Source organism: Atractosteus spatula, chromosome 5, assembly GCF_055471065.1.
Source record: "Atractosteus spatula isolate fAtrSpa1 chromosome 5, fAtrSpa1.hap1, whole genome shotgun sequence".
NCBI classification, from domain to species: domain Eukaryota; kingdom Metazoa; phylum Chordata; class Actinopteri; order Semionotiformes; family Lepisosteidae; genus Atractosteus; species Atractosteus spatula.
This window is the reverse complement of record NC_142710.1, coordinates 13834862-13956757: the sequence shown is the minus strand read 5'-3', so window position 1 is coordinate 13956757 and position 121896 is coordinate 13834862. Positions and strand designations below refer to the sequence as shown.

General features: G+C 52.0%; 8 protein-coding genes across 13 annotated transcripts; 4 read left to right on the top strand and 4 right to left on the bottom strand.

Annotated features, from left to right (window-relative positions):
* The first annotated feature begins 320 nt into the window (after positions 1-320).
* On the top strand, positions 321-18571 carry LOC148834235 (uncharacterized). Its single transcript, XM_088916980.1, has 5 exons — positions 321-511; positions 11398-11496; positions 12206-12346; positions 12929-12984; positions 14644-18571. The coding sequence occupies exons 1-4, from the start codon at positions 439-441 to the stop codon at positions 12970-12972; spliced, it is 357 nt and encodes a 118-aa protein (XP_088773106.1). The 5' UTR covers positions 321-438; the 3' UTR covers positions 12973-12984; positions 14644-18571.
* A 12879-nt stretch (positions 18572-31450) lies between these two features.
* On the bottom strand, positions 31451-37130 carry LOC148834234 (beta-2-microglobulin-like). Its single transcript, XM_088916979.1, has 4 exons — positions 36961-37130; positions 33665-33943; positions 32832-32877; positions 31451-32315 (listed from the first exon to the last, which is right to left on the bottom strand). Exons 1-3 carry the CDS (start codon positions 37028-37030, stop codon positions 32864-32866), a joined length of 363 nt encoding a protein of 120 aa, XP_088773105.1. The 5' UTR covers positions 37031-37130; the 3' UTR covers positions 31451-32315; positions 32832-32863.
* A 4950-nt stretch (positions 37131-42080) lies between these two features.
* Positions 42081-46156, bottom strand: znf668 (zinc finger protein 668). 2 transcript variants are annotated; one of them, XM_088916924.1, is made up of 2 exons: positions 46043-46156; positions 42081-44566 (listed from the first exon to the last, which is right to left on the bottom strand). In XM_088916924.1, exon 2 carries the CDS (start codon positions 44510-44512, stop codon positions 42668-42670), a length of 1845 nt encoding a protein of 614 aa, XP_088773050.1. In that variant the 5' UTR covers positions 44513-44566; positions 46043-46156; the 3' UTR covers positions 42081-42667. The 2 variants fall into 2 exon arrangements, with proteins under 2 accessions (XP_088773050.1, XP_088773051.1); XM_088916925.1 differs by lacking the exon at positions 46043-46156 and adding an exon at positions 44766-44880.
* A 1819-nt stretch (positions 46157-47975) lies between these two features.
* Positions 47976-59677, top strand: znf646 (zinc finger protein 646). Of its 2 annotated transcripts, none has more exons than XM_088916899.1 (4): positions 47976-48108; positions 50183-53103; positions 55418-56677; positions 57080-59677. In XM_088916899.1, exons 2-4 carry the CDS (start codon positions 50447-50449, stop codon positions 57864-57866), a joined length of 4704 nt encoding a protein of 1567 aa, XP_088773025.1. In that variant the 5' UTR covers positions 47976-48108; positions 50183-50446; the 3' UTR covers positions 57867-59677. The 2 variants fall into 2 exon arrangements, with proteins under 2 accessions (XP_088773025.1, XP_088773026.1); XM_088916900.1 differs by lacking the exon at positions 47976-48108 and adding an exon at positions 48920-49002.
* A 1216-nt stretch (positions 59678-60893) lies between these two features.
* LOC148834231 (uncharacterized) lies at positions 60894-67937 on the bottom strand. Of its 3 annotated transcripts, none has more exons than XM_088916965.1 (3): positions 66697-67937; positions 63846-64215; positions 60894-62562 (listed from the first exon to the last, which is right to left on the bottom strand). In XM_088916965.1, the coding sequence occupies exons 2-3, from the start codon at positions 64168-64170 to the stop codon at positions 62240-62242; spliced, it is 648 nt and encodes a 215-aa protein (XP_088773091.1). In that variant the 5' UTR covers positions 64171-64215; positions 66697-67937; the 3' UTR covers positions 60894-62239. The 3 variants fall into 3 exon arrangements, with proteins under 3 accessions (XP_088773091.1, XP_088773092.1, XP_088773093.1); XM_088916966.1 differs by having other exon boundaries at positions 67188-67851; XM_088916967.1 differs by having other exon boundaries at positions 63846-64170; positions 66697-66717.
* On the bottom strand, positions 67188-74847 carry gjz1 (gap junction protein zeta 1). Its single transcript, XM_088916961.1, has 2 exons — positions 74673-74847; positions 67188-68987 (listed from the first exon to the last, which is right to left on the bottom strand). Exon 2 carries the CDS (start codon positions 68969-68971, stop codon positions 68219-68221), a length of 753 nt encoding a protein of 250 aa, XP_088773087.1. The 5' UTR covers positions 68972-68987; positions 74673-74847; the 3' UTR covers positions 67188-68218.
* Positions 74848-79618: 4771 nt separating this feature from the next.
* LOC148834229 (complement factor B-like) lies at positions 79619-101971 on the top strand. 2 transcript variants are annotated; one of them, XM_088916918.1, is made up of 18 exons: positions 79619-79740; positions 80706-80894; positions 81541-81726; positions 83116-83289; positions 83854-83934; positions 88175-88269; positions 88601-88724; positions 89038-89145; positions 90201-90281; positions 90427-90552; positions 91288-91403; positions 92800-92926; positions 93826-93973; positions 95888-95973; positions 97630-97757; positions 99088-99178; positions 100646-100695; positions 101567-101971. In XM_088916918.1, exons 1-18 carry the CDS (start codon positions 79683-79685, stop codon positions 101687-101689), a joined length of 2091 nt encoding a protein of 696 aa, XP_088773044.1. In that variant the 5' UTR covers positions 79619-79682; the 3' UTR covers positions 101690-101971. The 2 variants fall into 2 exon arrangements, with proteins under 2 accessions (XP_088773044.1, XP_088773045.1); XM_088916919.1 differs by lacking the exons at positions 100646-100695; positions 101567-101971 and adding an exon at positions 99768-100639 and having other exon boundaries at positions 79621-79740.
* An 8068-nt stretch (positions 101972-110039) lies between these two features.
* LOC148834228 (butyrophilin subfamily 1 member A1-like) lies at positions 110040-121369 on the top strand. Its single transcript, XM_088915758.1, has 7 exons — positions 110040-110115; positions 112114-112461; positions 114543-114809; positions 115804-115911; positions 117564-117581; positions 118350-118376; positions 120846-121369. The coding sequence occupies exons 1-7, from the start codon at positions 110043-110045 to the stop codon at positions 121367-121369; spliced, it is 1365 nt and encodes a 454-aa protein (XP_088771884.1). The 5' UTR covers positions 110040-110042.
* The last annotated feature ends 527 nt before the right edge of the window (positions 121370-121896 follow it).

The window sequence follows — 121896 nt, the reverse complement described above, 5'->3', positions numbered from 1 at the left end:
TATCATCATCATCATCACCGTTGTTGTGAGATTTCCTTTCTAAAACCGAAAAAATACCCATTGCGTTATATTCCGGACCAAAGCTCCGAAATTCGAAAGAACGAGAGCAAAGATGTCAATATTACGCAGGTACACATGAAATGAAACTAAATCACCTCCAAAAAACAGGGTTTGATCTTCTCTGCCGGCAGGGTTCCTGATAAATCCTGCGCGGTTTCGCTAGGTCGGGCGCGTGAACCTCAGAGCTTCGGAAATGAGTCAGAGCGCCGCGCGCGTGGGTGGTGCACTTTTAAACCCCGAGCTGGCTGTGGCGTGAGTCAGTCCGGCGACAAGCGAGCCTGTGTCGAGCCGCTCGGGAGTGAGAGGGGGCAGCCCTGCGCGACAGTACCACAGACCCAGAGAGGAGCTCCGTGCGGAGTCGCGGGGAAGCGGGACGGCATGGATTTCAAAGCGCTCTTCTGCCTGGCGTGCGCGCTGGTCGCCGCCGCGGGAGCCGAGGTGCAGAACAGCAGTAAGTCAGCGGTCCCGCGTGGGGTGGGGGGGGGGAGGAGGCGCGAGGCGAGGCGAGGCGAGGCAGCTGTGTGGCGTGGCCGGCGTGGGACCCAGCGCGGGTCGCCGTGGCTTGGAACGCGGTATCGCGCCCGGAACAGGGCAAAGCCGGGAGACTGCTCTGGGACCGGGGTAGGCGGAGGGGGAGACAGAGAGAGATCAGCGATTTCATCGCAGAAAGACGGGGAGAGCGGGTTTGGGTGCGAGGACAATGTACAGAACTTTTAACCTCACAGGGTCTGCATGTTTCCGGCTGCCCGAGTTTCTCCACAGTGTTGACACTGAAGTCTCTGTGCGCGTCGCAACACGGGGAGAGACGTGTGTGTGTGTGTTAGAGCGAAGGGACATTATTCCCTCTTTCATTTACTATTTAAAAAACCCTAAGAAAAGATGAGCTTCTGTTAGCGGAGTCGGCTGTTAAACATGCTCCGAGTCGTGAAAAGTCCCTCCTGGAGTTAAAGCTCTCGGGGGACTCGGTGGCAGGGTGGTCTGGAGCAGGAGGTGTGGTGTGGTGTGGTGTGGTGTGGTGTTGGCAGGGTGTCCCTGCTCTGTCCTGACTCCCTCACACCGGGAGGCGAGAGCTTGCAGGGACAGAGGAGCAGGCACAGGCAGCGCAGCGCCGCCGACTTGCGAGACAGGGGGAGGAAGGGGACGTCTCTCCGACTCATCTGTTCCAAAACAGTCTGCTCGAGGTTCCGGGGACGCGACAGCTCCAGTGACATCATTCTTCTCCACAATAACAGGGTCTTATTTATCGAAGTATTTTGAACGATCAGTTGTCGGTAATACACGCGTGTGCGTGTGTGTGTGTGTGTGGTGGGGGGGGGGCGTGACTCTGGCTGGCGCATTTAGCAAAGCCGACGCGCCGAATCCACCATGAAGTTTTAGTTTTTACAACAGGTATGGACAAGATTTCGCTACATCACGGTCGCGTTTACCGCGATGCAGCGTTGTAAATAACGGCATGGCCGTGCTGCTAGGAGGATAGAAAGTCTGGAACTAGTTCAAACCAAGTTCACGATGCGGAGAGCAGTCCCGTTTGGGATTTTTTTTTTAAAGACGCGATTCCCAGTAAACGCCCAGTGTTTTTCCAAGTAAAGCCTCGGTGTCTGGAGGCGCCTCCCCCCGCGGCGATGCTGCTTAAGCCGGCGTGTGTTTATTGGATGTCTTCGCCCCGGAGGGTCTCGGGCTCCGGCCGTGACTCACAGCCCCGCATAGCGATGCAGTGATTTCACCGCGCCGGAGCTGCGCGGCGGTGGAGAGAAAGGCGGCGAGAGCCCTCTTCGTCACCTGTCCCCCTCCTCCACCAGCTCCTCTGAACGGATTACCGTCCCTTTCGACCGGGCTCGTCTGCGGGAGCTGACCGCAGCCTGGCGCGTCACTTCCGGGCCTGCTGATACACCATTCCTTTGAATGTTTCGTCAAAAAAAAAAAGGCATACCTTTTCCCCTAGTTACCCTGACACTGAAAATTGTTCGGTGCCCCAGACTTCATGCGCAAAAAGTTCCGGAAACCTGCACAGACAAAACCCAATGCAGTTCCATAAAAAAATGTAACGACCCAAAACCCAGGGGTGTAAGATGTATGGGGGGGGGGGGATACGTACCCCCTGCCCCCAATGTCCAAAGAAAGTTGGTGTTTCCCTAATAATTGAAAGACGTCCTGTACTGTAATGGCTAACGCGTGTGTGTGTGTGTGTGGGTGGCGTGCCGGCGCTAGGACCCAGGAGACGCTCCGCTCCTCCCGCGACAGGCTCGCCGCAGGTGCTGTCGAGGAGGGTGGTCTTCGCATTTCCAGAACGTGAAAGGGGACCAGTCTGAATCAAACCAGAGTCTCACTGCGTGTCTCCGCCCCTGTGGCGCTGCAGTCTGTCTGGCCGTCCTCTGGGTCGCTGATTTAAGAGAGGCAGTTGTCCATATCAGTGCTGATATTCAGATGAAAAGTCAACCGCAGCTGCCCGCTGTGCACTAAAACTCGGGGATTGATCATTTTAAGTCCTGCAGATGCCGATTAGAATTCCCTTACCTTAGTGTGAGCAGATAAACCGGAGTTATGAATGGACCGGTACAATCTGTATCCCGGAAATAGATTTTCCTGGTTACCGCGGCCTTAAGCAGACAAGAGAGCACGGGACCTCATGTAAGAAAGCCTTTGGGCCCGTTTGGGAGTTAGTCATTAATCGATCCCAGGATCTCATCCAGCTTTTACTTATTTCACACTCCCACCACTCTTTGTGTGAAGTGGAGCCTCCTTTCCCGACTGTAGGATCTCATCCAGTTGTTTATTGAAAACGGCTAGGGTATCAGCGTCAACAACTGGGCAGCTTGTTCCCCACTCCCATCACCCTTCGTGTAAAGCAATGCTTCTTGTTCTCAATTCCATGTTGTCTCCGCTTGTGCCTTTTGACTTGTGTTGATCCTGAAGAAATTCACCATGTTGATGTTTTTCAATACTTTTAAGGATTTTGAATATTTGTATCTAGGGACTCAGTTCCTCCAGCCTGTCAGTGTGGGACACTCCCTTCAGACTAAAGAGACTGAGTTCCTCCAGTCTGTCAGTGGGGGACATTCCCTTCAGACTAAAGAGACTGAGTTTCTCCAGCCTGTCAGTGGGAGACATTCCCTTCAGACTAAAGAGACTCAGTTCCTCCAGCCTGTCAGTGTGGAACATTCCCTTCAGACTAAAGAGACTCAGTTCCTCCAGTCTGTCAGTGTTGGACACTCCCTTCAGACTAAAGAGACAGTTCCTTCAGCCTGTCAGTGTGGGACACTCCCTTCAGACTAAAGAGACTAATTTCCTTCAGCCCCAGAATTCATCTGGTTGCTCTTTCTTGGACTGATTCCAGAGCAGCAATATCTTTGCTGTAACACGGTGACCGAAACTGCCCACAGTATTCTAAATGAGGCCTTGCTAGCGTGTTACACAGTTTTAACCCCGCATTTCTTGTCTTAAAATCCTGTTGTTTTTAACTTTTATTCTAACATTTCTACGCATCTTTCCCACAGTGTGTAGACGATGTAAATGACAACATCAGCACCTCAGTGTTTTCCACATATCTCCCAGAATTCTGCTGGGCAGGTGTTTGTTTTCCCCCCCTTCGGTCAGCCGCGGGGCCGACGTCTCTGGTGCCAGAAACGCTTGCGCGCCACCAGGCCACTCTCCACCAGGCCACTCTCGGGACGGTTGTGCAGGGCGCAGCCGTGTCCGCCCTGTGATCCGGCCCGCCTGCGCCCTGCACGGGCGTCCCGAGAGCGGCAATGGAGCGCCATCAGTGGAATCTGGCCAGCTGATGCCCCAGACTGAAGGTGCTCTCGGCCTGAGCAGCTCTGTGGAAGCGTGGGCTCTACTGGCGCCTGCTGGAAGCCACAACAGGAAGTCTTCTGAAGAATCGTCTCCTCTGACGTCGCCGCGCATCGGGCTGTTTTTTTTTACATTCTTGTAAATCGCAAAAACCGCCCTTCGCGACTCGTGTTCGGAGGAATTTCACGGCCCCGTTTCCCTCCGTGAGACTTCTGAGCCCATGACGTGTCTGTCGGCGTCACTGCTGCTGCTGCCTCCCAGGAGGCACCTTCTGGGGGGGAGTCTGCATGTTGTCCACATGGGTTGTCTCTGAGAGAGCTCCATTTTCCACCCACAGTCCAAAGACATACTGCGCACTTAATTTGCCATAAACAGGAGAGTGTCCGTGATGGACTGTCCTGTCCTGTCCACGAGGTGACACTCCAGCCGTCCTGAGAGTGGAGAGCATGAGAATCCTCTTGTTCCACCGTCTTCCTTATGTTCTACCGGGCTTTTGAGAAGAGACCCTGCTTTTATTTCTGTCCCAGCAGACCTTTCTGCACGTTGATTCCCTGTATAAGGAGCAGCATCGTGCGAAGATGAGCTCCTGACAGTCTGCTAATATCCAGCCGTGTGGGCTGAGCTAGTGAGCAAACTGTAAATTAATTTGAATTAATTATCTTTGACTTAATTTTGGTGTCAAAATCTATCCATCCATTGTCTAAACAGCTTTATCCAGTACAGGGCCATTGGGGGCTGGGGTCTATCCCAGCAAGCAATGGGCACGAGACAAGATGCATGCTGGTCAGAATATCAGTCCATCACACAGCACACAAACACACAAACTCACATCAGTGACATTTTTCCTAGAAGCCTTTTTAACCTGCCAGCATGTCTTTGGACTGTGGGAGGAAACCCGGATGAACACAGGGAGAACATGCAAACTCCACACAGACAGCACCCCAGTAATTAAACCCAGGCAGCAATGCTAACCACCGCAGCCCATGTCCAAACACCCCAAATCCTTTTTGCAAACCCGGGGAACAGGCCCTCATGTAGTCTGAGTGATGTCCAGGTGGGATGTTACACCGTATCGGCACAGAACTTTGCCGAGAACCGGGAATTGTTCTCCTGTTTACATGGCTTCTGTAGCGAGACACTGACAGCACTGAAACGATTACAGCCTGCTCCGCTCGGTCTGGCTCTTTTCACTCCTAAGCCCCCTTGCAGTATAAACCCTTTCCTTCCCAGCGTGTAAATCGGTTTCCTGTGCTGTGCGACACACTTGAGTGCTGGCTGATCTCCCTAGCTGCGTCCCACCCGGTCCCGCCCTCTCTACACTCCTGCTTCCCAAGTGACATGGATCTGACTGTGTGCTTGCAGTGTTGCCCTTTCAGTCATGACTTTGAGGTTTTCTGATGATGTGGATGGCGCTGTGGGAAAAAGCGCTGTGTAAGAGAACGGTTCTATTATGATCACGCGTGGCACGGTCCCGAACGTGGGCCTGCGGTAGGGTGGTCTGCGCGCAGTGGCGGCGGACACGGGCTCCTCGGCGCTTACTTCTGGAGAAGCCGCGGTTTCTCAGCCTCATGCCCCGCGGAGCTTCTCGAAAGTCCCACCCAGTTCTAGTCGCGGCCTGGCAGCCCGAACCCCTCCCTCCTTCACCGATCCGGCCCTGTTCTCCGGGCCTTCCTATCCCAGCAAGCAACGGGGCGCAGAGGCAGGGTCCGAGCCAGGTTCGGGGCGAGCTGACCCGTCCTTCACTCTCGCACCAGGGCCAGTTTGCACAGCAGCCCGTTCACTCACCCGTGTGTCTCCGGACTGTGGGAGGAAACCCACAGGAACAGTGCTCACCGCCGCTCCACGGTGCCACTCCGTCCTGCACACACAGTCCCCTTCACCAGAACTGCAGCCGGCGCTGGTTGCTTCCCCAGGTGTGTGAGAGAGAGCGCGTGTGTGTCTGTGAGTGAGTGCCACACCAGCTTGGTGGAATTCCCCTTCTGCTTCTCAAGAACAGCCCAAAGGCTCTTGTCTGGTAAACAGCCAGCGTTTGGGGCTTCTTATCTCCCCTCTGTTTTTCTTTTAATATGCTCACAGGGCCTGTTTTTTAATCTTGTTCCCTGGCTCTCCAGGAAAGGAGAGGAGGGGGGGCTTAGCTCACTCTTTGTGATTGACCTAAGAGCGAGACAGCAGAGTCAGAAAAGGAGTGAAACCATTAATGTCAGGACTACAAAAAGAAGGGAGCCACACAGCCCATCTAGCTGTTTGTGGATCTATAGCAGAGTATCATCCTCAACAACAAGGAGCTCTACGCCAAGGGTGGCGGGAGTGGGGAACAAGCTGTGCGCCCCCCCCCCCCTTGTTGAAGCGGATGTTCTCCTCTTCTTCTTATGATCTTACACAGCACTTCTCCACAACTCCCTTTCGTTCCATAAGATGACAGCATAGGCCACGTGGTTTAGGCAGTTTCTAGAGACAGATGTTTTTCTTCTTAAAAGTCTAGCTGCCACGTTATAGAGGAGCACTCGAATGTCTTCTCATCCTTCCATCCGTTTTCTAAACGCGTCACCCACTACAAGGTCACAGGGGAACTGGAGCCTATCCCAGCAAGCCGTGGGGACATGTGCATCTCGGGGCAGCTCTACGCCAAGAGTGGTGGGAGTGTGGAACTGCGCCGCAATGCTGCCCCCCTTAAACGTCATTACACGCATCCCAGCTATTTCAGTGGTATTTTGTCATTTTTGGGATATTTATTTGACGTTGGGCAGTGCCCTCCGTCACTGCCGAGTGACCTCGGGTATTAATGAACTATGCATAGCACAATAGAGGCATGCCTCCCCCCGCCAGGGCTGCCCGCTGGGCTGGGCTCACAGCTGCCCGGATATCTGAGAACCCCCTTGGCCGAGGTCGGCCCTGTGCTGACGTCACGCGGCCCTAGATCCGCCGAGGGTGGCGAGGTGTTAATGACATCTGTCATTCAACTACCGAGAGTCGGCGCGTGGGCCCTCGCTGGAGTGTATGTGTGTGGTGGTGGGGGGGGCGTCCGTGACGTCAGCACGCACGCTTCCTGTTTGTTTCTCTGTGAGTTACTGCAAACAGATGCAAATCCGCCCGGCACTTCTTTTCCTTCGGTTAGTGGATCAACTAATCGGGGCGCCTCAGCGGAGCCGCTGGTCCCGATGCCGGTATCAGTGAACCCCGCTAATTTTAGAAGCTTGACTGCAGCTGGTAGCCGTTTCTTTTAAAAAAAAAAAACCACGTACACACACAATGACACCGGTATCCTAAACTGGGACCGAAAGCGCTTACGGTTCCGCTTCGTTCTCTTGCAAGTTGCCTGAAGAGTAAAACACCAGCCTTTGCTATCGCCTCGTGCGGCGTGAGGCAGGACACAGTGTAGGTTCGCGGAGAGCAGCGAAGGGAGGAAGTGGGTGCGATTACAATCGCACCGAGTCTGAAATAACACAGTTCCTGCCTTTTCTTCATTCAGCAACTTCTCGGCCGCCTCTGAGCGCGAGCCTGTGTTCGAAGGGATGTGATATTCTTCACCTAAAAACACAAATCTGTTCCCAGAATTCCCATACCTGACAGGACCAGAACAGCCTCTCGATAATAATAATAACAATAGTGTTTGATCTCCTCTCGCAGGCTGAGGACAAGACGGTGAGGCTGTTTCTCAATAGTGCTGTATTTTTTTGTGTATTATGGAACTGTCCAATCATATGTTTGTAGTGAGAAAATGGTGTGTTCATTGTGTCTGCTTTAGCCCCACTCGTCGGTAATGCAATAGAAAAGCTATCCGAGTATGAATCTGATGGGGAGCAGGGAGCAGTGTCTCCTCTTACTGCCGTAAAAACAGATTTTTGCTTTTCCAAGGCTGTGTGGCAAAGCGCTTCTCCTGACTGCAAACAAACCCTCAGCTCGGTCAGGACGAGCTCCGCGTGGGAACCGAATCGCGTGCCAGGAGGCGGTTTCTGTGGCTAAAATATTTCCCTTTCAGAGGGCGTGTGAGATCACTCCAAACACAAAGGTTCCCTTTAATCCCGCGGCAGCCTGGAAATCCTGAGTTTCCAGGAAGCCCCAGGTACTGGGAAGCGCGCGCTTGTTAAGCTGCCTCTCCGCGATGACTCATGTGGACACAGCCTTCCAGGCATGCTCCGGCGTTCGGCTGAGGAATGTCGGCTGTGGACACGAGCTCCCGAAATGGAAGCGTGAGTCACCGCTCCCTCGGGGGGAGATAAAAAGAAAAGGATTTGTTGTCGTTTCCCCCCCCCCCGAGGACTGTGGAAAGGGCCCGACCGTTGACATAGCAACGAGAAACGTGTGTGCCGCAACACCAAAGCAAAGACGTCTGGGGCGGAAAAGCGCGCTGGATTAATCACCACTGCAATCTCTTCTAGCGCCTGCCGGCCCGCTCCGCCGTCCTAGCGTAGAGGGAAACGATGGGATTCGTCCTGTTTTGGAATTTCCCCGAGTCATCCACCCGAACTAGAGAAATTATTGTCATGTAACTGTTGCCTTGTCTACCCCTAACGAGATGTGCTCATATATACTGTTTTAAGTATATATATATATTTTTTAACGCAACATTTTCTATTTTGTGATTATCTGTTTATTTGCGGAAAGAAAATAAAGTTCTTGAAAAATCGAAATTGGATCCGGGGGGAACGGAAGAGGAGGGACGTTCGCTTTAGAAGGAGAGATTGAAAGGGCTGTGGGCTCTTCATTAAGGCCAAGGACAGAGCACGCTGCCTGAAACAGCCCCTGTGGCCGGTCAGTCAGTGCTGGATAGGCAGGCGGACGGCAGAGAGGCACAACCACTGAGCTGTTAAACTTCGCATAGAGAATGTAAATGCTTAAGGACTTTGGAGGCCAGGCAGGAGTGATTTCACACCCCGGACGGCCCATGGAAAATAATGCAACCTGGGTGAATGTAGCAATAGGTGTTGCATGCAAACTTGTAAATACTTTAATTGCTGTAATAAAATCATAACGATTACTGTAAGACTGCTGGCGGCTGTAGTACAGAACACTAACTGACATTTCCCCCTGTCATTACATGTGAATGTGGGTGCAGTAGCTCGGCAGTCTGAGTTCATCTTGGATGAACCTCAGAAGAGCCTCTTCTTTACCTTGGGAGCTCCAAGGAAATTCAGCTCCTCATTTTTTTCTCCCTTGGCCTGAAACCGAAGAGATTCAGTTCCTTCTACGGGTCCCTTCAAAATGTCCTGTGAGCCTGAGGACCATCTCATGTTAAACGGTTTGCAGCCCAGCAAAGGTCTGTCTGTGACGCTGTGGACAAAACACAAGACCACACCTGCGCGAGTTACTGTAGCTGGTTGTAATGTGCAACACTGTGGCAGGCACAATCACAATGTACTGTCATTCACCAGAGGACACCTGGAAGCCACAGGGAAGTGCATTTCACACTGAGAACAGGAGGCGCTGCTTTGCACACAGGCCGGTGGGAGTGTGGAACAAGTCGCCCGGCCATGCCCTTAAGGCTGGTACTCTGACTTCTCTCAAGAAACAGAGCTGGATGCGATCCTGCAGTCAGAACAGGAAGCCCTACTTTACACACAGGCCGGTGGGAGTGTGGAACAAGCCACCCGTCCATGCCCTTAAGGCCGGTACCCTGACTTCTCTCAAGAAACAGAGCTGGATGCGATCCTGCAGTCAGAACAGGAAGCCCTACTTTACACAAAGGGTGGTGGGAGTGTGGAGCAAGCCGCCCAGCCCTGTTGTTGGAGCCGATGCCCTAAGGACCGGTGGAAACCAAGGTTCGAGGGCAGAGCACCGTTCCCTGGCCCCGGCCCCAGCGCGCCGGTGAGGGAGGTTTCCTGGCACAGCTGGGGCGCCAGGGGTGGCGAGAGCTTAGTGACAGAGCTGCTCGAAGTCTGGAAAGGAAGTGACAGCGCAAGTCGGAGGGTGGAGTGATTAGAGATGTGGTTTAGCGGAAGATAACTAGAGTGCATTTCTTGAAGGGCAGAGAGCAAAACCAACACGGCGGAGAACCACGTGCTCGCTGGCGAGACAGGGGGCCAGTGGTCTGAGAGCCGTTTATTTCCTTCTAGGGAACTAACAGCCTTCGAGGTCAAAGAGGTCAACGAACCTAAAGATTTGAACTCGCACTGGAACAGCTCCAGCTCATGAATCAATAAGGGGGGGGGGCAGTTTTCAGCTGGTCTCAGGAGCCCAGCAGGACTGGGCTGGGTCGGTACTGTCAGACCTCTAAGGGAAGCCAAGCTGCTGCTGTAAGTGTAAGGGGTGCTGGTGGACCAGTAGGGGGTGCTCTTCCCTCTAGGCCACAATTTCCATCAGATCTCAGGAGCTTTGGTCAGTACTGGGATGGGAGACCCGTAAAGACAACCAGGCTGCTACTGTGAGTGTAACTAGTGGACCAGTAGGTGGTGCTGTTCTCTCTAGAACAGTATTTCCTGCGAGGAATTAGGGAGTGATTTTGTTTTTTCCCCTGAAGGGATGGTTTCTAGATCCTGATCTGACACGCCGAGCACACAGTCCTCGAAAGGTTCCTCTAGACTGTGTTGCTTTAAATCCCATCCTTCGACCTTATTTGTTAAGTGATGTGAATGAGGGAGACCCGAAACAAAACGTCTTTCAGAGAAATGCGTAGTCTGCAAAGGGAACAAGCAATAGGTTTATTGCATGCTGAAAAGCTGCATGCTGTGAAGCCTTCTTGGGGTGTCAAAGGTACAGGACTGGGGTCTGAGCCAAGTAATAAATAAGACAAACGCCAGGCAGGAGGAAGCACCGGCCGAATTTTAGACGCACCCAGATCAAATTTCACGCCTCTTTCTCATTGCCTGGTACGATGTTTCTCTCACATCCTCTGCGAAACCACTACCCGCCCTCTGCCCCCTTTGTCGACAGCAAGAAAGGAATTATTCGACACTTTTGACTTTCTGCTGACTCTAGAGGTGTCTCCCGCCGACACAGGCCGCGCGGTTTCGCGATGACTCTTCCCAGGAAGTGAGCGGCCGCGATCGCTGTCGACGCGCAGGGGATATTTACAGCACCTCAGCCCAGAGCCGGCAATCGTTTTCAGCCCTGTCTCTCCCTCCCCCACCCCCAGACAGAACCCGCTTGCTGTATGTGTCGGAGGCTGGAGCTACTCATTGTGCTCCCAGCCCCGTCGGCTTGAAGTCCAAGACCGTTTCTGAAGGGTGTGTGGGTGTGTGTGTCCCACAATGCACTCTTCCTTTCCGTGTGAGCGTGATGGGCTTTGTAAAAAAAACAACACGCGCGCTTCCTAGTTCAAACACGGGCCAAGGAAAGCACACGTCACGCTCCCCGGTCAGCTGGAATAAGGAAGAACGCTGGATTTTTCCAGCTTCCTCCTGGCGAACAGGGAAGCCCTCTCGCTGGTTGGCGGAAGGTCAGGGTGAAGTCGCTGAACGTCAGACCGGGTTGTGGGGGAGGGGTAGTGTTGAATTACGGCAGGAATAAAAATACCGCGGCCCTGCCTTCTAACTCAGGGGAGCTGTGTTTCTGGGGAGGGGGCAGGGAGCTCAGTGTGAGGACTGAACCCCTCTTCTCTCTCTCCCACAGAGCAGTGCAACAACACAGAGGTCTGGAACGCTGACTTGGAAGAATGCATCTCCTGCAGCATCTGCCAGAAGTACCCCAAAACTCTCTCCTGCGATGCCTGTGAGTACCAGGGGAGCCCCTCTTCTGGAGAGCCCCTATTTCTGTGACCCTGAAACTAAGTGCTTAGTGCAGGCTTGAATCGACTTAAATGATAAGTGAAGAAGGGACTTCAATAGCTCAATTCGTCTGGGGGTGCAAATCGAACACCTTCGGATGTCAAGGACCAATCTCCCCTCACTCGGCAAATGACTTGCTTAACTCCTTATGGCCTGAGGTTTGTTTAGTAAAAACAGGAAGCGCACCTGAGAGCTAATGATAGCTTGATTGCTAGCTTATACCTCCATCCATTCAGCCAGTTCAGGGTCGCAGGGGAGCTGGAGCCTATCCCAGCAAGCAGTGCGCACGGGGGCAAGATGAAGCCAGCCCGCCACAGGACAGACAGAACCAACCCTGCATAGACACAAACCCTCACACTGGGGCTGATTTTCCCAGAAACCCATTGACCTACCAGCATGTCTTTGGACTATGGGAGTTAACCCCCACAAGCACAGGGAAAACATGCAAACTCCGCACAGATAGCACCCCAAGAATTGAACCCAGGACCCCGGGGCTGTGCCATTGTGGTGCACGGGGTTGTCATTCCCTGTGTCTATTTACACAAATTAGCGGCCTCTAGTGGCCGGTCTGTGGTAACTGCAGCTGAAAGTGCTGCTGCTTGTCTACAGAGAATATGAGTTGCTCAGGTGGGTGCGTTGACTCCTCTCTGCAGGCGTGAAAGAGGCGGAGCCCAGCACGAACATCTGGATGGTGGTGGCGCTGGTCAGCTTCTCCCTCGTCACCATTCTCTTGGCCATGGGGATCGGGGTGCTGGTACATCACTGCAAGTCCCGCAGCGACAAGCCCCTGCGCGGTAAGACACCCTCCCGGAAGGGGGAGCAGAACAAGAGACGGGAAGGCCTGGGGCTGTTCCAGACACCCACCACTCTTTGTGTACAGGAAGCATTTCCCATTAGTTTTCCAGTGTGAACTCCTGTTCTTGTTAAGAACAACGTTCAATCTGCTCCTTAAGACAACAGAGCATGTGTGCATATTGAACCAATTTTGCATCAATATTTAATTTAAATAATTGTGTGAGTGGGGAATGAGCTACCCAGTCATGTTATCAAAGCCAACATTACATTGCCCCCCTGGGGATGAATAAAGTATTTTAATTGAATTGGTACGCTGACTTCTCTCAAGAAACAACTGGATGAGATCCTTCAGTCAAGACGGGAGGCTGTACTTTACACAAAGGGGGGTGGGAGTGTGGAACAAGCTGCCCAGCCATATTGCTGAAGCCGCTACCTTGGCATCTGGGAAGAACCAGCTAGGTGTGGGATGAATTGGCTACTATCTGCCCAACAGGCCAGTCTTGGTGAAATGGAGCCACAGAACAGTGCTGTCCTGCCTTTCCCTCCAGCACTCACGCCTGCTTTCCTCTTGCTTTGCGCAGAGCCCATTGAGGAGACGACGGGGCCGCTGTACGCCATCGTCTAGAAGGGGAGGCAGGTGAGATGCCGCTCGGGGGGCGGGGGCGGGGGCGTGGCGCTCGGAATCGTCCCGAGCGCTTCAGAGCAAGTGTTGGCAAGCATTGCCGGGCAGAGAGCCGACACGCCCTGTTCGAGGAAGAGCCCTGCACCTCCGCGGGGCTTGGCGATCCCTCTGGTGTCCCACCTGCTGTTTGGCACGGATCCGGGACCGGTGCCGGGAGGGTGGCGTTTCTGATAAGGAGGAGTGTCTGGGAAAGGAACGGCGGATTCCTGTTACACTCCATTACCGGCAGCAGCATGTCACTTCAGAGAAAGCAAACAGTAACGAGATCGTTTAGAGCTGAAATTACAGGAGAGTCTGTCACCCCTCGCCAGGAGGTCATTAGTGTCTAAACCCACTGAGCCGCAGCGGAGGTTAAGATAAAGCCGAACACCTGTATTGCACACCGCGATGGGAACACCGCCGCAGGGGTCCCCAGCGCTCCTGCTGGCTCTCATTGCAGCCGAGCTCTTGACTCACACACATCCTTCACTGAAGTCTGCTGGCTCTGGGATCAGAGACGGGAGTTACTCCTGGAGAGCTTACACTGTAGGTCCCCCTCAATCAGAGGGGCTCCAGCCCCAGTCCAGTGGGTCTTATACAGTAGGCCCCCCCTCAATCAGAGGGGCTCCAGCTGGAGGCTGTTAGGAAGACATGTTTAAGCAATCAACCAGTCAGTTAAGCAAGCAGTGTTTCCATGATGGGAACGCTTCTCCTGGAGGGCTGAATGACCTTCCAGTTTTGTTCCAAATCATCACTAAAGGACTTCACTGTCCACATCACCTGCTTAAATAATCACAGGGAAATCACTCCAGGCCTTCGGAGATTCAAGATTTCAAAGCTGCCGGACTGGGGCTCTCCGGGACCAGGGTTCGAGAGGCCTGGTCTACACGTTACCCAGTGGGAATGTGGCTGAAAAGCTCCGAGAATATTGACCCTCTTGTTTAACAGTGTCGAGTGCTGTTCTTTCTGAAAAACTGGGCCTGGAAGGAGCGGGCCTCTCTGCGCTAATTTGGCCTTTGATGACATCGTTCTGCTGAGCGCGAGAGCTTGGCTCTCGACTCCGGTGGCGACGTCACTGGTCTGGCAGGGCTCCGGCTCCGTCATTCCTGGCTCCGCGCCCCCGTCGTCCCCTTCATTCCAGCGCGGTCGTGCGCAGCTGTGTGGTATTTCAGGTTGACCTCTGCTCTGCCCTGTAGCGTTACTGGTTACTGGCAGCTGCTGGGGATTCAGGAGGGCCTCCAGGAGAGCCGGGCCTCGCTGACAGAGGGGCGTGGGCCTCAGCAGTTCTGCCTGAATAATTCCACCCCCCGCCCCTAAGCCTCCTCCTGCGGCACTGCCTGTTTCCAGGAGGGGGCAGCGGACAGGTGCACTGGGAACAGGGGCAGTGCTGGGTTAGACAGAGGCCTTCCTACCCCTCACAGTGGGCATCCCTCAGTGCATGATGGGACTTCCTGCCACCGTGTTGCTGCCCTCGGATTAAGGCTTCACCCGCGGTCTGATGTGACACAGGTGCGGGCTGGGTCAGAGCCTGGCATCGGTTTCCTCTCGTTTGTGACCGGTCCTGTGTTCTGACAGAACCGCCCCCAGAGGCAACTGCAAGTGAGTCTTCTCCTGTCGCCCCTCTGCTCCCTCTAGGACCTGCGATACTGGATTCGGCAGCTCCGGGACATGAACGTGCTAGCTTTGGGATCTCGGGAAGACCGTGCCGGATGGGAGCCGGGACGCGGCGCCTCGACAGCCGGGCTGGGACCTGGACGCCCCTGGCTCCGCTCGTGTGCAGCTCCACTCTCTCTCTCTCCATCCTCCTCCCTCTGCGTTTGGACGAAAGAAAGCGCCAGCTGTCTTCCCCCTCCCCTGAGACGCAGTCACTTGGGGCCAATCACCCGGAGCTTTTCCCACGAGGAGATCCCATCCACGGCATTTCCTCCGAGGAACAGCTTCTGTGCTAAGATTGTAGATATGATCGGGATTTCTTTTTTTTTCTTTTATGTTGGGTGATGGGTTGTTGGGGTTTTTTTCTGCATATTAATCTATTTATTTATTTTCACATGAAGCAAAGCTGTTTGTTTTTGTCCTCACACCGACAGCAATATGGGAAATGTTTTTTATGGGGGGGGGCGGTCAAGATTTTATTTGGAATTCTGTGCTCTGCTTTCTCATTCGTATCCCTGTGCCGTTAGTAAAATCGTTCGGAGTCTCTGGCCTCCCTGACGCTCCAGCCGGACTAGCGCCATGGCTACAAAGCGAGGGACCGGAAGTGCATTGCATGATGGGAAGGGCTAGGAACAAGGGAGTCATGTTATAGACTCGTAAACTTCGGCTTTTTCCACCGGAAGCTCGGGCAAAGGCTAGTTATGACCCAAACTAGTACTCAGTGTGTCTCATTTTACGCGCAGTAGCCCTTTTTGCATCTTATTGGCGCACGGCTTGCCGTCACGAATTCCGTTCTGCACTATTAAAATGGCGGCCGCGAGTTGTCTAGTTTGTGCGTCCCGCTATGTGCAGCTGTGCACGAGGCTACGATTGCCAGCCTACGTTTAAACTCAGGGTTTGGCTTGTGTAGGGTGAAGGATTGGCAGGGCCAGTTTAAACCGCGCAAAGACTCCTTTTCATCATTCGCCTTTTGTTATTTTTCAAACGAAATTCAGGCCAGACCCCCCCCACCCCCGCGATCGTGCGACAGTGCCTGTTTTGCACAAGCACCGGGGCGGGATGGCGCTCCGAGGTTTCAGAGAAATCGAGGGAGTCTGCCTGCTCTGAGCAGAGCCAGAGCCGCCTTTGCCCCAGAAACAGAAGCCTCTGAAAGTGGCCCCGGTGTTTCGCGTTGACTGTGAAGCTCCGCGCTCTGACTCAGAGCTCTCGCTTGTGCTGAATCAGGAAGCCCGCTCTCGGGGCTGCGGCCGCGGCTGTTCTCCAGCTGGGATGAACAGGCGGAAGTCACTGGCGCTGCCTGGGCGTCACGGCTTCCCTGCCCACGCGCTGCACGGCTGACTGAACTTCAGAAGGTCATCTTCAAAGCTTTTTTCAAATTACCCCACAGGCTGAGCCGGGCGGCGGCGGCACCACCGGCAAAAATTTAATATATATATCAACAGAATAGGTCCATCTTAAGTGGTCGTGAGGAGAAGCTTCTTTTGAAAGAACTGGTCATCATCCATCCAATTTCTAACCACTTTATCCAGTACAGAGTCCCAGCACACACTGGGCACAAGGCAGAAGACACCCTGGACACCAGTCCATCACAGGACACACATAGACACACACTCTCACACACCCTGGACACCAGTCCATCACAGGACTCACACAGACGCACACTCTCACACACCCTGGACAGGACACCAGTCCATCACAGGACACACATAGACACACACTCTCACACACCCTGGACACCAGTCCATCACAGGACACACACAGACACACACTCTCACACACCCTGGACACCAGTCCATCACAGGAGACACACACTTTCACACACCCCGGACACAAGTCCATCACAGGGCACACACAGACACACACTCTCACACACTCTCACACACCCTGGACAGGACACCAATCCAACACAGTACACACACAGACACACTCTTACACACCCTGGACACCAGTCCATCACAGGACACACACACAGACACACACCCTGGACAGGACACCAGTCCATCACAGGACACACACACACACACTCACACCAGGGCCAGTTTTCCCAGAAGCCCATTAACCTGTCTTTGGACTATGGGAAGAAACCCACATGGGCCTAGAGGGAACATACAAACTCCACACAGACAGCACCACAGGTCTGGGAATTGAACTCGGGGCCCCTCTTAGTCGGTCTGCTTGGCGAGTGTGTGCTGCTTGTGCGCACAGTTGTTCACCTCCGTGTCTCCTAGCCCGCCGTGGAGCGGGTGCTGCGATCGCCGGCGGCTCCGGCCCCAGGAGCGCGTTTGCCAACGAGTTCCAGAGCAGTCAGCCACGCGGCGTTGGGGCAGGGGCTTCGTCTTCCCGCGTCCTGGCCCGCCAGCCGTCCCGCTGCTGGGAAAGTCTCTGCCCAGCCCCGTCAGGGCAGGGTGCTCTGCAGTACAGTGTATCATTATTATTATCACTTTACTGAGCACACCCACTTCGCGTTCAGGGATCCGCTGGGCATTCTAAAGCAGAAGCAGATATGGGAACAACCAGCTACACTCAGACGTGTGAATTGTGAATTTCACCAGAGAACTGCAGAGACTCTCGGTGCTCCAGCTCTAGGAGAAGACCTCGCAGTGGGGTCCTGTCTTCTCACATTTCAGGTGACCCCGATTTTGTATTTAGGCGTTCCGCATGTAGACGGAGGTGGTGTCAAAAGATGTCCAGTCCTGGTCCTGGAGGGGTCAGTCAGTGTGTCTGCAGCAGGGCTGTCCAGTCCTGGTCCTGGAGGGGTCATTGTGTCTACAGCAGGGCTGTCCAGTCCTGGTGCTGGAGGGCTGGCTGTTCAGTGTGGCTACAGGATGTCTTAGTCTCTTTAAAGCTGTAGCACCTGAAGAGCCAGGAGGAGCTGGTGAACTGATCCAATCAAGCCATTAATGAGCTGATTCAGGTCATTGAGAGCCCAGCTGCACTGTGAGCCTACAGCCCCCCTGGCCCCGCGGCACCAGGACCGGGGGCCCCTGGCTGAGCAGTACAGCTCAGGAGGAGACGGGTCCCCTGGGGGACAGAGCAGGTGTGTCTTGGTTACTATGTGTCCTTGAGTCACTGCCATGGAATCTGCAATGGGGCTGTGTCCCTTGTGTATTTAAAAGAAGTGTCTTATTTCTTCCTTCTAAGCACAATGTAATGAGCAATAACTTTTGCATGCAATAAGAAAGACATATTGAAGCAGGGGCCATGGAGCACACCCGCACAGCTGAAACCTGCCAGTCCCCGCTGTGAAAGGGATACCCGCTACTGAGGCGGCAGACAGGACGTGGGGCTCGCGAGACCCGACACAGCCCCCCTGGCATGTCTTTGTGGGACACAACACCAGGCACCAAAAGGAGCAGGCTCAAACCCACTAGCGCTTTGCCCATGAAGGGCTGAATGCAGAATGGATTCAGAATGACAGCTGATTGGGGGGGGGGGGGGGGGGGGAATGGGGGTTGTCGTATATTTATCCAGAACAGAGAGGGGGGCTCTGCCGGTCTCCAGCCCACAGCATTTATCAGTCGCAGCTGCTCCAGAGAGTGCTGGTGGAGATGAGGAGAAGACTCTCAAACACGTCTCTGCTGAGGCGAGCGGGCGGGTGGGAGAGAGGGGCTCAGACCTCTGCCCTCTGACCTCCTCCCTCACAACAGACACACCCATACACCCAGAAATTACTATGCAGTTCTCTGACAACTGTTGTATGAAATACTAAGAAACATTGTAAATAAATGTTATAGAATGTTTGTATTTTTAAATGCCTTATATATCCGCTAAGTTCGTTTTTCATACCGCCTGAGTTTTAAAAGCATTAATTTATTACACTTGCTAAAAAAGGAAACAGAGTTTATTAATTATTACGATGTGCAGGTTGTCATAAATTAATTTGAATAAACTGAGCACTTTGTGGTTTTCACATCTCATCTCCGGTGTCATGACTCCAGTCTGAGAGGCCCGTGTCGGAGTGTGGGGGTGTGGGGGTGTGGAGGTGGGGTTTCTCCCTGTCTCCCCCAGACTGAGCCACGTGTCGGAGCGCTGTCGGAACTCCCGCAGCTTCCGGACTGGAATGAGTTAAGCATCCGTCTACGAAATACCTCACTTGCACAGAAACAACTGCAAGGGGAGCTGGCACAGGTGTTCAAAATCCTAAAGGACATCGACACAGTGATGAACCCGGAGGGGGCCTTCAGAACAAGCAAAGAAACACAAACCAGAGGACACCGGTGGAAACTGTTGAAGTGCGTTTGAAACTGAGAACAGGAGGGACTTCTTTACACTAAGGGTGGTGGGAGCGGGGAACAAGCTGCCCAAGACTGTTGTTGAAGCCAATACCCTGACTTCTCTCAAGAAACAGCTGGATAAGGTCCTCCAGTCAGGAGAGGAGGGTCTACTTTACACAAAGGATGGTGGGAGTGGGGGACACGCTGCACAGCCTTGTAAGAGACATTGGAGGAAACAGCTGGATGAGATCTGGGGATCAGCTGACTACTCGTCTCGTTTGTGACCCGACCTGTCTTACGGTCTTATGTTCCTATACACCACAAATCTTTAAGGTGTTCATTTCAAAATCTAACACAGGGGGTAAACAGTGTCCGCACCCCACGATCTGATCTCGGAAGCAAGTGAGATACATGGTGTCGGCGCCCCACTCCCTGACCTCGGACACGGGGGGACCCCCGTGCTGTGTGGTCCCTCAATCCCTGGGGTGGCCAGTATAACATGCAGTACTGGGACACTGGGTTCAACAGTGTCATAGTTTGATCACTTCATGCACCAGGGTCAGTCTGTGTGTAATATTAATATCCCTCTCCTGGACGCCCCACCTGCACGATGCTCCAGTCTGCTCACACACACCAGCTCTCACTGGGGAGGAGAGCAGAGTGATGAAGCCAGTTCAGAGAGGGGGGTTATTAGGAGACCGTGACTGGTAAAGGCCAGGGGGAAATGTGTGTCTTTTATAATCTTTAAGCACAAAGTCAGGGCATTAGGACCCACACACACTGCAGGGTGAGCGCCCCCTGCTGGCCCCACTAACACCTCTTCCAGCAGCAGCCTCAGCTTTCCCAGGAGTCTCCCCTCCAGGTACTGACCAGGCTCACACCGGCTGAGCTCCACTGGGCTGAAGGCTGTGAGCTGTGGGGAGATACAGCTGCTGTGTGTGTAATGGGAGGAGGGGTACCATCTTTTTCCTACGTGTCGTGTTTTCCATTCTCACAAACGCTAGAAAGCTTTTGCTCTCTCCCGGCTTTTACCGCTGTGTGAAACCCGGGGAGACTGAGAAAAACGCGGCCCACCGAGCATGAGGCCTTGGTTAGGGCGCCCGCTGTTGTTGGCACTGGCGAGACCGCGGGTTTTCTGTCCGTGGATTCATGAAAGGGACCGGCGCACATCGGTTACTCATTCTCCTGCGGCCCTGGAGTTTGTTTGGCTAAACTGTAACCAAAGACAGCTGTTTCCAAGCGCTGCCTCACCGCCCCGGCTCGGTTTGGACCGGGTGACTCACAGTCCCAAGAAAAGCGCAGCAGGGTTTTATACCATTCCTCCGGCGTGACGTGGCGCAGACAGGAGCCGGCACGGGCCAATGTCCGCGTGGGAAAGACAGGCACAGGCTCGTCCCCCCCCGGGCCCGCGTGCCAGCCTGGCCCTCTGTGGGGGGGGGGGGGGCAGCGAGCGGCTCTGCGGCTCTGCGGCTCATGACCGGCGCGGGGGGTCGAGCCCAGCTCGGCCCTGCTGAAGGCGGAGCGCCGGCCGCTGGCCCCTCCGGAAAATATTATCGTTCGCTCTGAGGTCAGACCTGCCGCTGGATAGTAACCAGCCGTGACCGCCGAAACCTGCACGGGTGGGTCGCCCGTTGTATTTGCACAGATACAAAGAACATGACTCCCAGGACACCGCTACTTGTTTCTGTGTTTGTTTCAGAACCTGTCAAGACCGTCTTCGGTTAATTTTGAGTTTCATTCAGAATCTCCCTAGGCAGACAACACACACACGCGCGCACACACACACACAAACGCGTGTTCGTGGGTGCTTCCTGTTCACGCGCAGTCTTTATTTTAATCTCTGTTCAGCCTCCCTCGGTTGCTATAACTCCACCCGGAGAATGTGAGTTAGACCGTCGACAGTTTATTTAGACGTAAAAGAAGAGCCTTTAACTAAAAAAGGCCATTCACATCGTGAGAATGTCTCACATCGTCTGTTTGCCAGGCGGTGACTGAGGGTAGAGGAGGAGGGGGGGCATTTTTCCGAACTGCAGTCCCACCCTTCCCCCGCACGCCCACAGACACGGACACAGTTCCGAGGAACTCCTTGATCCACAGCCGCGAGATAAGGAGCGGGCCCTCTCAGAAATGCCCGGTGTCCGCCTCTCTCTGCAGGTTCAAGTAACCCCTTTACTCCCCACCCGCGTTCGCGCGGACAACCTTCACGCCGCACCCAAACGCCGACCGCAGGGCCAGTAACGACGGAGAAAGGAGGGTTGTTGTTTTATTTTGACCGTAGCCAAAACGTGCTTTTTTTCCCCCCCACCAGCGGAGCAAAGCCTCCACGCCACACAGCCTGACCCGGCCGGCTCGCGCTTGAAGCCCACGCAAGAAGCGCGATTCCAGTCATTCCAGTTCCACAAGCAGCGGAACTCGCGCCCCACTGCGCGCGTGTCAGCCGTGTGTCTCCTGCAGAGCTGGATTACCTCCAGGAATAAAGGCTGGGATGCAGACCCGGCACTCCTCACGGGATCAATAAAGTATCTGTCTATCTCCCACAGAGCCAGACACGCACACGCCCGGAAAAAAAAAAACTCCTTGGCGTTACTTTTATTATTAAGTCTTCGGAAGGCAGGGCACCTTACAGAACAAAACAATAAACACGCCATCGGCAGAAACGACAGAGGTTAATGGTGTTTCTAAAACTTTTGTGTTCCAAAAAAAAAACATTGAAACCCTTGAAAGATTTTTTTTTTAAATCGCATGAAACAGATTTGTATCCACCCAGTCAGGAATGAGGGGCGTCTATGACCGACACTAGTTTGTGGGTTTCAAAATACTGCTGTAGGAGAGCTTTTAAAGGCTCTTCACCCCGGTCTTTTCACCTGCTGCAGGTCCCCAGAACTCAACTATGAACTAAACTGCTGTCAGTGACCGTGTCTCCTCCGTCACCCTTGAAAAACCTTTCAACTTTCCAGCTCATAAACTGATTTCTCATCTTTTCCTTCGTAGCTGAGCTAATGGATAAGTCATTTTTAGTTGCCTTAGCTTTTACCTTTGTGTGAAGCACTTTGAGGTTCGCTGGAATGAAACCTGCTGTGTAAGTTAAGCGTATGATTAGTAAAATAAGGAAAGTGGACAAGGGCTCGCACTAGAGCTAATGCTTCACCGCCCCCTGCTGGCCGGTTCTGATCGCAGCGCCATTCTGTCTCTAGGACGCCTGCGCGTTGTTTCCCTAGCAACCACGGCACTGAGGGCCAAACAGCAGCGCGTGGTGCCGATCATCAGCACTCGGGGCGGGCGCTGCAGCCTGAAGGCCGGGTTCGTGGTTGGGTGTGATCCGAGAGGAGCCAGAGCTATCTTTCCATTCCTCCCAGCGTTCTAGGGCAAATAGTACAACACCGGCTCCACGTTCGTCAGAGACCCGGGCCCACGGGATGAACAGCATGGTGCAGTCCCGTCTGGAGTACAGACACCCTCTCTGTGTGTGAAGAGGACTGAGGATCACGGTGCCCCAGCCGCTGGTCACTGGCCCAGTAGGGAGTCTCACGTCAGACACGGGGACTGTCACTGCCCGGGTCGAGAGATGGAGGTATTTCCTCTTCATTCGAGCCAAGCGAGAGGTTCGACGGCCGGTCAGCTGGTAGCACTGAGGAACACAAGTTACCAGCTAGAGGAGACCCACCCAGCCTGTCTGGTAGTTAATAGTTCACTGATCACAGGATCTCATCCAGCTGTTTCTTGAGAGACGTCAGAGAAGCCAGGGTATCAGCTCCAACAACATGGCTGGCCAGCTTGTTCCACACTCCCACCACCCTCTGTGTACAGAAGAGACCCCCCCCCCCCCGCCTGACTGGAGGATCTCATCCAGCTGTTTCTTGAGAGAAGCCAGGGTATCGGCTTCAACCACATGGTTGGAGTTCCACACTCCCACTACCCTTCGTGTAAAGGAGTGCCCGCGGTTCATAGTTTTAAAAGCACTTCCACATTGGACAAACCACTCAGACAGACTTCTGAAAACAGCTCCTCCAGCAACTACAAGCAGCACACGGCTGGAATAACAGTCACTCTGATAACCCTCGCAATCGAATTAAGCAGTAATTTTGGAACCTTGCATATGTGTAAGGTGATATTTTATGTTCTACCTCAGACTTGTGATTTCTTTCATGCCAACCAAAAGCAAACCTGAACTCCTTGCCAGAGCCCTGATCACACTGGAATAAACGTCTTCCCCTTCTAGCATGAGCCAGGACTGACTCCTTGTACCCCCACTGGCTGCTATCTGATAAAAAAAGTACACAAATGTGCTCTGTCTGATGTGTCAGCTCAGCAGGTTCGCAAAGCTTGTGCGGGTCTCTGCTGGCCTGATCTGATGAAAGACAGCCCTGCTCTGCTCCACAGGTAGATTTCCACACCTATCAGCCAGGGGGCACAGCTGCCAGCCCCCCACTGGCCCAGCAGGAGAGGAAGCTTGCCCTGGAAGCTGCCCTGGTCACAGGCCAGGAGGAGGAGGAGACTGGCTCCACGGAGTCTTACTCTCATCCCGGCACGAGACTGCTGCCCTCCATCCACACACCCAGCCATTTTCTAACGGCTTCATCCAGTACAGGACTGGGAGGGAGCCGGAGCCCCTCCCAGCAAGCACCAGGAGCAAGGCAGGGTACGCCCTGGACAGGACGCCAGTCCGTCACGGACACACACTCTGATTTCCCTAGACGTTAGTTAACATTCCAGCATGTCTTTGGACTGTGGGAAGACACGGGAGCACCACACACATGTTGGAGAGTGACGCGTCTCAAGCTGCCTGTTCATTACCGCCGATGGACTCCAGGTCGTCGGCGTGCTGTTCAAATAATTGAATCCAGAGAGAATCTACTCTCTGTACACACCACGACAGGAAAGACGGAAATCCCCAGAGGCTGAAACAACTCAGTTAAGTCCTACGGCTGCCTGAACCTGTTTTTTTGTGAAATCCGGCCTGTCACTGTAAATCAGCAGTTTTACAAATGCAAGGCAGCCTTCTGCAAAAAATCCAGGAAAGACCACGGATGTTGGGAGAGATCGCAAGGTGGGTATACACAAATTACAAACAGAAAGCAGAATTCAGGGTTGGAAAATAAGAAGGGATTTTTAACGCAGTGGTGAGGTGTGTTCAGTGTCAAGGTATCGCAGAAAGAGTTATGTGCTCTATCAGCCATATCTCCCTGTAACTCACAGCCTTCAGCCCAGTGGAGCTCAGCAGGTGTGAGCCTGGTCAGTACCTGGAGGGGAGACTCCTGGGAAAGCTAAGGTTGCTGCTGGAGGAGGTGTTAGTGGGGCCAGAAGGGGGCGCTCACCCTGCAGTCTGTGTGGGTCCTAATACCCCAGTATAGTGATGGGGACACTATACTGTAAAAAGGTGCCGTCCTTTGGATGAGACATAAAACCGAAGTCTCTGTGGTCATTAAAAATCCCGGGGCATTTCTCAAAAAGAGTAGGGCTGTTACCCTGGTGTCCTGGCCAAAGTTCCCCCTGGCCTTTACCAGTCATGGCCTCCTAATAACCCCCCTCTCTGAACTGGCTTCATCACTCTGCTCTCCTCCCCACTGAGAGCTGGTGTGTGTGAGCAGACTGGAGCATCATCCAGGTGGGGCTGCACACTGGTGGTGGTGGAGGGGATCCCCATTACCTGTAAAGAGCTTTGAGTGCAGTGTCCAGAAAAGCGCTATATAAGGGTAAGATATTATTATTATGTGCCTGGGTGCTGTCAAGACAGAGGAGGGTTTGTCCGTAAGAGCCGTGTGATTCGCTGGCGAGCTGTCTGTCTCCGCCCTCCGCAGGAAAGCACCTGCAAGCGCGGAAGCCAGCCAATCCTGGTGTTGTCCACAAGGGGGAGCTATCTGACCACACTTCTGACAAGCAACCTTTTCTGTTAACTTCACAGTCGCGTCGCCGACTTCACCGGATCAGCCGAACGGCTTCTCCCAGTTCTTTAACATTCTCCCAGTTCTCTTTAAAATAAGATATTTTAACAGTTAAATCAGATATTTTAAAGAGACCTGGAGCCCTTGCTGAGACCCTGGCGCTTCAGAACTAGCACTGGGTAGTGAAGTTTCCTTGAAAGAGGCCAGGGTATGAGATTCAAGATCTCCTTGTAGTCAGCAGCTGTATCCCCCTGCAGCTCACAGCCTTCAGCCCAGTGGAGCTCAGCAGGTGTGAGCCTGGTCAGTACCTGGAGGAGAGACTCCTGGGAAAGCTGAGGCTGCTGCTGGGAGAGGTGTTAGTGGGGCCAGTAGGAGGTGCTCACCCTGCAGTGTGTGTGGGTTCTAATGCCCCAGTATAGTAATGGGGACACTATACTGTAAAATGGTGCTGTCCTCTGGAGGAGATGTAAAACTGAGGTCCTCACTCTCAGGTCATTAAAAATCCCAGGGCATCCCTTGAGAAGAGTAGGGGTGTTACCCCAGTGTCCTGGCCAAACTCCACTTGTCCTTTACCAATCAAGGCCTCCTAATAACCCCCCATCTCTGAACTGGCTTCATCACTCTGCTCTCCTCCACACTGAGAGCTGGTGTGTGTGAGCTGACTGGAGCATCATCCACATAAATTGAGGAAGTATGAGGATATTATTATTGCTCACACACTTAACTCAGTGCATGAAAATATCATCGTATCATCCGGGTGGTGCTACACATTGGTAATGTTAGAGAGAAGTTCCCATTACCCGTAAAACGCTTTGGGTGGAGTGTTCAGAGAAGCGCTATATAAGAGCAAGGAATTATTATTAAGAAATTATAAGAACATGTCTGGGCTTCCTGTTACACACTCCCCCTTCTCTTTGTGTAAAGACCCATTACAGTTTCTAACATGGCCATATTATCATTTTTCCTGCAATGGTGTTAATTCAGGTGCGACCAAGATTGTTCTTTTAACTCCTGATTCCAGATGTGTCACTCTAGAAAGTGGGAGTCATTTATCAAATGTCAGAAACCGGCCCTTTACTTACTTGCAGAAGGAACTATTCTCCCAAAGATAACACCCCCCCGTGTCACCTGGGCTGATTTCAGCTCGAACCCGGGTTCACTGACGGGGCGGCGGCTCGACCCAGCCGCAGTACAGTCTCTCCTGGACGCGCCCGCTGGCTGCGCGGGACCCACCCGAAAGTGAAAGGAAGTTTTAAGTCATGTGTCACGAGTCCAGAAAACCCCTGAAGACTTTCCCGAACATTCTGGACGCTAATAAGGAGTCTCTTTATTTTATTTTAATGCTTCTTGTGTTTTGAAGCTACCGCGGGAAAGGAGGGGAGGGGAATCGGGTCGTAAAACGATATCAAACGTATCAAATTGCGCGAAACAAGCAGCCACGATATCTCCAGGGGACGTCCTCAAGACGAACATGTAGAAACTGCCGTTTAAATACAAGGGCGCATAGTGAAATGGAAAATTCTGTGCGGTTTAACGCTAGTCATATCCCCCTGCAGCTCACAGCCTTCAGCCTTCAGCCCAGTGGAGCTCAGCAGGTGTGAGCCTGGTCAGTACCTGGAGGAGAGACTCCTGGGAAAGCCGAGGCTGCTGCTGGAAGAGGTGTTAGTGGGGCCAGCAGGGGGCGCTCACCCTGCAGTCTGTGTGGATCCTAATGCCCCAGTATAGTGACGCGGACGCTATACTGTAAACAGGCCCCGTCCTTCGGATGAGACATAAAACCGAGGTCCTGACTCTCTATAGTCATAAAGAGTAGGGGTGTTAACCTGATGTCCTGGCCAGATTTCCCCCTGGTCTTTACGAGTCATGGCCTCCTAATAACCCCCCTCTCTGAACTGGCCTCATCACTCTGCTCTCCTCCCCACTGAGAGCTGGTGTGCGAGAGCAGACTGGAGCATCATCCAGGTGGGGCTGCGCACTGGGGGTGGTGGAGGGGATCCCCATTACCTGTAAAGAGCTTTGAGTGGAGTGTGTCCAGAAGAGCGCTATATACAGGTAAGTGCAAGGAATTATTATTGTAATTATTATCAGTCTGGAAGTACAAACAATTTTAGATTCAAGGCAATCAAGGCTGAACTTCTGTTGTGGTATCCCTGAAGGCTGCCTTTTATTTGAAACACTGCCGATTTACAGTAACTCGTTGGATTTTTAAAAATACAGGTTCAGGCAGCTGTAGGTCTTAAGTTGTTTCAGCCTCTGGGGATTTCCGTCTTTCCTGTCGTGGTGTGTTCAAAGAGTAAATTCTCTCTGGATTCAATAATTTGAACAGCACGGCGACGACCTGGAATCCATCGGCGGTAATCAACAGGCAGCTTGAGACGCGTCACTCTCCGACACGACAGAGCGCTGGAGCTTCAGCAAGGGACCGGGCGCGGTGGACGACGACGGACTGGACACGATTCCTGCCAGCTTTTCCGACTCACCCGCTCACTCGCTCTACCCGTCGGGCCGTCGTTGCTCCTGGCGAAAGCGAAAGTCTTTCTCGGCTCAGCGGTGCCCAGCGCCAGGGGAAACGCGGGAAGGGCGGGGTGTCGGTGTTTTCCAGTTCGTCTGGATGCGTCTTAGCCTGGTTAATGAAACTGATGCCCTTCTTGCACTCTACCGATTCTCTATTCAATACTCCATCGGGGCGTTGTCCTTTTTAACGTGGGACTTTTCACAGTTATGTGTCTTGGGTAAACGCGACCAACTTGCACGTTTTATCGTTGTGACGGATCATGAGTGCGGTTTATTCCACAGCTGTCCCGGTTTGTAGTGGTGTAGAGGGGCCTGAGTTTCCGTCAGTTCAATTCGCCTCACGGACAGGACAGACGCTTGACCCGCGAGGGCGACTAGCCTGGTGTCCCCTCCTTTAGTGTTCCTCAGTAAAACCCAGTGTGAGGAGAATGGTCCAAAGACATGCTGGGAGGTGAATTGGCCCTGGGGTGTGTGTGCGTGCGTGAGTGTGTCTCTGTGTGTGTCCTGTGATGGACTGGTGTCCTGTCCAGGGTGTGTGTGTGTGTCTGTGTGTGTCCTGTGATGGACTGGTGTCCAGGGTGTGTGACAGTGTGTCTCTGTGTGTGTCCTGTGATGGACTGGTGTCCTGTCCAGGGTGTGTGAGAGTGTGTGTCTGTGTGTGCCCTGTGATGGACGGGTGTCCAGGGTGTGTGACAGTGTGTCTCTGTGTGTGTCCTGCGATGGACCGGTGTCCTGTCCAGGGTGTGTGAGTGTGTGTCTGTGTGTGTCCTGCGATGGACTGGTGTCCAGGGTGTGTGTCTGTGTGTGTCCTGTGATGGATTGGTGTCCTGTCCAGGGTATGTGAGAGTGTGTGTCTGTGTGTGTCCTGTGATGGACTGGTGTCCTGTCCAGGGTGTGTGAGAGTGTGTGTCTGTGTGTGCCCTGTGATGGACTGGTGTCCAGGGTGTGTGACAGTGTGTCTCTGTGTGTGTCCTGTGATGGACCGGTGTCCTGTCCAGGGTGTGTGAGAGTGTGTGTCTGTGTGTGCCCTGTGATGGACTGGTGTCCAGGGTGTGTGACAGTGTGTCTCTGTGTGTGTCCTGTGATGGACCGGTGTCCTGTCCAGGGTGTGTGAGAGTGTGTGTCTGTGTGTGCCCTGTGATGGACGGGTGTCCTGTCCAGAGTGTGTGTCTGTGTGTGTCCTGCGATGGACTGGCGTCCTGTCCAGGGTGTGTGAGAGTGTGTGTCTGTGTGTGCCCTGTGATGGACTGGCGTCCTGTCCAGGGTGTGTGAGAGTGTGTGTCTGTGTGTGCCCTGTGATGGACTGGCGTCCTGTCCAGGGTGTGTGAGAGTGTGTGTCTGTGTGTGCCCTGTGATGGACGGGTGTCCTGTCCAGAGTGTGTGAGAGTGTGTGTGTCTGTGTGTGTCCTGTGATGGACTGGTGTCCTGTCCAGGGTGTGTGAGTGTGTGTCTGTGTGTGTCCTGCGATGGACCGGTGTCCTGTCCAGGGTGTGTGAGTGTGTGTCTGTGTGTGTCCTGCGATGGACCGGTGTCCTGTCCAGGGTGTGTGAGTGTGTGTCTGTGTGTGTCCTGCGATGGACCGGTGTCCTGTCCAGGGTGTGTGAGTGTGTGTCTGTGTGAGTCCTGTGATGGACCGGTGTCCTGTCCAGGGTGTGTGAGTGTGTGTCTGTGTGTGTCCTGCGATGGACTGGTGTCCAGGGTGTGTGTCTGTGTGTGTCCTGTGATGGATTGGTGTCCTGTCCAGGGTGTGTGAGAGTGTGTGTCTGTGTGTGTCCTGTGATGGACTGGTGTCCTGTCCAGGGTGTGTGAGAGTGTGTGTCTGTGTGTGCCCTGTGATGGACTGGTGTCCAGGGTGTGTGACAGTGTGTCTCTGTGTGTGTCCTGTGATGGACCGGTGTCCTGTCCAGGGTGTGTGAGAGTGTGTGTCTGTGTGAGTCCTGTGATGGACTGGTGTCCAGGGTGTGTGAGAGTGTGTGTCTGTGGACCGGTGTCCTGTCCAGGGTGTGAGAGTGTGTGTCTGTGTGTGTCCTGTGATGGACTGGTGTCCTGTCCAGGGTGTGTGAGAGTGTGTGTCTGTGTGTGTCCTGTGATGGACCGGTGTCCTGTCCAGGGTGTGTGAGAGTGTGTGTCTGTGTGAGTCCTGTGATGGACTGGTGTCCAGGGTGTGTGAGAGTGTGTGTCTGTGTGTGCCCTGTGATGGACTGGTGTCCAGGGTGTGTGACAGTGTGTCTCTGTGTGTGTCCTGTGATGGACCGGTGTCCTGTCCAGGGTGTGTGAGAGTGTGTGTCTGTGTGAGTCCTGTGATGGACTGGTGTCCAGGGTGTGTGAGAGTGTGTGTCTGTGGACCGGTGTCCTGTCCAGGGTGTGAGAGTGTGTGTCTGTGTGTGTCCTGTGATGGACTGGTGTCCTGTCCAGGGTGTGTGAGAGTGTGTGTCTGTGTGTGTCCTGTGATGGACCGGTGTCCTGTCCAGGGTGTGTGAGAGTGTGTGTCTGTGTGAGTCCTGTGATGGACTGGTGTCCAGGGTGTGTGAGAGTGTGTGTCTGTGTGAGTCCTGTGATGGACTGGTGTCCAGGGTGTGTGAGAGTGTGTGTCTGTGTGTGTCCTGTGATGGACTGTACCCTGGGTGTACCCTGCCTTGTGCCTGGTGCTTGCTGGGATAGACTCCAGTGCTGGAAAAAGCAGTCAGAAAGCGGATGGGTGGAAAATGTGCATCTGTCAGACTTCATGGTGGGCTTGTGATCCGCTTCCTTAAGTCGTGGAGCCTAGAGACAGGTGTTCAGCCGCTGTGTGTGCAGACAGCAGCGGGGCTCAGTACTGTGAGGGACCATCTCAGTTCTGACAGCGTTCGTCTGCACAGAGCGGGTACAGGTTGGGTGGGGTGGGGCTGCGTTACCCCTGACCTCTGTGGTGTGAGAGTGGGAGTGGGAGTGGGAGCGGGAGGGAAGGAGCCGGCCCTCTGCCTATCCACCCAGGCCTCTCTCGGGCTGTCGGACCCGACACGCCGAAATCGAAGTCCCCCAGGAGGCCCTGCTGCCTGACCTCACTCTGTGTGCGTTCAGGTAAGATGGCTCCCTCCCCAGCTCGCGCTCCTCTCGGGCTGGGCAGGGGCCCCTGTGGCATGTTAGAAATCCAGCCGGGCCAGCTCGTCCTCTCTGAAGACCTGGCCAGAGTCTCACTCCTGTCACTGAGCGCTTGACGAGGAATGCGCTTCACATGAACCCGGCTAGCTCTCTGGGCAGTAGCTACAGTGCCTAGGGAAAATCTACACACCCCCACCCAAACAGCATCCCGCCTGTGACTGAAGCTTTCAACAGGGACGACCTCAGGGGTGTGAGCCCCTGTCCGTCACGATCGCTAACCCCTCCTCTTAAGGGCGCTCCAGCCCTTCCTTGTTCTGCCCCATTGTCTGCACCTGTTCCCTAATCCCGCTCCCCCTTAAAAGCCAGACGCGGACCTCGCTCCTGGTTTCTCATTGATTTCCGCAGCGCGAGAGCCCGGGGTCCTGCTGCGTCTGGCTCCGTTATGGTTTTAACTTTCTGTTCCCGTTCCCCTGCCCCGCCGGTCCCGACCCGGCTCATGGTTTTAACCCCTGGATGGATCTCCTGGCTTTGGACTCGACTCTCCCGTTTGGATTCCCTGTTTGTTCGCCCGGACTCACTTCCCCAGGACACCTGCTCACCTCGGACACGCCCCCCTGTATCCTGACCCTTTCCTGCATGACACTGTCCAGCCCGGTTCACCAGGTCCTCATCTGTAATGACTTTCCAGAATGTCAGCGCACGTGATTTTCACCCGGAGGGGTTGTGTGTAACAGAGTAAAACAACTTCTGTTTTAATGGGTCAGAAGGCAGGTGAATACATTCTGGTAAATACAGGTCAAATGGGTCTTGACTTCAGGCATTTGGGTCACAAAACGTCTCTCTCCCCATGTCTGACAATCTCACGGTGTCGTGCAACATTCAGACAGGACCCCACCGTAGGCACTTCCGATAGGCACTGACATGGACCCATCCAGGGCGTTCGGTAACTAGTAGCTAAGTGATCCCCGGACGTCATTCAGACGTTTCTTGAAGGTTCCCAAACAAGACACGTTTCCGAACCATGATCCGAGACCTTGTTCTACTCCTGCCACTTCATCTGTCAGGTGCCGGAATGAACAAATTCACACAATCGCAAGACCCTTTTATCTAGTTTTATTTTAAAAACACAGAGGAAAATAATTCAAACGTTTTTTAAAACTTCTACATCTTTAATATTATTATTATTAATGACAATAAAGTTGAATTGAATTATGGTGCTTAGAGCAATTGAAAACCCCAAGGAGATTATACAGAGTCGCATTTAGAATGTATTCTTTACAGCATCATCACACACCTGTATTTCAATAATTGAAGGCTGTCAAGGATAAGAATTTTCCATTTATTTGATCTTCAATACAGTCCCTACATTCAGTATCTCTCTATGGGCTCTTTATAGCTGAAGCTCTTTCCTCTTCAGGTCTGATTAATCTACCCGCCGGTTCACGATCAGTGGTTAAAGGCAGATTTACGGGCAGTGGTTCAGTGAAAGAGACCCCACCAGGCAACAGCACTGGCACTCTGCAGTCTACGATTCACCTTGTTCTAGTCCTCGAGGCGCCGTAAATCAACCTTTAACATTTCCTGGTTTGGGTGGTCCAGGACGTTCCCCTAAATTCTTAAATCTGGGCTGGGGCCGGAATGACTGACAATCTTTTCACTTAAATTGGTTTTAAAACCTGATCTGTACAAAGTCACAAACTCTCTACCTGAAAAGTTATAAAAAAAATAGGCACAAGAAATCCATACAGTTAAAGCAAACTCCCAAAACCCACCCACCCACAAAATTTACAGACACTCCTCATATCAGGGGAGACCACGTTTGAGAATGCACAAGTTTGCATGAGGATACACAGAGAAATTTAAGCTGCTGCTGTATGCATGATCGGTAGATTTAGTGGTTTTGAAAAACTAAAGGTTTACGAAACAAAGTAATATTGCATGAGACATGAGGCGTGATCTTCACCTGCAACAGAAGAAAAATAATCAGGCATGTGACACGCAATAATGCCGTTCATTTACTTAATCCACTGCACTGATCACAAGCCAAACACTGAGTTCCAGGTGAGGTTTGAACATAAGATCAAGAACATTTTTAGCATTTCAATTAATTGAATCCAGAATGTCTCCAGTAACAGATGAAGGGAAGCCAGCACAGAGGTGATATAAATGGTGGTTGTGCTGAGTTAAGGTCAAATTACAGTCCCAGGATTTTCACAGATATAATGAGATGGCTCTAACTGTAAAAACAACTTGAATATATAATAAACAAAGAGCTTGGAAATTCTTATGTCCAATTGTTAGAACATTTCTATTAATAATTATTGACATTCGCATGTTTTTATAAAACAATTGATACCAGAACTGACAACTTTTGTACCTAGGCCCAGTATAATTCTCCACCCATTGTTAAATCACATTGTATTGTGTTTTACACTACTGCAGCTCTGAGAAAAAGAAACAGTCACAAAAAATCTCTCACCTTAGGTGCACAGGTCGATCCTCTGACAGAATTTACATGTCAGGTTCTGTAAGCAGAGAAGGGGAAAAAAGGAGATCGGTCACATTTCCGAATCAAACTTCAAAGGCTCCCGGTACACTGTGCCAGAGAGGAAACAAGAAATTCCTATCCAAGAACTGAAGAGATCCTATCCAAAAACTGAAGAGATCCTATCCAAGCAATGTGGTCTAAAATAACCGGTTTCTGTAGCATCAGTTCTGTTAATGTGATGACCGACCACCATCACACGCAAGTCTTCAACATTCTGGAACAGAATTGTTTTTCTCACCTCGTCAAATACTGAGACATCTCACGAGGCTGAGGTTTATAAAAGGGTGTGGAAGGACTGCAGGAAGTGACCCCATGTTTCCTGGGACACTTTCATAGGGGAGGAAGCTTGATAATGAGAGAGGACCACTGAATCCAGGTTCTCATCCTGCCAGGCTACTGGCTTAAACAACACGGCTGGGCAGCTTGTTCCACACTCCCACAGCCCTTTGTGTAAAGCAGTGTCTCCCACCCTGATTGGAGGAACTCATCCAGCTGTGCCTGCTTTCATCAACAACCTGGATCATGGATTTTAAGTTAAGGAGACACCCGGACAAAATCAATCAGAGAGGCACAATCAAATGAACTGCTGTTCGGGCGCCTCCCTCTAGGGGGCAGAGTGGAGTCTCAATTTAATCGCCATCATGTCGTGTCTCCCAGAGTGCTGGAGCCATGGGGTCTCCCGGATCAACCTCCCCTTTAGCTAGATGTGCTGTTGGAGAGCATCCCTGTAGGGGGGCGCTGTGGAGCAGGAGCGGCACACTCACCCCAGGTGAACTCCTTTGGCTCAGACAGGGTGCTGTGTGACACCCTGCAGGAGTAGGTGTCCCCCTTCTTGGGGGTGAAGGGCACGGTCTGGGTCAGGTGGAAGTGCCAGCCCTGCTCAAAGGCCAGGTCGCTCTGCTTGACGCCCTCCATTTGCTGCTTGTTCTTCAGCAGCTCGATCTTGATGTCAGGGGGGTGGAAGTCGCTGACGTGGCAGATCAGGGTGTTTGACTTGTCGTACTCCCCGGGGTTCCGGCTGTAGATCTGCACCTTGGGCTTGGCTGGGGGCAAAGAAAAACACAGACAAGCCGGTAAGCACACAGCTCCTCCGCGCGCTCTGAGCAGGGGGTTTCCCTGCGCGACGTCCCGCGGCAGGAAGGGAAGGGTGGAGACGAGTCCTGCTCAGGAAGCTGGAACGTTATTAGATGTCATCTATAGACATACGGTGGCACTGCGGCTGATCTGCGCCTGTGGCTGGAAGATTGCTGGTTCGTATCCCGCGGTCGGCAGAGGAATCCTACTCCGTTGGGCCCCTGAGCGTGGCCCTTAACCCCAGCTGCTCCAGGGGCACTGTACAATGGCTGACCCTGTGCTCTGACCCCCAGCTTCTCTCCCTGTCTGTGTGTCTCATGGAGAGCAAGCTGGGGTCTGTGAAAAGACAAATTCCTAATACAAAAAAGTGTATGCGGCCAATGAAGTGATCTGATCTTACAGTCCAGGAGAATACTGAAGAATTCTTGTCATGGGTTGCTGAGCACCGCATTGTGCTGCTTTAAATACTAATGCTAACCCACTCCTTCTCCTAACTGGGTACAGCTCTATCCCCTTCCAGAGCCTGGTTTTTATTGATTAAAACACAGAAACATCTTCTGTGCCAGAACAGGCTGGTTTGGGTCAATATGTTTTACAGCTCAGTGCCAGCAGCCCTTTGGGTTGCATTTCAAACTGACGACAGGAGGCACCACTTTGCACAAAGGAGGGTGGGAGTGTGGAACAAAGCTGCCCAGCCCAGCTGTTGAAGGAGATAACCCCGACTTCTCTCAAGGAGCTACTGGATGACGTCTTGGATCTATTCACTACTGACAAGCCTGATGGCCCGAATGGAGAACACGGGTTCGAGAGGTGGGCGGCCCAACAGTGATCCAAGTGACAAAGAGGGCAAGTGGTGAAACAGGGGCAGACGCCCCCCCCCCCCCCAACAGAAACAGCGAACAGAGCTTGTCTGTGACATGATCAGTGGCCTGTCATGGGGAATTCCCTCATCATCGGGGGCTCAGACAGACCCTGCTGCCTCACGAGGCTTCAACACCCCAGCGCTCCTGCGAAAAACACCGGGCCGCCCGTGCTGTTCCCAACGCCGCCAGCTCAGTCTGGGGTTTCACACCGCCGGGACGGAGAGCCGCCTCGCCTCGGGAGGTGTGCGCGTTCCAGCTTCCTGCCCCCGGGAGGGCAGCAGGGCACGAGAGCGACAAGCGATCGAGCGGCGGATCAGCCGACGGTGGGCTCCCCGGGCCCTTCCGCGTCCCGAGGAGCAGGTTCAAAAGTCACACTAGGAAGACATTCGGTGACCAGTCCAGGAGGTACACGGCAGAGCCAACACACACACACAGTCCAGGGCCAACATTCCCGGACGCCGGCTTATCTCCCAGCACGTCCCTGGACTGTGGGAGGAAACCCATGCGAACACGGGGAGAACATGCAAACTCCACACGGACAGCACCCCAGGAACTGAACCCAGGGCCCCAGTGCAGCGCTGCCCCACAATAAAAACCTCCAGCTGGACCCGTGGAGAAGGAGTCTGGGAATACGTGCATGTTCTACACAAGCAGTTCGGGTAGGCAGCGCAGGCTGCAGAGGAACAAGTAAGGTTGTGGCTGTGGAGCCTTCTTCGGGCGTCTTTCCTTCCCTTTCCGGCAGGGAATAATCCTGCGCAAGCCCTTCCGAAAGAGAAGCGGTGAGCCTATTCAGCACGCTGGATGGGCGCCAGGCGTCTGAGCGGAGCGACGCCGCTGCGCCACAAAATGGAGGAGACGAGCGAGCTCCGGGGCCCTGCGCGGCACGCGGGGCCTGACGCGGACGATCACACAGGCGGCCGGACGCAAGCGCAGCTTCTCCCACCAGGACACTCCCACTGACACACACAGACACGCAGCGATGATTCAGGAACAGAGCCTCGCAGCAAGAACAAACATCACAATCCTCACGCTGTATAGCGCCTCCCATGCTTAAGCATGACCTTTCCCCCACCCCAGTGTTTTTAACTGTAAAAGAGTGAATGAAAAGGGTTTTTTTTCTGCTTGAATTGTAAAAGATCTCCCCGCACTTCGAAAGTACTTTAAAAATATATATACTGGTGTCTGCTGGTGGGGTGGCGAGAGGTTTCTCTGTGTGTTTTGTCCTTATTTCTGATTTCTAGCCTGGTCTCCCTGACTGCGAGTCCCATCAGACTCCACAGTCTGCAGAGCGGTCTTGAAAGCACGTGATTTCTCGGAACGCGGTACTGCAACGCCAGGGGGCGCTAGCACCCCGCCTTCTCTCACCCCCAAACACTTCGCACCCTCATCCGCGAACAGGTTCCCTTTGAGAACGACGGAGACGCGAGGCAGGCGGTGAAAAATGAACTAGCTGGACCGCCCAGAAGCCCTCTGTCGCCATCCTCCTGCTTTCCAGTGCGGCCTCGACGCCTGGACCTTTGTAGAAACTCGTACACAAACGGCGGCCGGGAAAACCGAAAGTAAAACTTGCGATGCAGGGAAGTCCCTGGCGCTCGTCCAGGGGCCGTCGCCCCGAAAACAGAACAATAAAAGGGACTTTGCTGGCCCCTCGGACACCCTAAAGGCGGTTTTTCCAATAACTGACCACGGTGAAATTAGAGACCAGACGGACCAGCGGGTAAAAAGCTGACCGTGTAAATAACCGGCACGGCTCATACGAACAGAAGAGTCTGGTAATATCCCAACAGGGCGGCGCGGTACACGGATGTGTCATTTCTTCAAAGAAAACGTTAAGGACAGCGATCCGGGACTCTAAACAACTTCTTCCCCCCACTCAAACACATCCTGTAAACGACGGCGACGGCTCCCCCCTTCCTCCTCAAACTGAGTTGAGAATCTGGGCAACGCAAACCGCCGTCCGCCCCCGAGACCAGGGCGAAACGGACCCCCAAACTGCTGGCCTTCGCCACCGAGTTGTGCCGCCGAAGCCCCACGACGGGGCTCCGAAGTTGAAACCGTCCACGGCGAGGGACGCGGCTGAAATATTTATCTCGACGGCAGCCCAGACACCGAGAAGCTTTTACCTTCTGCGGCGGCCGCCGAGTCCAGGTAAGCGAGGAAAGCCACCAGGGCTGTTAGACAGAGGACCTTCATCTTCGGCTTCTGGGTCGGTAAAGTCGGGGTGTTTGCGCTCCACAGCTCCGTGCGCTGTCCCGGGTGACTCTGCAGGCTTCTGAGACACAACAGGAGGGACGAGACGTTAAATGCGGCGGCGGGTGGAGGGCTGTCCCTCCTGCCCCGCTGTCCAATCAGCTATTTCTCCGCTGCTGAGACAGGCGTCGCTAGGCAAGTTTCGGCGGCGCAGGTTGGGGGGACGCCTGTAGAAGCGCACGGCCGAAACCGAAAGTGCGGCGTGTGGCATGAGGGGCAGGGGAGGTGACAGGAGCCACTCTGAAGCTTTTGTTTGAAGCTGTCCTGACTGGAGGATGTCATCCAGCTGTGTCTGGTTCCACACTCCCCCTATCCTTTGTGTAGAGTCTCCCGTCCTGACTTTTTTTTCATTTGAAGCAAAGATTGTGCGTTTAGTCAGCTGCTCTGTCTGTCCTCTGCTCGTGTTCCGCCGGCTGAAGCCCAGAACGAGATTAAATCAGCGGAGACCGCCGAGAAAAGGCGGGTTCGGGGTTCGGCGTTCTGGGTCCGAAACCGGCTCTGCCGAGCTCAGCTACATTCTGGGTCCGCTCCCTGCTTGCTCTCACAGGACTGTCTCGCCCGGCCCAGCTGCGCAGTCAGGGTCAGTGATACTGGACACTGCTGGTGAGAGATGTTCTCTTACTGAGCCCGCTCAGGGCGGCCTCACACCTATCGAGAGGACATTTCCAAGGGCAGAGCCGCAGCGTGAGAGACACAGGGGGACACGGTGCCGTGCGGGTCAGAGGTGGTGGCCTGTTTACAAGCTCATAAGAAAGGTTTCAAACGAGAAGAGGCCATGTTGCCCATTCAGCCTGTCTGGGAGTAGCCAGTTCATCCAGGGATCTCATTCAGCTGTTTTTCGAAAGAAGCCACAGAACAACAACAACAACAACAACAACAACAACAATGGGGTAGCTTGTTCCACACTCCCACTTCCCTTTGTGTAAAGTTGTGGCTCTATTTTCCAATTATGTCCTCAGTTCCTTCAGTCTGTCAGTGTGGGACACTCCCTTCAGACTAAAGAGACTCAGATCCTCCAGCCTGTCAGTGTGGGACACTCCCTTTAGACTAAAGAGGCTCAGTTCCTTCAGCCTGTCTGTGTGGGACACTCCCTTCGGACTAAAGAGACACAGTTCCTTCAGCATGTCAGTGTGGGACACTCCCTTCGGACTAAAGAGACTCAGATCCTTCAGCCTGTCAGTATGGGACACTCCCTTCGGACTAAAGAGACAGTTCCTCCAGCCTGTCAGTGTGGGACACTCCCTTCGGACTAAAGAGACTCAGTTCCTTCAGCCTGTCAGTATGGGACACTCCCTTCAGATTAAAGAGACAGTTCCTCCAGCCTGTCAGTGCAGTCTTGTGGTTAGGCTCCAAGCCTCTTGTCAGTGTAAGACATTCCTTTTACACTTATCATTTTTTCAAGTTTCAACGAGTAGAAACCTATTTTTTCACCGCTATAAACAGTGGAACAACTAAATCAATAGTACCATTAATGAAACGCTCTGCCAACGCTGGGAACAAGAGCAGACTGGAATATAAAATAACTTTTTTGGATTTAAATAATCCTTCGTGTTTGTGCTGAGAATAGGAACAACTGTTATCAATTTTTTAATTTTCTTAAATCTGTTACAGCACTTTGTAACATGCGCCGTGGTGGATTAGTTGAACACAGTTGTGGAGATGCGGCTGTTGAAAACAACAACCGTGTCTCCTGGAGGCGGCGTCACCAGCCCGACGTTTCCTGTTGTGTTGATGTTTTGTAATGGCTTCTGCGTTGAAGGTTATTGACATCTTTAGACATTAGGACGTATATATCCCGTGTTTTTATGCCAAGTGGGATCCACACACATATACAGTATGCGTACCAGCCGTGTGTGCTGTGTTGTTAAAGCAGGGCTAAACACTGCGTGTGGTTTTGTACAGTTCACCATAGGAGCGCGCCTACTACACAGTACTGTATATCCACTCTGTTTTCTCCCAAACTGTGTCGTCAACTTATGCGCATGGTAGCGAATTGCTATCCACAGGATTTATCATTTAACGACTTGACAAGTTTTATAGCAGGCCTGCCGCTGCCAAACAGCGAATCTACCGGAAGCAAAAAAAACCTACCGGCTCGACCCGCCCCTTAATCGTATACAAAAACAAGTAATTTAAAAGGTGTGAGGGGGAGTTGAGGATTGGTTTATAGTATATTTTAAGATGAACAGCTAAACAAGAAATTGAAAAACTGACGCTTATATATGTACATATCTCTGTTGTTTCGTGTTTTTTTCAAGGCACGGCTTGAACATCACAGCCAGACCTGTAAACGGAACCGCTCCTCGGTGCCAGAACACAGATTTCAAACGGAAACCGAAACAAAGGGAGCGAAGACGACGCGGCGGTATTCCCCTACAATTCAGCCGCTCCCGTTGTGGTGGTCTGTCGGTTTGTCGCTCTGTATTCGTGTGTCTGCCGGGGGATTTCAAATAAATCACGGGATTTTGTCACGACTTGAAAACAGCTGCGTCCGCCGTAAAAATGGTTTTCTGGCGGTAAAAGCCAGCGAGGAGTTAAAGATGTGAACGCGCTGTTCCCGTCCTCGGTAACACTCAGTAATCGACCTCATTGGGGCCAGATCTTCTTGAGAGCGGTTCATCTGCTTTACCCTGTTTCCAGTCGCGGGGGATTCCGGTTGAGCTTGCGCACCCACACCTTGAAGTATATCAGGAACATGAACGCCTGCCTATAGTCAGTATTCACCTACGTTTCAAGAGGCTCACAACCAGCTGTTTCTTGGAAAGACGTCAGGGTCTCAGCTTCATCCACATGGCTGGGCAGCTTGTTCCACACTCCCACCACCCTCTGTGTAATGTAGAGCCTCCTGTCCTGACTGGAGGATATCATCCAGCTGTGTCTTGTTCCACACTCCCCCTATCCTTTGTGTAGAGTCTCCCGTCCTGACTTTTTTAATCTGAAGCAAGCTTGTATTATTTTTACTCTTAGGTTACTTTCTTTTGTCAACACCTTTCTTAACCGTATAAAAATAATAATAATATCATCATCATTCTTACACTTATATAGCGCTCTTCTGGACACCCCACTCAAAGCTCTTTACAGGTAATGGGGTCTTCCCTCCACCACCCCCAGTGTGCAGCCCCACCTGGATGATGCTCCAGTCTGCACACACACACCAGCTCTCAGTGGGGAGGAGAGCAGAGTGATGAAGCCAGTTCAGAGAGGGGGGTTATTAGGAGGCCAGGATTGGTAAAGGCCAGGGGCAAATCTGGCCAGGACGCCGGGGTAACACCCCTAACCTTTTCAAGAAACACCCTGGGATTTTTAATGACCACAGAGAGTCAGGACCTCGGTTTTACATCTTATCAGCTGGACAGTGCCTTTTTACAGTATAGTGTCCCCGTCACTATACTGAGGCATTGGGACCCACACAGACAGTGTGAGCGCCCCTTACTCACTGGCCCCACTAACACCTCTTCCAGCAGCAGCCTCAGCTTTCCCAGGAGTCTCTCCTCCAGGTACTGACCAGGCTCACACCTGCTGAGCTCCACTGGGCTGAAGGCTGTGAGCTGCGGGTAATATCGTTTCCACCCAAAGTCTCACATCACCGTCTATGTTAAAAAAAACAACAAATGCCAGTGAGAACGTCCTGAGTGCCCCGCGAATAAAACTTTATTACAATGCTCAGGTTGTGTCGGCTTAAGTCCGCCTACTGCTTGCTGCTCAGAAGCGCCCCCTGGTGGACCTAGTTGATGATGCGCACTTTTTCTCACAGCTGTAAGTCAAATCAAATCAAATCAAATCAGTCTGCTCACACACACCAGCTCTCAGTGGGGAGGAGAGCAGAGTGATGAAGCCAGTTCAGAGAGGGGGGTTATTAGGAGGCCATGACTGGTAAAGGCCAGGGGGAAATCTGGCCAGGACATTGGGGTAACACCCCTACTCTTTTCGAGAAACACTAGTACGTCTACTAGTATGGCTTTGGACTGTGGGAAGCAACCTGAACATTGATTTAAAACAAATGCGATAAAACACTTTTGAATAGTGTTATATGTAAATAAAATTCCTCTGTTTTCTGAAATAGTATTTATTAAAGAAATCAACATTGTAGATTCACGATTTGAGTAAAAGTCGCCTTCAGGCTCACTGAACATCCATTTGGCCTGTCCAGTACATTTGTTTCCAGGATCAGAGGCACCTGTTCTTGAGAGAAGTCAGGGTCCCGGCTTCAACAACACGGCTTGGCAGCTTGTTCCACACTCCCACCCCCCTCTGTGCAAAGGTTTCCACTTGTGCCGTGTTTCACGGGCTGTTCTGAAAATTTCACTGATATGGTCTGACACACCTCATAGGGGAAAACTATGATTTGGTCACTATCATTTTATTGTCCCCCTGGCAACTTTTTTGTTTCGGTTCAAGAAAACATCTTTGGCCGATCCGCTGCTGAAAACGTTCAGGATCTTTACTGCCCTCTGGTGGAAGGTTTAGTTAAAGCAACTAATATAGAAACGGAAGAGTCTTTCACATGCAGGAAGTGCAGCCTCCCATCTGACAAACAGTGTTTTGCTAAATGAGGACTCCAATATAGCGCACATATAGCCATTATCTTGACTTCTTTGAGAAAACAGCTGGATGAGATCCTCCAGGCAGGACAGGAGACTCTAGTTTACACAAAGGGTGGTGGGAGGGGGGAACAAGTTGCTCAGTCATGTTATGGAAGCTGATACCCTGCCTTCTCTCAAGCAACAGCTGGATGAGATCCTGGGATCAATGAACCACTGCCAGCCAGCTGGCAGGTGAACTGAGTGGCCTCCCACAGTCGTTAAGCTTTCTCATATTCCTACAAGCAGTGAGCTACCCAGCCCTGCACTCTCCGCGTATCCCGTTTAACAATTCCCACCGCAGAGAGACGCTCGGTCACTCTCAGAGAGGGCATAAGATATACACGGCGGCTTAAAACACAGAAACCACAGCCTGTGGAGTGTCCAAGGACAAAAGAAACACCACGCACTCCTTTTGCCTGCCTTTCAAGTACTTTAATCAAACTTAACATGCTGGTTTCAAAGGCCCATGACCTTTGACCTTCTGTCTGGGAAGCCAGACGCGATGGCGAGCGACCGGGCCCGGCACGGTCCGCGCCGATGGGACCTCCGTTTTCCCGAAGCCCGCCACCCGGGGCGGTGGGGAGAAATCAGCTCTCGGCTGACCATCTCGTTCCCCTCGCTTTCTGCTCACCTGGGAGTGACCGAGGCTGCAGCACAGCACACCCCTCCACCCCGATCACCACCCCGCCACCCGTGCCCGGTGGGCGTGACGTCCTCCACGTCACTGTCTGGGAAAAGAGGATAAAATCGCCGTCCTGGCCGGCTGACGTGGACAGCCCTGGCGTATGTGGCGGGACCTCTCTCCTGGACCCCGGGGAGGAGGGCGCCTTTCGTCCCGGAGCTGGGATCAGGGCACACCGAGCACGCCCCGGCCCCCATCCGCTCTGCCCGCCCGCTGAGCAGAGGAGCGTCAGCCCCGCCCTGCGGGGGGCGCTGTGGCGCGGCCGGAGCTCGAGGACGGCGCTGGCGGGGCACCAGTCTGGGTCCTGGGGCTCGGTCACTCGGGCTTGTCGATGTACACGGCGGCGGTGGTGGCGGCGGGCAGGGCCTGGAAGGCGGCCAGGGGGACGGCGGTGAGCGGCAGGGCGTGGGGCTCCTCGGGGGGCGGCGGGGGCGGGGGGGCGTCTCCGCGGTGGGTGCGCTGGTGCTTGCGCAGGTAGGCGGCGAACAGGAAGGCCTTGCCGCACTGCTCGCAGGCGTGGGGGCGGCTGCTGGAGTGGATGCGCTCGTGCTTGCGCAGGCCCGCCTTGCTCAGGAAGCCCTTCCCGCACTGGGCGCAGGTGTGGGGGCGCGCCTCTGCCGCCGCTGCCGCCGCCGTCTCGGGGGCCCCCGGCTCCCCGAACCCCGAGGGGTGCAGGGCCTCGTGGGCCCGCAGGGAGGCCCAGCTGGGGAAGACCAGCTCGCACTGCGGGCAGGCGAACTGCGCCAGCGCGGCGGCGGGGTCCGGGGCCGGGGCCGGGGCTGGCGCCCGCTGCTCGGCCAGGTGGGTGCGCTCGTGCTTGCGCAGGCTGGACGACACCACGAAGGCCTTGAGGCACAGGCCGCACTTGAAGGGCCGCTCGCCGGAGTGCACGCGCCGGTGCTTGTTGAGGCTGGAGCGCTCGGCGAAGGCCTTGCCGCACTCGGCGCAGGAGAAGGGCCGCAGCCCTGTGTGCACCAGCAGGTGGCGCCGCAGGTCCCAGGAGGCCACGAAGGCCTTGTCGCAGCTCTGGCACTTGTAGGGCCGCTGGCCCGAGTGCACGCGCTGGTGCACCGCCAGGTCGGCCGGCTGCCGGAAGCGCTTGGCGCACTTGTCGCAGGGGTAGGGCTTGAAGCCCGAGTGCGCCCTCTGGTGGCGGCGGAAGCTGGAGGGGTCGGAGAACATCTTGCCGCACTGCGGGCAGAGGAAGGGCTTCTCGCCGGAGTGGGTGCGCAGGTGGCTCTGGTAGGAGGAGAGCTGCGTGAAGCCCTTGCCGCACTGCTCGCAGCCGTAGGGCTTGCTCTGGGCGTGGATGCGCAGGTGGCAGGCCAGCGAGGACGAGCGGGAGAAGGCCTTGCCGCAGTCCGAGCACAGGTAGGGCTTCTCGCCCGTGTGCGAGCGCTCGTGGTTCTTCAGGTCCTTCAGCTCCGTGTAGGTCTTGCCGCACTGGCCGCAGGCGTAGGGCCGGTGGCCCTGGTGGTTGCGCCGGTGCTTGCGGTAGACGGAGGGGTCGGCGAAGCTCTTGCCGCACTCGGCGCACAGGTAGGGCTTCTCGCCCGTGTGCGAGCGCTGGTGCACCTTGAGCTTGGACAGGGTGGGGTAGCTCTTGGCGCAGTGCGGGCAGGCGTGGGGCCGCTCGCCGCTGTGCTGCGTGGCGTGGATGCGCAGGCAGATGGCCTGCATGAAGGCCTTGCCGCACTCGGCGCAGACGAAGGGCTTCTCGCCCGTGTGGGAGCGCGAGTGGTTGCGCAGCTCGGTGGGCGTCTTGTAGGCCTTGTGGCACTGCGGGCACTGGAAGGGCCGCTGCGCCGAGTGGGCGCGCTGGTGCTTGGCCAGCTGCGCCCGGCTGGGGAAGGCCTTGCCGCAGTGCCCGCAGCCGTGCGCCGCCCGCTCCTTGCCGTGGGAGGCCCGGTGGGCCCGCAGCGCCGCCGCGCTGGGGAAGGCCTGCTGGCACGCGGCGCAGCGGTGCGGGCGGCCCGGCCTGGCCTGCCGGCCCTTCCGCTTCCTGGTTTCCGCCTCCCCCTCTTCCTCCTCCTTCGGCGCGCCCCGCGGCTCGCTCTCCTCCTCCTCCTCCTCCTCCTCCTTCAGGCCCTCGCCCTCCGCCGAGGGGGGGTCAGCGTGCTCCGCGGCAGAGGGGGAGCTCCCGGGCTGGGCGGAGGCCATCTTTATTCAAGGCACAGGCGCTCGGCCTGCTGGGATTGTCTTCTGCGGTTTCCCCTGGCAACGGAGAACAGGCACCGTTACCGACGGTAACAACATTCACGGGTGCGCAAACACTGAGCTCAAGTGGTCTTCCCCAGCGGGTCACCAAGCCCCGAAAACATCTCTGAGAGCACAGGTCAGTCTCACCCCCCCCAACCAAAAGCCCATCCCCCAGACCAGGACCCTGACTGAACCCCCATAGAGAGGTTTCCACCTGAAGAGTCTTCACTCAATCTCAGGCCTTCAGTCTCCAGAATCGAAAGGCCCTCACGTACAGAGAGATTGGTGGGAGTGTGGGCCAAGCTGCGCAGCCATGTTGTCGAAGCCGATATCCTGACTTCTCTCAAAAAACAGCTGGATGAGATCCTGCAGTCAGGACAGGAGGTTCTATTTTACACAAAGGGTGGTGGGAGTGGGGAACAAGCGGCCCAGCCCCTACTAAACTGGCTAGATGGGCCAAAGTGCCTCCTGACTCCCCATTTGTCAACTGTCTTTTTGTGTCGATTTGCTAACAACCCAAGAGTCGGGGTTCGTTTAAAGAGAGAGGGGCGCTTCAAACCTGACCCCAAGGGCTTCCAGAGTCACTCCAGGTCCCTTCCCTGGTGGCCCCGCACTCCCAAAGCTCGAAAGAAAAACTTTCTCTTTCTGATCTTTGATCAAATATCGCTTTGTTCCTTTTCGCTGCCTGATTGTCCTCGATTTCACCCCTGAATATCTAAATTACTCTTCACTGCTCAGGCGTTTAAAGAGCTACAAAGGCTTTCATTAAAAGAGAGCAAAAAAGGACGTTTTGAAAGGCTCCCAGGAATTATTTAATGCTTTTTTTTTTATCCAGGCACATTTAACAAAGCTGTATTGCTGGGCTGCAGGTATGTTATTTGTATTACAGCTTTCCTGACTACCAAACCAGCGCTTCTGAATAACAGCACGGACTTTAAAGCCTGCAGTTGTTTTTTCCGAACAAGTTCCAGGGGTACATGCCCGCTAGGACCGAACAGGAGTACAGGACCGCTGGGGTACCTTTCCATCACCCCTGCTTGCGCGAAGAGCAGATTTGACGGCAATCACAAAATGGCTGGCTTTAGGACCTCTGGGAGAGAGAGAGAGGGAGGGTGCGCTCGGAGAAGTTAAACCTTTCCGAGCCTCGCCAGCGGCTTAAATTTGTTACCCTAACGTTCAACGCCCGGCTTGAAAAGTCTCGCCGTCGGCGCGTCTGAAACGCCGCGTCGCGTTTCACTAAAAAGCCCGCTTATGTAGCAAAAGCGCGTCTCCTGTTGTTCTCCCATTAAATACACGTTAAAAAAAAAAACAAGTTCGAAAACGAAGCAGACAAAATGGCTGGCTTTAGGACCAGACAAGGCAGCGCCGCCGAGTCAAACCCGCAGCCGGAACCGGTGCAGTTCTTGCGACAAGCGTGCAGGCAGCGGCGGCAGCCGGGAGCCGGAGCGGACCGGACCGCGGCCCGCAGTTCTGAGGAGGCGGCGATCTCACCTGAGGCCGGGCGGGAGCGGATATCCAGCTCGGCGATGGTTACTGTAACACAAAAGCGCCGTGCTGTTTCTCCAAAGGGGCCGCGCTTGAACCAGCTTCGTCGGGCAGAGAGAGAGTGAGAGAGGAAGGGAGGGAGGGAGGGAGAGGAGGCGGGCCGGCTTTAGGACCATCACAGGGAAGAGGAGAGGAGGAGACACCTAGTGAAAGAGCCGCAGGGCCAACTTATCTGAAGTGCAATACTAATACTAATAATAATAATAATAATAGCATTAGCTTTGTATTGCTACAGCAATAGTAATGACAAAAAATAATATACATTGTCAGTTTTAAAATTTACATGGCTACAAATAGTGTTAACATTAACGCATTTTTGTCCACTTTTTATTGGATGGGATTATTCCTCGTTACGAATGTGCGCTGTACCATCGTCAAATAAAAAACGGAAAAAGAATGAAACAATGTCAGGGGGTCTTTGTTGGTGATGAAACTGTGTCTTCAGCTTTAAGAAAAGGGCGGCGCGCCAGAGCTGCGTGGTAACATTGTACGGCGCGTGTGTCCGAGCGCCAGCTTCCGCCGCAGCTCGCCAGGAGCGGAGAAGAGCCCAGGTCACAGGTCACAGGTCACAGGTCACTCAGGTGCCCTGCGCTCCTGTCTGCCTCCCCTCTTCGGCTTGACTTGTTTTTTTAAATAAGTTTTTATTTAAACACCAGAAACACAAGAAAGTGGACAGCATATTGAAATAGATACAGAAATAGACACTTCACAGCCAGAGGAATTCACAATCGTAAAAACCAAAAATGATCATTTTTACATATTTCCATTGTATGTCTTGCCTTTTGATTCAATCCGCCCAACTCCCCAGCTGACATCATCAGATACTTTCAGGTATTTCCCCATTCTTTCACCTCGCAGAGTTACCCGGTGCACTGAAGAAGTTTATGTTGGCCAAGGCCGAGACCAGAAAGGTCATCTAGATGCTAGTAGTTAATTGATTCCAGGACCCCAGGATCTCATTCATATGTTTCTTGAATGAAGTCTGGGTATCAGCTTCAACAACATGGCTGGGCAGCTTTTATCCCCACTCCTACCACCTTTTGTGTAAAGACATACCTCCTATTATCAGTTTTAAACTATCTGAGCTTTTTTAAGTAATAAATTAACAACTTCACTTTACCATCATAGGAAAAAAAATGCAAATTGTTAAATTCAAGGTAAAATACTGTAAAATACGACACCAATGTAAGGGTTGAAAAATGCAAATCTCTTTTTTTTTCAACAAATAAATATCCAAATATTTTAGAATTGTCCTGTTTCAGGGTACAATACCCGGATCTAGACAGCTCCAGGGGGTATTTGCCTACACAGAGCCCCAAAACCCCAGGGGACCGTTTCACACTCCGTCTGGGACAATCTTCACTGGTGGTTCCTGAGAGCGTCCTCTGATCCTTCTGGATGAAAGGCGCTATAACAAATTCACGTGTAAATGCACATACATAATTGTGTGTGTGAAATGGGCGATACAGACAAGGTGATGTAAAGGGCTGCCCCGCTTGCTAATCTGTAGTTCTCTATCCAGGATATAAAAGAAAAACGTGTTTATTTATGGAACAAGTGAAGGTTTATTCCATGCTGAAAAGAGAAGGGAAGAAACAACGTTTCGGCTGTGGAGCCTTCTTCCGGTGTGATTTATTTATTTATGTATTATTTATGCATTGTGTTCATTTATTACGACTTTTAGTTAGGCAACCTCTTTTTGAAAAAAGGTATAATTTGCAGAGTTACATACCGTTACGGAGTGGTTAAGTTTGTTTTTGTTATTATGTTACCTGGCGGCTGGCCGGATCCGAACAGCCACTGTGTCGGCGGAGAAGGGGGGGAAGGCTTTCGCGGGGACACACTTCCTGTTTCTTAGCAACCCCAGCAGGAAGTGTGTGGAGCCGAAGACAGACAGAGATCGAGAGGAGGCGAGAGGACGGGTTGAGCGGCTGTGACTAAAACCCCAAATCCGGACCCGGTCCAGGACGGCCTGTGAACAGGGTGGCCCGCGCAGGATGGCGGCGGACCGGGTAGGTTCGCTCGGTTTACTTCGTCGCCATCCTTCCCTCTTCTTCAGCCCGTTTGTTTAGGGAAGCGATCTTTGTGTGTGTGTGTGACCGTCTCTCTTTCTCTCGGTGTGTGTTCAATAATAACACGGCGAACTGGGCTTGAGAGAAAATAACACCAGCAGCGACCTCCCGCACTGAGGGGACTGATCCTGGTCCCCAGCGGCAGTGAGGCAGTCAAGTGCCTGAACGCGGCGGGTTAGTAACGTGTAAGATATGATAACTGAGACCGTAAGCTAACTTGTAAGATATGATTTTCCACTTCCAACGGAAAAAAACTCAACCTGTGCGACCGGGGCTGGGTTGGTAATGACGCGACGGAGCCGGTCGAGCTGGGGCGTTCGGCGTGGCGTGGCGTGGCGTGGCGAGTCGTGTCGGGCGGCGTTTGCCCGCAGCTCGTCCCGGGACGACCACGGGAGCTCTCTGTAACTTCGGGCCGGACTGCTAAACTCTCCGGTCTGGGTCACAGCGTCGGCTAGACCCACTTTTTTTCTTCCGCAAAGTGCTGATCCCACGCGGTTATTACTCATTCAAAGCGAAGGAGTCTCATCTGCTCACCGCTTCACAAAATGTCGAGCCGCCTGACCGTGAGAGGTTGAACCGCTCCTTCACCTGATGAAACGGGGTCTCGGACGGAGTCCGACCCCCCCACCCCCTCCTCGTCCTGTCTTCCCCTGTCGTAGGGATTTTGAAGCCCCACGCAGACCGCAGACCAGACGAAGCGCGACCACAATTTAGCGATCTTTTCACCATGGCGTGGCAGTCGCGTCAGAAGCTAATATCAACTCGGGAATCTGAACTAATGAGCTCTTGCTGAAGTCCGGGAGAGACGCGGGGCAGACCTGGAGAGGCTTTTTGGTAATGAACTCCCAATCGTAGTGCGGGTTGTCCCTTTAAACTGTGTCCCACGAAGCCTTCATTCCGTGTACCTTCGATTGTTTGTTTTTTGCGACCGGCCTTCGATATTTCTCCGATACGTTCAAGGCTGAGGCCTCTTCCTCTCATTGTTCCTGAAGTTGTCTAATCGGCCCCCTGATTGTCGTTCAGTTTGTCCTCCCTTGTGCGGACGGCCTCTAGTGATATGGGATGTTTGTTTCGAAGGTGGCAGGATACTTTGAACTGGGGGCAGGGCAGGCAGTTTCTCACCCCTGTGTCGCGCTGGGATTCATCCCAGGGTGTGATATAGGCAGTAGGTTCACTTAATGACTCAAAATAGGAGATGCTTCTTTAGGCAAAGAGTGGCGGGTGGCTGGAACAAGAAACCCAGATGCCTTGCCCAGAGTTTGAGTTTCATGGGCTGCTGCTGCTGTGAAATCTCTGACAACAGGGCCTGGGTTAAAGGTCTCGTCTGAAGTTTGGGTCAGGAAGAGACGTTCAGTAACTTGCTCATAAGGGAGCAGTGAACCCGGGGCTTAGACACTGTCCCTTGTTGAGGAAATGGGCACTACTGTACAAAATACTTGACAAAAAAAAACATTTTTGGTACAGTTCTATTGTCGTTTTCTGTCACGGCCATGAGGACAGCGGGGACTACTTTACACAAAGGGTAGTGGGAGTCTGGAGCAAGCTGTCCAGCCTGGTAGTTGAGGCCGATACCCTGGTTTCTCTCAAGAAACGGCTGGATGAGTTCCTCCAACCAGGTCTGGAGGCACCACTTTACACAAAGGGTGGCGAGAGAGTTGAACAAGCTTTCCATTTACTACAAAACTGGCTAGATGGGCAGCAGATCCAGAGGCAGCTCTCGAGCGTGATTCTGGGGTCAAATAACTACTATCGAATGGGCCAGATGAGCCATAGTTCTTCTGTTCGTATGCAGGCTAACATCCACAGACAGCGCTCTCTTTCTGTTTTGCTGGGATATCAAAATGTTGCACAGAAGTGTTTTTAAGGAATAATCAGCCATATCTGCTATTCATAGTATCTGATGGAGGATTGTGCAGGGGTTAAATGTGTCCAGGTAAAAATCCTGCAGCCGTGTCAGTTCTTTATCTTAGTTTCTTAGTTTAATTTATATTGTTGTCGGCCTTTGTTTTCGCAGCCCTGCGCCCTGATCCGCACCAGGGATCTGTGACGGTGCTGGCGTCAGGAGAAGGGATGTGAATCTCCGGATCCTGACCAGGAGGTTTGATTCCGGCTCATCTGGGCGGCATGACGACTGCGCGCGGCTGCCCCGTGGACAGATTGCTGTGAGAAAGCGTGCCCGTTGTCTTTTCGAAAGCTCTCCTGCCCCTGAGGGAAAGGAGGGAGGGAGGGGTCCTTCCCAAATCCACCTCCTTCTCCTCCTCCTCCTCCTCCTCCTGAGATGCAGGACCAAGCCCGGACCACCGGCTTCCAGTGCAAGCAGTGCGAGGTGGTGTGTCCGAGCTGGCCCGGTCTGCTGGAGCACGTGGAGAGCCACTACCAGCACGAGGAGGAGCGGCGCTTCTGGTGCGAGCAGTGCGGTCGCGGTTACCGCCACGCGGGCAGCCTGGTCAACCACAAGAAGACCCACGAGGTGGGGTCGTTCCAGTGCCCCGTGTGCGCACGGGAGCTCAGCAACCCCTTGGCGCTGAAGAACCACCTACGCATCCACACACCGGGCAAGAACTACCCCTGCCCGGTGTGCGGCAAGGCCTTCCGACTGGCCACGCAGCTGGCCACTCACCAGAAGCTGCACGGCCCTCGAGAGGAGCCCCTGGACCCTGTGCCGGCAGGATCTGACGAAACGGGAAGTGTGCCTGACGTGATTCCCGGGGAAGCCTCTCCGGGGGACCCCAGCGTCATGTTGACTGGTGTGCCCCCCCCAGCTCCCAGCAATAATCCGCCCCCTCCTCCGTTCCTCAGGGAGGTGGGGGATGTCCTCGACCCACCCGGGGGCAGCAGGGACCACGGTTCCTTTCTGGAACAGGACCCGTCGGAGCAGGCGGATTCCCAGGCTTCGGTAACGGACTCGAGCCCCGATTGTGCGCTCCAGCCGGATGCCCACCTGGAAGCAGGGGTGGACAAGTCGAGCACCGAGGAAGACCGCCCGTTCAAGTGCAACCAGTGTGAGAAAACGTACAGGCACCATGGCAGTCTCATAAACCACAAGAAGTCCCACCAGCTGGGGGCGTACGAGTGCCACGTCTGCTACAAGCAGTTCAATAACCTGGCAGCTCTCAAGAGCCACTTGCGAATCCACAGCAAGTCCAAGGGCCGCCCAGCAGTGGCGTCTCCGTTCTCGGGCGCAGCCGCCGCGGAGCTGTCGGCGCCTCAGAACGGTGACACATCCCACTTCTGCCACCTGTGTCAGGTGGCGTTCTCCAGCGAGGCGGAGTTTCAGGACCACGTGCTGCTGCACAACAGCACGTCTCTCTCGCTGGGGCCGCCCGACGACTTCTCAGACGACTTGTCTTATGACTACGCCGGGGTCGGATCCCCTGATGATGGCGTCTATGCACATCCACCTCTGATTGGCCGGAGCGACGAGAAGGAAGAGGCTGAAGAGGAGGAGTCTGTGGCGGCCGTGAATGGGCAGATGTATACCTGCGCCTTCTGTGGGGAGAGCTACTCTGACCTCGAAAGCCTTAAGGCTCATTACCTCACGCACGATGCAGGTCTGCAGGATGAAGACGTGCCGCCCGAACAGGAAGAGGGAAACCCAGAAGGGACGCCGGCGGCCAAAGGGGAACCCAAGGTGAATCAGGCCGCGGCAGAGGTAACGGGATCGGATGAGCGCCGCTTCAAGTGCCAGCTTTGCGGCAAGAGCTATCGGCATGCTGGCAGCCTGATCAACCACAAGCGCTCCCACCAGACAGGAGTCTATCAGTGCTCGATTTGCCAGAAGCACTACCCGCACCTTGCCGCCTTGAAAAGCCACCTCCGCATCCATAAATCGAAGCCTCCTGCGCTGCCCTTGAGCTCTGAGGGTGACTGGCTCTCCCCCGAGCCCTTGACTCTGGAAGGCCAGAGCTACGTCCTGCCTTTCTCTTCTCAGGTCCCAGATTCCGGATTGGCCATGCCTCAAGATGTCGCCCTTCCGGCTCCTCCAGATGACACTCCAGATGCGTCGGGGAGTGTGAGCTTCCCGCAGTTTGATTCTGGCCTTGCCGGTAGCTGTCCTGCCTCCCCACCGACACCGGATCCCGGGTTTCAGGCCGAGAGGCACATGTGTGCCGACTGCGGGGAGACGTATTCTGATATCGCCGGGATCAAATCCCATCAGTGCCCGCGCCGGGAAAACCTGAACGGGCTGACGGGTAGCGTGGGATTCCGGGAGGCGGGGGACAGTGCCGACATGGAGGAGGACGGGAACGAGAGTCCGGTCCCCGTCGGGTCCAGGAGGCGAAAGCGTGGCCCGGCCCAGAAACACGTGGAGGCGGGAGAGCCGCGGGATGCGGAGGAGTACGGGGAGCTCTGCCAGTGCTCCGTGTGCGGGAATCACTACGCCAGCTTGTCGGCCCTGCGGAGCCACCTCCGCTGTCACACGCTCCCCGGTGGCGCCGGCCACTCCCCGGAAGCCGAGGACGAGGGCGGCTTGCTCATCTGCAGCGCCTGCGGGGAGAGCTTCTTGACCGAGCGGGACCTGGAGGACCACCAGCTCTCCCACGAGTCTGAGCTCGCCTCCCTCCCCCCGAAACCGGAAAGCAAGAGCCACGTGTGCGCCAAGTGCGGCGCCATCTGCGACAACTACTACCTGCTGGGTGCCCACCGCTGCGCGGACGCGGGCGGCGAGACGGCGGAGCAGGCGGACGCGGGAGGGGAGCGGTTGCAGGGGGAAGGAAAGGCGGAGAGCCCCGGCGCCCTGCAGGAGAGCCCCGACGCCGCGGACCGGCCCCATCGCTGCGAGCAGTGTGGCCGGGCCTACCGCCATGCCGGCAGCCTCCTCAACCACAAGAAGTCCCACAAGACCGGCGTCTTCCGCTGCTTCGTCTGCCAGAAGCGTTTCTACAACCTGCTGGCGCTCAAAAACCACCAGAGGGTGCACTTTGACATCAAGAGGTAAGACCGGCTGCGGAGGGGCAGGAGTCGGCCGCACCAATCACCCGCATCTTGTAAGAATACGACGAGAGGAGGCCGTTGGACACATCCAGTAGATTTGCTTTTTTCATAGTTAACTGAACCACCGGTTCTTGAGAGAAGCCAGAGTATCAGCTTCATGACATGGCCGGGCAGTTTGTTCCACACTCGCAGCACCCTTCGTGTAAAGTAGTGCCTACTGAGTCTCTGAATGCAGATCCCTACTGTTTTCACTGTGCATCTTTTGATTTAAATTTGACACTTTAAAGTAAGTTAAGTAGCATAACATTTTGCCTTTTTAATTGGTTCACTGGATTGTCTTGAAACTGTAAGTGACGCGTTAACATGAACTATAAATAGAACTGCTGAACTAGAACACGCTGCGCATGAAAAAGACTGAGGTGTTTATCTTTTTACTACTTACATGCAACACCAGGCTCTTGTTTGCATTAAACATCACCTGCTTGTTTCCAGCAGGCATAAGCCATGTTGTTTCAATGTCTGCTAAGTATTGGAACCTTTCATGTGGTGCTTAATTCTAATGGGAAAGGGTGATTAAGGGGAGAGCCCAGTAGTTCGCAGAGCTGGGGTCCTGGGTTCAATTCCTGGGGTGCGGTCTGTGTGGAGTTTGTTCTTCCCATTTTCGCAGGGGTTTCCTCCCAGAGTCTGAAGACGTACAGCTAGGTTAATTGTCTTCTGGGATTCATTGGATCCATTGAGTGCGTTTGTGTCCATGTGTGCCCAGCGATGGACTGGTGTCCCATCCAGGGAGTACCCTGTCTAGCGCCCATTGCCTGCTGGGATTGCTCCCCCACGAGCCCGTGCTGGACAAAGCACTTGAAAATGGGTGGATCATGAAACATTGCTCAGTCTGAACACCTGCTGGATGTTACGGACCGGCTCTTCTGAAACAAAGCTGCTCACTGAGAGTTTTCTCTTAGGAAGTTGGGTGTAGTGGCCACAATGTGCTGTCAGTGCCTTACCTCATTTCCACCAGTACTGATGTTTGCAGTGGTAGCTTAGAAGTTCTCCAGTTCTGATCCTGGATCACTCGCCTGGTTTCTGCTCTGTTACACCGTTGAGTTAAAAGCAGGATTTGTTTGAACTCTTTAACTGTTCCCAGCGTCTAAACATGTCGAAGGTCACTGCTATATCTCCTTAACAGTCTCAGTCTCGTTCGGGGGTTCCCAGTCCTGGTTTTGGAGGCTTACAAATCTGCTGGATTCCATTACGGCCCACCTCAATTGCTTAATTGAGCCTTTAATTGAGCTAACGAGTTTCTCGAGTGGGATGCAGTAAAACCTCGATATCCGTGAGTTCTGTATCCGCGCTTTTGCCTCTTGGTGGGAGAGGAGAGGCGGTCGCCCACTTCCACAGCATCGCCATCTCTCAGATGGGCTTCGCCCGCCCTGCAGCGTAGTAAAGGCACAGCTTGGTCACCAAAGAGTTAATGTGTCTCTGGAGCAGCGCGTCCTGGGTCGTGCCTCAGTTGTTCAGTTTCCTCTAAGGAACACGTTTAGATGTGGCTTGTGTGTGTTATCAGAGCACTGCCTGCGTGTGGCTCAGGTGAGCGAGGACATTTGATTCACTTTCTGATCTGTGGCTTCTGTGCTGTGATAAACCTTCTTACAGTACAGCAGTGCTGCATTTCCAGTAGTAAAACAAGATGTAAAGAAAAGGCAATCTAGTAAAGATGGGGGAAAAATGAGCTCTTAATACAGGGTAAGCTGTTCTATCATAGTACTGATCTTATTTGCACATGCAATAGCTTGAAACACAGGGAGGGAACTGGTTTCCAGTACTCATTTTCACTAAAAAAAAACTTCCTACAATTATTTAGATGCTGTGGAGCTATTTCTGAAACGGTTCACAGTTAAAGCACAATCACTGTGGAGATGCTTGTTCCTCGAGCTGTGGAGCCACATCCTGTTTTCCCCCTGATATATTCAGTCTCGTGTTCACTAATTCACCATGCACCGAGATCTCGTGACGCCTAACTCCCATGAATGCTGAGGTTTTATTGCGTCTGCCATTTTTTTTTCTTATTGGCGAATTTGAGGTTTTATTTCGCCACCAAATCGCAACAGCTAAGAGGCAGCTTCTCGCAGGTTTGAGAAGGGTTTGAGCAGTTTGAATTAAGCCCATTAAGGGTTCAACTGTGTCGCTGAGAGCGGGGCTGGAGCCAAAACCTGGTGTGTGTGATCCAGGAGCAGGACTGGGAGCCCAGATCCCCCTTCCTTTCTCCTTCCGCCCCGGTCCTGAAGGCCTCCGCTCTCTCTCTCCCCCTCTGCTGCAGGCACAAGTGCTCGGAGTGCGGGAAGGCCTTCAAGATCCACAAGCAGCTGGTCAGCCACCAGAGGACGCACGAGGAGAACCGAGCCCGGGCCAAAGAGCTCAACCGGCAGCTGCAGCGCCTCCTGCAGGCGAACGGCGGTACTGCGGCGCCGGCAGCTTCTCCTCCCCTGCCGCCTGACCCGCCGGTGACGCCGACACCGAAGCGCAGCCAGAGGCAGAATCGTGGCCGCGCCGTGGTTTCCAGTCGCCCGGGGGTGGGAAGGTGCGACTTCCCAGGGCCTCCTCCCCCCGGAAACAGGACCCCGTCCGCCCCCTCTGCCGGCGCCGAGGCCCCAGCCGACCCCGAGCTGCCGCCGCCCCTCGCCGGGGACCCGCAGGACGAGCGGCCCTACGCCTGCGACCAGTGCGGCAGGACGTACCGGCACGCCGGCTCGCTGGTCAACCACAAGAACTCGCACAAGGTCGGCCAGTACTACTGCACCATCTGCAGCAACACCTACCCCAACCAGCTGGCCATGAAGAACCACCTGCGCAACCACTTCGCCGTCAAGAAGCACCGCTGCGCCGACTGCGGCAAGGCCTTCCGGGGCCGGCGGCAGCTGTCCAGCCACGAGCGCTCGCGCGTCTGCCGCAGGAAGAGGGGCCGGGACCTGCGGCGGACCCGGAGGGCGGCCCAGAGGCGAGCCGGCGGCCCCGAGGCCGAGCCGGAGGTGGGGGGGGCCCCCGGCGCTCGCTGCGCGCGGTGCGGGCAGGCCTTCGCCTCGGCGGCGGAGATGGCGGGGCACGCGTGCGCCCGCCCGCCGCAGGGGGGTGGAGCCGGCGCGGCGAACGGCGGCGCCGGCTCCCCCTCCGGGGACGCCGCGCCCGAGGAGCGCCCCTTCCGCTGCGACGTCTGCGGCCGCACCTACCGCCACGCCGGCAGCCTGCTCAACCACAAGAACACCCACAAGACGGGGCGCTTCGACTGCGCCGTCTGCGCCAAGGCCTTCTCCAACCCCATGGCCCTGAAGAACCACCTGCGCATCCACACCCAGAAGAGGCGCCACTCCTGCCCGGACTGCGGCAAGGCCTTCCGGCTCGCCAGCGCCCTCCGCAGCCACCAGAAGGTCCACTGCGGCCGGGCGCCGGCCCAGTGCGCCGACTGCGGCAAGGCCTTCCTGGGCAGCAGCGGCCTGCGGCGGCACCGCTGCGCGGCCGAGGGGGGCCACAGCCCCGAGCACGGCGGCGTGGAGGAGGCGGGAGCGGGCGAGCGCCGCTTCACGTGAGTCGTTTGGGGGGGATCATGCCGGCGGCTCCCGCGTGTAGCAATAATAATAGTAATAATATCCTCACGCTTATATAGCGCTCTTCTGGACACTCCACTCAAAGCTCTACCAGTCTGCTCACACACACCAGCTCTCAGTGGGGAGGAGAGCAGAGTGATGAAGCCAGTTCAGAGAGGGGGGTTATTAGGAGGCCATGACTGGTAAAGGACAGGTGGAAATTTGGCCAGGACGCCAGGGTAAGTGTGGGAGGTTAGGGAGTCCCAGGCCACCCCTGGGGCAGGTTAGGGAGTCCAGGTGCCCCCTGTGGCAGCTGGGAGAGTCCCAGGCGCCCCGATACCCTTCCTGTGCAGCTATGCAGGCCGCGGCCCTAACGGGTGTCTCCCTCTCCCCCCCCTCAGGTGCGAGCAGTGCGGCCGGTCCTACCGCCACGCGGGCTCGCTGCTCAACCACAAGAACACGCACACCACGGGCCTGTACCGCTGCGCCGCCTGCGCCAAGGAGTTCTCCAACCTGCTGGCGCTCAAGAACCACCGGCGCATCCACACGGAGGCGCGCCGCTTCGCCTGCCCGGACTGCGGCAAGGCCTTCCGCGTGTCGGCCCACCTGCTGAGCCACCGGCGCGTGCACGCCCGCGAGCGCCCGCGGGGCGGCCCGGAGCTGGGCCCGGGGCCCGGCCCGGCCTGCCGGCGGTGCCCCGGCCCCGAGGGGCCGCCCGGCGGGGAGAAGGCCCACGTGTGCGAGCACTGCGGCCGCACCTACCGGCACGCCGGCTCGCTGCTCAACCACAAGAACAGCCACAAGACGGGCTCCTTCTCCTGCGCCGCCTGCCAGAAGCAGTTCTCCAACCTGATGGCGCTGAAGAACCACCGGCGCATCCACACCGAGCCCAAGCGCTACCAGTGCCCGGACTGCGGCAAGGCCTTCCGCGTCTCCACGCAGCTCATCTGCCACCGGCGCGTGCACACCCGCGAGAAGCCCTTCGCCTGCCCGCTCTGCGGCAAGTGCTTCTCCAGCAAGTCCAACCTGCGGCACCACCAGAAGGTGCACAAGACCCGGCAGGCCGGGCTCGGGCTCGGCCTCGGCCTCGGAGCCCCCCTGGACGGGGGCTTCGCCGGCCTGGCGGGGCTCGGCGTGGACGGGCTCGGCTCGGGCGGGCTCGGCGCGGACGGCTTCGCCGACTGCTGACGAAGCCTGCGTGCAGCCTCTCCGGCGGGTCCGAGAAACTGACTCTGGGAAGACAGGAGATCCCCGGGATCCTTCCCCTCCTCGAGGCCTTGAATCTGCCCGGCTCGCCCCACCTTCCCTAGTAATTTAAAGACATGAGTTTTTCTAAGGGCTGGATTTTGGATTCTGCATAATCACTGACCGTGGGTGGGAATCCCTTGTACTCTCATGAATCTTGTTTTGTTTTTTTTTGAGGGGGGGGGGGGTTGCACATGTATATTTTTATTTATTGTTTTTTTTTAATTCACAAAACATAAACGGCCTAGAGGGGACATCTGCCTCCAGGCAGAAGCCTTTCCTGTTCTCCTTACCTCGGCGTTGTGCTCCTCCTCCGTGCTGTCCCGCAGGAGAGACTCTGAGTCCGACAGCGGCTCCCGCCAGCCGGCGCGGCGCTGTGCAGCGGCGCCCCCAGTATTAGTGCCTGAAAGACGAGGGGCTCTGCAGTGAGGGTGTTTTCCGCTCCCTGAAACTCTGAACCGGCTGTACAAGTCTCCTGGGGTGAGACAGGTGCTTCTACTAGCTGTGTCCCTTGGGGAAGAACAAATGACCTTTTAATTTGTCCTTTGAGAACTCCAGTCCCCCTTCCTCCTTAATCATGGCTGTAGACGACACTTCTGCTAGCGATGTCTGTGTCTGAATTTCCAGCAGCGAGGAGAAAATGTTTGTTGCAATAAAATAGATGGGGGGGGGGGGGGAAGGGGTTTCCCCAACCCTGTCACGAGTCTGAAGAGCGAAGTTTCCGATTACCGCTTGTGGCGAGTGTGATTTTCCGATGTGGTTGTGTCCCTGCTGTAAGAACATGAGTCCAGTGTGCTCATCTAGCTCGTCGCGTTGTAAAGAAGGGTCCCCTGGGTTTCTTTCAGCTCTTTCTCGAGAGAAGCCAGGTTATCGTCTTCAACAACGGGGCTGGGCAGCTTGTTCCACTCCCCCAGCGTCCTTTGCGTATAGGTTTGTGGAACAAGCTGCCCAGCCCCGTTGTCAGCCGACGATAACCTGGCTTCTCTTGCAAACCAGCTGGCTGCGATCCTCCGGTCAGGACAGATGTACACAGAGAGCGGTGTCCTTGAAGCTGGTCCTCTGGTTTCTTTCAAGACACCACTGCATGAGATCCTGGGAGGATGGTTGTCCGTCGTGTCCGACGGGGACTGTTGTACTATGAAACCTCTGCGGGAGAGCTTTTTGGAGTGGGAAGGCGGTTGCACTGGGGCAGTCCCACTCTCTCGACCGCATAAGCCAGGGTCCAGTGGTACCAGTAGTCGTCACCACTGGAGACTTCCTTGGTTGCAGTAGATGGCAATGGCGCCTTTCTGAGCCTTGTCATGCCCTCTGTTTCCACAGCACGTTGCAACAGTATAGTGTCCCCGTCACTATACTGGGGCATTCGGACCCACACAGACTGCAGGGTGAGCGCCCCCTGCTGGCCCCTCAGCTTTCCCAGGAGTCTCCCCTCCAGGTACTGACCAGGCTCACACCTGCTGAGCCTCAGTGGGGTAAAGGCTGTGAGCTGCAGGGGGATACAGCTGCTGGCAGTCTTGTGACCAACTAAGTTCTAATGACCAAACTGCCCAGCTGGGCTGAATGGCCGTCCCTCGTCTTGACCTCTCTTTTTTATAGTGAAGAATGGGGTTCCATAGGCACAGTGTGCACATAGTCTCCTCCCCTCCCCTCTTTGTAGAGTGGCTCACTTCCACCATGAGTTCTTTAGGCCTCTGCAGAAGACCATAGGTGACCAATTCATTTTGGCCTAATTAAACTCTTCTCCCCTGCTCTTGATCTGTTGTGTGTTCAAGATGCCTGCTGAATTTTTGAGTGACGTGTGCTTGTGCAATCCATTTGGATTAATGAGATGAGAGATTGATTCTAGTTTTATAAACTTCTGCAGTAACATAAACCTCATGCCAAACAATATATATATTTTTGCACATTTAAACTGCTGAGCAAGTCAAGGGGGTGTTGGTATATCCATTTACTGTATTTGTGTGCAGAAACAGAGACCAGATCTGTACAGGAACCAGTGAAGGTTGATTCCATGTTGGGAAGAGAAGAAAAGAAACAGTGTTTTGGCTGTGGTGTCTTCTTCAGGTGTGATGAGGGCTTCGGGTGAACACCCGAAGAAGGCTCCACAACCGAAACGTATGTTTTTTCTTCCCTTTTCAGCAGGGAATAAACATTTACTTGTTTCTTTGCAGCCTGCGCATGCTGCCGCAGCTCCCTACTTGAGCTAGATCTTTATATGTGTAAATGCTATATTTGGAGCTAAAGGCGGTCAGGATGCCCCAAGCGCTTCATCCGTTCCCTATACTGATGGCAGTGAGGAGACTGTGCCACGCCCCCCCCGCGTAGAGTGTTGGTGATTGGATGAAGTGTGTGGTGGGGGGCGTGTCTTTCTCGCCCCGTGTTCTCTATTTCCATCGTCATAGAGGGCCGAGCCGCTGAAGAATATGAGTGCATGTCTGTGGATCATTAATACCTCCCGCACTAACCCCCCACTCCCCGGCAGACTGCCAAACAGAGCCAGTTTTCCACCCGCTCCAAGCCAGGTTTACTCCAGGTTTAGTAGAAACTGGTGTCCTGACGCTCTCGGACTCTCAACATATCATCAACACGAGGTGTCGACTCGCAGCACGATTGAAAAACAAAAAAAGCGATACGATAATCCCCAGTTGTTATTTTTATATGTTCAAGTTATTTTATAGAAAGCAAAATCTTCAATTTCGTACTGGGAATGTCATACCCGCGTCGATCGTGTGGAAGAATGAAGTCAGCCTAAATTCACGTCAGATTTGATTACCCTGTTCGATCTGTATGAACAGATTATTTAAACGCAGGAACCAGCTGAGACAAGTAGAGCCAAGAAACCTGTACAACTCGGTCTAGTCGCGGCGGTCGGGAGTTCAGACCTCGCAGGGCGCCGGTGCAGTGAACCACGCTGTCCACTAGGGGGCTCTGTAACGCCACCGAGTTCTTGTCATAACGGAGAAGGGGGCGTTTTATTCTGGAAACAAGCTTTTATTACACTATGAAAGAACATAAAAATCAAAGTCAATAGGTTTGCATCGGTCTTGCAGTATTGATTTTCTGGAGAAATCTCTATAGTGAGTTGTACTATAAAGCTGCACCAGCTGTACAGCAGTGGAGTTGAATATTTCCATCAATGTAGAATTATTACTCAGATAAAGTCAGGTTCCTTTGCATGTGTTTTATATAACTCTTGTATACCTGAGCAAATGTAATTTTAGTCTCCCTGTCTGGGATAAACCGCTAAAACCCCTGCAGGAAACACAAGACAAGCGAAGGATGTGAACAAACACGGATCAAAAGGTATCTGCTGTGATCTGAAGGAAAGTAAATGCCTTAATTAAAGCCAACACTGAAATTCACCATCTCGACACACTGTACACAGTGCAGGGAATGATCCCGCAAACCAGTCAGAAAGTAAGTGTGCTTGAGAATATTGTACAGTGACCAGGGCAAGGTGGAGGGGATCAGGGGACTGTAGATCTCCAGGTGTCAGTGTGGACAGGAGTGTGGAGGAGGTGATCAGTACTGTAGATCTCCAGGTGTCAGTGTGAACAGGAGTGTGGAGGAGGTGATCAGTAGACTAGATCTCCAGGTGTCAGTGTGGACAGGAGTGTGGAGGAGGTGATCAGTACTGTAGATCTCCAGGTGTCAGTGTGAACAGGAGTGTGGAGGAGGTGATCAGTAATGTAGATCACCAGGTGTCAGTGTGGACAGGAGTGTGGAGGAGGTGATCAGTACTGTAGATCTCCAGGTGTCAGTGTGAACAGGAGTGTGGAGGAGGTGATCAGTAGACTAGATCTCCAGGTGTCAGTGTGAACAGGAGTGTGGAGAAGGTGATCAGTACTGTAGATCACCAGGTGTCAGTGTGAACAGGAGTGTGGAGGAGGTGATCAGTACTGTAGATCACCAGGTGTCAGTGTGAACAGGAGTGTGGAGGAGGTGATCAGTACTGTAGATCACCAGGTGCCAGTGTGAACAGGAGTGTGGAGGAGGTGATCAGTAGGCTGTAGATCTCCAGGTGTCAGTGTGAACAGGAGTGTGGAGGAGGTGATCAGTAGGCTGTAGATCTCCAGGTGTCAGTGTGAACAGGAGTGTGGAGGAGGTGATCAGTACTGTAGATCACCAGGTGTCAGTGTGAACAGGAGTGTGGAGGAGGTGATCAGTACGCTGTAGATCTCCAGGTGTCAGTGTGAACAGGAGTGTGGTGGAGGTGATCAGTAGACTAAATCTCCAGGTGTCAGTGTGAACAGCCTCTTGTTGAGGACAGTGATGATTCCCCTTTCCTGTGCAGCACTGGAGGTGACTGGTCATGGCTATCTGGGCCTCCTCCGGCTGGGTCCCACCAGCAGGTAGACTGTATAACCAACACTGGCTAGAATATTGACTGCGGATGTAAAGCCCAGCGTCACCATTGCCATCTGCTTGTCGGAGCGGCCCAGCACCACGCACTGCACTTCCACTCTCGGGCAGAAGGAGGCTCTAGTCTGGCAGGACACGGTGTCGGGGGTTATGATGCTGGAGTTGATGGCGATCAGCACCCAGAGAAATGATGTCTCGATGAGGAGGAGGAGGAGGAGGAAGAAGAGGAGGGGGCAGGGGCTTGGGCGCTCCGGCTTTCTTGCCCCACCTTCGCCGCCTGCGAACACACAAACAGGACACCAGTGGTTGAGGTGAGAGGCGCGACACCGATTGTACTGTCAGTCAAGACCCTGAGAGCACAGGTGTGCACCTGCAGGTGACGGAAGCAGTCCCCCAGCCCAGCAAAATCCTCTTATTCCACAGAGGAGCCGAACTGCACCAGTAGTTATAATATTTTATTTTACAGAGGCCTCTGGAGACAGACTCAGTCCTCCCAGTAGCAGTATTAATCAGACCACTTTCCTCTTTCATAGATGCTTTTCTCTATTGTAACTCTGGAAAAGGTGGGCTTGTTAGCTTGTGTCTGGTACTGCCCTCTCAGACTAGACGAAAAGACTCTCCACCCAAATTCACCGTGTCGTAACATATCCCAGGTCTGGCCAGCCAATCACCAGTCAATCTTTACGGAATATTGTTAAAACATGTTCTTCTTGTATGCTAAAACACCAGCTTCTGAAGGCCGACGCTATATACAATATTACACTAGATCCATCTATTTTATAATGGCTTTATCCAGTACAGGATCACAGTGCAGCCGGAGGCTATCCCAGCAAACAACGGGTGCAAGGCAGGGTACACCCTGGTCAGGACACTAGGTCATCCAAGGGCGCACACACACAGAACACAGACTCATACTAAGGATAGGTTTCCCAGAAGCCAATTAACCTACCAGCCTGTGGGGGGAAACCTATCCAAACACAGAGAGAACATACAAACTCCACACAGACAGCACCCCAGGTCCAGAACTGATCCCAGGCAGCAATGGTAACAACTGGACCACCTTGTCACCCATTGCATTGCATCTGGTTTAAAAGTTCCGTTGTTGGAAAAAACTTTGTTGTTTAGCAATGTCTCGTAAAGTGATTTTTTTTTTGCCAAAGGCCCTTGTGAGCTGAATAGAAAATATTACATTTAACACTTTCCATTCATTCCTACACTGGCTGTTCCAAAGAAAATCCAGTTCAACACTTCAGGTTAAAGCTCATCATGCCAGATCAATCCGTACACAGAATCGGGTGCTGAGACTGATTGGCTGGTCCCTTTACAGCTGACTTAACCTAAGGCCAGGAAAGACCGCCTGTTTAAAACCCCTCTCCCTGTCCCTGTGCTTTGATTGGCTGGTCCTGTCACAGATGATTAAACCCAGCGTGAGGAATGGGTGCCTTTTTAAACCCCGCCCCCCTGTCCCTTGGCTCAGATTGGCTGGTCATGTCCGCTTAAGCCCCGCTTCCCCGCCTCTGGGCTCTGATTGGCTGGAGGGCTTGATGTGACTCTACTCACTGTCCTGAGGACCACTGCGCGTCCTCCCCCTGCTGGCCACCTGCAGCAGCGCAATGGCCACAGCGACGGCCAGGAAGCTGAAGCTCCAGAGCGAGGCGGTGGGGAAGGAGAAGGCGCGGTTGAAGCAGAGGGCGTGGCAGAACTGGGTGAGGTTGCCGTCGCAGACGAAGTCCGTCCGGATGGCCCGCCAGCTGCTCTCGGCGCTGAAGAGCGCCAGCAGGCGCAGGCTGAGGAGCCCGTACCACACCGCCGGGCCGCGCAGCTCCAGCACCGAGCTCAGCACGGGCTGCAGGAAGCGACCCAGGCCGCCCACCAGCGACGCCATCTGGAGAGCGGAGCGGAGGTGGCGGTCAGCGATCAGACACACGATCTAGATACACGGGAACATCAGAGAGGTCATGGGCAAGAGGAGCCGCTCAGCCAAACCAGCCGGTTGGTGGGGAGGAGCTAATTGATCCTGAGATCTCATCCAGATGGTTCTCGAGAGAAGCCAGGATATCGGCTTCAACAACATGGCTGGACAGCTTGTTCCACACTCCTACCACCCTCTGTGTAAAGATGTGCCTCCTGCACAGCTAAAATCAGTCGGACACAATGAAATCCCGGTTGAAATTTGGGAACAATCTTTGTTTCCATTCTGTTCAGATTGAACATGTTGAGCTTGGAGCTACTTCTCCTTCAATTAATAAACAATAAAGCAGAACAGACATTCGCTCAACAATGCAGTGTCCTGTGTGCAGCGCTGTTACGCAGTGTCCTCTGTGAGCTGTCCATCCTCCTGTCCATGAGTAAGACATCCAATCACTACTCATGAAAAAGGATTTAAGTTGATTCTGGACAATCACTGGGCTTTGCAGTAAAGCCCAGTGAAACTGTGGTAAAATCACAGGACAGTGCAGTAAAGCCCAGTGAGATTGTGGGAAAATCACAGGACTGTGCAGTAAAACCCAGTGAGATCAGGGTAAAATCACAGGACTGTGCAGTAAAACCCAGTGAGATCAGGGTAAAATCACAGGACTGTGCAGTAACGCCCAGTGAGATTGTGGTAAAGACACAGGACTGTGCAGTAAAACCCAGTGAGATCAGGGTAAAATCACAGGACTGGGCAGTAACGCCCAGTGAGATTGTGGTACAATCACAGGACTGTGCAGTAACGCCCAGTGAAACTGTGGTAAAATCACAGGACAGTGCAGTAACACCCAGTGAAACTGTGGTAAGATCACAGGACTGTGCAGTAAAGCTCACTGAGATTGTGGTAAGATCACAGGACAGTGCAGTAACACCCAGTGAAACTGTGGTAAAATCACAGGACTGTGCAGTAACGCCCAGTGAAACTGTGGTAAAATTGCTGGACAGTGCAGTAACGCCCAGTGAGATCAGGGTGCAGTAAGTAGAGAGGCACGACAAAGCATGTTCCCCATCATGTTTCATATTTCCTGAAAACCACAGTCTCTGTGGGAAGAGCCAGGAAAGGCGGATCTGAGGCAGAGAGGCACACAGGAAGTGCAAATATCCTCTCGGTGTGAGCCGGACTGAAGCGGAGACGTGAATCTGTGCAGCTCGGGAGAGTGTTGGTCAGGCTGTGCGGACGTAGAGGGGAAAGACTCAGTTGTCACTGCAACACTGCGCTGTCCAAACTGTGTCTGACTTCCGTTTCCCTGCTCTGGCTCTGCCGGGGACCTCTCGTTAAATGTGGGGGGACCTTGGTTTTTCCCTGGGAGCTTAAAATGGGTTAGGGTCACCAACCTGCAGCTCTTGGTGTCTTGGGGTACGATTCTGTCCCCGAGCACATTCTGTGTGGAGTCAGCATGTTGTCACCTTGATCACATGTGCTTTCTCCATGTGCTCCAGTTTCTCCCTGTTTCCCAGGGGCCTGGAGGTTGAGATACCAGCTGGATAACAGCTGGGGGTTGGTAAACTGGCCTTTACCAGTCATGGCCTCCTAATAACCCCCCTCTCTGAACTGGCTTCATCACTCTGCTCTCCTCCCCACTGAGAGCTGGTGTGTGTGAGCAGACTGGGGCATCATCCAGGTGGGGCTGCACACTGGTGGTGGAGGAGGAGAGTCCCCATTACCTGTAAAGAGCTTTGAGTGGGGTGTCCAGAAGAGCGCTATACACAGGTAAGGGATTATTACTGTAATTGTTATGAAGAGGCACTTGCTTACACTGTATATTTCCTGAACAGGCCCTGGGCTGGTTCAGCCCTCACCAGGAACTGTAATTTAGTGAATTATTTATTAACAAAAAAAGGAAACAAAACCTAACACTTTCTCCGGCCAGCTACTATGTGTCAGGAAGCTGAACCCATCCCCCCTTGAAAGGATCTACTAGTGCCTGGAAGCAGCAATACAAGAGGGGACAAGGAAGTGCATGTAGTAATAAAAACAGGAGGCACGTCTTTACACAAAGGGTGGTGGGAGTGGGGAGCAAGCTGCCCAGCCATGTTGCTCAAGAAACAGAGATCGGGGGATCATTTAGCTACTAACCAGAAAACGTGGCAGGTGGATCGAGTGGCCTCTCCTTTCTAACTAAACTGTAGCGGTTTTGATCAAAGTTAGAAATTAAATACTGTACATCAGGTCCCCCAGCGCAGAACGTGTTCTAAAAGTCTCCTTACATTCAACACTTTCTCACCGGTGTGAACCGCGGACCTCCCTTTCTCCCAGCCGGCGAGAGCGGTGAGTCGCTATGGCCAGGCGCGGCGAAATCACGGTAAAGCGAGGTAGGACGGTGTAAATCACGGCCGGCAAAGCGCTCGGGACTGCAGGTCCAGAGCGAATCCGGTTACAAAACAAACCCTGGCGGGGGGTCGTTTAAACGCGAAACCGTGTCTCTTAGAGTCCACCAACCTCTGTCTGAGAGACGGCCCTCGGTGCTCGGCGGCAGGCGGCTGACGAGACGGGGCGGAGCGGCCGGGAAATGAAGTAGCTGCGCTCGGCACTTTTGGGAAGTGAAACCTCTCAAGCTGCGCTTTCGAAAATGACAGCTCCGTCCCGGAGAGCCGGGGAAATCGGGGGAGACCGCGAGCAGCGGGGCGCGGAAACAGGAAACGCTGGGGCAGTTAGATCCTGAGCCCTTGGGAAGAGTGATGCTGTATACCATCATATTTAACAGGCAAGGAGGACCAAAGCCTGACTCGAGCTGTCATTTAACCAGGGATTAGTCTGTGATGAATTAGCCCGTGTCAGACCAGAGGTCAGTCAGAAAGTGGGGTCCCCCAAGGACCTTGGTTGGGGACCCCCGTCCTAGTGGATGATTCCCAGTGTCGCACTCTGAGGTGACATTTACTCACCACTTTATCAGCAATTAGCCACTAATTAATCAATTAGCCTGCACTCACCTGGAACAACTAACCAGGAGACAGTGAGACAGGGGGGTGTCCCAAGGACCTGGGGTGAAAACCGAACACCCCTCTGCTCCAGGGACCCAGGACCTGAAGAAGGGGCGTCACTTCGGGGAGGGGCATGTGAAAGCTAGGGGGGCCGCTGGAGGCCCCTGCAGAAGTCTCTCGTGCCCGGGTCTGTCGGCCTGCTGCAAGGCACCCAACACCGTGAACTGCCTCCTCCTCTCAGTCTTAAACAGCCTTTCCTGCAGTTTCTGCTCCTCTGCTCTTGCTCTTTCTTACTCTTGACAGCGGCGTGGGTCTGAAGGATGCTTTTCCAGTTTCAAGAATGTTCCAGCGTGGCAGGTTTCCTCCACAACCCTCAACACAAGGTACAGCACAGTTACAGTCTGATAAAAGAGACAAACATCGCCCCCCGCTGGTTCGCTGGAAATGAACATCACGTCTTCCAGAGAGGCCCAACACTACAGCTCTTCCATCAGTCCATGATCAGCAGCCGCTCTCCAGGAGTGTTCTCCAGGGGCCTCTCGAGAATTACAGAAAAATCTTCTCTTCCGGATGTTTTCATTTCTGTTATCACCAAAAATCTAAGCTTCAGGAGCACAGAAGGTCTGACACCTGTCAGAGCTGGGCAGCCGCAGGAGTGTGGGAGGTCTGACACCTGTCAGAGCTGCGCAGCCGCAGGAGTGTGGGAGTTCAGACACCTGTCAGAGCTGCGCAGCCGCAGGAGTGTGGGAGGTCTGGCACCTGTCAGAGCTGCGCAGCCGCAGGAGTGTGGGAGGTCTGGCACCTGTCAGAGCTGCGCAGCCGCAGGAGTGTGGGAGTTCTGACACCTGTCAGAGCTGCGCAGCCGCAGGAGTGTGGGAGGTCTGGCACCTGTCAGAGCTGCGCAGCTGCAGGAGTGTGGGAGTTCTGACACCTGTCAGAGCTGCGCAGCCGCAGGAGTGTGGGAGGTCTGGCACCTGTCAGAGCTGCGCAGCTGCAGGCACAGTGATGGCCGAGGACATGTGGCCACCAGCCTTGTGCGTCTAGGCACAGCTCTGCGTGGAAACTCCCGGCACAGTGTCGCCTGCAGGCCTGGTCCTTCCCAGAATCAAGTAGTGCGTCAGGGAGTAGAGGAAGAAGAGGGCGCTGGTGAGGACGACCACGGCGGAGATGGAGCCCAGCGCGTAGATGGACATCCTCTTCTCGGCCGCCGCCCTCACGACGCACACGTAGGTCCCGGGGCACAGCCCGGTTCTGCAGAGGATGGGCGTCTCGTCCAGCGCGGGCAGGTTCCAGAAGACCAGGATGCCCAGGAAGGAGATCTCGATGGACATGCGCAGCGTCACACACAGCAGGTAGAACAACAGGGAGGTCTTGTGCCGGTGGAAGTCGATGATCACTTTGCGCTTGGGCCCGTTCTGCTCGCCGGCGTCGATCAGGCCCGCCTGGGCCTCCGACTCGGACAACGCCGCCTTCTTGACGGCGGATTTGCGCAGTTGGGCGGCGAAGAGCTCCATGAGCAGCACGGACAGGATGAGCAGCACGTAGCAGAAGTTCCAGGCCATGACCGCGGGCTGGTGGAAGTGCTGGTTGAAGCAGGCCCGCTGGCACAGGTCGGGGCCCGTGGTGTTGCAGCTGAAGTCCGTGTCCAGCTTGGACCAGGGCAGCTGGGCCACGAACAGCACCACCAGCCGGATGCTGAGGAAGCCGAACCACAGCGTGCGGCCCTTGTAGTCCGTCGAGGCCTCGACCGCGGTGCGCAGGATGGGGATCAGCCCCGTGACGATGGCAGCCATCCTCCCGCCTCAGCGCCTGTCCGCACAGGGGGAGAAGCAGCAGCGTCATTAGTCAGGGGGTTACAGGGCACTCTCAGGTCCGCGGGGAGCACACACACTCGTCTCACACACCGCAGGATAAGACACTTAGTAAGACTGGACACGAGCGACAGGAGGCCTTCAGCCTGTCCAGCCCGTTTGGTAGTTAGCAGGTGATTCATCCCAGGATTCTTGAGAGAATCCAGGTTATCGGCTTCAACAATAAGGCTGGGCAACTTGTTCCCCCCTCCCACCACCCTTTGGGTACAGTAGGGCCTCTTGTCCTGACTGGAGGGTCTCATTCAGCTATTTCCAGAGAGAATCTTGAGTATCGGCTTCAAGAATACGGTTGGGCAGCATGTTCCCCCCTCCCACCGCGCTTTGTGTAAAGTAGGGCACGAAGCCTCCTCCTGACTGGAGAATCTCATCCAGCTGTTTTCTGAGAGACTCCAAGGTATCGCCTTCAACAACATGGCTGGGCACCTTGTTGCACACCCCCGACACTCTTTCTGTAAAATAGTGCCTCCTGTCTTGACTGGAGAATCTCACCCAGCTGTTTCTTGAAGGACGTCAAGGTATTATTCTTAAAATGTACTGAAGTTCTAGGGTCTCCTCACTCAAGAAAATTACTTGCTTAAATCATCAATAACTTCTGAGCTCCTAATCCTTATCAAATACGCGATTCAGGGTGTGGTCAGAGGCTCTTGGGGAGTGGGGAGCTTCTTGAGTGTGTATTTGTTCCACAGCTTTTCCTCTTTGCCGTGTGGAATTAATCAGTATGTCCCATTACTGGTGAAGAATGTATGAGTCCGGGTATCCTGGGTCCTGTCCAGGAAGCACAGAGCTCCCTATGGATTCCTGCTTTCTGCTCTGCTGTCTGTCCTGCCCCCTATCAGAAACATCAGTCCTTCTCCACTGCAGTGTTTACTGACTCGATGACGCGCCGTCATTACACACACCTCACACACGCACCACATGCACACAGTCGCACCACACACTTACACGTGCACACACCCGCACATGCACACACTCGCACACACCCCTGCACATGCACACACTCGCACATGTCCCCGTACATGCACACATTCACACATTTGCACACACCACTGCATATGCACACATTCACACATACACACACTCGCACACACTCCCGCACATGCACATGCACCACACACTCACACACACGCACACATTCACACACTCGCACACACCCCTGCACATGCACACACACACAGATATGCACATACTCAAACACATGTACACACGCACATGCACATACCTGCACACCCCCCCCGCACATGCACACACACGAACCCCACATTCACACATACACACACTCACACTCTTGTATGCACATACAGACGTCCACATACACACGTGCACACGGATCTTTTGCTGTTGTAAGGCTGAGTTTTACTGAGCTCATTATTGAGAGTGACACACACATTCCACACACACTCCCACACCCAGCAGCTCAGAATGCACAGAATGGGCTCTCGGCAATTAACAGATTCCTGCAGACACTGGGAGCTGGATCGGAATGCAGGTACCCTTCTGCAGTACTTTTCTAAAGCTTGTTCTCCTGAGACGAGCTTTTTCTCACTCAGACGTGAAGCAGGTGAGTGTTGACTTCTTACCAGTTCTCATCCTGAACATACTTTACACAGAGGGGGGTGGGAGTGTGGAACAAGAAGCCCAGCCATGCCGTTGAAGCCGATACCCTGACCTCTCTCAGGAAACAGCTGGATGAGATCCTGAGATCAATAAGCTACCAACTACTGGATGGGCCGAATGGCTCCACTCGTTTCTAACCATCTTGTGTTCTCGGTGGAGGAGCTGTAGGTGTTTTGTGCGCCCATCCCTGCACCGTTGTGGGGGCCAGAGGGTTCCCCATTACACGCCGTGAAGCGCTGGGGTGGGCGCCCACTCTGCCCGGCGTCTCTTCATGCTCTAAGACTACGGCTAGAATATCCGGCTTGCGGCGTGTCTGATATCGAGAGGCCTCTCCTTGGGGTGGACCGAGAGTGGCGTTGCAACACAAGCCGCAGCCGCAGGGCTCACATTCTTCACAGCGGGAGCAGAGCTGAGCCCCAGCCAGCTGACCCTGCCTGACACCGTGTCTTCAGGCACGTGTTAGCAGCCGTCAACACTAAAGAACCCGCTATGTCTAATCAGAGTTAGAGAACAGGGACTTGAACCCTGGACCCTCAGATTAAGAGCTTTAACGACTGAGCTATCCAGGCTCTGCTGATGTCTGTTCAGAGTCTTCAGGTTGAGGTCATAGAAAATTACACTGTAGGACCTGCTCTGATTGCCTGTGTGGCTCGTGTGCTATGAAGTCACAGCACTTTCTGATACTTATTACACTTATTCTAATTCAGGTGTGCAACGCTATTAAATTTAAATATAGGTTATACAAGGGAACAAGTAATAGGTTTATTCCATGCTGAAAAAAAGAAGAAGGAGAACACAACGTTTCGGCCGTGGGGCCTTCTTCAGGCTCTTCTTCTTCACCTGAAGAAGGCTCCACGGCCGAAACGTTGTGCTCTCTTTCTTCTTTTTTTCAGCATGGAATAAACCTCTAACTTGTTCCTTTGAAGCCTCCGCATGCCGACGCAGCTCCCCACCTGCACTACTAGATTCTACAAGGGAAACCTTTCAGGTTTACATCGTGTTCTATGAGCAAACAGAAGTTGCTGTGAGCCGTGGGACTGACGAATATCAATGAGGCTCCAGCTCTGCCACACCGGTGAAACGGCAGTCTGCGGTTCCGGCTGCGGTACTGGGTTCGACTGGGGCGACCCCGATTCTGTCCGCACTCTGAAAGGGGCTGCAGGGCTGCCCGCTGCAGCTCGGGGCCAGCCTTTCTCGTTCGGAAACGAAAGGGGGGAAGTTATCCTTTCAGAGTTCGACTCGTGGATGAAATGGGGAAGAAATGTGAAGGAGGGATCGGGCGCCGCTCTCCAGCACACATCAGCCTGTCCAGTTGAACAGGTTTCCCTGCCAGGTGTGAGCAGGTGTGGGCCTGGAGAGGATTTGTCGAGAGGAGGGCCCGCCCAGCACTGCTCCCTGCTCTCCCATTCTTCCGAAACAATAGCAGAACACGAACTTCAGGATGGAAGTGAACAATACAGGGTAGTGCATTTTTAAACACAGCTGGACGACATTCCCCAATCCAGACAGGAGACGCTACTTTACACAAAGGGCGATAGGAGTGTGTAACAAGCTGACCGGCCATGTTGTTCAAGCTGATGCCCTGACTTCTGTCAGGAAACAGCTGGATGAGACATTCAGTCAGGACAGGAGGCTCTACTTTACACAAAGGGGGGTGGGAGTGTGGAACAAGCTGCCCAGCCATGTTGTTGACGGCGATACCCTGGCTTCTCTCAAGAACCTACTGGATGAGATCTTGGGATCAATTAGCTTCTAATTACCAAACGAGCTAGAAGAGCAAAAATGTCTGCTCTCTATTGCATAATGTATCACATTTTCATAAAGAATGCATGGCTTGTGGTGAATCAGGTCTAGTGAATACAAAGAGCAGACTGATCTACAAAAGATAAGGTGGCAGTGTGCTTATCAGAACTGAAATCTTGAATGGCTTCAAATTTCACTCCCCTTTGTTTCAAATACCTGTTACTCACAGCTCACACGCAGCCTCCAGCCCCCAGCTTCTGTATTGCTCTCACACAGCCCCCAGCATCTGTACTGCTCTCATACAGCCCCCAGCCTCTATACTGCTCTCGCACAGCCTCCAGCCTCTATATTGCTCTCTCACAGTTTCCAGCCTCTATACAGTTCTCACACAGCCTCCAGCCTCTGTACTGCTCTCATACAGCCCCAAGCCTCTATACTGCTCTCGCACAGCCTCCAGTCTCTGTACTGCTCTCACATAGCCTCCAGCCTCTATACTGTTTACACACAGCCTCCACCCTCTATACTGTTTACACACAGCCTCCAGCCTCTATACTGCTTGAACACAGCCTCCAGCATCTATACTGCTCTCATCCAGCCTCCAGCCTTTATACTGCTTGCACACAGCCTCCAGCCTCTGTATTTCTCTCACACAGCCTCCAGCCTCTATACTGCTTGCACACAGCCTCCAGCCTCACTGCCTCTATACGGCTTGCACACAGCCTCTAGTCTCACTGCCTCTGTACTGCTTGCACACAGCCTCCAGCCTCTGTACTGCTCTCATACAGCCTCCAGCCTCTATACTGCTCTCACACAGCTTCTGGTCTCACTGCCTCTGTACTGCTACCACACTGATCCTGGCAAGCAACGTACACAAGGCAGGGTACACCCTGGACAGGACCCCAGTGCAATGCAGGGCACATACAGTATTATACACAGACACACATACTCACACCAGTGAGCGTGCGACCAGTTTTCCCAGAGGCCCATTAATCTACCAGCATGTCTTTGGACTGTGGGAGGAAATCTCCATGAACATAGGGAGAACATGCAAACTCCACACAGATAGCAAATAGCAGGTCTGGAATTGAACACAGGGCCCCAGCACATTGAAGCAACAATGCTAGCTGCTGCTGCACTGTGCAGTCTGTGTTTGTTTTTATTCTACATTAGATTCCACAAATCTAAGATGCACCTGAAGAGGAGTGAGAGTCACTGTGCCTCTTCCTGCCCTTCAAGGGAGCTGTGCTGCGATTTCAGTCAGACGGGCCGGAAGAGTCCAGCACTGACCTCCTAGCCCTCTGCAGCTCCTGATTTGGGTATTCAGATATTTGGGGCAGGAGCTCCTGCTTGTGCTCCCTGATGAAAAGGGGGAAACAGACTGTAGTCTGTAGATTCTCCTGATCGGTCATCTTCTAGATTCCCGGTTTGAAATCGAGCAGATTTAAGCCCTGAAGCAAAACAGATGCAGAAAATCCTGCCGGTTGCCTCTGAGCTTTCGTAGGAATGCTGTTGGAAAGCGAGAGCAACTCTCAGACCTGGTGGGATGGCCTCTGCTCCCTCACTCATCTCTCTCTGAGACGAGCTCGCTCCTCCTCTGATTTTCTGCACTGACATTTCCCAGCGAGGAAGAGCCTGTTTCCAATCTGATCTCAGGGCTCTGCAGGGAAATCCACCGGTTCCACACACATCACACACACACACAGACACATCACACACATCACTCATTATACTCATCACACACACATCACACACACATCACACATCTCACACACACCACACACACATCACACACAAACCACACACACACATCACACACACCGCACACACATCACACACACACACCTCACACACACCGCACACACACATTGCACACACCACACACACATCACACACATCACACACACACACCACACACACACCGCACACACATCACACACACATTGCACCCACCACACACACATCACACACACACCGCTCACACATCACACATCTCACACACACACACCACACACACATCACACACAAACCACACACACACATACATCTCACACACACATCATTCACATACCACTCATTGCAGTTATCACACACACATACCTCACACATCACACACCACACACATCACACACTACACACATACCTCACACATCACACACCACACACATACATCACACATCTCTCTCACACGCACACATCCCATCAAGCCTCCCTCCCAGTCCAGCAGTGCTGGAAGGGTTGAAGAGGGATCCTGAGATCCGTCTCTCACCTGGTCAGATTCCAGATGAGACGGGAGATGCGAAGATCCTTCTCGGAGAGGAGGGGAGGGAGAAGGCTGGGACTCCCCGGTCAGCACGAGCTCTCGGAGAGCAGGCGGAGGAGAGGAGAGGAGACCCAGCAGGCAGAGCAGTGGAGCCGTGCGGACTCCTGCCTGCAGGTAAAGGAAGAAGGACAAGGGGCGTGGAGAGGGAACCTGTCGGACAGGTACGCCTCCACCGGCGGGCTTAACCCTTTCCTCACCCCGACAGCCTGACGGAGGCGGGAAGAGCGCCAACATACTGCGACAGGCTGTTTTCCAGGTTTTCCAGGTTACAATTGCTAATGTGTTTTTCAATACCAGGTTCACTTTTTTTTGGACGATGACCATACACTTTCCACCTCTGTGAGGAAAGCCTCATCCACATCAATGATTTACTGGGGTGTCGGACTGGCCTCCAGCTCCATGACTCCCTAGCAGAAATCAAACCGATGAGGCTAGACAGTCAAAGCATTACTGTGGACCTACAGTACAAGCAATAAGGCAGTGAGTGCTGTGTCCTACAGTGCCCTAGCGTTTCTGTTGAATAGACACCTTACCAGCACATACTGGTGCCTGAGCTCCTTGATACGATCACTGTTCCTCTCGGAAGGAACGGTGCACAGCTGCTTCAAGCTGCTGTGGCGTTTCGTCGGGGTCCGAGCTATCGCCGTGAGGCTGACACTTTGAACATTTTGCAAAACAGTGTGGTCTGCCAGCACTCTGGCCTGAATTTCTCAAAGTTTGATTGCATTGGCCCCGTCCTGCTCAGCATTGAACGTCTTTCCTCTTCAGAACAAATCCAATTACACATTAGCAGTGGTTCTGGAGGCTAATATTCACTGGATGCATTTCAGTGTCAGCCTTTGTAAAATGCATAACTTACCTGTTGGTCCGCTGGAAAGTTCTTACTATAGATGTGACAGTTGAATGGTTGAGATTTGGCTGAGCTCTTAGACCAGCCTCTCTCAATGACAGACCATGATTTATGACACGGTCTATTATGGTAGCTCTTATCTCATCAGACACGATAGCCCGTGGTCTTCCCCTGTGGTGAATGCCACCACGCTTTCAAACTCCTCTCCCTCTTCCTCTCCATCGTCCAGCCGTTTGTCTTTCACCCACTCCTGCGGTTCTTGCTGGGTCCATGTTGAGCGAAATCATTCCAAAGATTTCCTCTTTTTCCGAGGTGGTCGTGGAATTGAAGATCTTTCAGCACCTGGGTAGGTTTTCAGCTGAGATGGGAATCAACTGTGTTTGGTCTATTTACAGAACTTCAATCAGCAGCTTGTCTCAGTAACCTTTATCAAAAACTTTGGTGTGGACTTTGAATGCGCTCAAATATATTTGCGGCTTGGCAAATTGCTATCCCCTTGGATTGTACTGTATATGTTAGGTTTTGAAATTTAGTGTTATCAGTTTTGAGACCAAGTGTGGAGCAGTGGCTCTGTGGCTAATGATCTGTGCCTGTAGCTGGAAAGTTACTGGTTCGTATCCTGTGGCCGGCAGAGGAATCCTACTCCGTTGGGCCCCTGAGCGAGGCCCTTAACCCCAGCTGCTCTAGGGGTGCTGTATAAATGGATGACCCTGCGCTCTGACCCCCAGCTTCTCTCCCTGTCTGTGTGTCTCCTGGAGAGCAAGCTGGGGTCTGTGAAAAGACACATTCCTAATACAAGAAATTGTATATGGCCAGTAAAGTGATCTGATCTGTACGTAAGCATTTGCACACTGGGCTGTTAAAATACACTGTTTTGCTGGTAGTGGCGCTTGAGTGAGACGTGAACTGAAGAATTTTGAAAACTATGTTCACCGAATGCATTTTGTGTCTAAGCAATGAAAAAATCATTCATGGTTTGGTCCACATAGAGGGCTGTCGTGTTAACTTTGTGAAGAGCTTTGAAAAAGCAAACTCGGTATTGAAAAACCCTGTAATTCATCAAACACCGTCGGCGCTCATTCACCTGGAGAGATCAGCGCTCCTCACACACCTGGGGAATTCTCCATCACATTCAGACACTCTTCATACAAACCGTGGCTCGGCTGTCAGTAGAATCACCTGTAGGGCTGCTCGTTAACCACCTTGGAACAATCCCTTTAGTTATTTAACAATGACATAATTGGTTCTTGAAGTGGCTTTGTAATTCCACCGGAATGTAACACAGCTGGGCAGCTTGTTCCACACCCCCACCACCCCTTGTGTAAAGTGATGCCTCCTGTTCTGTTTTAAAAGTACACTTCACTTTGTTCAGGTTAAACCCATGCTGAGAGGCACATGGATGTGTTCGTACGAAGGTGGTAATTATACCGAGCAGCTGTGGACAAGGTGGTAATGAGGTGGCACGAGGTTGTTTATCCGTCTTCAGATCTGCAGCTCCCCTTGAGGTCTTTGTGCCCAGAGAGAGGCAGGCGTGGAAGAGCGAAGGAGTGATGATGGTGTCCGGGCGTTTCTGCTCTGTCTCTCTCGGGCCGGGTTGAAAGTGAAAGATGGAAAAGTCGCCCGGCAGCTCTGACTCTGGCTCTGCAGGACCCGGGTGCAACTGGGAGCCCTTCAGGTGCACCAAATGTAGAGACCAGTTAGGATCGCTCAAGCTGGGGAGGAGTCACGGCGCTTGAGTCGGAGCCGACAAGGTCTCACCTTCGAACCCGAGCCCATGAGGGCTCCAGGGCCAAGGGCCTTCCGGTAGTGCAGAGGGGTCAGGAAGAGAAGGAAGGAGAGCTCCTGACGTCCAGTTATGAGTGCGAAGGTCCCGGCACTGAGCCACCACAAAGGAGCAGGTGGAGAATAATTCCATACTGAAAGGAAGAAAGTTTCTGTTGACCCAATGAGACCTTCGTCAGTTTCCGCCTGGAATGACGTCCCCTCAAACATGTTGTAATGTCTTTAGAAGTTTATACAGAAGCCTGGTTTATGGCTTAAATTAAGCAAGATAGAGAGAGATGCTGTTTCACACTCTGTAGTGGCACAAGAACACAGGGCCACATCTGGAAACTGAAGGGGAATTCATTTAGGACCGAGGAAAGGATATGCTTCTTTACACAAAGAGTGGCGGGTGTCTGGAACAGGCTTGCCCGCCAGGGTTCTTAAGGCTCAAACTCTGGGGCCCTTTAAGACACAGTGGGATGAAATCCGAGATCCACTCCGCTATTAAACTCCCGTGAGCAGGGTGGGCCCCTGTGTGTCGCAGCACGTGAGTGTGTTTCATAAGACTCGGGGAAAGAGGCTGTGGCGTGCGGAGGCGTGTGGTCCAGAGTTCTCTCTGGTGGAAACCGCATCCACGCTGTAACAGGAGCGCGTTGTGTTTGGGTGTGCTGGGGCGGTTTCTACGCGACCGGCCTCCTCCTCCTGATCCCGGCTGACTTGTTATTCAAATCCCAGCTCCTCTGTCGGAGCTCTGTTTCCCCGGCACAGACGCGGTGTGTTTGTGAAACTGCTCTCCAGTCCATCAGCAGACCTGAGAGCTGTGGTAACTCCGCAGGGAACACAGTCTGAACAACAGATGAAAAAGGAACACAGTCTGAGCGCTGTTCAAATGTCCATCCATGTTCTAACTGATTTTTCCAGTACAGCGTTGCAGGGGAGCAACAGGCTCAAGGCAGGTCACAGCCTGGAAGGGACGCCAGTCTGTAGCAGGGCACACAAACCGGGGCCGGTTTTCCCAGAAGCCAGTTAACCCCCCAGCATGACAGTGGACTGTGAGAGGAAACCCATGTGAACAAGGGGAGAAACTCCACAGTGACAGGACCCCAGAAACCGAACCCGGGGCCCCAACACTGTGAGACAGAAATGCACCACTGTAGCACCCACCCTTTCAAATGTAAATATCATTATTCTCCACTCCGCTGCCTGAACTGCTTCAACCTGGGCGTGCTGAAGCTCACTTCCAGGTGTCTTGCTGGAACTGAAAGTGTCCGTGTCTTATTATTTGCCTGCCCTCTGCTGGTCACTGCAGATGGTCACCACCTGCGAGTGATTGGAGGGGGAGGGTGGGGCTTCTTGACCGAACCACCAATCGCCCGCTGAGGACACGGGGATGCAGGGCAGAGTCAGTGATGTCATCAAGCTCGTGCCTTTCGCAGAAGCTCCTGAGCGAGGTTCCTGAGAGGGCTGGCCGTCCGGTGAAATGTACTGACTGGTCCTGTGATCAAAGTTTAACCAACTTTCTCCTGAGGGCGTTGGATCATAAAGAACAAGCAGGTCCTTATGTTAGTGACAGTGGGGGTGTGATCGTCCCGCACACCTGGGGCACGAACCCGGGTCTCCAGCATAACGCAACATGGCACCAACTGCGTGAGCTAAAGGAGACCTCCCTCAGCCCAGGCAGCTGAGGTCCCTGGTACGCGCAGGGAGGGCGCTGACATCACCATACTAGCTCTCCTACAGGGGCAGAAATAAAGGTTAAAAACAATACCCAACAAGCCAAGATTAAAAAGCTTTCTGGGCCCCACTGAGAGTCGAACCCTTATCATTAGAACGGGAATCGTTCAACGCTACACTGCTGCCAAACCTCTATTACGAGCTAGGGGACAGATCAGGCCTACAGATGACACCAGAGTCAGAGTGTGGAACAAGATGTCCAGCCTATGTTGCTGAAGACTGATAACCGGACTTCTGTCAAGAAACAGCTGGATGAGATCCTCCAGTCAGGAGAAGAGGCTCTACTTTACACAAAGAGCGGTGGGAGTGTGGAACAAGCTGCCCAGCCATGTAGTGGTTGTCGATCCCCTGGTTCCCCCCAAGAAACCGCGGGATGCGATCTAACTTTTCACTATGAGATCAGAAATGGAATCTCACCTTTAACCTAAACTGAGCTGATTCCAGGTTCCAAGGGAGAGGAATCTTGTTTTGCCTGAACGGGACTCCTGGCAGGAGGTGCTGCTCCTCTTAAACATTAACCCAGTGTCAACAGCAGCTCAGTTCCAGGAACAGGCGGCTCTTGTCTTCCACAGCAGAGTGCAGCTCAAGCCCAGAGGAAGACGCTCAGCATGAGTTCCTGTCTGCTCCTTCTCCTGACGACCGCCTTCTTCTGCCCCGTCCGAACCGGTAAGAGACAGAACCCCCCCCCCCCTTTCCAGGCCTGCGCGAGGCCCATCAGAGCAGGAGGGAATCGGACTTTCCCTTCCCTGCTCTGTCGGACAGAACCTTCATTCCAGCCCTGTCTGTACGCAGATCAGACAGCCTGCAGCAAGGTGGGCTTGAAAGGACGTGGAGTTGAGTCTCTGGGCTTCTTCGGCCACAGGCTGGAAGCCGAGCTTTCGTTCTCGTGCTGGATTCTGACAGGAAGACCTGTCGACCTCCGTGAGCCTCACCAGTCTGTGTCCAGTAGACACCCTCTGTCGTTTTGACTCCTTCAGAAAGATCAGAACGGCTACAGCGAAGAGAAGGTGTTTCGGCCCATTGTGCTTCTGTTTTACTCTCATAACTAGTGCTGCTTGTACTAGTCTGGGGTAGACCCACACTGTGAAAGTACTGACGACAAACTCCTCTGGTTATACTAGAAACCACCCACCCACATTGTGACCCACAGGGGCACCTCTAAGTGGACTGGACTGTCACCGGACTGGGGCTGGAGCCCCTCTGATTGAGGGGGGCCTATAAGACTCACCGGACTGGGGCTGGAGCCCCTCTGATTGAGGGGGACCTATAAGACTCACTGGACTGGGGCTGGAGCCCCTCTGACTGAGGGGGGCCTATAAGACTCACTGGACTGGGGCTGGAGCCCCTCTGATTGAGGGGGACCTATAAGACTCACTGGACTGGGGCTGGAGCCCCTCTGATTGAGGGGGGCCTATAAGACTCACTGGACTGGAGCCCCTCTGACTATGGCAGGTCAGTTGTAAAGGATGAAGAGTAACAGGGGGCCACACTGTGCTGTGGGGGGTTTCTGGTGCCGTCCTACCTTGTGCCCAGAGCTTCTGGCTCCAGGCTGGTGTGCCGCTCAGCGTGCTGCTCGTGGCTGGCTGGAGGCCTTCACTGAGACCGCCCGCCCGCTGGGCCCTCTGTTCCAGAGCTGCTGTGCAGCGGCGCCGAGGAGATAAGGGGCGGCCAGGTGGAGTACCCAGGGGACCGCAGGGTGGGCAGCGTACTGCAGTACGTGTGCCCCCCGCGCACGAGGGCCCAGCCCGTGTCGTGGAGGGTCTGCGGCCGGGACGGTCGCTGGAGCCCCCTGAGGACCGCCAGGACAGCCGCCTGCGTGCGTGAGTACAGACCGCTGCGACCCCCCCCGCCGGGCTCGATAGTAAGGTGTAAACACGTCAGTAAAAACAAGATCACACCATCTCAAGCACACGCTCTTTCAGTTTTAAACCATGAAGCACTAATCATCGTCTGTTACAGAGTAGAGAGGCCAGGGGCTCCAGCAGGCCTCAGACTGTTCCTTCAAGATCCAGGACAGAGTCGCTGCCAGAGACTCTGACGATAAAGTGTCTCCAGGACAGCAAGCATACTAGGGATGCCTTACACCCAGGAGTCACTGGGATAGTAACCCTCACTGGGATCACTGGGACAGGAACTCACTGGGATCACTGGGACAGGAACCCATTGGGTCACTGGGACAGTACCTCATTGTGTCATTAGGACAGTCACGTATTGGGATCATTGGGACAGTAACTCATTGTGTCACTGGAATGGTAACTCACTGTGTCACTGGGGCAGTAACTCACTGGGTCACTGGGACAGTAACTCACTGGATCACTGGGACAGAAACTCACTGGGTCACTGGGACAGTAACTCACTGGGTCACTGGGACAGAAACTCATTGGGTCACTGGGGGATGATCATTGGTATGGTAACCCAACTCATCCCCGATAGACTGAAGTGCTCCTGTCCTTTGCCATGTGGCAGCTCTCCACTGCAGTGGTCCGATCACGCTGGAGAATGGCTGGTTTTCCCCACGCAAGGCCCTGTACAACATTGGAGACTCGGTGGAGTTCAGCTGCGCCGGGGGCCTGACGCTCTTCGGCTCCCCCAACAGGACCTGTCTGCCCACGGGCAAGTGGAGCGGCCAGACAACTTTCTGCGACGCGGGAGGTGAGTCCCGGGTCTTCGAACCCAGAGTAGCCTGGGGGAAGGTTGTTTAGATCACTGCCCACTGGCCTTGGGGGGGGTGCTGGTAGATCATTAGGTGGGACTCTTTCTTCTTCTTAAATCAGGGACACTGTGCTGTAGGAGGAGCTGATTACTGATCATCACTTCCAGGACACTGTCAGTAAGAGTAGGGGTGTCCTGACTGCTGGTCAGTCCAGATCCCAGGACACTGTCAGTAAGAGTAGGGGTGTCCTGACTGCTGGTCAGTCCAGATCCCAGGACACTGTCAGTAAGAGTAGGGGTGTCCTGACTGCTGGTCAGTACAGATACAGACACTGTCAGTAAGAGTAGGGGTGTCCTGACTGCTGGTCAGTCCAGATCCCAGGACACTGTCAGTAAGAGTAGGGGTGTCCTGACTGCTGGTCAGTCCAGATCCCAGGACACTGTCAGTAAGAGTAGGGGTGTCCTGACTGCTGGTCAGTACAGATCCCAGGACACTGTCAGTAAAAGTAGGGGTGTCCTGACTGCTGGTCAGTCCAGATCCCAGGACACTGTCAGTAAGAGTAGGGGTGTCCTGACTGCTGGCCAGTACAGATCCCAGGACACTGTCAGTAAGAGTAGGGGTGTCCTGACTGCTGGTCAGTACAGATACAGACACTGTCAGTAAGAGTAGGGGTGTCCTGACTGCTGGTCAGTCCAGATCCCAGGACACTGTCAGTAAGAGTAGGGGTGTCCTGACTGCTGGTCAGTCCAGATCCCAGGACACTGTCAGTAAGAGTAGGGGTGTCCTGACTGCTGGTCAGTACAGATCCCAGGACACTGTCAGTAAAAGTAGGGGTGTCCTGACTGCTGGTCAGTACATATCCCAGTACACTGTCAGTAAGAGTAGGGGTGTCCTGACTGCTGGTCAGTCCAGATCCCAGGACACTGTCAGTAAGAGTAGGGATGTCAACCCCGGTGTCCTGACTAAATTACACTCTGGGCGACATGGTCTGTCCTCCCTCAGGTTCCTCCTTAATCCCCCTGGTGCAACAGATTCTCTCTCCTGCCCCTGATCTGTGCATAGAGGGGCTGCTGTGTGTCGCCCAGATGGGGCTGCACTTCAGTGCAGTGTGTGAAGTGCTTTGTGTTTCTTTGACATTACAGCCACTGTATACTTGTAGTTATTTAGAACTGTTACAAAGAGATTGGTTCCTTTACCCACCAGTCTATGCCATTACTTTGAGATCAGAAATGGTTTTGCTTATTCATCTTTAAGCTCTGTCTAATGCAGCAGTAAGGTTTTTGTGTTGTGCAGCTACCACTGAAATTGAATTCGCTCATCGCAGTGGGTAGGATCTGGGGGCTCCTGAATGATGTTGAGACTGATTTTCTGGGGTGTCTCTTTCTCAGCGTCACTGTGCCAGAACCCGGGGGTGCCTCTGGGCGGTCAGAGGGTGGGTCGACGCTTTGAGGAAGGTGACCGTGTTCGCTACACCTGTTACAAAAGCCTGGTTCTTTTGGGCTCTGTCTATAGAACCTGCCTGGAGGATGGGAGCTGGTCTGGTTTAGAACCCCGCTGTGAAGGTACTGGAGTCCATAACTGCACCAGCGTTTCACCATCAGCCACCATTGCCATGTTCACCAACAGCACATTCACTATTATCACAATCTCCATTAACAATCTGACCATATTCGCCAACAGCACTTTCATTATTATCACAATCTCCTTTTCCAGTGTACCTACAGCATGTTCACTATTATCACAATCTCCATAAGCAGTCTCGTCATGACCATGTTCACCAACAGCACGTTCACTACTATCACAATCTCCATTAACAATCTGACCATATTTTCCAACAGCACTTTCATTATTATCACAATCTCCTTTTCCAGTGTACCTACAGCATGTTCACTATTATCACAATCTCCATAAGCAGTCTCGTCATGACCACGTTCACCAACAGCACGTTCACTACTATCACAATCTCCATTAACAATCTGACCATATTCGCCAACAGCACTTTCATTATTATCACAATCTCCTTTACCAGTGTACCAACAGCATGTTCACGATTATCACAATCTCCATTAACAGTCTTGCCACGACCATGTTCACCATTACTCTCTCTCTCTGCTTGAATCTCACAGATCCTCATTCATATGATGAACCAGAAACAGTTGCGAAGCACCTGAAATTTTCTGAAGAAATTCTACTGAATCCAGACAAAGGTTTGTGCTGAGCAGGACAGCTGTAAAAGGTGTTTCTTTGTGGAGGCTCCTGAGAAATGTCAGTAGGCATCTTTACAAATGAACAAAACCAGTAGTGTTCTAAAGCTGATATGCACTTTTCCTCATCATTCACTCAGGGAGGAGTTACTTTACTTCTTTCTTCAGAAGGAAATATTATGTCCTTACCCATCTGTTAATTTAAAAATTATCAAGCTTTGGTTCTTGTTAGGTTTATTTTTCTTGATCTGTGAAACAATGTGATTGTTCCCCACAGCCTGGTAATTCAATTATACCCCCCTGTTTAACAAACACAGTAAAAGAGTAGCAATATGGTAACCAAATAAAATAAAAATGAGGTTTTTTGAAGTGAACTCATTGCAGGTGAAGCTGACAGAAAATTTGTAACTACTTCCTGAATCTCTTGGCAACACTTCAAACCATAAAAGACATCTGGTCTGTGCGTGTGTTTACTGATAGAGTGGCTCAGTGCTGGAGCAGTCAGCTCTGTCCTTCCTCCCGACATCCTTCTGTATGGAGTTAGTATGGTCACTATGCGGGGTGCTGATTTTCTCACACGTCTAAAAGATGCTAGATTGACTGTCACTAAATTAATGTCTGTCCTGTGATAGACTGGTGTCCTTTCCAGGGTGTGTTTGCGTCCTGTGATGGACTGTTGTCCTATCTAGGATATAGTCTCCCCCTGTATCCTGTGTTTACAAATTAGGCACTGGGTTGCTATGACTGACACCAAGAACAAGTGGGTTTCCGATAATGAGTGGACATTTACTTGACTGAAATTGACTTGGCTAATTTCTTTAAAAAAAAATAATTTACTTTCTCTGAGTTTCACTTAACCTATTCCCAGGCTGAACGTCACATCTTCTAGAATAGAGTAAAGGAGGAACGTGTTCGTGGAAGGTATCGGAAGTAAGATCACTCTCTTTAAAACTCCCAGCTCGCCTATTACACTGGCACAATGGAGATACAGGCTTCTGATGTCCAAAACTTCCATTAAAAAAATTTCAACGACTTGGCGTGACTTCTGGATTAGCATCCTGGAGGAAGGGCGGCACTTTCTTGGAGCTGTTGGGTAAATGTTTTGTAAATGCAGTCCTAGCTGCCATCAGAGGTCAATATTATTACAGCACACAAGTCACGCCTTCCACACAGGTCCGGGCTCAGAGACACTCCTTGTTGAAAGTGGCAGCAGCCACGTTGTGTCTGCAAACGTTTGCTCTTGATTCTTCTGATCGTTTAGATTTTATTTTTCTCAGCCCTTCAGGACTGCCGCCGACCCAGAAAGATCTGTTCACTCCGTGCGGTTGCCCCCCTCCACAGACAGCCCCGAGAGCTGCCTGTTTCTGTGGGCCTGTGCCGTTGAAAGCATTGTGGAAACAGAGCGTCTCTCTCTCTCAGTGTCTGTTGATGTCAGTGCTTCGTCACAGTCATTTGTGCGCAGCGAATATATGCAGTAAAAGGGGACCGGCACCAGGCCTCCTGACATGAATGGCGTAAACTGTTGAGTACAGGAAGTATTCAGTGTGCTAAGCTGGGGGAAGTGCCTCCCACAAACTGATCCCTGTCCTCAACTTCACTGTAAAGTTCCTGGGAGACAGAGTCACGTGATTTCGCAGAAAAGCCGCTCCAAAGCCACTTTCAACGGCAGGAACCGGCACAAACGGAGCACCAGCGAATGCTTCATTGCCTGTGCTGTTTGAAGGAGGTTAGGTCTTTCAGGCCGGAGGAGCAGGAAGGGTAAAGACTACCGGTAACCTGCGGCGTCCGATATCATTTTACTGACCGTTTCCTTTGGACGGTGCTGAGGGCAGGAACCGGAGTCCCTTGAAAACACACTGCATTTCTACCAGTTCACAGCTTAAATATGAGATACCAGAGAATGGTCTCCTTTCCAACTCAGATTTCTCAGACACAATGCAGATCCATCTGTCCATCTTCTAACAGCTTCATCCAGTACAGGGTCACAGGGGAGCCAGAGTGTATCCCAGCAAGCAGCGGGCTCAAGGTAGGGTTCACCCTGCACAGGACGCCAGTCCGCCACAGGGCAGACACACATACAAACACACTCACACCAGCGCCAGTTGTCCCAGAAGACAGTTAAGCTCCCAACCTGTCTCTGGACTGTGGGAGGAAGCTCATGCGAGCACAGAGAACATGCAAACTCCACACAGATAGCACCCCAGGAATTGAACCCCAGAGCTGGGAGACCACTGTGCCACTGCACTGCCCAACAGCTCAGATTTCACTCGTTATCTGTGTTCAGTGTGACTTCGGAATGAGACTGGGACAACAGTGCTGGAGGAGACCCAGCTGTGAGGAGAGGGGGGTCTGGATGGAAAACTGGGGGGGTTTCTCCTGCTCTGGGTTCGAAAGGCGGTGCAAGTGGGAGTCTTGTTCCTTCAACGACCCAGTGAAAGTTTGCCCACTTGGGTCTGGCCAGGTCTCAGCGGTTCAGATCCAAGTGTTTGTAGCGGCGAGGCTTAATAATAAGGCAGAATTAAGTGTTTCTGAGCTTCCCAAATGAGGCCCCATTTCTCTGTTCATCTCTGTGGTGCAGCCACAGAGAAACTATTCATGCAAGATGATTTAAGGTTTCCTAGGACAGCTCCCAAAGGGGGATGCACTTAGCTAAGTCTGGCTATCATGATCAATGGTCATCCACTGGCGCCTATCAGTCTAGGGAGTGCCGGATGGACATCTGGACTGCATTACTAAGTGTCAGGACTAAGTGACTCATATCTCACCTTAATCAACCAATCAGGGACTGGTAGGGCCGAGTAACCCACGTGGGACTCTGATGCCCATGGAACTTTCAGCCAATCAACAAGCTGAAGTTCCTCCAGGTAAAAACAGGCAACACAGAGAGCCTGAGAGATTCAACAAGAGATTCAACAAGATTCAGATTCAACAAGATTGAGATTCAGATTCAGTAAGATTCTGGAGAGGATTCTGTGGACTGTTCTAAAGGGAATTCAAAGGAGAATTCCAGGGCAGGACGGCCCAGGAGCAGAAGGCTCCCAAGGGCAGGACATTCTCGCAGCGCGCCTCCTGACCATCCTGAGACTCAGCCCGGACAACCACGGAACGGCCAGTGTGTCCGAGTGCCAGAACTTTCCTTTGTTCTAAGAGTCTAGAGTGGAGGTTGCCAGAGAGTAACCAGCAGCAGGCCTCGTGAACAGATCGGAACTGTGGACAGCTGAATCACTATTCAGAACTAGTCTTCATCAGGAACGAACCGGTCCTCTTCCTGACTTGCTGGGACCCACAGTCATCTTTTCTCCTGTGCACAAACTTTGCTAGTTAAAGCCAACACTAACTAGCCGGTCAGTGAGCATCTGCAGCGCACCGTCGCAAGCCGCACAGCACAGCCTGGCACCGAGCCAGACAGCGCGGATTGGACAGCAACAGCCTGCAACTGTTTCTTTGTGCCCGCAGGAGATCTGAATCCCCAGAAATTGGATGAGTATTCAACTTCAATGCATTACAGCTCGAGAATTCAATTGTTATCCAAACCAGTTGATATCAATTTAATTCCTAAGAGTTATGTACTTGTTTTGAGTATCTAATGTAGAAGTTATAACCAAGTTCATTTACGAAACGGTCTTAATGAATGATATACTGAACGTATGTCCTCTTGATGTGTAACACTTCGTAACTGATTGAATATATATCTTTTGTATTCTGATAACCCTCTCGATAAGATCTGTTAGGTTTAAGGCATATTCTATGTATTAATAAATGTATCCTCGTGTATTAGTACCTGCGTGTGTGCGTTGTTTGAGTTATGTCGCATGGTTGGATTCTAAAGCCATCAAAAGAATCAACTTTGTGATTTACTGCTACAATTAATAATTGTCTCAGTAAATGCCCAAACCCTACAGAACTGGTGCCTTCAGAGAGCCACTATGATTACATATTTGGCGTCCCTGAACGGCTATGAAACACTACATGTTCGTATTGCGAGGGGACGGGATGATGAGAGCTGAGCTGTGAAACGGGCTCACAGTGGAGTGTCCAAGGTCGACCAGAGCTCAGGGGGCACCCCAGATCTCAGCGAGCAGGCTGACCCCCAGTTCCCCACCCCAGAGCCCCAGGGACGTGACAGCACATTTAGGAAAATCATGCCCAGGGTGGGAACTGACCCTCAGTGTTTCCAAACAGGCAAGGAACCTGCTATGAGCTCAGAGTTTCCTGAAGGAAGGCCTCTTGTTTCTCTCCCCAGAGATCCACATCTACTTTGTGATAAAGGCGTCAAGCAGTGTGGGCACAGAGAATCTGAGGAAGGCTCTGCTCTTTGTGGAAAATTTGTCTGGGATGGTGAGAAAAGCTCTTAGTAGCTGGCTTTGTAACTGCAGGAAGAAGTCAGGTTGTCAGCTGGGAAGCTTGTTGCACACTCCCACCACCCTTTGTGTAAAGTAATGCCTCCTGTTTTCAGTTTTAAAATCTCTTCCCTCTAGTTTCCACTTGTCTCTTGTGGTTGGTGTTTCAATGTTAATTCTGGGTTGATTCTCTTGGTGAGAGATTTTGAACACTTGTATCAGGTCCCATCATGACCTTGTCTGAGACTATAAAGATTCAGGCCTATTTCATCTGGCCTATCAGCCTGACTGATTGTCTTGTCCTGTAACACGTTGTCTCATACTGCCAGGTCATGGCCTCCTCTGGACAGGTGAAATGCAGTCTGGTGCTGTTTGGCTCCTCAGCTAGAGAGATAGTTCCTCTCACCTCAAACCAGGTGACCATGGAGATGGAGGATACAGATAATGTCACAGGTATGACACTACTCGGCTCCTGGGGTCTCACCACCTCACAGACATTAGTAATCCAGCTGGCTCTGTTAGCAGTGTGGAGTCCCACCCCCTCACAGACGAGGGGCCTAGAAATGGTCATCTGCTATCATCTACCAGAGCTCAGTGCCCTCTGTGAAGGCAGTGTGAGTGGGCAATGTCATCGCTACGATTTCTGTTAGCAGAACTCGTATTATCTCGAATACTGTGCAGGTAAATGGCTGTAAATATCCTCTCCGCTTCGTACGCCTGAATCGTGCGGGCGGGAGTTGACGCTATCTCCCCCTCTGCACGCCAGATTTCCTGGAGCAGCCAGGCGTGAACACCGGAGAGGCCCTGACGCTTGTCCTGCAGTCCGTCCGGCGCAATCCCACCGGGAAGCAGATTGTCATCCTGGTCACAGACGGTAGGGTGTGGCAGAGGGCAGAGGCAGGAGGGCTCTCGGAGAAGAGGGGTACACAGGGGCAGCTGGCAGGAGTCTCAGTCCAGAAATGCTTGCACATCGGGGTCCACGCCTGTCAACACTGCGTTCTGGGCCTGCCTTTTGAAAGCTGATAACAACAATGAAGTGCAGTGCCACTGCACACAAATTAAGATCTGACAGTACTGACCCAGCCCAGGCCCCTGAGATCACATGCACCCTCTCGTTCACCCTTTCGCCCATTCATCAACCCTACATCCACCCATTCACAAATTCACCCATTCACCCATTCATCAACCCTACATCCACCCATTCACCCATTCATCAACCCTACATCCACCCATTCACCCTTTCACCCATTCACCAACCCACCCATCCACCCATTCATCAACCCTACATCCACCCATTCACAAATTCACCCATTCACCCATTCATCAACCCTACATCCACCCATTCACCCATTCACCAATCCACCCATTCACCAACCCTACATCCATTCACACATCCACCCATCCTCTCACCATCCTTCCACCCATCCACTCTTCCCTATTCTAACCCTTTTCTCCAGTACAGGGCCTCAGGGGAGCTGGAGGACACACCTTGGACAGAACGCAAACAAACACGGGCACAGACACACACACACTCACACAGGGCCAATATTCCCAGAAGCCAGTTGACCCACCAGCATGTCTTTGGACTGTGGGAAGAAAGCAGAGCACCAGGAGGAAACCCATGGGATCACAGAGAGAACATGCAAACTCCACACAGATAGGACTCCAGGTCTGGAATTGAGCCCAGAGCCCAGGGCCCAGCGCTGTGAGGCAGACAGATCATGGAGACATAGCATGGCCAAGACTAAGATGGTTAAATCACGTGCAGCTTGGAAGCTTTTGTGTGATTTGTGTATCGGTGCCTCGGTGTTGTCTGCTGGGAGTTGTGCAGTCACTGCAGGGCACATGTCAATGGACTCTAGCTGTTTTAGGCTGTAAGAAGGAAAGTGACCATGAGGAAGTCTCTCCTCCTCTCCTCCTCTGCTTCAGGGAGGCACAACATGGGACCCAGCCCCTATTCCGTCATGCGCAACCTGACCACCGCCATCCCTGAGCCGGACAAGCACCTGGGTGAGTCTGGGGACCGAGAGGGACTCCCTGACTGAGGATCCCAACTGTCTTAACACCCGAACTGCACACTGGTGTATTGTCTCCAATTCTGACCCTCCGTCTCAATGTCGTGTGTGCCTGTTCGATCTCTGCCCCCGCTGTCCAGACGTGTTCGCCATCGGACTGGGCGACGCCAGCAAGGAGGAGCTGGACAGGATCTCCTCCCAGAGGGCCGAGCAGAGATCCTTCTACCTGCCTGACTACAGCGCTCTGGACCGCGTGCTGCCCGAAGGTGAGCTTTCTCTTGTCGTTGATTGATTGATTGATTCAATCATTCATTCATTTGTTTGATTGATTTGATTGGGTGATTGATTGATTGGTTTGTTGATTGATTGATTGGTCGGTCGGTCGGTCGGTCGGTCGGTCGAAGCAGCAGGTGAGTCTGTCTGCCTGATCTCTCTGGGCTGCTCTGCAGAATCTGGGCAAGTACTAACTGGTAAATTTCAGAGGGAAAACCTTATACTGCAGCAGAGAACAGCAATGTGTCAGGTCAGCTGCTGAGAGGATGGTAGTTACAGCTGTGTGTCTGCGTCTGTCTGTCTGTCTGCCCTGATGTGAGTGTGTGTGCCCGTGTCTGTCTGCTCTGTGATGGCCTGATGTCCTATCCAGGGCGTACGCTGTCTTGTGCCCAGTGCTTGCTGGGATAGGCTCCAGCTTCCCCCACGACCCTGTACTGGGTAAATCGGTTAGGAACCAGCCAGATGTTAATTGGTGCTGGGCTGTGTCAGTGCAGGTCTTTGCTGGCTCGTACAGAAGAGCAGTTAGGAATGAAAGCTCCTTTTGCACCACAGTGTGCTATGGTCGTGAGTCCAGGTTGAGGGGGAGGCGCTGAACTGAACTGGCCTGTCTGAGGGTTGATTCCACACTGAACACCAGCCTGGTCTGCGGAGCCTCTTCAGGTGTAGGGGGAGGCAAACAGCAGTGATGAAAGGCGCTATATCCCCTGACGTATCTCCTCTCTGATCAGCGTCCCCGGACAGCTGTGGAATCAGAGGGGAGAAGACCTTCCAGTACAAGAGGGTATTCGGAGGAGTGAGTGCCAGAGACAAGCAGTGGCCCTGGCAGGTGCTGCTGAAGATGAAGGTACTCGAACCCGGGACCTCATAGCTTCTCTCTAGACTGAGCTGGAAATACATTCTGCGTTCATTGAGAAGACCTGTGCAGGTGTCAATCATGTCTAGACTGGCCCTTCAGAATTCAATCTGGAGGCACTGTCTGTGTATGAGGGCTTGGACTTCATGATGCCAGAGGAGGGGAGGCCATTCGAACCAAGAACCAAGTCTGTTCGGTAGCTTGTAGCTAATTGATCCCAGGTTCTCATCCACCCAGATATGGCGGGGCAGCTTGTTCCACACTCCCACCACCCTGTGTGTAAAGTAGGGCCTCCTGTTCTCAGTTTCCCTGTAGTGTCCACTTGTGTCCACAGGCTGGTGTTTCACTGTTGATTGTGAAGAAGCATGCTGGGATGACTGTGCCTCCTGAGGCACAGGTTCGAGCCCCTGCTGCAGACACAGTTCTTGCAACCCTGATAGAGGTGCTTTACTCCAGTTGTCCCAGTCCACCCAGCTCCAGAAGTGGGGGTCGGGGGGTATACTGAGGCTACCCCTGCAATGGGCCAGCATCCCATCTGGGGGGAGAGTCACATGGTCTTGGCCTGCTTGATGCTACAGCAGCCAGGATGAGCTCTGGCCTGGACTTCAGGATGTCCACTGGGTGGTAAGATGGGAAACGCCTTTTTAACACAGGGGGAGCTGAGTATCTCTACTCTGGAACTTGACTTGTGGCCAAACAAGGGTGTAGCCTGCCTTGTGCCCATTACACGCCAGGACAGGCTCCAGCTCCCCCACAACCCTGTACTGCAGGGGTTCCCAGTCCCGGTACTGGTGACCCACACATCCGCTGGGTTTTGTTGCAGCCGAGCCTTCAAACCCTTCAAAGACTTCTCAATTATAAGATTAGTCCGAACTGTTTGCTCCCAGCTCTCCAACATCTTGGAGCTTTAACCGTTGAAGCGCAATCAAATTCTAAACCTGAGACTAGAGACAAACTGCAAATATTCCAGTGGAGATCAAGTGAGGCTGCAGTGATGTCATGAAGGTGGGCTGGAAGGAAAACCAGCAGGGCTGTGGAGCACCAGGGCCAGGACTGGGAACCACTGCAGTACTGGATAAAATGGATGGATGAGTTGCCTGAGTTGTTTCTCAGGGAGAACATTTTGACAAGATGAATGGCTCCAGGGAAAGTGAGAGCTAAGAATAATGAATTAACAGTGTGTCCTGTTAATATATCCTCAGGGTCCTGCCTGTATCTTTGCAGCGTTTGGTGAAGCTCGGGGCTTGTGGGATTGAGTGGTTAATTGGGATGGGTGCTGCCTTTCTGCTCCAGGGCCGTTACGTCCTCTCCCCTGGGATCCCACAATGCATTGCACCTGACTGTGTGACGTCAGCCTCACCCGGCGTGGGCGTGTGCTCTCTTCCAGAGTGATGGCAGCTGGGAACCAAACGGGGGCGGCTCGATCATCTCCAGGCGCTGGGTCCTGACCGCGGCCCACGTCCTGATGTGCACGGACGTGGTCTGTGGCGCTGCCGACGTCACAGTCGTTGCCGGTAATACCCGATCGCCGCTAGCAGGCAAACGCACATTTCTGGCTATTTAACAGGAAGAAAGAAGTTCCAGCTCTCAGGAATTACAGGGAGGATTAATCATTTATATCCCAAAGTGTGATCAATTACTCAAATCCCCAGGCATGATCAATAACCTAACCTAAATATCAATAGAAGTGTATAGATTAGTAGAAGTGTGTTTGACTGAAGGGATCAGCTGGAAAACGATACAATGATTTGCGTGGTTGTTCTCATAACGTGTGGAGCCAATAGCACTACACAGGCCTTAAAGAACCAGACCGCCCGCGAAAACTGCAGTCGAGTCTAAGTTTCCTGTGGTGAAATATTGGCAGAGACTCTGATATCCAAGTTCCAAATCAGATCCCCTCATATCCATGGTGGAGACAGTGGTGAATTAATTGTTGCCACCCGGCAGGTGACATTGGAGGTGACAATGGAGACCAGGGCAGGGGGCTAGACACGGGTGGTAAAAACGACATCCAAACCTACAATGAGACGTGCTGAGCTAGAAGAGGCTACTTGTGCCAGAGACTCATGCGTTATGTGGACACATTGCTTGCATCTTCTAGACGCAAATGGTCCGTGGACCACTGGTGGTCCGCCAGCGTGCGCCAGGTGGTCTGCAAGCTGACCGAGTCATCTTTCTTAAAGCAAGTCTCGGCAGAAGTCCCTTCTTCACATTAACTTTTTAAGTAATAAAAACAGTTGCAAAATATACGATTTAGTTCGTAAAAATATTAGTACTTTCATCAAATTTAATTCGGTATTAATTTTAGTACATTAATAGGTAATGATTTTTACAGGGTAAGAAGTGGGTGTTGTTTGCTCCAGCTCCTTCTTCCAGCACTCCCATCACTGCTGCCCCCTTGTGTCCGCCGCAGGTATCACAAGGCGCACAGACAGCCAGGGCAGTAATCTGGTGGTGGAGGAGGTCATTGTGCATGAAATGTACAAGGACAACAAGAGCTATATCTACGACATTGGGCTGCTGAAGCTGAAGGAGGACATCGTCTTCGGCGAGCGCAAGAGGTACAGGGGTCAGAGACGTCTGCCCCACCAGCCACCAGCCAAGGGGCGCCTCGCGATGTTGAGCGGCGATGACCGACTCTGAGCTGAGAGTCAGCCTGTTGCGTAATTGACGAGAGGGACCATGTGTCAGGGCAGCACAGTGGCGCAGTGTTGTAGTAGCAGTAGTGGTAGTAGTAGTAGTTGCTGCCTCACACCTCCGGACCTAGGGTACTGTCTGCATGGAGTTTGCATGTTCTCTGTGTATTTTTAGTTGGTTTCCTCTGGGAGCTCTGGTTCCTCCCATGGTCCAAAGACATGCTAGTAGGTTAATTGGATTGGTTTCTGGGAAAAAAGGCCCTGGTGTGAGCGTGTGCGTGTCTGTGTGTGTCCTGCGATTCACTGGTGTCTTGTCCAGCGTGTGTCTTGCTGGGATAGGCTCTGGATTTCCTCAGTGAGCCAGAATAATAAGTTCTGTGAGCTTCAGTGAGCCTGATTAATAAGAAGTAGTATGAAAATGGATTTATGGGCTAATTGTGTCAGAAAACATTAGTAAGACCAAGGCCACACAGACCCGCAGGAGGGAAGATCATGGCGGGGACGTCAGGGCTGCTACCACACAGTGTTTTGATCCTGGGTTCAACTGCAGATTGGAGCACATTCTGTGTGGAGTTCACATGTTCCCCTGCATTGCTTAGGAATGGTGATTATTTATGGTGAGAGAATGACCTACACAGTCCCACGGTGTCTCTCTCGTCTGTGCAGTGGTGTCTCTGCAGTGACACTGTCTGTCTCGTCTGCGCAACAGTGACACTGTCTGTCTTGTCTGTGCGGCGGTGTCTCTGCAGTGACACTGTCTGTCTTGTCTGCGTGGCGGTGTCTCTGCAGTGACACTGTCTGTCTCGTCTGCGCAGCAGTGACACTGTCTGTCTCGTCTGCGTGGCGGTGTCTCTGCAGTGACACTGTCTGTCTCGTCTGCGCAGCAGTGACACTGTCTGTCTCGTCTGCGTGGCGGTGTCTCTGCAGTGACACTGTCTGTCTCGTCTGCGCAGCAGTGACACTGTCTGTCTCGTCTGCGTGGCGGTGTCTCTGCAGTGACACTGTCTGTCTCGTCTGCGCAGCAGTGACACTGTCTGTCTTGTCTGCGCGGTGGTGTCTCTGCAGTGACACTGTCTGTCTCGTCTGCGCGGCGGTGTCTCTGCAGTGACACTGTCTGTCTCGTCTGCGCAGCAGTGACACTGTCTGTCTTGTCTGCGCAGCAGTGACACTGTCTGTCTTGTCTGCGTGGCGGTGTCTCTGCAGTGACACTGTCTGTCTCGTCTGCGCATCAGTGACACTGTCTGTCTCGTCTGCGCAGCAGTGACACTGTCTGTCTCGTCTGCGCGGCGGTGACTCTGCAGTGACACTGTCTGTCTCGTCTGCGCATCAGTGACACTGTCTGTCTCGTCTGCGCAGCAGTGACACTGTCTGTCTCGTCTGCGCGGCGGTGACTCTGCAGTGACACTGTCTGTCTCGTCTGCGCATCAGTGACACTGTCTGTCTCGTCTGCGCAGCAGTGACACTGTATGTCTCGTCTGCGCATCAGTGACACTGTCTGTCTCGTCTGCGCGGCGGTGTCTCTGCAGTGACACTGTCTGCCTCGTCTGCGCGGCGGTGACTCTGCAGTGACACTGTCTGTCTCGTCTGCGCGGCGGTGACTCTGCAGTGACACTGTCTGTCTCGTCTGCGCAGCAGTGACACTGTCTGTCTCGTCTGCGCATCAGTGACACTGTCTGTCTCGTCTGCGCGGCGGTGTCTCTGCAGTGACACTGTCTGTCTCGTCTGCGCGGCGGTGACTCTGCAGTGACACTGTCTGTCTCGTCTGCGCAGCAGTGACACTGTCTGTCTCGTCTGCGCGGTGGTGACTCTGCAGTGACACTGTCTGTCTTGTCTGCGCAGGCCTGTCTGTCTCCCCTGCACGGCGGATCTCTCTCAAGTCCTCTCTCTTCCTGCACTGGACTGGCGCTCTCGCTGTGAGCACCAAGGTGAGACTGAATCCTCTCTTCCCTCGATCTGCAGCTGCTCTCAAACTCTTTGATGACACACACTTTCACCCTGAATTCCCGTCATGACACCACAAAAGGCTGGATGCCGTCTTCCCCTGTGACCACTTGTGCTAGGGCTGTTTTGGCCAGCAGAGGGCGGCAGTGAGGCATGTTCTGGTGAGACTCTGAGCTCCAGGCTGAACTGGAGGGTTCAAACCCCTAACGTTGTCCCCTTTGGCCAATGCACTTAACTCCAATTGATCCCTCAGCCCCCCTGCTGTTTAGATGAAGGAGTAAAAACATTTCTTGGAGCAGCTCGGTTTTCTAGCACTTTGCCTTCAGTCGTGTGCTCCATTGGTGATTGATCTTAAAGTTTTTAGCAGCTGTAACACAGCTACAAAATTACACTGAATATCTCTGTTTATCCATCTTTTGGATGAGATGTTAAACCGAGGTTCTGACTCTCAGTGGTCATTAAAGATCCCCGGCATTTCTCGATAAGACTAGGGAGTTATCCTGGTGTCCGGGCCAAATTTCCCCCCTTGGCCTCCAAATTGTCCCCATGTATGATTGGCTGGCACCTGCCCTGCGGTGGACTGGCGCCTGGTGTACCCTGCCCTGTGCTCGTTGCTTGCCAGGTAGGCTCCAGCTTCCTGCGACACCGTATGGAAAAAAGCAGTTTGGCGAATGACATGGACATGGCATCTCTATTCATCGTGACAGAATGGCTGCTATCACAGCTGGAAGCACCCTGTTCACCAGAGGCAGTCGACACACAGTAGTGTTGACAAACTAGCAGATCTAGTGTATTTTGGAATAAAAACAGCACTGGGGCCCTGGGCTCAACACCAGACTTTGGGTGCTGTCTGTGTGGAGTTTGCATGTTCTCTCCACGTTCACTGTGTCCCAGGTTTAGATCTGCCGCACGAGTTGCCAGAACCCTGATCCATCCGTGATCCCATCAGTCTTGACAAGCTTCCCTGTCCCTGCTGATGAGAAGCAGAGCTATAACCCCCTGCTGCACCACCAACCCTGACAGCAGAGCTGGCTGACTGGGCTGGGTGTGAGGCAGATGCACCTCTTTCCATTTAGCCCTAAGCGTTCCTGTTTTGTCCGGTCTGATCACAAGCCTCTTTATGCAGACACCACGTACGAGTTTCACTAGTGAGCTTTCCGAGCAACGGCCCTGCAGAGGGTGCGAGAAGGCGGTTCGGCGAAGGTTTGAAAATGTGTTTTCATTTGTGATGGAAAAGGCTGTTGTCCAAAGGCCCTGCCAAGAAGACACACATGAGGTGCCTCCCCTGTGGTGCTCTGAGCCCAGGCAGGTTCATAGGAGGATTTATGGTGTGAGCACAGCTCTGGTCTTACTCTTTTATCACCTGTTTGGAAGTGAGCATTGCATGCATGCAACAGACCTACAGAAAATATCCCCACACACTGTGGCAGAGTGGGACAGTGTCTGTGATGAGGGTGTCGCTGCAGGGTCAGTTGTGGCCAGGTCAGGACAGCTGCTGCAGCTTCAGTCTCGCCGCCCCTCCACAGTCAAGGGCCAGCTTCGTGCGGGAGCACACCAGCGTGTCGCTCCTCATGGAGTCATCTCCCACTCTTCCGGCGGGAACGCGGGTCTCCGCTAATCCCCTCGCCTGTGACCCCCAGACCTGATCTTCACCGGCCGGGGCGGCGAGGACTACAGGACCGTCAACGGCTTCGTGACTGGCTGGGGAAGGATTAAGAAGCACAGAGATATGGAGGACAACCTGCAGTACGGCAGCATCACTGTGCAGGTGAGCCCCCCCCCCGCTCCGGGTAAACGCCTCGATTGCAGGGGCGGGTTTATTGGTCAGTTCTGTTGTGATATGTCCTAATCCAGGCAACATGGTGGCGCAGTGGTCAGCATTGATGCCTACTAGACAGCATAGCTTTCACTTAGCTTGTTGTGTAATTCGCTACTGGGAAAACTGGCCTTGGTGTGCATGTGTCTGTGTATCTATGTGTGTCCTGTGATGGACTGGTGTCCTGTCCAGGGTGTGCGTGTGCGTGTGTCTGTGTATCTATGTGTGTCCTGTGATGGACTGGTGTCCTGTCCAGGGTGTGTGAGAGTGTGTGTCCGTGTGTGTCCTGTGATGGACTGGTGTCCTGTCCAGGGTGTGTGAGAGTGTGTGTCTGTGTGTGTCCTGTGATGGACTGGTGTCCTGTCCAGGGTGTGTGAGAGTGTGAGTCTGTGTGTGTCCTGTGATGGACTGGTGTCCTGTCCAGGGTGTGTGAGAGTGTGAGTCTGTGTGTGTCCTGTGATGGACTGCTGTCCAGTCCAGGGTGTGTGACAGTGTGTGTCTGTGTGTGTCCTGTGATGGACCGGTGTCCAGGGTGTACCCTGCCTTATTCTCGTTGCTTCCTGGGATAGACTCCAGCTCCCCGTGACCCTGTGCTGGATAAAGAGTTGGGAAAATGGGTGGATGTCCTAATCCAAGAAGATCACATGCAGTAGGAATACTCAGAGCTTGATGAGACAGGTTGTTATCTTGTCAAAGTGCATTAAACACATGAAAGTGTGTGTATGAGACATGAAAAGTGTTGGGTTTTGGATGCAATCTGCCTGCCTCTGTCACCATGCTGCAGAGATCTGTGAAAGAATCTTTTGCGACAGAAGGAGGGCTGGGGTTACAGAGCTATCCTGGACCGAGGCTGAGAGACCTCTACCCACTGCGCCCTGGCTGCGGGACATTGTGCTTTCCTGTGCCTGGTTATAGCAAAGGGGGACTAACAGTTGTCTAATTCATGAGCTGTCAACAACTAGTTTGTTTCTCATCTTATAAAAGTTTGTGGCCAGCACTGCCTTTTGGGTTTGCTGGTGAAGTGAGTTTGTTAGAGGTCAATGGCAGTGCCGAGAGTTTGGAAATGACCCCAGGCTCCAGAGCAGGAGACTTTATTCCTGCAGGTTTTGAAAGCAAGTTGACAGACAAGACAGGTGAAAGACTTGTCTCGGCCTGGACTGACTTGAAAACCCCCCCAAAAAACTGTTACACTTCCTAAAAGCTGTCATCTTGGTGGCTTGGTAACAAACGCCAGGAAGCAGCTGTCTGAGGAAATAATTCCTCTGCCTGCTTCCTCTCCCAGAGCCGGGAAAAGTGTGGGACGATCCTGCCAGATGTGCCCTTCACAGCCGAGAAGCTCTGCGCTAATGGAAACAATGTGGACGCTTGCAGAGGTAGGGCTTTCCATGGATATTGCTTTTGCCCTACAGCGCCCCCCTGAGGATGTTCTACATAACAGCTATTCTGATTTGAGCAGGACAGTGGCACTCTGGTGAGTATATTGCTGGCTCACAGCCTCACAGCACTGGGGCCATGGGTTTGATTCCTGGGGTGCTGTCTGTGTGGAGTCTGCATGTTCTCCCTGTGCTCATGTGAGTTTCCTCAAGGTGCTCCAGTTTCCTCCCACAGCCTAAAACATACTGGTCGGTGAATTGGTTTCTGGGAAAACGGGGAGTGTGTCTGTTTCTGTGTGTGTCCTGTGATGGACTGGTGTCCTGTCCAGAGTGTATCCTGCCTTGTGCCTGGTGCTCATTGGGATAGGCTCTGGCTCCTCTGTGACCCTTAGAAAATGGCTGGTCAGAGCCGATTGATTTGAGCATCACCTGCAGCTCTTTTTCTCCAAAGTGTCGGCATCAGAATCTATAACCTGTTTTTTTTTCCACATGCAGTTTGGGCAGCTTGTTCCACACCCCCAGCACTCTTTGTGTAAAGACCTACTTTCCATTGTCAATCCGAAATGCCCCACCTTTCGCTTTCCACTAGGTGAGAAGATGGGAAACTCCTTTTTAACACAGAGGTGTTACGATCCGGTCCCCAACGTACAGGAGCTGTGATCGGTGGCAAGAGGAGCCCCAAGTGCTCAGAGGGACTCGCAGGAATCTGGGAGACGTGAGGTTGATGTGCGGCTCAAAGGGAAGGCTGTGTGGAGTTCCCTGCCTGGCCAGGGCCCTTGCAGCAATGAAAGAAATGTAGTGCTTCACTTCAAGGAAGAGAAACTGAGCATTAACTCAATGTCAGAGCACTGAATCTCAGGGGACTTGATCTTCAAGAAGGAGCTCCATTGTATGATGAGGGTGCGCCTGGTTGATTTACTAACGGGGGCTGGGAGATGTGTCCCAAGTGAGTCTGCACGGGGTTAGATGCAGACTGAGTCTCAGTGTGAATGTCCTGGCTGTTAGGAGCAACCCCTCACCCGAGACACTCCCAGCCCAGGTGTAACAAAGGGGAGCCGAGTGTCCGGATCAAGGTGGGCAACAGTGTTACAGAAGCCATTTTCCCGTGATCCTGAAGAAGAGGCAGGGAAGACATCCGTAGACTGGAGCTCTACTAGTGGCCAAACACACACGAGTCGACTGGGCTGCTCTCTGATCGGAAGTGTGTGTCATAATCAAAGCCTCTGGGGCGAGGTGAGAGGAGACACTGCACTGCCTGAGGCTCATTGCTCACACAAGCCGTTAAACTGCAGGCCTGAGTCCCAGCTGACACACAGCAGGTTTCAGATGGAGGCCATGTGGCTATTTACAGTCAATGTGCTCGTGACTTATACAGACAAGACTCGGAGTGTCCGACCGGGTGTGGGCTGGTGGGCTGGCGGGCTGGTGGACTGCCCCCTGAACTCTGACCTCTGACCTCTGTTGCAGGAGATTCCGGAGGTCCCTTCGTCATCAAGAGGAATGGCCGCTGGATTCAGGTACATCCTTGCTATAAGCCCCCTGATCATTCAGTCGCAGTGAAGCGGGTGGGGGTGGGACTGCAGTCCGAGAGAATTGTGAATGATTCAACTGCATCTTTCAGAGGGCATTTGCCCACTTTAAGAAAGTGGGAATGGTGTTAATAACATCTCATCAGGATGTCTGAAGTAGAGACTGTTAGCGATATCATAGGGTTAGTTAAATCCTACAATTCTGTTGTCCAGTCCTGGTCCTGGAGCGGTCTGTCCTGAGTAGAACTATACTCAGAGGACGGGACAGCTCTACAGACACACTGCCCAGCACACCAGGACCAGGACTGGACAGCCCTGCTGAAGACACACTGACCCCTCCAGGACCAGAACTGGACAGCCCTGCTGCAGACACACTGACTGACCCCTCCAGGACCAGGACTGGACAGCCCTGCTGCAGACACACTGACTGACCCCTCCAGGACCAGGACAGGACAGCCCTGCTGCAGACACACTGACCCCTCCAGGACCAGGACTGGACAGCCCTGCTGCAGACACACTGACTGACCCCTCCAGCACCAGGAGTGGACAGCCCTGCTGCAGACACACTGACTGACCCCTCCAGGACCAGGACTGGACAGGCGTGCTACAAACATTGACCACTCCAGGACCAGAATGAGACAGGTCTGATCTAAGACAAAGGCATATTTCAGAATTATCGTCATGTTAGTTTACTCTACAATTTACACCAGAGGTCATGGCAAGTCAGTATGACCTGTATTTTTGAAAACACATTATTGAATACGACACCCTCATGCCACGAGCCTGCAGTCCGGTCAGTACAGTGCCACTCTGAGCATCTCTGAGCTCGCAGTCAGTTTGCTGCCCTCTCCTGGCACAGATTGGCATTGTCAGCTATGGGGACAAGGACTGCACGAAGGGCAGCACGGGATTCTACGTCAACGTGGCGCGGATGATGGAGTGGATCCGAGGGAAGGTGGGGGAGGACCTGCAGTTCGCCTGAGCGAGCGCACCCTCCCGCCTGATCGCTTCGCTCCCCTCTTCGCTCAAGCCCGGCCACCGGCTGCCGCCCCGAAGAGACGACTCCGTCCCATCATGCAGTCCAGGCTCCGCCGGGCTGTTTTTAAAGGCTACAGCGGGGAGACCAGCGTCAAACCCAGGACCATGATCCCCTGCGGTTCGGATAAAGGTGGACAGGGGGAGGGGGGCGATGGGAAACTTGTTTCCCATCAGGGTTTTTTGTACTGGAAACCAGATCTTACAAATAAAGCGCAAAACTGAAAGATGAGCGGCGAGGCGCGTGATTCACTGAGTTTGTGATCTCCAGTCTGGTTGACACGATCGTCATCCCTCCTCTTAAGGGCGCTCCGGCTCTTTCACATTTTTGATGATTTCGTGCACCTGCCCCCAGTCCAGCCCCTCCTTATTTTAGCTGGGCGCTCTCGTTACTCCCGGCTCTGCGATGGAAGACGGACGCCCGGAGGCCCGCCTACCATCAATAATAATAATTAATAATAATAATTGCTTACACTTATATAGCGCTTTTCTGGACATTCCACTCAAAGCACTTTACAGGTAATGGGGATCCCCTCCACCACCATCAATGTGCAGCCCCACCTGGATGATGCGACGGCAGCCATAGTGCGCCAGAACGCTCACCCCACATCAGCTATCAGTGGGGAGGAGAGCAGAGTAATGAAGCCAATTCATAGATGGGGATTATTAGGAGGCCATGATTGGTAAGGGCCAATGGGAAATTTGGCCAGGACGCCGGGGTTACACCCCTATCAAGTCCCTCTACTCCCGCAGCTTGAGGGCACAGGCCTCCTGTCGGCGTCCTGACCCAGCTGAATCCGGGGCTCGGAGCACCTGGCGTCGTCATCCCGTTTTTATTCCCCGTCCCTGTACCTGATCCCATTCCGGTTTTTAACCATGTTTTGTCACGTCTTGGCTGGATCTTCCCGTTTGGACTTTTGGACTTCGCCCGGGATTTCCCCCCCTGGACTCCTTGGACTTGTTCGCCCTGGCCACGCCCCCCGAGCACCAGTTCACCTTCGTCACGCCCTCCCGTCTGTCAACCCCTCCTGATCCTCGTCGTCCTGTTCCACTTACTCCCGGATTATACCCGTCACACTAATCAGCACGGACTAGTGGTGAAGGCGATCGGACCCTATGCGGTGTGGAGAGGGAACGAGTCAGAATTCCAGGGAGCTGGAATCGGAGCGAGGTCGGAGTCGGAGTGAGGTCGGGAATCCAGAGGGCCAGGCAGCGCGGTATCCAAGTCCAAAAGACGCGAGGCAGAGACGGAGTCGTGGTCGGAGGCAGCGCAGGGTCGGGTATCCAGCAGTCAGTGTAGAAAGAAAGCGCATGGGAGAAAGGCTAGGACGATCTCAACAGTGAGCGAGGCGTGAGCGGGTTTCAATGAGGAAACAGGGAGCGCAGTGCTAATTGCTAACAGCGGCGCAGGTGTGTACGCCGGGAGGTGCACGCGGGAGTGTGGTTCGTGACAATACCATCTGCACAGGGTCCTGAACTCCGCTTCGTCACACTGGTTTGCTTGAACACCAGCGCTTCCCCTGAGCAGGTGCGGCCTGAGCTGGTCGCTCCGAGGTTTCCTGTGTGTCGGATTGATTCATCGGGAATCCGTTCACCTGCACAGGGTGTCAGGAGAGGGAGGCCCAAGCTACGTGCACGGTGCTTATTGGAGAGTTGGTATCGGATTGATCTGAGAATCCCATCCAGCTGTTTCTTGAGCCAGGGCCAGGGGATCGGCTTCAACAACATGGCTGGGCAGCTTGTTCCACACTCCCACCCCCCGGTGTGTAAAACGGTGCCCAGAAAACAGTAACAATGATGAAATCATGTGATGTACAATACTACATATAATGAAATAGTTAATTTTGACAGGGAGTCATTAATATTGACAGGGCGGCGTAATAAACAGCTGGACCCTGTGCGGAGGGTTTAGTACAGATCCGAAAGCAGACTATCTGATAAGGGCAGAGCAGAAGGCTAAATCCAATATTCAAGGCAGAGGCCGAGAATCCAGAAAAATCCAAGGAAGAGAACAGACTGAGCTGGCGGCGAGCTGGCAAGCCTGGGACTCTAATACCGAGCCTGGAACAGCGAGATGAAAGGGTTCAAACAGGGCGGAGCAGGGGCGTGACTGGAGAATGAGGTTATTAGTGAGGGCGTGTGCGGAATGGGGTTGTAACAGAACCAGCCTGTGCTCAGGAGTCAGTGACGTGTTTAATCTCGACCTCTGACAGGAGGCAGCAGCACGAGGTCTTATTCTGAATCCCAGGTACTGAAGACAGGACAGATCTTCTCCCCCTGATTGAAGACCAGAACTCAGCCTACAGGGACAGAGCTGAGCTGTTCCTGCAGGAGCTCCCCAGAGGCAATGTGTGTCTAAAGCTCAAAAAGTGAGTCTCTCAGACTGTGGACAGTATAAGTGTTTGGTGGAGTCCGTGGATCATCATGACACTCTTATTGACCTGGCTGTTAGAGGTGAGTGTTCTTTTATAATTAGAGTGTTTTAAATAACATCATAATACAGTTTGATTCCTGCTGAGCTCCTTCCTGATTCTCGCCCCCTGGAGAAGTGTGGGTCAATTCTTACATAGAATAGAGTCTGTTCAAATTCCCTTACAAATTGTCAGAGGATATCTGTTGCATGGGCCCAGTCAATCAGTAACAACAAACTTTCTCCTGGACACTTTGAAGACTCTAGAACAGAAATCAGAGTGAGAGTGTGAGCTGAGGAGAGGAGGCTGTTCCTCAGTGCTGAGCCTCATTCTACTCAAGACCCCGTACTGTACTGATTAGCTCTAATGAGCTTCTACACTGTGTTCAATGAAATCAGGGTCCACACACCTCTCTTGACTGCAGTCAGTACAGGGTCTTCTCTCACAGTCTGATACAGCTGCTGGTAAATATATCAAGGTCACACACTCTACTGAACACACCTCTCCAGACTGCAGTCAGTACAGGATCTTCTCCAGCCTGTCTGATACAGTTGCTGGTTAATATATCAGGGTCACACACTCTACTGAACAAACCTCTCCAGACTGCAATCAGTAGAGGATCGTCTCTCACCCTCTTTGATACAGCTGGTACCAGTGAAACAGTAACTCACTCAGTGTTTTTAGTTTCATGTGGGAAAGTCACCACCTTATCAAACAGTAGAGGAAGGGACACAGTCAGTGCTGATCAAGACCAGGGGAGGGAGCTGTGATTTATACAGTCCAAGCACGTCATTGAGCTCTTAATCACCAGTGTCCCTACCATACTTCTTCAACCAATCAAAGCTTTCCTCATCTTTTACAAGAATGTTGTCATGCTTCTGTTCAAACCAACAACCCAGCACAGTGATGACCAAATAGAAGATGTTTACATTTCTCATAATTTCACAAGATTTTTTTTTCCTGACTCTGTTTAAAGCTGCATTCCAAACTGTGATGAACAGACATTGTCACTGAGAAACCTTTGTAAAATAAACATTTCCTTCTCAGCCCAGAGAGCTTACTAGTGAAAACAGTGGGAACAACACAGGGATTGAGGACCACAGAAAATACAGCATTCTCCCCTGTCATCACACTGATCTGCACTGATCTGAGCACATATTTCACCTGTATCAGTGTTACTGAGTGTCAGTTTCTTACAGAGGAGACACACTGAGGGAATCTGGATTATATTAGTGTGACTCTTCTAAAGCCAGTGTCAGTACAGGGGTCTATATCACAGCAGTCTGTATCACTGATTCCACTGTTTCTTACAGAGGAGACACGCTGAGGGAATCTGAATGATATTACATTAGTGTGACTCTTTGAGAGCCAGTGTCAGTGCAGGAGTCTGTATCAGCGTTACTGACTCCACTACTTGTGTTTCTTTACAGGGGAAGAGAAACGACTTGGTAAGTGAACATTTCTCTTGAGACAACGACATGAATTACTCAACAGGAACAGGGATTTAACATTGGAAGGAATGTCAGTGGTCAAAGTGGCCAAGTGGTATTCTTCTGCTCTTTCACAAAGTATCCTAAACATACTCATCTCTTCTGTGGAAATTCAGGAGCCCGATGTAATAAAACAATGATTCATCTCAACAGCTCATTTTCAGAGGTTTACAACAGCAATTACCATCCAGTCATTTCACAGATCTGAGGGTAAATGTTTAAACAGTAGTGCAGTGGGAAGGCGAGACTAGCTCTCCTTCTGAACACCAGAGGGCGCTGGGGAGCCAGGTGGCCATTGGTTATTTAAACTGTTTGCAGGCTGTGAAACTACACAACATATTTAAACCAATAGAATGTTTTCTATTTAATGTTAGAAAAACACAGATTTTGGAAAATGTGAAACAATGTCCCCAGATTAATTTGGTAATGCATGACCATCTTGTCTACATTAATCACTGTTTTGGATCTGTGAGCATCTGTAACCAACAGTGTCTGTATCTCTGTTCCAGTGTGTGTCTGTGACTAACAGTGTCTGTATCTCTGTGTTCAGTGTGTGTCTGTGATTAACAGTGTCTGTATCTCTGTTTCCAGTGTGTGTCTGTGACTAACAGTGTCTGTATCTCTGTGTTCAGTGTGTGTCTGTGATTAACAGTGTCTGTATCTCTGTGTTTCAGAGTGGCAGTGGCTGTGCAGTGCTGCAGGTTTGTCTGCTGTTGAAGAAAAAGACACAAACGCACTGCTGTTGTAACACAGGGTGATTTTAATACCCTGATGACCCAGATTGATTCTTTAGTATAAGGTAAGTCATTTGTGATGTACATTGCCCTCCAAAAGTACTGAGACAAGAGTTCAAATTAACCCATTATAGTTGTATGCTCAGGAAATTTGGATTTCAAATCCCAAGATGAATATGCCCTCTTACCTTTGGGTATTTTTAGGCATAAATGTTTTACTGTTATACAACAGCACTTTTGTTTTTGTTCAACCCCCCTGGATTTTAGATGAGCTCCAGTCTTAGAATAAAATTGAGTCTACAGGTGAAGCTGGGATCTACAGGAAAGGGGCAGTGCCAGTCAATGCCTGCTGGGGGTGAAGTCTTCTCTGGACAGAAAGGTCTGTCTGTGTCCAGGCTGCAGGGAGTGACCCTGTTTGTTTCTCTTTGCTGTCTTTTAGCCTGGTCAGAGGCTCGACCAGTGTGTGTTCTCATTTGTGTGTGTCCCAATGGGTGACGTAGTGATGTTCAGCTAGTGTTGTCATTTGGTTAACTACCAAAAAGCCTCAATGTTTAAGTGATATAAGAAGGAACTTTGTAAAAACAATAATTGGTTTGCTCCTAACAAGGTTTAGTTGAGTAAAATGTTCATAACCCCCTACTTGTAAGTGTTCCAAAATATACCCAAGCAGTTGGTATAATTAGAGGCGTGTTAATTCTTTGTTCTCTAGCACAGCTTTGGTGGGGAAAAAAGTAATAATTTAGGCACACCTTGTTAAACACCCAGCTCTTCTGATAGTAGTTCATTGACCCCAGGATCTTATCCAGTATTTGAGAGAAGTCAGGGTATTGGCTTCAACAACATGGTTGGAAAGCTTGTTCCCCACTCCAACCATCCTTTGTGTAAAGTAGTGTCTCCTGTCCTGACTGGAGGATCTCATCCAACTGTGCCGTGTGCTCATCCAACTGTGCTGTGCCGGACGCACGTCCAATTAATAAAGCCCCGTGTTCTCGGTTAACAACAGCCTGAGTTTCTATCTCTATCCCCGCCGCGTTACAATATGTATTATTGACATAAACCTCTTATTTCCTCACCGCATTTCGACCGATGGTTACTTTTTTACCTGCGGTGTATTTTGTACATGGAAAGACCAAGCGCACAAAGATTTGAATAAAGCGCTGTTGCCAAGGTTACCTTGTGTAGCTTACCTGCCCACTTTGCATGAATCCTGTTGAACTTGAATGGAGGCGTTCTGTTCCTCCAACTGTCAGCTTTGTACAGGAACACACCATGTGAAACGTACTTAAATAGTACAAGGCTTTGAACAAACAGAGAGAGATGTTGTCAAGTTGTTCTTGGTTTACTTAGCCCGTTTAGAGACGAGCCTGCTCATCACGAATGAGCACATTACATAAATAATTGTTGTCAAGCGAGCTCGTCCCAGTACCCTTTATACACTGTAACGGCTCCACACCGCGGTCCTGGGGAAGGGGCGCAGGGCGGCTGTAGGGATGTTAAGGCCTGTGCAATGTTAATATGTTTAACATTCTCTGTTTAGTGTTTTGAAATAGGTTTTATTAGTAACGTGAAAGCTTTTAAAAAGAGAATCTCATACTCAGTGGCACATTAAAAGGCTATTTATATGATTTTCATCTGATTTTTTTAAAGTTACTTATTATTTTACTTAGTATAAGGAAAAGAAATAATATAATGATGCATTGTAACCTGAAGAAATGAAAACTTCAATGGGGAAACTACATCTTTATGGTTAGACATTTGAAAGTAATGTTATTCTGGTCATTTTCTGTGAGAGTTATTCTCTTTGTCGCTGGAAAATGACAGTATTTTTGTGACTTTGTATCCTCTGTATTAAAGATTAGAACATTTCTGTGTGCTACTTTCCTAGTTAGACACGTAACCCTAATACCTTCTATCCTGTGTCCAAATTGTAATTTCTTTGTACTGAGACATTTATGACCCAAATAGCATTCCTACCGTCCTTCATAATCTATGCCTTCCAGTAGCATGCATATGTAACGAATATGCCCCTGCGTATAACAGGGATCTCAGCCGCCCTGTTGCGTGACGCCAGAGACCCGGGCTTGCGCCCAGGCAGTGAGGGACAAACCGGCAGGGCAGGAGCGGAAGGGGCACAAACCCCAAGAACCGTTACACATGCCTGAGTGTCTATTGTAACTGTAGATAACAGATAGACCTGCAATTTCACTTCAAACCCCAGTTGCAGTGTCAATGGAGATAAACACCAATGACAGATCCAGAGAACAAGAGTGAAGATATTACTTTGCTCTGTACTGCTGTACTGTGCTTGTTCACTGTCACTCTCTCTAGAGAGATCGTGTCCGACACAGCAGTGTGTGTGAGTGATCAGTCAGGACTGAAGCTGCTGTGTGCTGGAGTGACAGTGAGATCAGTCAGATACAGCAGTGTGTGAGTGATCAGTCAGGACTGAAGCTGCTGTGTGCTGGAGGGACAGTGAGATCAGTCAGATACAGCAGTGTGTGAGTGATCAGTCAGGACTGAAGCTGCTGTGTGCTGGAGTGACAGTGAGATCAGTCAGATACAGCAGTGTGTGAGTGATCAGTCAGTCAGGACTGAAGCTGCTGTGTGCTGGAGTGACAGTGAGATCAGTCAGATACAGCAGTGTGTGTGAGTGATCAGTCAGGACTGAAGCTGCTGTGTGCTGGAGTGACAGTGAGATCAGTCAGATACAGCAGTGTGTGAGTGATCAGTCAGTCAGGACTGAAGCTGCTGTGTGCTGGAGTGACAGTGAGATCAGTCAGATACAGCAGTGTGTGAGTGATCAGTCAGGACTGAAGCTGCTGTGTGCTGGAGTGACAGTGAGATCAGTCAGATACAGCAGTGTGTGAGTGATCAGTCAGTCAGGACTGAAGCTGCTGTGTGCTGGAGTGACAGTGAGATCAGTCAGATACAGCAGTGTGTGAGTGATCAGTCAGGACTGAAGCTGCTGTGTGCTGGAGGGACAGTGAGATCAGTCAGATACAGCAGTGTGTGAGTGATCAGTCAGTCAGGACTGAAGCTGCTGTGTGCTGGAGTGACAGTGAGATCAGTCAGATACAGCAGTGTGTGAGTGATCAGTCAGTCAGGACTGAAGCTGCTGTGTGCTGGAGTGACAGTGAGATCAGTCAGATACAGCAGTGTGTGAGTGATCAGTCAGTCAGGACTGAAGCTGCTGTGTGCTGGAGTGACAGTGAGATCAGACAGATACAGCAGTGTGTGAGTGATCAGTCAGTCAGGACTGAAGCTGCTGTGTGCTGGAGTGACAGTGAGGTCAGTCAGATACAGCAGTGTGTGAGTGATCCGTCAGGACTGAAGCTGCTGTGTGCTGGAGGGACAGTGAGATCAGTCAGATACAGCAGTGTGTGAGTGATCAGTCATTCAGGACTGAAGCTGCTGTGTGCTGGAGTGACAGTGAGATCAGTCAGATACAGCAGTGTGTGAGTGATCAGTCAGGTCAAGACTGAAAGGGATTGAAGCACATTACTGCAGCCCTACAGCTGGATCTTTCACTTTGAGTGTGTGTTTCGGTTAACTCTGGTTTCAAAGATCATAATGTCTTGGATTCAATGGTGAGATTTATCCAATTAGATTGTATTTGATATGATGTTATCAACCAAAACAAATCAGATTTTTTTCTTATTTCAGAAATGAAGTCTGGCCAATCAGAGTGTCTCTGTGTGACTCTTCTGCTTCTCCTCCAGTCCTCTGTGACAAAATCAGGTACAATGAGGAGAAATTCCTCAGTTTTATTAGTCCCTCAATCTGGTGACCTTTCCACACTGAGCAGGAACAGTAAGTCATGATGAGGGCATTAAACTTTGTTGCCTTACAGATATTGTGTCTGTATTTTGTATTCTGATCCAGCTTGCTTCATCTTCATCTCACTTGCATGTGAGTTTTGTCACTTAAAATATGAACAGAGCTTCTGTATAGACAATGAATATATAATAATATATAGATAATTTTAACCTGAATTGTGTATTGTACCTCAGCAAACTGCAGGAGTGTCAGAGTCCTGTACTCACACACTCTCCCAGGAGGGCTGGTGACAGACACTGACAAGTGTTACAGTGGAGAACTAGAAACACTATTTAATTTATAACTCAAAAATACTTTGTTTTTAATACCTATATTTATGACAATTTAAGTTGACCCATTTTTCTGAATGTTGAGACAGGGGGTGTGAAATGTATTCCATCAACAATGTCAGTAGGCAGCTCGGGTACAGTTACATGTCCAGCAGCTCAGTTGATATTTGGGGAGAAAAAGTATGAAATGTGTTTACCTGAAGTCAGTGCTGCGTCCTGCCCAGGAAGTTCCCTGCCTTGGGCCCAGCTCCTACTGGGATAAGCTCCAGTTTCCCCACGACCCTGCACTGGAGAAAGGGGCTAGACAAGGGACAGATGGACAGTAGATTGCTGTGGTGTGCATAGACATTAATCAGGAATTTTAACAGCTCTGGTCACATTCAAACCGTTTATTGTTTGTAGATAAAATTGTCATTCCCAGAGTGTTATCTGTGTGGAGTTTATATGTTCTGCTTGTCCCACAGTCCAAAGACACACTGGCTGCTTCATTGGCTTTTGGGAAAAAACTCTGTGCCCTGCTGTGAGAATGTCTTTATCACCTTTTGATGGATTGACTATTGATTGATAAATCCCATCCAGGATTTATCCCACTTGTGCCCGTTGCTTGCTGGGATAGGCTCTGGATCCACCGTGACCAAGTACTGGATCAAGTGGTTAGAAAATGGATGAAAGTAAACCTAAAGGCGTACTTTTCAAAACAGTGCCAATGATTTGATGCTCTGTATATTTTGTTGCCATATCCTCTTTCCCTTTCCTGTTCCAGTCAAAAATATTTTCCCCCATTGTTTTCTCTGTATTGAGCCATATGAATCTGGTCAGTCAATTCTCCGCTTTTACTGTATTTTAACTTTAGTGTCATGACTTTGTTTTAATATACTGTTGCAAAACGGGGCGTACAAAAATAATTATTCACATCTCCCAACTTGTAAGTGATTTCTCCAGAATATACCCGAGCGGTTGGTAGAACTGGCCCTGGCGTGAGTGTGTGGCTGTCTGCCCTGCATTAGACCTGCGTCCCACCCAAGGCGTATCCCTCCTTGTGCCTGTTGCTTGCTGGGATAGGCTCCAGCTCTCCCGCGACCCTGAATCGGATGAAGCTGTTGGCAAATGGATGGATGGAAATCCTTCCTCTAAATTTTTATTTTGTGAAATGATTAGTATATTGTATATCACAACTGAAATCAAAATAGATAAGATTAGAATAATTTGAATATGTACATTTACAATTAAACCTCTGAAATCGCCATTTGTTAATTTCCGTGTGTGTTTACTGTTTATTTTACTGAAAGCTAAATTGCAGAATTTCTCTTTGTATTCTGTTCCTGCTTTACATAACCTTAAAGGACAAGTTCTGCATAGATTGCATTTGCATTGGTTAAAGCTGCCCAATACAGATAGAAAATAATTCTAACAGTCTAATAGATGGACAGAAATTAAAGTAAGGATCTGTGACCTTTACCATCGCAGTGATGTCATGTGAGATAACAGTGGTCAGGGCTCCAGCACCATGATCAGTGACTCTACACCCCTGTGTGTGGTCTATTTCAGTGAGATCATTCCTCTAGAAGAGGGTACAGTTTTTCTGTGTGGAGGCTGAAGACTCATGACAGCTGTGTGCTCTTTCTTTCAGAGAGATTCCAGGTTCATGGTCCTGCTGCTCCTGTTGTTGTGTCCCCTGGTGAAGACGCTGTCCTGCCCTGTTACCTCTCACCCAGCATCAGCGCTGTGGACCTGGAGATCAGGTGGTTTAGAGAGGATTACAGTGCCCCTGTGTGTTTGTACCAATACCGCAAGTATAACTCTGACACACAGAACCCAGCCTACAGGGACAGAGCTGAGCTGTTCCTGCAGGAGCTCCCCAGAGGCAACGTGTCTCTAAAGCTCACAAACGTGAGTCTCTCAGACCGTGGACAGTATAAGTGTTTAGTGGAGTCTGTGGATCATTATGAAGACGCTCTTATTGACCTGGCTGTTAGAGGTGAGTGTTCTTTTGTTATTATAGTGTTTTGAATTACTGTATATAGTAGAGATTGTTTTCAGTCATTACAAAATGTGACAAAGTTAGAAGGATGTCTGATATGAGCCAACGACTTTTCATTTGGCAGCCAACAGGTCCACACTGATCAGTGATCTGTTGCCAGATTTAGAGAGCTTCCTCTGCTCCAGTTCAGTGAGCCTGTCTGTAAATCCAGTCTGCTGACCTGGTCAGAGTTTAAAGGGTTTGGAAACACTGCGAGCTCTATAGTGACTAACAGGAGAGTCTGCAGTGATTAGAGGAGAGGTGTGTCTCACTGATGCTCATCAGTGTGTGCATCAGATGGTTTAGGAGGGTTGCTTGAACCTCCACTCATGTACGTATTTTTAGGAGAAGAGCACATGTGACCAAACCTTAGTACCTGTTGTGAGCAGCTTCAAACACAAGCAAGACCCATTCCACATGTCTTAGGCATTACTGAAACACCAAGGGAAAGTATAAAACAGTTCTGGTGATCTAGTGGTAATCGCCACGCCAACCCTTAAGTGATTGTGTCCCTGAAAACACGGCCCGGTTAATGTGTTAATTAACACAATGCTTAACAACCCGAATTCAAGACAGGACTGCTTCATTTTATTAATACAGATGAGTTTATCAAGACCAAAAATAATACAAGCAATAAGGCTTATGGGAAGAGTTGAAGTATCGTTTGGAAAGTAGCAGGGCAGTTGGCATCACCTGATCCATGAGGAAGCTGCGTGAACCAGCTTGAAGCTGATCTGTGTTGCTGTGGAGCACGTTGATGGGCTGCTGGCTGGAGAGGCTGGACTTTGCTGCCCTGGTCCACTTGAGCTCATTGATACTTCTTCTCCCTAGAGTCCTGACTTTCTTCCTTCCTTACCAGTACAGAAGTCAGGAACAGGGACGTCGGGTCTTCCTGGATCTTACTTCAAATCCTACTGGGCCTAACGTCTGGATTCTGGTTCTTAGCTTGCCCTATCTATTGGCCTCGGATGATGGCATTCCAAAGTCTCGTCTGCCAGGGTGCTGGTTGGCCAGTTTAAATTGGAGATTTGTGAGACAAAGGATAAAATGTCTTATATTTGTGAAAACTCATATTTTTTTTCTGTGTAATACACACAGATTTGATATTCAGCTTTCTGAACCGGACATGTTTTTCCCACTCATTTGATACCGAACAAACGCTGCTCGCATCCAACTGGATTAATTTTGGTGCCTTATTATTACTACTACTGCTACTATTAATGTGCAGCCCCACCTGGATGATGCTCCAGTCTGCTCACACACCAGCTCTCAGTGGGGAGGAGAGCAGAGTGATGAAGCCAGTTCAGAGAGGGGGATTACTAGCAGGCCGTAATTGGTAAAGGCCAGGGAGACATTAGGGCAGGACAGTGGAATTACACCCCTGCTCTTATCAAGAAATGCCCTGGGATTTTTAATAAGGAGAGTCAGGACCTCAGTTTTATGTCTCATTTGAAGGTCTGCACCTTTTTGCAGTATAGTGTCCCCATCACTATACTTGGCCAGGCTCACTCCTGCTGAGCTTCAGTGGGTTGCCAGGTGTGAGATGGTGATATGGCTACTGTTATTATTTCGTATTTTATTGGACTGTTTTGATCTTACCTTTTTGTAAGGAATGAAAGATGCTATTTTATTGGGTCAAAATTCTGCTTAAAATTCAGCTTCCTTTCTTCGATTTCTTGCCAAGTAATAACCCCAAATTTATGAGGGGAATCTCTTTTCTTGATGTGAGAATCGCCAGGCCTACTTTGTTCTTGGCCAAATGGTTCTATGGATGTGTCTGTGCATCTCTTACCTCCCCTTAAGAGAACGATTTACAGTTCTTCTGGCACTTGTGGAGCCACAGGGAATAACGGATGCCTCATAATTCAGAGATGCTCCAAGTGGGGGTTGCATGCAAGCTTACTTGCTCGCAAGAAATGAGCACACATACCCTAATATCAGATAACAGTATGACATGTGACAAGACTTCAGACACAGTCACTTCACAGGAACAATTCTGAGGTTCTGGCAATGTGAAAGCTTGTTTTCTTTATTGGCAGCTGTTTCAGTGTCTCTCCACTCCCCTGGAGGAGGTCAGACCCAGCTGCGCTGCAGAGCAGAGGGCTGGTTCCCTGCACCTGCAGTGATCTGGACAGACAGGGATGGACAACAGGTGCCATCACTCTCTCTGAAGGAGGAGAGCGACGATCAGGGGCTCCTCAGTGTCATCAGCTACGTCCCAGTACAGCAGGAATCCAACATCTTCTCCTGTCTGGTCAGAAGTGCTCTGCCTGAACCAGACTGGGGATCTCAGCTCTACATACCCAGTAAGTTCTGAATATTCACGTGACATTTTCAGTGTTGTCTGCCTGGACTGTTGGACAGTCCTGTCCTGATCACCACACGAGGACCCCATCAATACTGGTGAGGTGTTGTGACTCCTGGTCTCCCTGGTCTCTTCTCTTATGTTGAGTTCTCTTGTTGCTCTTCACTGCCTGGTGTTGGAGATTCGTATTCACTCTGACTCACTGCGTGCCACCCAGCTGTGATTCCCCTGTGTCTTCTTCAGTCTTCCCCAGCTCACAGGCCTGTCAGGCAGCTCTGTCCACCACTAACAAGAGCCTCCCTTCTGCTCATTCCAAACTGGAGCCCTTTGTTCCAATATGTATTTTATACACCTCTTAATGAGCCCAGAGGAGTGGTTCATTCCTCACAGAGCCTGTCCTGACAGCTCCTGTCCTTCACATGGAGTCTCACTCCTTCTGATTGACAAAGACTCTCTCAGACCTGCTGTGCCTCATTCTGCAGCTTTTCTCAAATAACAGGGAGTCATCTCGACTCAAATCCACTTCATTAGCTTCAATAACTGACACATGACCTTCCTCAATATTCCGACCAGTAAGAGTTATTTCATGATATAAATTGTAAAGTTAAATTTCATATAAGTTGGCATCATGACAGTTCATACTAATGTGAAGAAGAGGTTTTAGAAACAGCTCCTCTCTGGGACACTCCAGCTGCTGTGGAAGCAGATGTGCAGTTTGTGCTTCACACTCTGAAAGCTCTAGTTACTCCTTGAGTGCTTATGTTATGTAATGTCTGTGTGCTAAGTTAGTTCCCAGAAAGACTACATTACAAACAAACCTGTAGTAACTGTAATTCATTCAATTCATTTTCATAATTCGATACCTGGACTTTTGACCAGTCTGTGGATACACTCCGTGGGAACTAGGCTACTAAATTCTGCAATTTCCCTCACGGGATCAATAAAGTATCTATCTACTAGGTGATGTGGGATCACATTCCTGTGCTGTTTTCCAGGAGACTTTTTCCCTGGACCCTCTGGATGGATGGTGGCTCTCTGTGTAACAGCAGCTGTGACTGTAGCAGCGTCAGCACTTCTGGTGATCCAGTGGAGAAGAATGGACAGTATGTGCCCATTATAGATGTGTGTCTGATTGTCTGCGTCTGGATGGGTTTTAAATACCATCATTTGATAGTTTTATACACAGTATAGAACATCCTTCACGTGAGAACAGGTGTCAGCATACAGACACTATGTGAACGAACGATTGTAGATCCCAGTTCTGATCTTCTCTTCTTCATCATCTCATCATCTTCTCAGTATCAGCTACAACTGGTGATATGTGGAGTGTATTTATCAGTGAGAGCCCGTATCGTCCTACAACAGCTGTCCTTGCAGCTACAGAATCGGCTCCTCCAGTGTAAAAGCACCTCTCTCTCTTCGGATGAGTCTCACTGTGAGTTTTTGTCAGTGAGTCAGTCGGAAGTCCCCCGGAAGGTGTTCCATCAACATCTATGGTTGAAGAGTGAATGAATATCTGATGTTTTCAGCTGTGCTGGGAACTCTGAGGATCCAGACACATCTGGGATCTTCGTGTTGGGCTCCATCCTTTTTCTGAGCTCTAGAGAAGAGTGCGTTATGGTTATGGTGACATGAGCAGAGGTTGTCACGGATGTCGGAAAGGACGAACCGTGGAATGGCAGGAGAGCGAAAAAACTCTATGCGTAGCGGCAAGACGGGGGTTAGCCCAGGTTCAGCTGTTCAGGAAATGCTGTATAGAAACCTATGCCCTCAGGTAGCGGACGTGGGGCGACCTGGTGCCAGGTGGGTTTCAGGACATCTGAACGTCAATGCTGAGCGAAGGCAGAATGAAAGAGCCAGTAATATATAGCCCCAGAGAGAGAGAAACACTGGAAGGACAGCCAAGAACCGGAAATGAGAGACAGGACAGAGAAGGAGTGCCCTCTGGCTGCAGAGGGCGTGACACAGGGTGTGTTCGATTACCCTTTAGAAATTGTCATATAATCTCACGTTGCTTTGGCCCAGTCAATTAGTAACAATGAACATCTGATGGAAATCACAGAAATCACTACCCCAGAGTGAGAGTGACAGTGTGAGCTGAGGAGAGGAGGCTCTTCCTCAGGACTGGGCAATTATCCTCAGGGCGCTGTGTTGTGCTGATCAGTGTTTCAGTGTTTGGAGAGCAGTTTCCACACACTCTACTGAGCACATCACATTGGACAGCAGTCTCAATACATGATCCAGTGAAACAGTGGGATTCAGCTTGGTAGAGCAGAGAGGAGATTTGCTTCACAAACAGATGGACTTCACCTCTGAATGCACAGTTTCACTCAGTATTCTGAGCTCTACATGGGAAAGTCGCCACCTTACCAAACAGTCAGAGCCAGATTTAGCTTTTTGGGGTTTCTTGGCAAGATCACAATTTGTGCATTACTGTTTAGAACAATTACATGCAGTTAAATGAACAAGAAAACTTTTATCAACCAGCTTTGAAGAACATAATTAATAGGTAAAGGTTTATACTATGCTGAAAAGAAAAGAGGCAACGTTTCGGCAGTGGAGCCTTCTTTAGGCGTGAAGAATGTGTGAAGGTGTCTTTTCATTTCGCCTGTATCAGTGGTACTGACTGCCGGTTTCTTACAGAGGAAACACACTGAGGGAATCCTAATTATGTTAGTGTGACTCTTTGAAATCCAGTGTAAGTAGAGGAGCTCATATCAGTGTTGCTGACTTCTCTGTCTGTGTTTCTCTACAGGGAAAGAGAAACAACTTGGTAAGTGAACATTTCTCCTTAGACAATGACATCGGGAACACTGATACCTATATCAGTGGAGGAATGTCACTGGCCATAGTGGCCAAGGGGTGTTCTTGTGCTCTTTCACATGAAGAGTAATCATCTCTTCTGTTGAAACTCAGAAGCCTGATGTAATAAAACCCATGATTCATCTCAGCAATAACTTATTTCCATGGCTTTGGAGCAGCAGTAACAATCTAGTCATTTCACAGATCTGTGGGTGAATGTTTAAGCAGTTGTGCAGTGTGACAGGGAGAGGGTATCGGGAAACCAGGTGGCCGTTAGGTTACCACAGAATATATCCTCAGGCTGTGCAACTAAACAGAAAAGTATTGCAATTGTACAATTGTAACAAAGTCATACAATTGAAAACCTGCACATGGTCCAGTTCTACAGCTAGAAAGTTGAATGATGTGTGGAGCCCAGTATGTCTGTGATTGATATCTATGTGTTCAGTTTGTGTCTGTGATTAACAGTGTCTGTATCTCTGTGTTCCAGTGTGTGTCTGTGATTAACAGTGTCTGTATCTCTGTGTTCCAGTGTGTGTCTGTGACTAACAGTGTCTGTATCTCTGTGTTCCAGTGTGTGTCTCTGACTAAGAGTGTCTGTATCTCTGTGTTCCAGTGTGTGTCTGTGACTAAGTGTCTGTATCTCTGTGTTCCAGTGTGTGTCTGTGACTAACAGTGTCTGTATCTCTGTGTTCAGTGTGTGTCTGTGACTAACAGTGTGTGTATCTCTGTGTTCCAGTGTATCAGTGGCTGTGCAGGGCTGCAGGTAGGTGCATCTCCTGTTGAGATAAAGATATACTGTTCCTACTCTGATGCTGTAACACAGAGGGACTGTAAACAGATATATCTGTACCACAGGTCAGTTTGTTTCTGAAAAATGTGTTGATGTACAGACAAACAGAAAAAAAAGACAGGAACAACTATACATACATATTTGCATTGAAGTTCAAGAGTTAAGTAAGGATATAGCTATAGGTATGAATGAGGACTTGAATCTGTTGGTTTTGGTGTTTGGGAGTTGGTACCTGTGTTCTGATGGGAGTAACTGGAAATGATGAAACAAGGGGTGTGAAGGATCATGGCAGATGGATTTGACTTTACATAAAACACATGAATGACAGATAGAGGAGAGGGCTGGAAGATCAGCGCCAGTGACCTTCTGATACATTTTCACAAGTCTGCCCAGTTTGTTCTTGTTTCTCAGATTCAGGTGACCAAACCAGCAGATCAGGGGAAAAGTTAGAACAGATTCAAGGAGGGACTGGTAGAACAAAACCAACAAAGAATCATCTACCTTAAAATACCTAAGCTTCCTTAAGAAAAAAAGACTCTGTTGACCTTTCCTGAGGACCAGGTCAGTATTGGCTTCGACGTTAAGCTTGGAGTCCAGAACTGTCCCCAGGTACTTGTATTGTTCTACGAGCTCCACTGAAGCTCCCCCCATGTAGGTTAGGGTGGGATTCTGGGTGTTTTTCCTGAAGTCTAATATCATGACTTCATGCGCCTGTGGCTGGAAGGTTGCCAGTTCAAATCTCGTGGCCGGCAGAGGAATCCTATTCCACTGGGCCCCTGAGCAAGGCCCTTAACCCAACTGCTCCAGGGCCATGTTAAAAATGGCTGACCCTGTGCTCTGACCCCAAGCTTCTCTCCCTGTCTGTGTCTGTGCGTCTCATGGAGAGCAAGCTGGGTTATGTGAGAAGACGAAGGTGTTGCAGTACAAGACTGAGAAGGTATGCTGTAGCATCTTCCACCCCCTACCTGCCCTGCAAGCAAATTGTAATGGATCTAGCTGATGCTTAACTTTGGCTTAGCCAGCAGCCATATCACCCTGCAGCTCACAGCTCACAGCCCACAGCCTTCAGCCCACTGAAGCTCACCAGGTGTGAGCCTGGTCAGTACCTGGAGGGGAGACTCCTGGGAAAGCTGAGGCTGCTGCTGGAAGAGGTGTTAGTGGGGCCAGCAGGGGGTGCTCACCCTGTGTTCTGTGTGGGTCCTAATGCCCCAGTACAGTGACGGGGACACTATACTGTAAAAAGGCGCCGTCCTTCGCATGAGATGTATAACCAAGGTCCTGACTCTCTGTGGTCATTAAAAATCCCAAGGTGTTTCTCGAAAAGAGTAGGGGTGCTACCCCAGTGTCCTGGACTTTACCAATCATGGCCTCCTAATAATTCCCATCTATGAATTGGCATCATTACTCTGTTCTCCTCCCCACTGAGAGCTGGTGTGGGGTGAGCGTTCTGGCGCACTATGGCTGCTGTCGCATCATCCAGGTGGGGCTGCACACTGGTGGTGTGGAGGGGATCCCCATTACCTGTAAAGCGCTTTGAGTGGAGTGTCCAGAAAAGTGCTATATAAGTGTAAGCAATTATTATTTGGCCTTGATCTCATTTTTCACGATCTGTTAAAAACTTTTCATAACCAGAGAGGTGAGGGCTACTGGTCTGTAATCATTGAGTGAACTGGGAGATTTGACTTTAGCTACTGAGACAACAATTGATCTTTCCACACTTTAGGAACCTTTTGTTCGGTTAGTGACATTTGAAAAAGAAAAGAAAAGATGCCACACAGCTGTACAGTGTTTATAAAGCATCTATAGAATAGAATGTAGTCCATATATACTGCACAGGCACAATGTGCTCATATCAACAGTTTACACTTGAGCGTATATAGAGAGTACTGTATACAACATGTACTTATACTGTATAATAATAATTGCTTACACTTATATAGCGCTTTTCTGGACACTCCACTCAAAGCGCTTTACAGGTAATGGGGATCCCCTCCACCAGCACCAGTGTGCAGCCCCACCTGGATGATGCGACGGCAGCCATAGTGCGCCAGAACGCTCCCCACACATCAGCTATCGGTGGGGAGGAGAGCAGAGTAATGAAGCGAATTCATAGATGGGGATTATTAGGAAGCCATGATTGGTAAGGGCCAATGGGAAATTTGGCCAGGATGCCGGGGTTGTACTGTACAGTACTGTATGTATATAGAATGTGAAAATAAACACCGTCGTCTATATAAATTTTAGATAAATTGCTAATGTTGTTTCTAAGTTGAAGTAAATCTGTGATTGTAAGGACGTATCTGTTTTTAATTTTCCAGAACCTTTTTAATTATCAGAATTTAATTTGAGTAGTTAATAATTTACTTTTTTTGTTTCTCGGGGGCAAACGTACTTCACAGGTTGCAAGAGAGTCTTCAGATGTTTCCTGTTTTATTCCTACAGCTGATGTGACTCTGGACCCGGATACAGCAAATCCTTCTCTCACCTTGTCTGAGAATGGAAAGAGAGTGAGACTGGGAAGGCAACAGAATTTCCAGGATAATCCACAGAGATTTGACTCCCAGCCCTGCGTCCTGGGCAAAGAGAGCTTCACCTCCAGGAGACACTACTGGGAGGTGGAGGTGAATCGATACTGGCGAATAGGAGTGACCAGAGAGTCTGCACAGTGGAAAGGGGGGTTCAAGTTCTCACCCAAGGAGGGTTACTGGTGTCTTTTCTCTGGTTTTTCTGGTTTCTCTGCTCTCACCGACCCTGTGACCCGTCTCCCCCTCAGGCTGCGGCCCAAGAGGCTGGGGGTGTGTGTGGATATCAGGGAGAGGAAGGTCTCCTTTTACAATGTGGAGTCCAGGACTCACATCTTCACTTTCACTGACATGGTCTTCAATCAGGGGGAGAAGATCTATCCTGTCTTCTCTAGCCGGGATTCAGAGAAAGACCTTGAGTTGCTGCCTCCTGTCAGAGATTAAATGCATCACGGACTGAATGGGAAACTATTACGCTATTTTTATATTTTGGGGTTAGAATCAGTATTGATGGGTGCATTTCAAACCACAATAAAAGTAAAATGTTCACTGCAGCTGGATAAAGTCATTTGTGAAATCTCCAATTTAATCAGAAAAAAAGCCTAAATTTCCAGGTGTGCGCAGCACCATGTTCTGACATTCAGAACAAGGCATCAAAACATACGGTACTGTGTTGCAGCCTTATTACATTGTAAATAAGGAGGCTTGTAAAAACATCTCTTAAATGTAATAAAAATATTACTCTTGATTTCAATATGGTTTTGCCGACAGATGCTATTTACTGGTTAATGTTGCATGTAGATTGTGTTGGAAATGCCTCCTGCACAGTCTGTACTTATTCGCTCGTACATTACATTAGTCTTTGCAATTGCTAGTGAGCAGAAAGGGCTGCTTCGTGTCGCAATTAATGGGAACCCAAATGCGAGTTTGCAACAACATGGCAACTTACAGTACTTACAAAGTTCATACTT

Coding starts and splice junctions, on each gene's coding strand:
- LOC148834234 (XM_088916979.1), bottom strand. CDS start 37,030: ATGAAGGTCCTCTGTCTAACAGCCCTGGTGGCTTTCCTCGCTTACCTG. Junction 33,944..36,960: donor CTCGGCGGCCGCCGCAGAAG/GTAAAAGCTTCT, acceptor CTTTGCCCCCAG/CCAAGCCCAAGGTGCAGATC.
- LOC148834229 (XM_088916918.1), top strand. CDS start 79,683: ATGAGTTCCTGTCTGCTCCTTCTCCTGACGACCGCCTTCTTCTGCCCC. Junction 88,725..89,037: donor GGATACAGATAATGTCACAG/GTATGACACTAC, acceptor TCTGCACGCCAG/ATTTCCTGGAGCAGCCAGGC. Junction 99,179..100,645: donor CAATGTGGACGCTTGCAGAG/GTAGGGCTTTCC, acceptor CCTCTGTTGCAG/GAGATTCCGGAGGTCCCTTC.
- LOC148834228 (XM_088915758.1), top strand. CDS start 110,043: ATGAAGTCTGGCCAATCAGAGTGTCTCTGTGTGACTCTTCTGCTTCTC. Junction 110,116..112,113: donor GTCCTCTGTGACAAAATCAG/GTACAATGAGGA, acceptor TCTTTCTTTCAG/AGAGATTCCAGGTTCATGGT. Junction 112,462..114,542: donor TATTGACCTGGCTGTTAGAG/GTGAGTGTTCTT, acceptor CTTTATTGGCAG/CTGTTTCAGTGTCTCTCCAC.
- LOC148834235 (XM_088916980.1), top strand. CDS start 439: ATGGATTTCAAAGCGCTCTTCTGCCTGGCGTGCGCGCTGGTCGCCGCC. Junction 512..11,397: donor AGCCGAGGTGCAGAACAGCA/GTAAGTCAGCGG, acceptor TCTCTCCCACAG/AGCAGTGCAACAACACAGAG. Junction 12,347..12,928: donor CAGCGACAAGCCCCTGCGCG/GTAAGACACCCT, acceptor TGCTTTGCGCAG/AGCCCATTGAGGAGACGACG.
- znf646 (XM_088916899.1), top strand. CDS start 50,447: ATGCAGGACCAAGCCCGGACCACCGGCTTCCAGTGCAAGCAGTGCGAG. Junction 53,104..55,417: donor GTGCACTTTGACATCAAGAG/GTAAGACCGGCT, acceptor CCTCTGCTGCAG/GCACAAGTGCTCGGAGTGCG. Junction 56,678..57,079: donor GCGGGCGAGCGCCGCTTCAC/GTGAGTCGTTTG, acceptor CCCCCCCCTCAG/GTGCGAGCAGTGCGGCCGGT.
- gjz1 (XM_088916961.1), bottom strand. CDS start 68,971: ATGGCTGCCATCGTCACGGGGCTGATCCCCATCCTGCGCACCGCGGTC.
- LOC148834231 (XM_088916965.1), bottom strand. CDS start 64,170: ATGGCGTCGCTGGTGGGCGGCCTGGGTCGCTTCCTGCAGCCCGTGCTG. Junction 62,563..63,845: donor GCGCAGTGGTCCTCAGGACA/GTGAGTAGAGTC, acceptor GTGTGTTCGCAG/GCGGCGAAGGTGGGGCAAGA.
- znf668 (XM_088916924.1), bottom strand. CDS start 44,512: ATGGCCTCCGCCCAGCCCGGGAGCTCCCCCTCTGCCGCGGAGCACGCT.